Genomic DNA, 142334 nt, shown 5'->3' on the forward strand with positions numbered 1-142334 from the left:
CTCTAGAAGAATATAAATCTGAGTAGAGATTATGAATGAGACTTGGGGCCAAATTTTCACTCCTGAATTGTGGAGTCAATTTCTTGACTCTACAAACCCGACTTGGGAGAAACTGCCCTGCACTGCCAGATTCTCATTTTGGGGTGGGTGGGGTTGGAGTGGAGGCCAGTGGCAGGTTCTAGGTGCTAACTGCAATTGGGCCCACCGACCCCGAAAACATTCTGGAGGCAGCCACGGGCCGCCGGATGCTGAGGCATGCTAGTTAAAAGGCTCGCATCAGTGCCCTGGGATTTTGTCCCAGTTGTAGAATAAGCTCTCCAGTCCTCACCCCTCAGAGCCCCTCACTCCCCATGTCCCATCCATGCTAATTCATGCTCTCCCATCCAACCCATAGCCCCTCATACCCTCCATGCCCCCATGACCCTTTATCACCCCTATGCCAACTTGTGCCAATCCTGAGCCCTTCCACTCATCCTCTTGGTGCTTTATAGCTCCTGTGCCAACTTAGTGCTCACTCATGTCAACCCATTCTCTCCCACCCACCATCCTTTGCCTTTACACCCTTCGTGCCAACTTACCCAGTATCCACCAAGGGCAGACCTCAGGAGCCTTGCTGAGATGAAACAAAATAAAGTTCTAAATATTTACTACCAACTTATCTATATGAAAAAATACACTTTCATTGATAAAAGCCAATTCAGTACATTTAAAGACCTTCATGTACTTAATCCTTTATAAAACAACATTTATGTTCTTAGCCCCACAGTAAAGACAACTGATCTTTTTGTAATGACTTTATAACAAAATTTTAAGAGCAGGGGATTTAAATGACTTGACAGTTCCACAGGCCTTCTCCACTTTTAAAGCACATTCACGAACTCCTATCAATCCCAAAGTGGTACTTGACATCTCCCAAAGAACTCTGGCAGGTTTAGACCTTTTCCTCAAATGTCTAAAGTCTATGAATCATGATCTAGCCTCATCGCACTAATTGAGGAAGAACAGGGGAGTACTTCTGTTGTCCTGACCAACATTGATCCCTCAATTAATGTTATGAAAACATATTACCAGGTTAATTATCTCATTGCAATTTGTGGTGCCTTGTTATTGGTGCATTGGATACTTCATTTCTCTGCAGCACTGACTACAATTCAAAATTACTTCCGTGACTGAAGTGCTTTGTGATGTCCTGAGGTTGTGGAAGGCTCTGCATAAGTGCAAGTTCTTCATTATGGAATTATAGTGCTGTGTCGATTGAATAATTTCAGATGGTCCGACTGCTGATTAACCATGGATGTGCCTTGAACTACCTGAGTAAAACTGGAGAAACACCACTACACATCATGGTGAAACGTGGGCGATTTGAGTGTGCTATGGTTTTGTTAGTACATGGAGCAGATACAAATGCAAAAGGAGAAAGTGGAAATACACCTCTTCATCTTGCTATGAAGGTCGGTACTTTTTAGCGTTTTATAAAAAAAAATCCGGCAGACCCCTAAATCTTGGCTCACACTAACCTATGCCTCAGCTTGTGATATGTTCCTGTTGAAACAGAGTGTTAGGTAGACGGGACGCTTGTACGTCTGGTTTCTCAGTAACTTGGGTAGGATGGTATTAAGCGTGATCGTGAGTTTCAATGCAACCGGTACCTGGATAGCTTAAGAAAAATAACATTGGGAAGGTAAGACCAGCTTCCACAACTTTGCCGTGCTTAATCCTCATTTCCTGCCTACTGGTCTCAGGACGGTATTAATTGCTGGGGCGGGAAGACAAACTGTCCTGTTGTTTCAGCTGGAGAGGAAGGAGACTGTGGTAATAGGCGTTCTGCAAAGAATAGGAAAAGAACTGTTAACATTTATCTCCCCATTTCTCATAAAGTTACTTACTCATGCTGGGATCTGCTGGACAGACACTGGCATCCCTCCAGTGCTTGATAGACATGTGCCAGGTTAAACGGTGAGTGACGGCAGGCTGTTTAACTACAGCAGGCATTGGATGTTGTTTTTGCCCAGTGTGTCTCCACCCTTCCCATTTGAACTTTCAAGTTGGACTCATTGGATGTTTTTATTCCCTCCTTCCTAGTCTAGGAGCATTCAGCTGAGCTATAGCCATTCATAACACTAAAACTTCCAGTTCTATGCTAATGTTGTGAGCACCCTAGACTATGCAGCTAAACATCACACTGAGCAGCGCATGCACCCACAGAGCTCAATTACAAGAGTAGGAGCAATGTGTCACATGTTTTTTTTTTAAATGGCCTTGTCAAGAAGCACTGAATTTCAAAGCTGAAGCAGCTTTCCTTTCAAATAATCCAAATTTGTCACTATGTAAAGTTAAACTCTTGAAACATATTTTTTTTACTAAAATCAGTAAGATTGCTTTCTGATGTTGCAGCTCGATAACCTGGATCTTATCAAGGCTCTGATCGTGTTTGGTGCAGATGTGAAATCACCCAATGATTTCGGCGAAACTCCTGGTTTAGTTGCTGCTCGGCACAGTAAAGGTGGGAAAATTGATAACCTTGTCAAGACTTAGCTGAAGAATGCTAAGGAAGGAATGGTGTGATTACTGACTGTAAATCTTTAGCCAATAATTTAGGGCTTTAAAGATTTTGATGTAGCCCTCCCTGAACTGCAAGACCTGCTAAAAAATAACTATGATGTTGAAACAGAATTACTTCACAGTGAGTCCCTATCGTGTTTTTATCCTTTGGTTTCTTTGCAAAGATCCCCATTGTTCACTTCTTAAATAGACAATTTTTTTCTAACCTTCCATTGTGATCAGTGCTTTCCCAGCTTGCCACTTTGATGGTTTTGGGAACTGAAATGAAATCTTTAAGGGCCCTTCACCTCACCATCCCTATTTCCCCCTCCAGACTGAACTGCCAGTGGGTGCTTGGAGAATGGTATAAGGTGTGAAAATTACTCTTAACCCAGAGGCCAGTTACTGCATGGTCAGATTTCAAGATATTTTGAGTGTATGCAACCCCTCTTTTCTCCATTTACTGCAACAGGAAGGCTAGATGTGCTTTGCCCCTAGACTTCACTAATGCTTCTCTGGTAGGAGACAGACAAAAGTGGCCAAAACCCTAGTCACTCACTTCTTATTTATTTTTGGGATGTGTGTGCAATGCTGGAGCATTTATTGCCTATACCTTGTTACCCAGAGAAGATGGTGGTTGGATTCCTCTCCTTGAATTATCGTAGTCCTCCTGCTGATGGTGCACCCTTATGATGTTAGTTGGAGAATTTCAAGATACTGACATTCACAGTGGTGAAGGAACAGCAGTATATGGCCAGGTTTTCCCCTCCCTTTGGGGAGCTGTGTGGCTTCTGCTTGATGCTGCCCCAATAGCAGGGCATCTGAGATCAAGCATGAAGAAGTGGCCTCTTGGGTTTGCACTGTAGTCTTCTGTAACATTGCGTGTTTGTGCTGTAAATAAATCAAATGGTGTGAACGTGTTTCTGTGCTGTTTTAGAGCCTTGTTAGGGCAGAGGTTATGATCTAAAGTTTTTTTAACTCTGTGTTGCGTCTAGAAGACTGTAAAGTGCTCTGTCCAATGATGAAGTGCTGTCCCTCAAATTTGTGTTGCGCTTCATTGGAACATTGTAGCAGGCCAAGGAGAGAAAGGTCAGAGTGGAGCAAGGTAGAGAATTAAAGTGACACTCAAACCTACTTATAGGTAAAGTACTAAACAGAAGTGGAATCGTAGAGCAAGAAACTAGTAGTTTAAGACTTGCCCCATAATCTGTTTTGAAACTGTGCTCTGAAACTTTGGAAGTTTGTTCCAACAGTTTTGAATGTCTTTGGGATCAACATAGCAAAAGCCCACTTCACCCTTTTTCATCATCTCAAAGTGGAAAGAGTTAGCACAGAGAACTGAATTTCTCTGGGAAAATACTATCTGTAATTTCCAAAGACAACTCAACCACCAAGAATAAACACCTTAATGGGTTGTGGAAAACTGAAATAAAAACAGAAAATGCTGGAACCACTCATCAGATCAGGCATGTGGAGAGAGAAAAACAGCTAACTTTTCATGCTGATAATCTTTCAGAACTGGAAGTTGCTCGAGATTAACAACTTTTATATGTGTGCAGAGCTAGGGAAAGGGGAGCAGGAAGAGAACAAAGCGAAGATCTGTGATGGGATGGGGGGGCAGAAGTGATTAAATGACATAGGAATGATGGCACAAGGCAAAAAGGGGTGATAAATAGACATGTTGGTGGATTGGGTAGACAAGTGGTACTTGAAGTTCAATACAGAGAAGTGTGAGGTGATTCATTTTGGCAGGAAGAATATGGAGCGATAGCATAAAATAAAGGGAGAAACTCTAAACGAGGTGCATGAACAGAGGGTGTTATGGTACAACCGATGGTAAATGCTGAGTTGTTCAAATCCCAGAGGGAAACTTGAAACAACTGCCACAACTATTTTCAATTTGTATGTTTCGAGATGTGGGCTTTGAATTCAGTAATAATAAGACCACCGAGTCTTAGGTTTTTACAAAACTAGATTAAACGTTTATTAATAAGAGAAATGGTTTTAAGCACGTACGTATATCTACAAATTACTGCTATAATAACTTCTAAATCCCCTACTTGATCTGACTCCCAGTTACACTTTTGTTAAGATAGGACACACAGATTTTAAAAGAGCCAGGCAAAGAAACATGATACCCTGAACAATCTAATTCAAAGTGAGTTTCCTTAACTTCAGTTTGTTGTACACAGCAGCTTGAGGCGTAGATGCTGAAGGCCTTTCACACTTGTTATATCCTAGAATGCCTACCCTTGCACACAGCCGTCTCTCCTTTATACATACTTTCCCCTTTGAATGCAAATTCCCATTGTTTCACTATGTCTTTGGACTATACCTTTCTAGTAATAAAAATCTCTCGTAATAATTTTACTAGTAATCTTCGGGAAAAATAAACACTGTTTCTGAACTTCACCTGGCGGGTGACACATTTCACCCCAGCCTTTGAAAACAAGCTAGTCTGGTTTATTTAAACATGCAAATATTCCCTTGACACCTATGTTTATCTACTTAGCATTTCAAACCTAGCTTATCTTTTAACACATCAATGTCTTCAGACCAGCTGCCTTTAATTCAATTAAGTCTCTCTCACACAGATACATGTAGACACAGACACCACTATTTTACAATAAATTCCAATAACATTATTATATTTTCCTGACCAGGGACCTCCATGTATATGTATATGAGTCATTGAAGATGGCAGGACATGTTGAGAGAGCAGTTAATAAATCATATAATATCTTAGGCCTTATTAATAGGGGCATTGACTATAAGTGTAAGGAGGTCATGTTGAATTTGTATGAGACACTCGTTAGGCCTCATCTGGATACTGAGTCCAGTTCTGGGCGCCATACTTGAGGAAGGATGTGAAGGCATTGGAGAGAGTATAGAGGAGATTCACAAGAATGATTTCAGGGATAAAGAACTGTAGCTATGAGGATAGATTGGAGAGGTTAGGACTGTTTCCCTTGGAGAAAAGAAGGCTGAGAGGAGACTTGATAGAAGTATTCAAGATCCTGAAGGGCATAGGTAGGGTAAATAGTGAGAAACTGTTCCCTCTCAAGAGAGCATCAAGAACTAGAGCAGATTGAACAGATTCGCAATAGTTGGCAAAAGAAGTAATAGTGATGTCAGGAAAAATTTTTTCACCCAGAGGGTGGTTGAAGTCTGGAACAAACTTCCTGAGACAGTGGTGGAGGCAGGTTTGATCGAGGTATTGAATTGAATTGTATCTGAAAAGAGATAATGTGCAAGGCTATGGGTACAAGGCAAGGAAGTGGGACTAGCTGGATGCTCTTTCAGAGAGCCAGTGCAGACTCAATAGGTGGAATGGCCTCCTGCACTTTAAAGATTCTGTGATGATAAAAATGAAAAATGGGTCCAGAGGGTTGTGGCAAGGGGGAGAGAAACATGGAAAATCTAGCACACAGAAGTTTCTCTTAACCTGGAATTTGGAGGAGGAATGTAGGTTAGACCCCTAGAGATGAGAGTCATCTTGCCAGTTGTGTACTACTAGAGGGTCCTCACCCCAAACACCAGTCTTCACTCCAAATAGAACAAATGTTCTATATCAGGCAGTCAACACCTTAATTATTTCTACTATCAAATAAATAAGAAGTGAATAGCAGACTTATAGCTTATTGTAGAGTCCGGGCCAGAAAAAGATGTGATTCTGTGTTCTTTGAGGATTTGGCACTTGCAGGGAGTGAGGCTAAGACCTAACTCTCCCACTTGAGTGCAGCTCACTCCTGGATTTGCAGGATTATAGAGTTCCCTAAATATTCCTAATGCCTTGTGAATCTGCAAGTTCAGAGGCTGGAAATTCTACAGGCGGTAACTCACCCCCTGATTACCCCTCCTCCCACACCACCACTCAAAGCCTGTCCACCATCTCCAAGACACAGTCAGCAGTGTCACAGAATACTCTGCACTTGCCTGGATGAGTGCAGCTCCAACAACAAGCTTGACACCATCCAGGAGAAAGCAGCCCACTTGATCAACACCCCATCCACTATTTTAACGATCTCTCCACCACCAGTGCACAGTGGCAGCAGTGTGTATTATCTGAAGATGAACTTCAGCGACTCGCCAAGGCTCCTTTGACAGCACCTTCTAAACCCACGACCTCTACCATCTAGTAGGACAAGGGCAATAGTGACATGGAAACACTACCACCTCCAAGTTCCCCTCCGAGTGACACATCATCTTGACTTTGAATTATATTGCCACTCCTTCACTGTCGCTGGACCAAAGCCTTTCCTACACCACATAGATTGCAGCCGCTCAAGAAGGCTGCTCACCACCACCTCCTCAAGGGAAATTAGGGATGGACAGGAAATGTTGGCCTTGCCAGCAGCACTTATATCCTATGCATGAGTAAATAAAAAAAAATGCATGCATTAATGTTTCTGAAACATTCAGGGCTGATGTGGTTTGATTCCAATTGTAGGCAGTGACACCAACGCCACCATTGTTGAGAGGATGTAATTTCGGTGTGTCAAGGTTATATCATGGTACAAGTTGATAGAGGAACTTATAATGGGGGAAAAGAGGTTAACACCAGTTTGACAAAATGTGGCAATAATAAGGTTTTTCTAGACAAAATGTGGAAAGATGTGAGAGTTTTAATCTATTATGTATATTTGGAAAATCAGTGTTACCTGAGGATTTGTAAACATGCCATTTTTGATGCTGGAGAACCCCAGGCTTCATACCTTTGGTAAAGCAGTACTGGTGAACTAGGCCGAAGCCTCGATTCTTAGACTCCAAATTAAATGTATTTTGTATGGTATTGAATGGATTCCTTAAAGGAAATAAATAGGCTGGTGAATGGTGTTTGAAAGAAGGGAGAGTACTTACCCCCTCATCGTTAACTGTGTTAAAATATTTACTGCTGTCATGATCCTGTTCTTGGTGTACATGTGCATTTTATCTCAGAACAATGGGATGTAGCTTGTTCCTGATGTGTTTTCCCCCTCTCATCCCACACACCCCCAACTCCTCCCCAATATGGTGAACTTTTATTTTAAGAAATTCAGTAATCGGGGTCTGGTTTCTGAGTGGAAGCCAGGCACTTTTCCCATTGAGGTGGAGTCTCCTCAAGCCAATCTTGTGCAATTTCAAATGGCTTTGATAAGGACACCATCAGCAAATTCCTTGGAGCAGGCAACCCACCCTACTTGGCCACTGATGACTTGGGAGCGGCAGCGTAACTAACCAGATAGTTTAGGAATTGTTGCCTGTGAATGAATAGCTTGTTGAGTTGTGCAGAAAAGATATCTGGTTTGGGAACAGCTAGAGAGAGGATGTTTCAGAAAGAAAATCATTCTCTGATTGGCCAGAATTGCTCCAGATATGCAATGCAGAATAGTTTAAGTGAATTTGCATGATTGGATTCTCATGCCAGAGTGAAAAATAGCTAAAATATTACAGAAATTAACTGGGCGTTAAATACAGCAGCTGTACTTGCCTCAGCCGCATGAAATTCTTCCTCTGTTCTCTTGCCCCTCCCCACCTTGATAGAAGGAGAAGAGGAGGGACAAGTTTCTTAAAGTAGAAGTCTCACCCTTGAGAAAGAGACATAAATGGTCATCTCAAATATAGCATTTTGGTTTGAAACTTTGCAATTTTTGAAGGTGTTTAAAAGGTGCATTAAATATAAATAACAGTTAAGCCTGCATGTGGTAAATGTGTTTTTATTTGGTTCAGAATTAAAATCATGCTTTGACTGTTTTATGTCCCAGTACTAACTGTTTGATGCCTTCAAAGGCAATAACCGGAAGGTGATGCTGAGCCTACTCTATAGTATAGGGGCTGAAAGCTGTTATCCGCCTGCTCCTGACTCCCCCATACCGTCACCCAGCCACACTGCAAGACCACTCCCAGTGAAAACCAACCGTGGATTAGGTAACCTCAGCCATTGGCTCCCTTTTGTTACATCCTCGCTTCTGTAACCTGGATTCCTGTCCTGCTTTGTGGAGGGGTTGGAGTGGGTGAAGGGATCTTCTTCTAAAATAAGTGTTTATCAAAAGTATTACAGGCCAAGCTACTCTGCAAGATTTGCCTTTCTTCTGACTTCATTTTTCTTTATTCCTATTGCTGCTTTTTATTTATTTTTGAATCACTCTGAAGTTTAAATTTGTAAAATTGATTACATATGAATGGTAAACCTCACATTAACATCTGCAGAGCAGTGATTATGAAATGAGTTGTGGGGAGATGAGGTTGTCACCTTTGTTGTGTTTGTTCTTAAATTCTTATACAAAATGAACAGAGCCCCTAATTTTTGTTCACTGGCCTGGGAACTCAAAGACAACAGTAATATCATAGATGTTGCAGAGTCATCATTTTGAAAACATCTATTTCTCAAAATGCTGAATGTGAGTAGAATCCGTATGTATTTTCCTGACTACCGAGCTACTGTAGGCCTTTTCTGTTTTGCCTTTTCTCTTGAAGAACGAAAGAAAAAGTAGGAGTGGGTCATACGGTCCCTTGAACTTGCCCCTCCATTTAATAGGGTCGTGGCTGATCCTCGACTTCAATGCCACTTTCCTGCCTGATCCCTGTATCTCTTTGATTCCCTTAAGAGTTCAAAAATCTATCAATTTCCTCGAATATACTTAACAACAGCCGACCCACAGCCCAATTGACCTTTCTTCTAATGTGCGCTAAGCATCGAATGCTAGGCAGCTACTTGATCTAGCATGCTTGATTCTCTAAGCACCCTTTTCTCAATAGCAAATCGGGAGCATGAACTAAGGCTTAGTTGGATAATTATTCAGCCGTCCTTTCCCCAATCTAGGAGTGAAAAAATCAACAGTGCCATACTTACTAACCCTTCCTCGTGAAATCAGTTAATTCAATGCAGACTGGCAATTGAAGCTGGGACCTTGTTGAACTCCATGGCAGTATCTCAGAGCAACTCCTGTGAGTTTTTTTTTTTGCAGTGAGTGTAGATAGTAGGTGGTCATGCCCCTGCTCCATCTTTGACTTTAAAATCGTGTTTTGGGCACCATTGGATAGCCAGTGAGTGAACCTTATTTTAAAATTCCATTCTCGGGTTAAGGACATGTAGCAAGGCTACCTTTTATTTCCCACTCCTAATTGAGAAGGTGGTGGTGGGCCACCTTCTGGAATTGGTAGTAGTGGCTTATTACAACTGAATGGCTTGCTAGACTATATTGATGGGACTGGAGTCACACAAAGATAGGAACCAGGGCCCCTTCCCAAAAGGACCAGTTAGGCTTTTACGACAATCCAACAGCTCATGGTCACCAAACTCCGCTTTTTCCTTCTGTTTTAAACTAACTTCAAATTTTGATACTGCAATGGTGGGATTTCAACTCGTGTTCTATAGATTATTAATCCAAGCCTCTTGAGCACTAATCCACTAACAATTTGCTACACTACTGTATCCCTAATCAAATAACAATGCCTGTTGTAAAACTTGATAGCGATGTGGGAGTTTGCCCTGTGAATGGAAAGGTGGAGTAGCTTACAATAATGAAAGAAGTGCCTTCTGTTTTCAGGATTTGAGGATATCATAGGGATTGCCGCTGTAGTCGGGTCCTTATCGAAAGGAGCGGATGCTGTAGACAGTGATGGATATATGCACCAGAGGTGAGAAAGTAAATTGAATAGACACAACCAAAGTTTCTCGAATGTACTCACACTCCACTTATGGAGGGGCTGAAATATGCAAAGGGAGCGTTCAATCTCATTGTGTCCATTTTCAGATATGATCGTTTGCTGTGCCTGGATGGTGGTGGAATTCGAGGCCTCGTTCTAATTCAGCTGCTCATTGCCATCGAGCAGACTGCTGGCCAACCCATCCGGGAGCTCTTCGATTGGATATCGGGAACCAGCACTGGTGGAATTCTGGCCCTTGCCATCGTACATGGTAAGTACTCTGCAAAGTGGGCAAGTTTGAACCAGAATTTGGACCCATGGGATGGAAGGGTGGGGGCGGAGAGCATGAGGGGCATTTGGGGTGGACCAACATTTACCAGTGTGTGTTTCTTGAAAGGTACAGATGTCCATGTGAATGTCAGTTGGCTCTATGCTTATTTTGACTTGGGCATAGATGTGAATTTCAGGGCGACACTGATTTTTTTAAAAAAGTAACAGTAAATGTAAATATATCTTTTCAAAAAAATCTAGTACTCAGCTCTATTTCAGCAGTTATTCTGGTAGTTGCTATCCCCTTTAATTAATTTAAAGTTTGATATTTTTTTTTTCACCCACTATCTGGGTTTATTAGGTCATACACCAACAGCAGCCAAAACAGTAATTGGCAGTCTTACTGATAGGGCCTACCAATGCCATACTATAACTAGTTGCTGGGAGGCACCAACCATAACACATCTCCTTGCATGGTATTTTGGGGTTGATATTCATCTTGTTTGAACTCCTTTTTGGACCCAGACTCTACATTGTTGAGGAAGCTCACAACCCAACTAGTTCAATTACTGACATCTGTATTAGTTTATCAGTCTGCGGCTGTACTTTTCCATCCACAGGAAGAATGAATTCTGTATCAAAGTGGGTATTTTTTTGGGGGAAAAAAGCTTTGCATGGTTTTCAGAAGCTGCGTTATTCAATGTGTTTAAATTGCCTCCATTTGAATCTTTGTTCCCTCTTTCCTTCTAAAGCTAATCTAGAGAGTAAATCACTGCTGCTGCCTTCACAGAGGTGTACCGTGTAATCCTCACGAGATTAATTCAATTTTTCAAAAATCTATTTTATTTAATAAAATTAGGTTTTGCAGTCGAAGTGCAAACAAATCCTGGCTTCCTGCTGGGTGGGGAAAATGCGTGACCTGCTCTGGCCATGGACAACCAACTGGCCTTGGCTTGATTCCAGGTCTGCCCTCCGAGAAAAGTAATTTCAACACAGGACAGGGGGTCTCTGCTTTGACCTGTGATCTTGGCATTGAACAGGAAGTGTCCCAGCTTTGATCTCTATTCCTTGTTAAGTTAGTTAACTTCAACCGAGGCAATGCTGGTTGGACTACATTTAGCTCACTGTCCTTGGGCATGGCATAACTGGGCAGGATTCCCTCTCCTGATCACTGTCCAGTGTTCCTTCCTAGAAATATCATGTGGACAGAACCAGGCTGTGATCTTCGCCATCATAAACACTCGCTGTCTAGACATGTGCGTGAAGAGTAGCCAGTGGAGAGAGAAGCACTGCAGCCCCAGTCTGCACCTCTGCTATCAGGAGAAGAGCATAAGCAATTACGCTCAATTATTGTTTAAATCAGTTATTGCTTAATGCTAATATTTTCCAGTGTCCTAATATACAAAACTGGAAGGTAACTCGAAACTAATTTTACAAGGAATGAATGAGATAGTACTTTCACCTCAGGTTACATTTGCGAGTGATTTTGAGCTGCAAGCAATAATGTAATTTGCCTGAAGGGGAGACATCATGCAATTAACAGTTTGGGTCCATCAAGTTTCCTTTATTTTTTGGGTGGAAGGAATCTTTTACTTTTGTTTTGCCAATTTTTCCCCCACTGTTTCTGTGCTGAGGGTGTTGACTCTTTGCAGAAAGATGGTTGCATGGACATGAATTTTGCCCCAGTACCTTACTGTAGTTTCATGATCGCTGATCATTCTCCAGTACCTTGCTAAAGTTCTTTATACATTGATTACTCTCCACTGCTATGAACAAAAGATTCTGGAAACATTCAGCCAGTCAGTCAGTGTCTACTCAGAGAACGAGAGAGCTAATGTTTCGTGGTTCAGTACATATCTGGGCTAACTTTGATGTGGGCTATCCTAATTTTCAATATGCTTGCATTGCTTGAGGCTCCCGCTATTGGATATTGCTTTCCTCTTACTCATAGGCAAATCCATGCAATATCTGCGTTGCCTTTATTTCCGGATGAAAGATGAAGTTTTTAAAGGATCCAGACCATTTTCCTCAGTTCCGCTTGAAGAGTTTCTAAAGAAGGAATTTGGGGAAAGTACCAAAATGACTGATGTCACCAAACCAAAGTGAGTTAATAATTTTTGATTTTAGAATGGCAATGAAAGCTAGTTATCTCTTGTGTTTTCCCATCAGTTTATTTCGCTCCAGTTACTTTACTACATACAAAATACTATCTATTTTACAAATCTAACCTCGACTTGCAACCAATCCCCAATGCTATATTATATTAAATTCACATTTCAATTTTTAGAATAAAAGTGAACTATCATGCTTTTCAGGTAGTTTATCTATTGCTTTGTTTAATATCACTGTTGCCAGTGGTGGGTAGGTAAAGGCAACTCAGATGTGAAATGCACACACTTGTTTAAAGCTTGCATAAAGATGGGGTGTTAAGTGATGGCTCAGTGAGTAGCACTCTCTTGCAATTTAGTCAGAAAGTTACAGGTTCAAGTGTCACTCCAGAGTACCAAATCTAGGCTGGCACTCCAGCGCAGTACTGACAGTGCTGTTGTGTCGGAGATGAGAAGTTAAACCAAGGCTCCATTTTCCTAGTCTGGTGGACATAAACGAACCCGAGCACTATTTCAACAGAGTTCTCCGTTGTGCCCTGGCCAATAGTTATCCCTCACCAGCATCATATAAACAGAATATCTGGTCATCATCACATTGTTGTTTGTGGGATGTTGATGTGTTCTAATTAGTTGCCACGTCCCCTATATTACAAGAGTGACTGCACTTCAAAAGTACTTCATTGTCTGTAAAGCACTTTGGGAAGTTATGAGACTGTGAAAGGTGTTAAATAAATGCAAGTCTTTATTCTTTTCTATATTAACCGCTTTATTGGGGAATTGTTTACACTAAAAGCACTTTACCTCAATGCAAAACTAGACTATCCATTAAAGTATTGTTATTTGGAATTTCAATTTTGGCAAGTAAAAGCTGGAAGTTTTTTTTTGCCCTCTACCTTTCCGCATATCCTCATCCGCCCTGCCCCACCTCTGCCCATAGAGTCATGGTGACTGGAACTCTTGCCGATCGGCATCCTGGAGAACTTCATCTGTTCCGCAACTACAACCCACCAGAGCCGCGGTATGATCCACCCTACATGCGAACAGCAGAGTTTCAGGCTCTCACTCAACCTAAAGGTAAACGGAAAGTGTGTCAGTGCCCATCCCACAAGAGGCGCATTGAAAAACTTGTATTGTCTTGACGTCCGGGGATCAGAGCTTCCAGTTTAAAAAAAAAAAAATTCATTCATAGAATATGGGTGTGGGTGACGAGGCCAGCATTTGTTGTCCATCCCTAATTTCCCTTGAGAAAGTGGTGAATATAAGTGAGTGGTTTGCTAGGCCATTTAGAGAACAGTTGAGAATCAACCAAATTGCTGTGCGTCTGAAGTCGCACATAGGCCAGATTGGGTAAGGACAGCAGATTTCCTTCCCTCGAGGGCATTAGTGAACCAGATGTGTTTTTATGGCAGTTCGGTAATTTCATGGTCACCCTTACTGATACTAGCTTTTGATTCCAGTTTTTATTTATTTCATTGAATTTAAGTTCCCCAGCTGCTGTGGTGAACTCATATTCTCTGGATGATTAATCCAAGCCTCTGAGCTACTGGTTCAATAGCATAACCACTATGCTACCATACCCCCCAGATAATCTTGAATGACTTTTTAACTGATGTTGTGTATTCCGTTCTAAGTTGTAGATTTGCACAACATAATGCATCAAAACTTGAAAAACGTAATGAGAGCACAAAAATCTTTAATTACTTTTTAACTATTTTATCTACATCCTGCCTGTACAATGTATTCACAAAACACAAGGTGGTTTAAAAGATGTGATTGACCTGGCTTTGCTCCTGACAATGCTGCAATTGTCATTTTGGAGCAGAATAGCATGTTAATCCTGTCGTGTACTTAATATCAAAGCTTCTAATTTGAAAAATGACGAAGTTGCTTAAAAAATTGACTAGACTTTGCAAAATTATAGGCTTATAAAAGCGTTAGTTTTCATATTTACCACATCTTTTTATAACTTCCTAATGAAATTTTTTGTGTGTGTATATCATGCGCATCAAGTCTTCAACGTGTTAATTGGTCAGGAAATTTTTTTTCTCTATCTTTGGCCTGGTATTTTCAATATCTATTTTTCCCCTTTTTCTGTGCTTTTCTAAAGATTTGCCAGCTACAGCATGCAAAATCTTTCTCCGCTATTTCAGTTTTCTCCCTAATCACACTCCATTAAAACCTATTCTGTTAAATATAACTTCTCCATGAGAGCTCCTCACTCTCTCTTACCATCTGCGTGATATTAAAAAAGTTGTATGGTTGCAACGTTGCAGCAGTATTGCACCATAGGTAGAGCTATAAGCATAATGTTATGCAATGGAGTCACCTAAAGTAAAATAATGCAAAGCACTTGAGAACCATGCAAGAGAGAAAAAGAAAATTCAAAGAAATGATTCCCCTTCCCCCTCCTCATTCATCCCTCCTGCCCCTCTTTTGTTCCCTCGACTCATCTTTGTCTCTCCTCTTTCCTTCCTCTCATCCCTTCCACTTCTCTCTAACTCCTCCCTTTTCCTTCTATTTGCCTCTTTCCCCTCCCGCCACTCCACTTTAGTTATCCCCCCCATCACCTATCCCTGTTTGGCTTGAAAAAAATGCCCTTGGCCCTGAACCCCCAAGCGCAAATTTGCAGAGCATCAACTGGTAAATTCCAAAAAATAAAATGTACCTCATAACACCGCAGCTTGAGTTTATATATCATATCTCTAGAAAAACATCCCATGGCACTTTAGAGGGGTGAGGAGAAATAATTCACATAAATTTAACAAAACTTTCACAAGCTGACCATAACTATTTTTCTCTTGTTCCATAAACAGTTTAACACAACCTGCCAGCCCTCTCAGAATGCCAAATTCTCACTAGAGTTTCCCCCTCCCCAACAGTTATAATTGCATTAGTGCTACAAAATGCTTTAAAAAAAAAACCACAATGTGTACATATGGTTTTTTTTTAAATGCACAATCCCACACAGATGTAAAACTGTCTAAGAATGTGGGCTGCCATGGAGCTGGAATTTCCTTCGGCATTTGCTGAGGAATGCACAATATGTTGGAGATTGGTCGGTATCTCTATATCCAGTGTAGCTGCTTTCTCCTGCACATTTGGGTTTGTGCGTCACTAGTCATTTTCGAGCCTTGCCGGTATGAAACTGGATAATGGAGTCTGAGCTTTCTCAGCACAGCTGAGCTCTGTCATTCTGTCCAATTTCTTCCAAAACTTTTTGCCTAAATCATCAGCTGCATCAGGACTTGCTCAGGTGGCTGTAAAAAATCCCATGGCACTATTTCAAAGAACAGGGGAGTTATCCCCTGTGTCCTGGCCAATATTTATCCTCAAGCAACATTGGAAAAACGGATTATCTGGTTATTATCACATTGATGTTTGTGGAGCTTGCTGTGTGCAAATTGGCTGCCATGTTTCCTACATCACAAGAGTGACTTTTAAAAATATTTAATGGGTTGTAAAGCACTTTGATTGTGAAAAATGCTATATAAATGCAAGACTTTCGTTCTTATTTACCATTGGGTCATACTTGGATGGGTCTTGTGTGCAGCTGGAGGAGTGATTGTTATAACCAAGCAGTTGTTAAAGCTGAGTTATTTAAAACAAAATCCCAGAGGGGAAACTTTAAACAACAATCACAACCTATAATTTTAAGTGTTATGTTTGAGCTGCAAATCTAGAGTCAGGAATCATGCCACCAGTTCTCGAGAGGCTTTATATTAGGCTAAGTGAAACATTTTATTTATTTATGCAAATTGAATATATACACATGGCTACAAATTCCTATGATCATAACTTTTAACAAATTCACAAACTAATTTCCATTAAGGCAACAGCAACCCATAGACTTAACCAGACACCAGGCAAAGCATTTTCACCTTACAAATTCAAAATGAGGTTCTTTTCACGTTGGTTCCTGTGGAGGCAGTTGGAGGCTGACAGCTGCTTTTGATCTCACATTGCCTCTGCTCTACACATACAAAATTGCTAAAGTTATACCTAGCACTGCCCATTGAATGTAAATTCTCATTGTATCACCAGCTTCTTCGAACTCCACCCTTTAACAATAAAACCCCTTTCATTGCACCAATTTTATTAGCAATATAAACATATTGCTTGGTATCTGCTAGCTAGGTGGTAGTTTTCACCCCACTTCTTGAATGCCTTATTCAAAAAATGCATTCTATCTCTCTGTTTACATCTCAAAACTAGTACACATCAAAGCACCCAGCCTAACTGGCTTTAATCCAAATAAACACCCACAGACTAAACCTCTACTTTAAAAGAAAAATATTTTCTAATTATATACGTTAATGGCTTCATGACAGTGATTGACATGAAAGAGGACAGTGAACTTCTTGGAGACCCATTCCGTGAAGGATCAGCTTTGGAAGTTCCAATTGAACTGGAAACAACCCCTTTTAAAAATGGTACCACACTGGTGTTACCACGTGGAAAACCACCATTACACGTCCATCTTTGGTCAGTGAGTAACTGCGTGCACCTGGCAGGCAAAAGTTGGTGGCAAATTGGAAAAGGTAACATATAAACAGCCAGTTAGGGAAAGCATATCATGTGTACGTTCTAAATTGTGGCCTTCCTTGAAACAGACCAGCTAGTGTGGCGAGCTGCTCGATGCAGCGGTGCAGCCCCTACCTACTTCCGACCTATGGGCCGCTTTCTGGACGGGGGGCTACTTGCGAATAATCCAACGCTGGACGCCATAACTGAAATTCATGAATACAATCAGAATCTGAAGAGAAAGGTTGGCATTGCTTTTATTTCATAAATCTGCTAATTGTATGACAAATGCAGGAAGCCAGTTTAGTTTCTAATTGCTGCTTTTGCTGTTGCAAAGACTAGAACAAAAATTGTTCATGAAAGATCCAATTGCTACCAAGTTAGAAACATGGGTATTTTAGATGGAAAGGTAATCCCATCGAAAAGGAATTCCAGCCACATTTTACCCACTTTTTTTTTATCCTTTACGTTATATTTCTGCACTGGACAAAGGACTCCTTGCCTAGAGATTTGCACCCTTAACAATGATTGTGAACAATTATTCTATGTCTATTTAATCCTACATATATATGTATAATATATATAGAAACTGTGGAAATGTGTCCTTGTGCTGTTAAAATCTTGGAAATGTGATGCTGATTTTGAAACATTGAGCGTGAAGGGTCCACCTGTTCATTGCAACACCATATAGCTTGAGATAGAGGACAACTGGTCCCCGGGCGAGGTCCCCCAATTTGTTAACTTCCCGAACGGAACCCCAATTTCGTATGCTTCCGGTTGAAGAGGAATGAGCTGGCTCCCCTTCTTCATTCAGCCCCCTTGGTCGCAATTTAAAAGGGACCCCTTCCTCCGTGGATACTTTTTCCCAGCCCAAATTTTTTAGAAGAAGCCAGGCTTTCTTGAGTCAAAAAAAAGAGTAAGTTTATTAGTTAACAAAACCCAAGAAAAATATGAAAAATGCAATACATGCACACACAGATCAGAAACGAGAAGTTAAGGGTCCAAATAAAAGTTTTTTAAAACATACGAATCAGTCTTTGGCTTCTCCGTGAGGCATAGATGGCAATACATTGCGGCCATTAAGTTGGGTGATTCTGGTAGAAATTACTTTGGTAGTTTTGCAATTAGTTTAGAAACATTTGTTAAGGGGCAATTGCAGGGGTAACTAGTTGGTCATCTTGTGCTGTCACTCTCACAACACACCAGCACACACTGCATTGCTCTGCAGCTAGCTATTTAATCCATTTTTTTCCCTGTGTGTTCCAGGAGAGGAAATAGCCTTGCATTCATATCAGAACTTTTACCCATTCTGAGATATAAATCAACAAGAGGTGGATTTTTGGGTGACTACTGAGACACTTTTGTCTTCACAATCACAGGAGAGTAAAGTTCAATCTTTTGCATTTTTCTTATCTCCCTTTCAAGGGTCTCTGCTTGAAGAAGGCCATGACACCTTTTCAGGTGTGGCATTCTTTGTTCTCTCAGGACAGGTTTGTCAGTATAACCCACATAGGAACTTTCCAGAAAGTGGTCACTTTACATTATCAGCCATCCTTTGCTCAGTTTGCTTGCTTGTTTTTCCTTAAAAACACACAGGTCTTCCTTAAAAAGTTCAATGTACACATTAGTAATTAGTAGCCATTATCGGTTTTTCATGACAAGGAGAAAGTGCTGTGCATTTAAAAGATCGATTTAAACATGCTTGTTGCTCTTCCGATGGCTCTGAGGGTAAATGGATTACATAGTGTGAGATGGACAGGAAAGGCTGGTTTGGTCCATGACCTTTGTGTCTTACTGATCTTAATTGGAATGTTGCTAAGGCTGTTATGACTGAGCCAGGCTACAGAAGGAAGCGCACAAAAGGGAAAATCAGTGGGGTTCTTGATTGGCATCTTCCTGAAAGTGAGCATATGTTGAGGCCGGATGAGGTCGAGGTTGGACCAGATTTAACTCAACTGTGGTGACTTTGTAGTCAAACAGTTAATTAACCCTTGCTATGCATGATCCCATATGACAAGTAGCCCAGTTGACACAGGTATGGAGAATGGAGTTCATGCAATTAGTGGAAAACACCATTCTTTCTCCAGTAACGAGTTGTAAATAATGGTCTGAAAAAGACTTGTGAATACATCCTAATTTAATTGATAAATGTTACAAGGTGAATAACAAAAAACCGTTTGTGTAACTTTAGTTTGACAGTTTGTCCTTTTTATTTGCGCTATGTTCAATTTGTAGGGTAGAGGGAGTCAGGTGAAGAAGCTCGGCATTGTTGTTTCTCTTGGAACAGGGAAACCGCCACAGGTACCTGTGACTTCTGTTGATGTCTTCCGCCCCTCCAATCCCTGGGAACTGGCTAAAACAGTCTTTGGTGCCAGAGAATTGGGCAAGATGGTGGTTGACTGTGTAAGTAGAATATGTAAGGGGTATGCTTTTGTTCTTTCCCTTGTATGAATTTACTATTCCTTAGAGTGGGGCATTTAAGGAATCTTTAGGTCTGTTATTTTGTGACTCTTGTCACCTTTCCCATTAGTTCAAATCCAAATTAAATCTACCTTTTAACTCCTCTCCAGATAAGCTTCAAACTGGTGATTATTGTAAAGTAGCAAATGTACAATGCACTGAATGGCTGCCTCATGATCTTTACTGCTATGTTTCATGCTGCTTTGAACCTTTCCTCTCCTGTTTCTACTAATTATGTTATCAGGCTTTGTAACAGCATCTGTTACTCACTCATTCTTCCCCAGGACTTCTGTTACTCTTTCCAACTCCTGCAACCTTCAAACCCAAGCCTGGCATCACCTAATGACTTAGCTTGCATTATATTTGCTCCTGCTCGTTTCAGTCCTTGCACCATTTGCTTTGGTGTTTCAATGAAAAATGGGGCATCACTGGCTTTTATAACTAGTGCAGGTCTCACTAATGACAGGCACAAGACAAACTGACCAGACTCTTTTGAGTATCCAAGGACCATCTAGTGTTGAGTGTTGATGTATTTGTCTTTTGTTTGCAGGAGGTTTTAATATAATTATCATCACTAAAATAATGAGACTTTTGTAAAAAAAAAGTATACCTTGGATACTTGTTTTCAAAATTAAATAATATTAAAGCCCTCCTGAACCCACACTGCTACACCTAAATTGGTTACTCTTTGGAACTGGTGGCAAGTTGCCCTGTTAGTGCAGGGTGTGTGGCGGTGAGAAAACGGAACCACTTTGGACTATGTGTGGAGAGAACCTAAATACATGAGTAAGTGTCGTAACAGGACCTCCACCTTCTGTTTGTTAGTGCACTGATTCTGATGGTCGAGCAGTGGATCGAGCCAGAGCCTGGTGTGAAATGGTGGACATTCCATATTTCAGGTATTTTTTTAAAATTCTCTAACGGGATGTGGTTGCTGCTGGCTAGGCCAGCATTTATTGCCCATCTGTAATTGCCATTGAGAGTGCGGTGGTGAGCTGCCTTCTTGAACCATGCAGTCCACGTGGTGTAGATACATCCACAGTGCTGTTAGGGAAGGAATTTCAGGATTTTGCACAGGATTTAATTCATCAAGCAGAGGCTTCAGTATGGGAGTGGGTGGGAGGGTCTTGTCTGTCACCTCCAACCCTTGGCATAGATTAATTTATTCTGCAGATAATGATGCAAGTCCCAAGGCACATTCAAATCTTTCAGTTCAATTGGGAATCATTTATAACCCCTGAGATTAGACTATTGCTTTGTATTAACTGTTGCACATCTTTTTTGTTGTTACTTTTAGTAGATAATGCAAACATTACTCATGAGTAATCTGGTTGTGATGTTTAGCTGCAAAATTGGGGCAGTATTTTACTTGGCCTGGTCTTTTAAGACTACTGCTCAGATTCTCCTTGCAGGAAGTGGTCTAAAGAGGCAAGTTCAGGTAAACATAGATGCTCATAAATTCTTGAGATCACTTATAGGTTGCTTGGAGCCTGTTTGTAAATATTTTGCTCCAAACTAGCACTGGTTTTCTAGCGGGCTGGCTTTCTTCTGAGATTGCTTTGCATATTGTTAAAATGTGATATTTGGAGCATTATGGCCTTGAGACGAATATATTATCCATTGCACCGTTACATTTTGGATCTTGATAACGACAGTCTGGACAATACAGCTGTGCCCGGTATCATTGTACAAGGATGCTCGCTCAGACTGAATGATCAAACCGAGTCATTGGTACCACTTACAGCCCTTGCAATATTGCCAATGAAGTGCAGACAAATCTTTTGTGTGTTGGTTTGGCATGTTTTAATTTTGTGGGCCTGGGGGTTTGGGAAGAGCTGATTTTATTGCCCTTGTTTCATGAGTAGATTAATCATCAGTCAGAAACCCAGAGCCATTATTATCTGCAGATTGAGAACTATGCAATTTAACAGCAACATCAATTTTATAATTTTTATGTTACCTAGAAGTCTCCACGTTAGGCAGTTAAACAGCCCCGGAAGGCACAAAGCTTGGACATGGGCTCTAAAGATTTTACCTTTTTTTTTTGAGCATGGTAGATCTCCACTCTACTGAATTAATCCAGACTGTGGGTGGAATTTTGACAAGTCCTGGAGCTGTGTAGTAGGACATCATTATCATTAAATGTTTGCCTACCGAAACTCTCGATTTAATGCATGTCTCCAAGGCTTCATGACTCACGCTGTGGGAGAGCACGTCCTGTATTTGTCACCCTGCTGGACTGGACTGTTCCACAGGACTGACCTATTCTCCGTGTTGTGCCCTCATCCATCAGTGAGGTTTATAGGGTAGGCTGTTACCACCGCGCTAGCTGACACCTCTGTTGCAGAGTAAACCAGCTGGGGAGACTTGCTGACTCTGACTGTGTAAGGAAGCTGAGTGAATGAGTTTTTTGAATGAACCTGATCTGATGCTGTCATTTCTTATCCAGGCTTAATTCACAGCTGAAGACAGATGTGATGTTGGATGAGATTGACGACGCTATTTTAGTCAACATGCTTTGGGACACTCAGATTTACATCCACCAGGAGAGGGGGAGAATCCAACAACTCACCCAGCTTCTGTTAAGTGCTTGACTTTGGTGAGGAAAAAGAAAGAGGAAAGATAAAGTAAAGGCTGCAAGCACCTACCATACTAATGCTGCAGGAGCTGACTGAATATTTGATGCACTATACATTTAATTTTTTTAATGCTGATTATTAAAACCAAGCAATGCTGCTTTGTGCTACAATGCACCAATTATACCCCAACACAGACATGCAGTGGCTGGCCTCAAGAGCCTTTGTGCCTTGTAAAAAGAAATTCAGGAAGAAAAATATAGAAGAAATATTGATCTAGAGTGTACACGTCCATAAATGTCATAAACCTACCATTTCTCTTTACAGATACTGACACACCTGCACTTTGTATTTGAGAAGGATGACTACTGTATCAATGGTGGCTAATTCCTGATTTGTGGGAACTAGAAGCAGGCTTGATGGGCTGAATAGCCTTCACAAGCTCTTGTGCTTTTATCAAATCAGCTGGAAACATTTCTATTACCTCCTCTTCAAAAAATACTGAGAGTTTATTGTAGGTTAACAATTGGGTATCAACTCTGCAAATAGCAGCAGTACTCAGTGCTGGGATGATGGGTCAATGTGATTCCTATAAATTTGAAAGTATATCAAACATAACAAAAATTGTAACCATGTGGAATGGAATACTTTGTGTGTGTGTGTGTGTGTGTGTGTGTGTGTGTGTGTGTGTGTGTGTGTGTCTAGGTATAACCCTTCTTACAGTTACTTTTAATGCTGATTTATCAGAGTTACCCAGACTCTTGAGCTGACAAAGCGAAACTAATATTAACAGCCAAGGTACCCAAAATAGATGGTGGTTATATGTTACTGTTTTCTTTTACTTGTTCTTCTTCTATGCTGATACACATTTTTCCAAGTTGATGATGAAAGGTTGCTAGTGTGTGTCAGAAACTGAAAACATTTCTGGCCTTATCAGACCAAATGGACAATGTAAGCTATTACCAATAAGTTGTGGACCAATCATCATCATTTGTTAATTAACCAATTGGGGAAAATGTGTGTGAACTACAGTGCGCACAACACTTTGTTATGTAGCACAGTATTATGGGAATTCTTAAACCTCGATGTCACCTCTAAGAACAATGTACTTGTGTGTAGTGGTGAGAGCGGAAGCAAATATTGTTTTTTGGTTCTTTGTTATAGGAAAGAGTAAATACAGAGAAATGACACTTCAGTGAGGTATAGTTTCTCTTCTTCCCCCACTCCACTACCCCAATTTAGTTAACCTAGAACATGGGTTTAAGACAGCCTCGAGATATTCTAAGCTAATTGTTTAGCTTGAGTTAAAGAAATGAATTGGTTGGATGAAACATTTAAACTGAGGCCCTGTCCACCCTCCCGCTGGGTGTTAAAAAAAAATCTCATGACATTATCTGTGGGACCTTGCTGCATACCAGTTGGCTGCTGTGTTCCTACATTACAACGGAGGCTAAACTCCAAAAAATTAAAAAGTGCTTAATTGGCCGCAGTGCATTTGGAGTCGTCCTGAGGTTGTGAAAAGTGCTATGTTAATGCAATCCCATATCTTGATAGAATAGATGACACACTTCCTCAGAAATGGGCAAACCTGATGGACCGAATTTGTTTTCATAGTTTTTGTTTTTGTCCCAAAGTCACTAATTAAGACTGAACTTGACTGCCTTACTTAACAATATGTTTTAATTTATTTAAATTATGCACTCGGTTTTGGTGATTGTGTTTTATGAAAAGTGTGACTTGCTGGTCCATGTCAATGCTGTTCTTCTGATTAGCCTATTTGAAACTTAAACAGATAAATAATTTCGTATACAAAGCATCACATCTGCGGAAAATATGTGAAAGGTTAAAACTGGAATACAGTGTGCCTCTGTTTGGTCACCCATAATTATAAAATTATGATCTTGACTTTCACTAATAGTGTACGATATGATCACAATAAAAAGATAACTATAAGTTTTCAGACCATAATTGTTTAAACAAAGCATACTCACTTCCCCAAATGGCTGGATTGGACTCCTGGAAGGAAAATTTCAGTCATCATAGATGGCTGCTGGTAATTGGCAAGAATACATCAGCTCTCATTTATTTAGTATATCTCGGAATGAGATGTCTGAGCTGAAACGAGATGGAAAAGATGTACTGTGATATGGAGAGGGAGACCAAGGAGAACTTTTTTAGACAGGGAGGAGATAGCAAGACAAAGTGACAAGAGAATTCCACATATTAAAGGCTGCTGGACCAGCCTTCAAAAGCAGTGTGGAGTGCAAGTAGCAAACGGGTAGATGAGGAGTAGATGTCTTGTTTGGAGAAGTATAGTTAGCGGAGATTGCTGGGAGAGCATGAAAGTGAAAGGTTTGAAGATGAGATGAGAAAGCTGCAGAAGATTTTCAGCAAATTCATATTTAGAAAGAAGGTTTATTTCTAGAACATTGTCAGTCCCCCATTTTTAGAAGTACCATTGAACATTGTGACCATGTACTCTCATGTTACTGCCTTTAGGTGTCAGAATGAGGCCATTTTGGGGATTGCCTCTGAATCAACGTATGCTATTACAATTAAACTATTACCATGCACCTCATAAAGCACCATAACCCTCTCTTTCACGTCACCATTGCCCTTTATTGCCAAAACGTTAGCTGGGCCAAATGGTCTTTTCCTGTTTGTCAGTTGGTGGTACCATTACCTCAACCAGAAGATAATGACTGCAAGCTCTACTCCTGAGCATTAGCACATGAACTACACAATTACGTACGAACCTCTCAGTTAAGACTTCAAACTTGCCTGTTCAAATGGAAGGTAAAAATCCTGTAAGACTTTCTAAGTAGTTAGGAGAAATTTTTTTTATTCATTCATGGGATGTGGGCGTCTTAGGCTCGGTCAACATTTATTGCCCATCCCTAATTAGCCTTGAGAAGGTGGTGATGAGCCATCCACTTAAACCGCTACAGCCCATGGGGTGTAGGGTTCTGTCAGGGAGGGAGTTCCAGAATTTTGACCCAGTAACAGTGAAGGAGCAGCGATATAATTCCGAGTCAGGATCGTGTGACTTGGAAGGGAGCTTACAGGCGGTAATGTTCCAATGCACCAGCTGCCTTTGCTCTTCTAGGTGGTAGAGGTCACCAGTTTGGAAGGTGCTGTCAAAGGAGCCTTGCTGAGTTGCTGCAGTATATCTTGTAGATGATGCACACTGCAGATACTGTGTGTCAGTGATGGAGGGAGTGAATGTTCAAGGTGATAGATGGGGTGCCAATCACCCGGACTGCTTTGTCTGGATGTGTCGAGCTTCTTGTTGGTGCTGAGCTCATCCAGGCAAGTGGAGATATTCTCACACTCCAGACCGTTTTCAGCCTCTGACTTGCTCTTGCAGCCCACGTTATTCATATGACTTGTCCAGTTCAGTTTCTGGTTAATGGTGACCCCTAGGATGTTGATGATTCCACAGTTGAACGTCAAGGCGAGATGGTTACATTCTCCTTTGCGGAGATGGTCATTACCTGGCACTTGTGTGGTGCTTAGCCCAAGCCTGAATGTTATCCAGGCCTTGATGCATGCGAGCACAGACTGCTTCAGTACCTGAGGAGTTGCGATTGGTGCTGAACATTGTGTTTCTGGTGTCCTTGCCAACATTCCTTTCTTAACCAATGCCACAGTCATTCCTCACATTTGCTGTCTATTGGACAATGCTTTATGCAAACAGGCTGCTGGGCTTGCCTACGTGAGTGACTTCACTTCAAAAACAAAAGGCATTCATTGGGCTTTGGAATGCTTTGAGACGTTTTGAGAGTGATGCAAATGCTATTTAAACATGTTTCTTTTTATTGCTCCTTTTTCCCAAAAGATTACTATGATACAGAATTTGTTTAAATTAATTTTAAAAGTCTATAAAAATAAATCATTCTGTTAACCCCTGATTTAATATTTTGGAGATGTCACTTGCCCAAAGTCATGTTCAGTGACGCTCTTATAAATATAAAAGTTTCTACATTTTTCTTCATTGTGAGTCTATATAGGGTAAATCACGGTATTAAGTGCAGTGACTTTTCTTTAAAGAGGGGAGTAAGTCATCACATCATAATGAGGATTTTACCACATGTGACGTCGTCTCACTATTGCCTATTCCATAAAGTGGGTCAGAAATTCCATGCCCTGTAATTACATGAGGCACAGGATAGGTGGCAATGTCTGCTGGATTAAATGGGCTTTGACTGGTGGTTCATCATTAACCTGCTTTGAAACAGCATTGTATTAAATATATACAGCAAGTCTTAATATACTCAATCTCATCTGAAGGAAAATACGTAAGCAGGAGCAGCTGATCTGTTGGATAGGAATATGAAGCATTGAAAGAGATAGAGAGTCCTGGGGAAGAGATGTATTGCTGTTGTAGCACATTAGTAAATGGTGTAAACTCAATGACTAAATTGCTATGTCTTCATTCATATTAACTTCCTTGCTAGCTAGAGTATATACTTTTTCCCTAATCTTAACAAGTGCATAGTGAGTTTAATTGCAACAGATCATGATTACAGCCGAAAGGAAATGCAGACAATTGACACATTTGGCTGGGCTGTTAAGTGTGACAAGTGGCAAGTAACATTTGCACAACACAAGTGCCAGTAAATGCCATCTCCAACAAAAGAGAATCTAACCATCTCCCCTCGACATTCAATGGCATTACCATCACTGAATCCCTCACCATCAACATCCTGGGGTTACCATTGACCAGAAACTGAACTGGACTAGCCACATAAATACTGTGGCTACAAGAGCAGGTCAAAAGCTGAGAACTCTGCAATGGGTAGCTCACCTCCTGACTCCCCAAAGCCTCTCCAATATCTACAAGGCACCAGTCAGCAGTGTGATGGAACACTCTCCACTTGCCTGGATGAGTGTAGCTCCAACAGCACTCGAAGCAGAACACCATCTAAGACAAAGCAGCCCCCTTAATTGGCACCCCATTTGCCACTTTAAACATCCACTCTCTTCAATGTTAAACAGTGGTAGCGGCGTGTCCACGATACATTACAGCAACCCACCAAGGCTCCTTCAACAGCACTTTCCAACCCCATGACTTCTATCACCAAAAGGAACAAGGGCAGCAGATAATGGAGACACCACCACCTGCAATTTCCCTTCTAAGTGGCACACCATCCTGACTTAGAATTAAGTTGTAGTCCCTTCACCGTCACTAGATCAAAACCCTGGGACTCCATCTCTAAGAGCACTGTGGGTGTACCTATGTCACATGGACTGCACTGGTTCATTGCAGAGGCTTCTCAAGAACAATTAGAGATGGGTAATAAATACCAGCCTTCCCTGCGGTCCCATGAATGAATAAAAATAATGTACAAACTGGTGTGTCTTCCCTCCAGCCAGTCCTTTGACAATACATTTTCAGTTTTGCTTCTGTTTCCTCCCTTGGTACAGGTGATGGTTGAGGTTAGTCTTATTGTGCTGAGTTAGAGTAATAACTCCCAAACCCTGACATGGTGCTACTGGCCTGGATTTAGTCTACCTGAAACTTGCCGGTCCTCGAATGCAAAGAGTTGTCCCGACTGAGTATTGCAGACTTGCACATTCCAAGGTCCATCCGAAAATGCGGTTTTAAATCATAAACTTCAGATGGTTCCGCCTGGGTTATGCCAAGAGTTACCCAGAAAAAGTTGGAAGAATTAAAATCTCTTCTAACTTCTTGGTATCTATTGTAATGGTCCAGACCAATTCCCCCCCCACAGGACTCACCACCCACCCGCGCACCCACCCCCTCCAAAAACAGCCATGACCATCCCTCACCCCCAGGGGACTGCACCCACTCCTCCATTCTCCCATCCAGTGACCCTCCATGGGACTTGCCCTCCCCCCCACCCACACAGGACACCTCCCCTGGCACTCCCCCCCCCCCCCCACCCCCTCCCACCTGCGGGCCCAAATCCTACTCCCTGAACTGACACCCCCCCCCCCCAACGCCCGAATGTCCGGCCTGTTGCATTGATAAAGGGGAACCAGTAGACGTAAGATATTTGGATTTCAAAAAGGCATTTAATAAGTACCACTACATAATAAGATAAGAAACCTTGGTGTTGGGTAGTATATCAGCATGGACAGAGGACTGGCTAACTAATAGATGACAGAGAGTTGGGATATGGGGGGCATTTTCAGGATTGCGACCTGTAACTAGTGGAGTGCCACAGGGATCACTGCTGGGCCACAATTATTTACAATATGTATTAATGACTCGGATGAGGGAAATCAATGTGCTATCGCTATGTTTGCGGATGACAAAAATAGGTGGGAAGGCAAGTGGTGAGGATGAGACAGTCTAAAGAGGGATATAGACAGGTTAAGTGAGTGGGCAAAAATGTGACAGATGGAATATAATGTGGGAAAGTGTGAGGTTATGCACTTTAGCAGGAGGAATAGAGGAGCTGAATATTATTTAAATAGAGAAGGATTGAAGAAAGCTGCAGTGCAGCTTGGGGGTCCTCATGCTTGAATCCCAAAAAGCTAACATACAAGTTCAACAGGTAACAGGGAAGGCAAATGGAATGTTAGCCTTTATTTCAAAGGGAATGGAGTATTAAAATAGGGAAGCCTTGCTAAAACCATAGAAGGCACTAGTTAGACTACACCTCGAATACTGTGGAACAGTTTTGGCCCCCTTATCTAAGGAAAGATATACTGGCATTGGAGACTGTGCAGAGAAGGTTCACTAGGTTGACCTCGGGTATGGAGGGGTTTTCTTATGAGAAGAGGTTCAGTAGGTAGGGCCTGTAACTCATTGGAGTTTAGAAGAATGAGAGGCGACCTTATTTAAACATATAAGATTCTTAGGGGGCTTGACAGGGTAGATGCTGAGAGGTTGTTTCCCCTTGTGGGAGAGTCTAGGACCAGAGGGCATAATCTCAGAGTAAGGGGTCGCCCATTTAAAACAGAGATGAGGAGGAATTTCTTCTCTCAGAAGGCAGTCATCCTGTGGAATTCTTTACCACAGAGGGCTGTAGAGGGTCGTTAAGTATATTTAAGGCTGAGATAGACAGATTTTTAATCAATAAGGGAACCATGGGTTATGGGGAAAAGGCAGGAAAGTGGAGTTGAGGATTATTAGATCAGCCATGATCTCATTGAATGTCGGAGCAGACTCAATGGGCCAAATGGCCTACTATGCTCCTACGCCTTATGGCCTCCCTCCCCATGTCCGAAACCCCCCCACACCACTCCCAATGTCCAACCCTCTCCTCTCATCCCCGCCCAACCTCAGAACACTCCCACACTCCCCCCTCCCCCCCCCCCCCCCCCCCACCCCCAACCTAATCCTTTTCATTGACCTTCTCCCTGGCCTGTCAATTTCAATGGGACCATTAAACTTACCTGCTTTACAGCAGCTGGCGCTGTTTAAAAAAAAAAAGGGGGTGCATCCTCCTTCAATTCAATGGTGCTGGACTTCGGCGAGAGCTGCGCTGCCTGGATCTTGCCTGGCCTGAGTTGGAAGGTCAGGCAAAACAGGCACAGAAGAAATTTGGTGAAGGTAAATGGGTTCGGAGTAGCAATCCGAAACTGATTGCCACTCTGAGGAAGTTATGGCCCAATATATCTCAAAAACTAATGGACAGATTTCAACAAAACCTGGTACACAGATAGGGTATGTCCCAAGAAAGAATTGATTAGTTTTTGGCGAACATGTGGATCTGGATCTGGAGCCTTGAATTTTTTAAAGGATCCACCTGTTAACATTGGGAGATAGGGAAAATTGCCTTTCTTTTAAAATAATGTTGTGGTTTTTTTGATTTAGAATGTTGTTGATTGTTTTAGATAGTTATGGATTGCCTCAGTTGCTGTGGTGTCATTTTCGCAGCTGCCGAGCAGAGTTTTCAGAGCAGGTTGCTGGATGTGGATTGGCCTGAAGCCTCCTCAGTGAGATGGAAGCTCTGACTGGAAAGATTTATTTTTTCAGCTTTATAGTTGCAGAACATCAACCAGGCAGGGAAAAGCCTGTGTAATTGTAATAACTTCGAGTTAACACAGCGTGGTGGAGGTGTGTACTACACTATATTGAATTCCCTTTCGTTGCAATTGCAGAGTCTCCTATGCTGCATGGAAAGTATTTGAACTAGTTGCACTTTCAGTAATGTCTAGTTTGAACTGTTAGGAATGTAATTTTACATATTTTTATGAATAAAGTGTATTTTTGGGAAGAACATGCGGCCAGCAGGGAAGCAATGGTACTTGCCGCTGACCTTGAAGAAATTTCCTCTCAACAATTTAGCGAAATCTGTGGCATGGTTTTTTGCCTTTCCCGATGGAAGTTTAATTTTGTCACCAAGTCAAGGGGATGCCTTGGCAAACAGCAGCAGTAATGTCAGCGAGCAGACAGGCAACTAATCACATTTAATGTTTCACACACTGCAAACCAAAACACTTAAAATCCTTCACTTTCAACTTAAGTTTTCTGATTGTGACATAAATGTATGACTATATTAAGATAGCAGCTAAACTGAACATAGACTTTTTTTGAAAACGATTTTTTGAATGCTTTTAAAAATCTGTGGCGTGTTCTCTATCACTGTCGAGAAATCTGACATTCCGCAAACGTTAACTTTGCTCGTCTGGACTAGTGAAGTTGTTTAGCAGTGATTATGAAGTTACTGAATTGTTGTAAACCCATTTACTCCCCAGTCAGCATTTTTCAAGGGTTTTACAGCAAGAGCTATAATGTTAGAGGGGAAGTTTTTATCAAGTCATGATTGCAATGGAAATTGCAATCTGAGAGTACCTCTACACAGCAACGAAGGAGGAGTAACTTCTGAGTCTCCATGTTATGCTAAGCATGTCCAAACTCCTGAAGTTGCTGAGAGTTTGAATGGAGCAATGACCGTGAACACTGACATTTGAACTATTGATTGCACAGCAATTGCTGGGCCATTGTTTCTTTGATGTAATGCACTTAAAAGCCAATTGATAAGGAAGCAAAGTCTTTCTTCTCTCTAAAGTACAGCCTTAATTATATCCCCGGTCAAACTCCATTGCGGGTATTGCAAGTATGAATGATAAAGTAATAGCAAGACCATTTTGTCCAGAAGTTTTATTCATTTCCATGAATGTTGCACAATGGGAGGATAATGAGAGAGGTTGAAGAAGTGAGAGACTTTGGAGCACATATCCACAGGTCCCTGAAGGTGGCAGGACAGGTGGATAAGGTGGTTTAAAAAAAAAGACATATGGAATGCTTGCCTTTATTGGACAAGGTACTGAATACAAAAGCAGAGAGGTAATGATGGAACTGTGTAAAACGCTGGTTAGGCCACAGCTGGAATTTTTTGTACAGTCCTGGTCACCACATTACAGGAAGGACATGATTGCTCTGGAGAGAGTACGGAGGAGATTTACAGAAATGCTGCTAGGGTTTGAAATTTGCAGCAGTGAGGAAAGATCGGATACGTCGGGTTTGTTTCCCTTAGAATAGAGGAGTCTGAGGGATGACCTAATTGAGGTGCACAAAATTGAGGGGCTGAGATAGGGTAGACAGGAAAGACCTGTTTCCTCTAGCTGGGGGGTCAATTACCAGGGGGGCATAGATTTAAGGTGATTGGTAGAAGGATTAGAGGGGACGAGAGGAAAAGCTTTTTCACTCGGAGGGTGGTGGGTGTCTGGAATTCAATGCCTGAATTGGTGGTTGAGGCTGAAAAGCTCAACTCATTTAAAAAGTACCTGGATCTGCATCTGAAGTGCTGTAACCTGCAAGACTATGGACCAGGTGCTGGAAAGTGGGATTAAAATGAGTGGCTAGTTTCTCTTATTTTGGCCGGCGCAAACACAATGGGCTGAATGGCCTCTTTCTGCACCTTAACTTTTCTGTGGTTCTTTGGTCTACCAATGCATACCTGAATTGGGGCGTGGGGAGGGGGAAGGGTGTGCTGGTGGTTTCGGCTGGAGCAGGTAACTGGTGGATGACTATTTAGTGTCACCAGTAGAAAACATCTTTCCTTTTTGATTCCCAATTGGGCTCCAGGAGTTTTGCATGTCCGATTTTTGTTTATGAATGCCTGTCATTGGCCAGTGACATTCAAAGGAAGCCTTTACACTAATTTTGTTACTACATATTATAGTTTATTCCTGCTCTTCAACAGCAGCTACATTTTTAAAAAAAATCATTCATGGGATGTGGGCATCACTGGCCAGGTCAGCATTTATTGCCCATTCCTAATTGCTCTTGTTCAGGGGGCATTTTAAGAGTCAACCACGTTGCTGTGGGTCTGGAGTCACATGTAGGCCAGACCAGGTAAGGACAGCAGATTTCCTTCCCTAAAGGGGCATTAGTGAGCCAGATGGGTTTTTACAACAGTCAGCAATGGTTTCATGGTCATCATTAGACTTTTAATTCCAGATTTTTACTGAATTCAAATTTCACCATCTGCTGTGGTGGGACTTGAACCTGGGTCCCCGGAGCATTCCCCTGGGTCTCTGGAATATTAGTCCAATGACAATACCACTATGCTACCACCCCTTTGAAAAGTACCTCATTGGCTATGCAACATTTTAGGATGTCCTGATAGTGTGAAAGGTGTTATATAAATGCAATTATTTTGTCTTTAAAAAGCCACAGTAAGATACCACATCTAACACCCTTGTGCCTTCTGGGATAAGATAAGATGATGTCTATGTCCCTGTAGCACTAAGAGGAACATGTTGGTGGTTTTGCCTGTCCTGCTGTCAAAATCACAGCTATCAACCATCCTTGTGACAAAACTGTAAACCAAAAAGCCCAAATTTACTGAATAACCCCCAAATGAAGAAATTACCAACAAGATTCCACTTATTGCAGCTTTTACTTTAACACGAATCAATTCATTACCTTTATGTATTTTATTGATCCTATCTTGCCTGGCTTTCCAACTCAGACCGGGCAAGATACAAGCAGTGCAACACCTAGTGTCAAAGTGCAGCGGAGTCAAAGAGAAGGAGGCTACATCCCACTTTTTTTTTTTAACAGCAGTAGCTGCCATAAACCAGGTAAGTTAAAGATCCATTGAAGTTTAAAGGCCCTTGACAAACCAGGGGGAAGTTAAGTGCCCAGAAGTTAGAAGTGGTTTTAATCCCTTCTAACTTTTTCTGGGTAACTATTGATGTAACCCAATCGGGACCTTCTGAAGTTTGCGATTTAAGTCACATTTTCAGATGGCTCCCAGTGCAGGGCAATTGCCTAGAGAAAATTTGCACTTCTGGGCAAGTATTGTGCAAACCTTACCTTAAACCTTCTGAAGGGGTTTCCCCAATGATTCTTTGGGGCACCCCCCCCCCTCTCACCCACCCACCAATATGATGCTGGAGAGCTTGGAAGTTACAACCCAATATTTACTGCTCGACCAACAGCACTAAAGCAGGCTATCTGATGATGGGATCTTGCTGTGTACAAGTTGGCTGCTGTGTTTCCTATGTTACAACCGTGACTACATTTAACAAATATTTAATTGATTGTAAAAGGTTTTGGGAATGCGTGTGGCTGTGATAGCCGCTATATAAATGCAAGTTTGTTCTTTTACTTGCTTCGCAGGCTTAATTTTTTGCTTCCTACATTGTTGGGGATTACTAGCAGTTTTAAACAATAAATAAATAATGGCCTGTCTTTCTAAAGTAAGTTGCAGGATAGTTATTAGGTGTAAGTCTCTAGAAGTATAGGAATAATTTAGTGCTGGAATTAGGATCTAGGGAAATTGCTGAAAAAAGACACATGTTGTCGAAGATTTTTGAATTGCCCTCATCAGGTCAATTTGCAAGAATATCAAATGTAAAGGGAACAACAGTTTATGCTTCAGTTAGTCGGTCATCAGTTAACTGGTGCATTCTCCATGGCAACACCCATACCAACCAGAGTCCACTTGCCAACCAATCAGCAACCTCACAAAGTATTAATTGTTGTTCCCTTTACATTTGGTATTGTTGCAAATTGTCCTGATGAGTGTAAGACAAAAAACTTCAACAGTGCGCATCTTTTTTTCAGTAAAACTCAAGCTCTGTACCAACAAAGACTATCTAGGAAAATGTTGGAAGATGTGAATTGAGCTGCACCAGCTCTGGTTCTTTCAGGTTACTTGAGGGTAAACATATCAGTTAAGCAACTTTTAGCTTAGAGGGATGACCATTATTAGTTCAGTACTGCCAAGAGGAGATCAGCCTTGTCAAAGGCTCTCTCTTACCCAGGCACCCAGAAATTTTCAGCTCAAATCTTATCCTAATTCATTCTATAAAACTGCACATAATTCCATAAGCAATGATTATGGGACCTGCATCTATTTGTGTGCATGTCAGTGGGCTAAGACCTCAGTTTATATTTTTTATAAATATATATAAATGTACATCCTGGCTAATCTATAAAATTATTTAAAATAAAACCTTGACAAAGGCTTCAATAATGCTTGAAGCCAGGTCTGGCTACGACTCACACAAAAGGAATTTCTGGCCTTCAGAAACAGTAGCAACCTCGTTTTCTCTAAAGAGCTGCCAATTCACCTTGTGACGGCTGAGATCAAGTCCCAAGGAGTTGTACAAAGACCATTTACATTTCTGAGGCCCGGCTCTGGCCAATGGAGATGATCCATCAGCGAGGACAAAGGATCTTGAAAACTCTATTGAACTCATTAATGGATGAAACATTAACCATCTCAAGAATCCAGACCAGGAATAAATATCCTTTGTCCAAACTAAGGGGAAGAGGTGAGAGTTATGTCACATGACTCCCCCCCTCCCTCCCTCCCTCCCCAAGCTGCTAGAACCTGTAATATTGCCTTGTGGAGCTGAAGGAGGCAGTCTGCCATCTTCCATCAACCAAACAACAACAGAACCAGAGCTCTGTCCAGGTTTAAATTGCCTGGCCTCAGCTACACTGTTTCTACGAGAACATCTGTACCAGCATCTACAAGACTAATTCCTCTCCAAGGGCCCATCTCATCATGGAAGCCATTACCACCTTCTCAAGGGCAGCTAAGGATGGACAATAAATGCTGGCCCAGCCAATGAAACCCACATCCCATGAATGAATGTTTTAAAAAGTGAGTTATCCAGCATCAGTCTTCAGTCTGTGGATGCTGAAAGAATACAACTTTGGACTTTGATTCTGGACTCTGGACTCATGTGAAACGATTCTTATTTTGTCTGTGGTCTTTGCCCTGTAGCTCTTTCTTTCCCTTATCCCTCTTTTATTCTGTGAATGTACCAGGGTTTACATAGTGTCCCTCTGTGCACTTTGAACATGTGCAAAATAAACCAACCCTCTGATTTTACCCTAACTTGAGTTTGCTGTGGGGTTATTAGTAGAGGATTGGATCACTCCAAAACTGAGGGGTTAAGGAAAATGCATCACCACTTATAAAGCAGGAAATTAAAAATCAAAGACACCTTTCTGTTAATGGAGGGGGGATGAGAGAAGAAATCAGGGCTGTCTAAATTAAACCCCTCCAGTCCATAACTCATGAACTCATAGATGTTTACAGTACAGAAGGAGGCCATTCGGCCCATTGTGTCCACGCTGGGCAACAAATATCTGACTACACTAATCCCATTTTCCAGCGCTTGGCCCTTAGCCCTGGAGGCTATGGCAACACAAGTGAATATCTAAATACTTCTTAAATGTTACAAGAGTTTCTGACTCAACCACCCTTTCAGGCAGTGAGTTCCAGACTCCCACCACCCTCTAGGTGAAAAAAACTCTCTTCAACTCCCCTCTTAGCCTTTTACCTCTTACCTTAAATCTATGTCCCCTGGTTATTGACCCCTCTACTAATGGAAAAAGTGCCTTCCTGTCCACCCTATCCATGTCCCTCATAATCTCATACACCTCTATCAGGTTCCCTCTCAACCTTCGCTGCTCCAAGGAAAACAACCCCAACCTATCCAATCTTTCCTCATAGCTCAGACCCTCCAGCCCAGGCAGCATCCTGGTAAATCTCCTCTGCACCCTCTCCAGTGCAATCACATCCTTCCTATAATGTGGTGACCAGAACTGATGCAGTACTCCAGTTGTGGCTTAACCAGTGTTTTATAAAGTTCCAGCATAACCACCCCTGCTCTTGCATTCTATTTCTTGGCTAATAAAGGCAAGTATCCCATATGCCTTCTTAACCACCTTATCTACCTGTCCTATCACCTTCAGAGATCTGTGGATATGCACACCAAGGTCTCTCTGAACTTTAGTGCTTTCTGGGGTCCTGCCATTCATAGTGTATTCCCTTGACTTGTTAGCCCTCCCCAAGTGCATTACTTTACAATTTTATGCATTGATTTCCATTTGGCACTGCTCTGCCCACCTGACCTGTCCATTGAAATCCTTCTGCAGCTTACGGCTATCCCCCTCACTATTTATCACCCTAGTAATTTTCAAGTCATCCACGAACATCTTCTTCATACCTCCTGCATTAAAATCCAAATCAATTATGTACACCACAACCAGGGCCCAGCACCGAGCCCTGCGGAACCCCACTGGAAACAACTTCCAGTCACAGAAACATCCCTCTACCATCACCCTCTGCTTCCTGCCTCTCAGCCAATTTTGGATCCAATGTGCCACTTTGCCTTGGATCCCATGGGCTCTTACTTTCTTGACCAGTCTGCCATGAGGGACCTTATCAAAAGCCTTGCTAAAGTCCATGTAGACCACATCAAATGCATCACCCTCATCAACACTCCTGGTTACCGCCTCAAAAAATTCAATCAAATTTGTCAAACACGACCTTCCCTTAACAAATCCACACTGACTATCCCTGATTAATCCGTGTCTCTCCGAGTGCAGATATATTCTGTTCCTCAGAATTCTTTCTAGTAACTTCTCCACCACCAAGGTTAGACTGACTGGCCTGTAATTTCCTGGTCTATCCCTTCCTCCTTTTTTTAATAATGGGACAGCGTTAGCAATCCTCCAATGCAATACTTCATTTGAAGAAGCAGAGATTTAAGTAAACACTTTTAAAGAAAGCATGGAAGCTTTGCTAGGTAAAAATTGGCAAAGAGTAAACTAGTTTGGTTACTGTGTGCTGCTATTCTAAAGAATCTTATGGTACAGAGGGAAGTCCTGGAAAAGCTCAGCAGGTCTGGCAGCATCGGTGGAGAAGAAAAGAGTTGACGTTTCGAGTCCTCATGACCCTTCGACCGAACTAGGTTCGGTCGAAGGGTCATGAGGACTCGAAACGTCAACTCTTTTCTTCTCCGCCGATGCTGCCAGACCTGCTGAGTTCTTCCAGGTAATTCTGTTTTTGTTTTGGATTTCCAGCATCCGCAGTTTTTTTGTTTTTAACAGAAGGAAGTCCATTCGGCCCATCAAGCCTGTGCCAGCTGTTTGAATGAACCATCCAATTATTCCCACCCTCCTCTTCCTTCATCAAGTCACTACGGTACAGGAGGAGGTGATTTGGCTCTTGGAGGCCATGCTGGCCATTCAGCCCCCACTCCCCTGCCCCATCCTTCTAGCCATAAACGGCCGCTTATCCAATACCCCATTGAAAATTGGTATAGAATTTACTTTCACTACCTTTTGTGGCGGTACATTCCAGATCGTGACACAAGGGACTGGGCCCTGGGTGGTATGTGTATTCCAGGTGGTGTAGATAGTCTGTCTGCATTTAGAGTTTGTAACAGAATAAGGAGGTTATCAGACATCACAGCTCAGTTTGCAATGAGGATCTGACTGGTCGTGGGGGGAGGTGGGGTGGTGGGGGTGGGGGGGGGTGGTGGTGGAGGTTCGGTGACAACAGCTGTCAACACATTCTAACCATCTCATTACATCTTCCCTTTCTCTGGGGTGCATTTGCAGTTTTGCTGGTCCAGGGAGAGTCACAGGAGGACAGACAGAGACAGAGACAGAGAGAATCTGAGGAGCAATAAAGGAGTATAAGAAACAGCCACACAGTCTGCTCCCAGTTCTGTTTGAATTCGATCCTTTATCCTGGCTTCGTTGGAAAGAGTCGAAGTTCCTGCCGGATGCAGAGAAATAACAAAAGAGCAAGGAACTTCTTCGTTACCAGTTAATAAATAATTAACAAAATGATCCGCCTTTCATCTGGGCTGTAGCTGCAGTTTCAGCTCTCCGCCCAAGAGAATAGCAGGGAGAGAGAGAGAGAAAAGATCATTTTTCAAATCTTTCCCTCCATTTCCTAATTTTACAATTTACATTTCTTCACCCTGATCTGGACCATGGCTCTCCCAGCGGATCAAGTCTATCGGTCGACACTGAACAGCTACCAGGTGAGCCCAGTGTGTCGGTGTGTGGTTGTGCAATCGTGGGAAGAGAATTGCTGCAGGAATCCTGAAGGTTGGTTGTTGTCCCTGTGTTGTTCCCTGGAAAGAATGGTCTCCACTCAATAAGCTGCAGTTATTATTTGCCACAGTGAAGATTCCACCCCCGCCAAATTTCCACAGCCTTTATCACGAATAACATTTAGAACTAATTTCTTGCTGCTTACCTTCTCGACCACATTGTAGACCCCGCTCAATCCTCTTTAAAACCCCCTCTCCGCAGATGCTGTCAGACCTGCTGAGTTTTTCCAGCTATTTTTATTATTGCTATTTTTATTTTTGTTTTTGTTTCAGATTTCCAGCGTCCGCAGTATTTTGCTTTTATCCTCCTTAAAACTTAACTCTTTTGATTACCTGTCCTGGTAACTCCTTATGTGTAAGGGGGTCAGATTTTTAAAAAAAAAATACTTGCAACTGACCTACTGGCATGAGTCTCATCATGCACCTCCTCCACTCTGCCTTATCTAATCCCTATCAGCACAGGAAACCTTCTGAGTGTGAGTGGGACTTGGGAATCCAGGCAGTATCTGTTCTTACAAAGACAGTCACTGATGTTCACTGAACTTTGTGTTGACTTTATTGCTGCTTCTGCTTTTCAACCCTGATCGAAATCTGACCCAGTAAAACACTTGAAGCTATTTTGCCTGTGTTTGCTGCCTGCCCTTTTCTCCCCCAAGTTAGATTAAATGTAATAAAACTCTCCCTCTTGTCCTGTGAGGGGAAAAAAGCTGGAGTGGAAAATATCAAGTTCATACAGCCACTGGACCTCTCAAAGCACTTTACAGCCAATGAGGTACTTTTTGAAGAGTAGTCACTGTTGTAACGTAGGGAATGGGGCAGCCAATTTGCACACAGCAAGCTCCCACAAACAGCAATGTGATAATGATCAGATAATCTGTTTTTGTGTTGTTGGTTGACGCATAAATCTTAGCCAGGACACCAGGAATAAATCCCCTCCTCTTCTTTGAAATAGCGCCCACCGGACCTTGCCTGGTAATCGGTGCCATGGAGCACCTTGGGACCTTGAACCACATTAAAGGCGCTATTTAAATGCAAGTTATCGTTGTTGCGTAATCTGAAGAAAGGCAAAAACTTGTGGGGTGGAATTTGCTGGAAGAGCGGTGGGTGCTTTAATGGCTCCCTGCAGCTTGTGAAGAGAGAGAGAGAGAGATAGAGAGAGACGGTGCGTATCACGAATTGGTGCAAAGTTGCTGGATGGATTGGACTTGCCGCAGAAAGGCTGATACTTAACAAGGGAAGGAGCCCTTTAATGATAAGAATGATGCTCCTTCAATGCCCTTCATCTGCTCCGACCCGGGAAGGGAAGCAGATGAAATTGTGGAATCTCGGTTCAGCAGGTGGTTGGTCGTTCTCAGTGGTTTTGAAAATTAAAATCTTGTTGCTTGCTCTTTTATTCATGCTCATGTTGGCCAGTTTTTCTTTGGCTCTCCTTATTTCTCTTTCCGTATCCAATTTGGAGGTGGATGGTGGTGTAGTGGCCATGTCACTGGGCTAGTAATCACAGAGGCCCGGGCTCATGTTCTGGGGGATGTAGGTTCAAATCCCACCATGGCAGCTGGTGGAGTTTAAATTTGATTATTAGAACTGGAATATAAAACTAGCCTCAGTGACCATGACAACTGTCATCAATTGTTGTAAAAACCCACCTGGCTCACCAATTGCCCTTTAGGGAAGGAAATCTGCCATCCTTACATGTGACTCCAGACACACAACAATGTGGTTGACTCTGAAATGCCACTCATTTCGAGGGCAATTAGGGACGGGCAACAAACGCTGACTTTGCCAGTGACACCTACATCCCATGGAAGAACAAATAGAAAGTGATATATGTTTAGATCACTGTGCAAGTGTAAGATTAGTGTATGAACTATTGCTCAATATAGGGTGACTGGCAGTGACACGTCTAAGTGGTGGGTACAGTGCTACCAACTAATGATTAGAACATTTTAGAATTTACAGTGCAGAAAAGGCCAATCGGCCCAACTGACCTACTGGCATGAGCCTCATCATGCACCTCCTCCACTCTGCCTTATCTAATCCCTATCAGCACAGGAAACCTTTTGAGTGTGAGTGGGACTTGGGAATCCAGGCAGTATCTGTTCCTACAAAGACAGTCACTGATGTTCACTGAACTTCGTGTTGACTTTATTGCTGCTTCTGCTTTTCAACCCTGATCGAAACCTGACCCAGTAAAACACTTGAAGCTATTTTGCCTGTGTTTGCTGCCTGCCCTTTTCTCCCCCAAGTTAGATTAAATGTAATAAAACTCTCCCTCTTGTCCTGTGAGGGGAAAAAAGCTGGAGTGGAAAATATCAAGTTCCATTAATCAGTTAATTGTTGATCCTAAAGCTATCAGTTTAACAGTTCATTATTTATTTACAGTAAACCTGCCCAATCTACATGTCCTATTCTCAGTTCATTACAGCAGTTGGGACTACTCTGCTGGAAAAGCAATGGGCCTCCATTCCATCTACCCACTGCTGCCGTTGTCACTAAACATCCATAAGGTGACTTGTCAATACTGCAGGCTTCCTCTCATGGACAGTCCCAACTCTGGTCCCTGCTCTGTGCTGTCTGATTGCCGTGGAGGGCCAATGTGGTGGGTAGCGCGCAGTAAAGTTGCAACAGTCTGCCTCGGCAATCATAGGCTAGAGAGTAGGGTTTTTGTTTTGCAAAAATATACTTTATTTGTAAAATATCTGAAAGAACGTTACCAAACATTTCAAAATGGCCATCACAAAAAGTGCACTCATATTCAATTTTCCACACATATCATGCTCCACTCTGAGGCTTTCCGATACAATCAAAGTTACATTTCAGACATTTCAGAATGCTCACAACAGCCAGTCAGACTGTGCAATGGTATTTAAGAGAAAAACAGAGAATACTCGAAAAACTCAGCAGGCCTGATAGCATTTGTGGAGAGAAGGACAGAGTTAACGTTTCGAGTCCGTACGACCCTTCTACAGGGCTGTATTTAGGTTGTCTCCATAGAACATAGGCTAGTTAGAATGAAATAAGCCCAGGCCATGACTTGATTTCCACCTTGTGGTTCCTTCTGGGAAGATGGGGACATAGGAACAGGAATATTCCATTCAGCCCCTCTAGCTTGTTCTGCTATCTTTTTATTCATGCACGCGATATGGGCATTGCTGGCATAGCCAACATTTTTTTTCCCATAAGTATACTTTATTCATAAAATATCTAAAAGACCATTACAAAACATGTCAAAATGGCCATCACGGAAGTTGCAATGATATTCAAATTATCCACATAGATCACATTGCTTCAATACAATTGTGATGCATATAACATTTACTGGCAAAGCCAACATTTATTGCCCATCCCTAATTGCCCTTGAGAAGGTGGTGGTGAGTTACCTTCTTGAACCGCTGCAGTCATATAGTGAAGGTACACTCACAGTGCTGCTATGTAGTGAGTTCCAGGAATTTGACCCAGCTGCGATGAAGGAACAGCAATAATACATAGGATTACATAGGAAACTACAGCCCAGGAACAGGTCATTCAGTCCAACCAGTCCATGCTGGTGTTTATGCTCCATTCAAGCCTCTTCCTATCTTTCCTCATCTAAATCTATCTGTTCCCATCTCCCTCATATGCTTGTCTAGCTTCCCCTTAAATGCATCTATACTATCTGTTTCAACCATCCCCTGTGGTAGCAAGTTCCACATTCTTACCACTCTTTGGGTAAAGAAGTTTTTTTTTCTGAATTCCCTATTGGATTTCTTGGTGACTATCTTAAACTGATGGCCTCTAGTTATGCTCTTCCCTGCAAGAGGAAGCATTCTTTCTGTATCCACTCTATACCAACATACAAACGTACGAAATAGAAGCACAAGTAGGCCACTCGGCCTCTTGAGCCTGCTCCACCATTCAATAAGATCAAGGCTGATCTGTTTGTGTTTCAAATTCCACATTCCCACCTATCCCCGATACCCTTTGATTCCCTTGCCCAATAGGAATCTATCTACCACTGCCTTAAAAGTATTCAGTGACCCCGCCTCCACCACCTTCTGAGGCAGAGAGTTCCAAAGTCACACAACGCTCTGAGAGAAAAAATTTCTCCTCATCTCTGTCCTAAAAGGGCAACCCCTAATTTTAAAACAGTGCCCCCAATTCTGGACTCACCCACAGGAGGAATAATCCTTTCCACATCCAGACTACGTCGAGACCATTCAGGATCTTGTATACTTCAATCAAATCACCCCTCACTCTTCTACACTCCAGTGGAAACAAGTCCAGTCTGTCCAAAATTTCCTCATAAGACAATCTGCTAATTCCAGGTATCAATCTAGTAAACCTCCTCTGAACGACCTCCAACACATTTACATCCTTCCTTAAATAAGGAGACCAAAACCACGCACAATATTCGAGACGTGGTCTCAGCAATGTCCTGTATAATTGAAGCATAACATCTTTACTTTTATGTTCAATTCTTTGTTTAATAAAGGACAGCATTCCATTAGCCTTCTTAATTACTTGCTGTGTCTGCAAACTAATCTTTTGTGCCTTATGCACGAGAACATCTAGATCCCTATGCACCTCGGAATTCTACAGTTGTTCTCCATTTAAGTAATACTCTGCTTTTTTATTCTTCCTGTCAAAGTGAACAACTTCACATTTTCCCACATTATTCTCCATCTGCCAGAATTTTGCCCACTCTATATCCGTCTGCAACTTCCTTATGTCCTCTTCACAACATACTTTCCTACCTATCTGCAAATTTAGCTACTATGCTTTCACTCCCCTCATCTAAGTCATTGATGTAAATTGTAAAAAGTTGAGGCCCCAGCACAGACCCCTGTGGAACTCCACTTGTCACCTCCTGCCAATCAGAAAAAGACCCATTTATGCATACTCTCCGCTTTCTGTCTGCCAGCCAATCTTCTATCCATGCTAATATGTTATCCCTGACACCATGAGCTTTTATTTTCCACAATAACCTTTGATGTGGCACTTTATCCAATTCCTCCTGGAAATCCAAGTACAGTACATCTACAGAATCCCCTTTATCTACAGCACATGTTACTTCTTCAAGGAACACCAATAAATTGGGGTTAAACATGATTTCCCTTTCACAAAACCATCCTGACTCTTCCCAATTACCTTGAGTTTTTCCAAGTGCCCAACTATAAGCTCCTTAATGATTGATTCTAACACCTTCCCCATGACAGACATCAAGCTAACTGGCCTATAGCTTTCTGTTTTCTGCCTCCCTCCCTTCTTGAATGGAGGGATTATATTTGCTACTTTCCAGTCTGATGGAATCTTTCCAGAATCTAGGGAATTTTGGAAAATTAACACCAACGCATCGACTGCCTCATTAGCCACCTCTTTTAAGACCCCAGGATCAAGTCCATCAGGACCCGGAGACTTATCAGCCCAAAGCTCAGTACCACTTCCCCAGTGATTGTAATTTCACCAAGTTCCTCCCTCCCCTCCGCCTCCTGATTTACAGGTCTTACTGGAATATTTTCTGTATCCTCTATAGTGAAGATAGAAGCAAAATATTTGTTCATTTCACCCGCCATGTCCTTATTATCTACTATTAACTCCCCATTCTCACTCTGTAGAGGACCAACACTCACTTTACTTACCCTTTCCCTTTTTAAATACTTGTAGAAACTCTTGCTCTCCATTTTTACATTGCTAGCTAGCTTCCTCTCATACTGTAATTTCTTTCTTCTGATTAACCTTCTAGTCGTTCTCTACCATTCTTTATATTCTGACCAATCATCTGACCCGTCACTCATCTTTGCACAGTTATATGCTTTTCCCTTAAGTTCGATGCTTTCCCTAACCTCTTTACTTAACCATGGATGATGGGTTCTCCCCTAAGAATTTTTCTTTATAGTAGGAAATATACTTATTCTGCGTATTCTAGGCTATCCCCTTAAATGTCTGCCATTGCTTCTGTTGACCTATTGTCTAGCCTAGTATCCCAATTCACTTCAGCTAGCTCAGTTTTCATGCCCACATAGTTGCCCTTATTTAAATTTAAATTACTAGTCTTAGACCCATTCTTCTCCCTTTCAAACTGAATGTAAATTTCAGTCATATTGTGGTCACTGCTATCTAAGGGTGCCTTCACTCTGAGGTCATTAATTAATCCTTTCACATTACACAATATCAAGTCTAATATAACCCACTCTCTGGTTGGTTCCAGAATGTGCTGTTCTAAGAAACGATCTCGAAAGCATTCTATGAACTCCTCACCCAGGCTACTGCTGCCAATCTTATTTTTCCAGTTTATATGTAAATTAAAATCACCCATGACTATTGCCGTCCCATTTTCACAAACACCCAATATTTCTTCTTGTATACTTTGTTCTACATTGTGGCTGCTGTTAGGGAGCCTGTAGACCATTCCCACCATTGACTTGAGAAACAGAGTTGACGTTTCGAGTCCGTATGACTCTTCTTGTTAAGGTCGGACAGGCGGCCCTGTCAAGATCTTTAATTGGTTTATTAATGGCCTTAACAGGCCGTTGACAGTTCAGCGGGCACGCAGCCGACTCCGTGTGCACCCGCCGAATGGAAGATCGGAATGATACAGGGTGACATCGGGACGCACACCCGACGTCACCGCCCGTCATTTTATGTGTCAGTGAGCGGAGCCTGCCCCTGCACGCTAAACAGAAAGTTCTCCCCTATGAGTTAACAACACTCGCTATTGATAATCCACAAATCAGCCAGCAAATTCAAGAGATTGGGAGATATGGCTAGTTGGGGATCTCTGGAACTTGCTGGTCAATTTACGCCATTTGCCTCAACCAACCAACATCTGGCTCTCTGTTTTCCTGCTACCTTTAAGAATTTGCTGGATTTGCACACGAATTGCCCATTGAACTTGCTGTGGAAAGTTAAGGCTCACAATTAATAGGGCAAGTACCTTTTTTAAGAATATGATAATTGCTAATGCAATGCTAATCAAACTCTGGTGTAGAAAGGGAATAGTTTCAACTGGTATGTCTCATTCCTGCCTGTAGTAAATTGTTGCTAAAGATATTTACAAGGTCAAGTTTTTGATCTTTAACTTTTTTTCTTACTTCTCATTTCTGTCTCTTTTTACTCTCGCTCTTGATTCAATTTTCTCTCTCTTTATTTCTCTTTCTGTGCCCGATTTAATTTGCTCTATTTCTTCTCTGTCATTTGTCTGTATTTTGTCAATCCATGAATCTCATTGGTTAAGGAGATAGACTTTTATTCATAAAATCCCCAAAGCCCCATTGCCCTCATCGTGCCACTTTCAGCTCACAATCTCCATTAAGATAGGGCACAAAAACCTCGAGGTGAAGTACTCAGGAAAAAAAATCTATGAATCGTGCAGATCACGAGAAGCCCCAATTAAACAAAATTTGTTCCAATGTGTTTTGATCAGATGGTGTCCCTGAATCACTGCAGAGTTGCGAGGGGTTTGTCAAACCCCTGTAATATCTCAGGGATTTAGACTGAATGACCAGGATTTTATAGGCCCCGCATGAGATGGAGCGGCCGGAATAATTGTGGGGAATTGGGTTGGATCAGCTCCATAATGTGGTCCCGCTGTCAGGGCATTTTACCCAGAGCGGGACTGAATTTTTAAGAATGTATTCACAGGATGTGGGCGTCGCTGGCTGGGCCAGCACATATTGCCCATCCCTAATTGCCCCTTGAGAAGGCGATGGTGAGCTGCCTTCTTGAACTGCTGCAGTCCATGTGGTGTAGGTACACCCACAGTGCTGTTAGGGAGGGAGTTCCACGATTTTGACCCAGTGACAGTGAAGGAACGGCGATATACTTCCAAGTCAGGATGGTGAGTGGCTTGGAGGGGAACTTCCAGGTGGTGGTGTTTCCATGTGTCTGCTGCCCTGTCCTTCTAGATGGTAGTGGCCATGGGTTTGGAAGGTGCTGTCTAAGGAGCGTTGGTAAGTTCCTGCAGTGAATGTGGTGAGGCTGCCTGCCCCAAGGAGGTGGGCAGCGGTTTATATCTGTAAAGGCCCAATTAGGAGCCACTCGTCCTTGCTGCTGGCCTTCTGCCGAATGTGGGACTGCAGGGGGAGGCTGCCAACTAAATGGAGACAGCCTTCCAGTGGCAGCACTGGGGCAAAGCTTTCACACACCAAAGAAGGGGCTGCGGGCAGGGACTGCAATACCCACTGGCCCTTCCCACCTGGAGAGATTTTCCCTTCAACACTTGGCACTGTGATCTTTACAATTTTTACTTTTGCCGATGGTAAATGTTGAGCTGTTCAAATCCCAAAGGGAAACTTGAAACAACTGCCACAACTTTGGAGTTTTGGCGTTTGTATAAATTTTAAGATGTGTGTCTTGAATTCAGTAGTAATAACACCACCAAGCCTGATAGGTTTTACAAAACTAGATTAAACATTTATTAATAAGATAAATGATTTTAAGCACATGCATATGTCTACAAATTACTACAAGAATAACTTCAACATCCCCGACTTGATCTGACTCCCAGTTACACTTTTGTTAAGGCAACAGTAATTCACATAGATTTTAAAATACCCAGGCAAGGTGACACACAATACCCTGAGCAAGTCAAATTCAAAGTGAGTTTTCTTAACTTCAGTTCTTTGAAAACAGCAGCTTGAGGCATAGATGCTGAAGGCTTTTCGCACTTGTATAATCTTAAAATGCCTACCCTTACACACAGCCTTCACTCCTTTATACATATTTTCCCCTTTGAATGCAAATTCCCATTGTTTCACTATGTCTTTGGATTTTATCTACCTGATAATAAAAACCTCTTATAGCACTAAGTTTTACCAGTAATCTTTGGGAAAAATAAACACATGGCAGAATTTTGCCGTCGGTGAGCAGGGGGCGGGGCCCGTTTGCTGATGCATAAAATGACACAGGATGGCATCAAGCAGAACCCCTGACATCATCCCGCCCCATTTAAATTTTCAGGAAGGTGGGGGCGCAGCAAAATCAGCTGTGGGCCCGCTGACCTATCAATGGCCAATTAAGGCCATTTTAATGACAGGATCTTTTAAACAATTAAAGGACTTGCCCGTCCAACCTTAAGGCTGGCGAGCAGACCAGGAACCCCAGCAGCAAATGGAGAAAACATGAAACCTCATCCACTGGCGGGATGAGGTTTCATGCAGGGTTTTAAAAAGTTTAATAAAGTTATAATGTAAATTATGAACATGTCCCATCTCATGTGACATTGTCATCTGAGGGGGACATGTTAGGGAATTTTTTTTTTTCTATTTTTAATATTTTTAAAAGTGGAAGTGATCTCCCTGAGGCTGCACTTAGCCTCAGGGAGATGTGCTCTCTTTCCTGCACATGCATGAAAGAGCGCACTCTTGCTTTTGGGGAATCCCCCCCCCACCCCCCCAACTGCCCTCACGGGAACGCATAGCGCTTCCCACTGGACATCGCGCTGGGCGGGCCTTAATTGGCCCACCCACATAAAATGGCGGCGGGGCCCGCTTCTCCGGTGGGGATCGGCTCCTCGCCTGCTGGAGATTGGGTCAGGCCCGCTCGCTCGACAGGCAGAAAATTCTGCCCAGTGTTTCTAAACTGCACTTGGCTAGGTGGCACATTTCACCCCCTCCTTTGAAAACAATCAAGTCTGGTTTCTTTAAAAATGCAAATATACTTTTACCTTACAATCTCAAACTTCACCCATGTTTACTATGTTTATAACAAAGTCTTCAGACCAGCTGTCTTTAATCTAGTTGTCTCACGCACACACTCACACCCCACTATTACTCTATTTAACAATAAATTCCAACATTATGAGAGTTATTATGACTTCCTGACACTTTACTTACCTGCTCTGGCTCCCAAGGTCACCTACATACCTCAGCAGCAACTACTTCTCTGGGTGTCACTGTTGAGGTTTCAAAGTTGCCAGCCCTCCCAGGAGCCCACCTGCTGCCCTTAATTGAATAGCAGGCCCACAGGCGGCCAATTAAAAGGCTTCTAATAGTAAAATTGCTGAGCAGGTCTGCTGCTGGTAAGTGTGGATACCCCTGATAAATTAAGTGCAAGGTCTCAGCTTGTTAGCGCTCTTGCCTCTGAGTTCAAGTGTTGCACCAGGGTTAAAGTGCAAAAACTGTGACTAGCAATCCAATGCACTGCTGAAGAATCAGCAATCTTTTGGGTGAGACATTAAACCGAGGCCCCTCAGCTCGGTGAAATAGATGTAAACAAATCCCATGGCACTAATTTGAGGAAGAGCAGGTGAGTTCTCTCCCGGGTACCCCGGCCAATATTTAACCCTGGACCAACATTATAAAGCAGACATAAACCGGACATTATCATGTTGCTGTTTGTGGGAGCTTGCTGTGCACCGATTGGCTGCTGCCTTTTCTACCTTACAACAGCGACTACACTTTAAAAGTTCCTAGTTGGCTGTGAGGTACTTTGAGACATCTGGTGCTTGCGAGAAGTGCTGTAAAAGTGCAAGCCTTTCTTTTTCTTTTTGCTAGCTGCTAAAACATCAGGTTCCCTCAAAAATAAACCTTCCATCATTCTTAAAAAATGGCACAAATTTTCCAAACCTGGCATTCGCTTTCATTTCACCATTTTTTTCCCCGCTGTTGACTGGGATGGTGTTTTATTTTAACATCGTGTCACCGCTGCCTACAAAACTGCCACCACACTCGCAAAACAAAGTAATTGTGCAAATCTCTCTGCGTGACAAACTGTTGCGATTATAAATATAAAGTATTCGTGCATGCAAATCCTGACTTTTGAACCATGAGGTCATTCATCTGAGGCTGGGAACAGCACAGCAGTTTTTAATTTCTCCTATGAATAATCCTGGTTTCTTTCCATGAATTTAATAAAATGCTCAGTAATTTAACCTAAGCAAGACGCACTTGCCCTTGTAATTCAATGCTTATGATGTTTGGCTGTCTAATCGTTTTGTGTTCGATTGTAGAATATTATGGAACAGTTCAATCCCGGACTCCAGAATCTCGTGTTCCTCGGCACCAACTTTGTCAGAGCTTTTAGAAGTATGTATTTAACTGGATGGTTCCTGTCTCATTTAGTTCTCATCTTAACGTTGTTTTAAGGTTTGTTGAAACTCGAGATTGAATCATAACGGAACAAATTTATGAAAGCTTAAAAGTCCTTCAAGTACGCCAACCCCAACTGACATATTGGCTAACCTTGCTAATCTGGGTCCAGCTGCCCATTCAGGTCTTTCTATACAGATGGTCAACTTCTGCTGATTTTGAACGTTCACACTGCTGTTTGTGGGGACTTGGTGTGCACGGCTTGGCTGTGTTGCAAGGGAGGAACCTAATGGACCACGAAGGCCAGAGAGTCAATACAGCCATTCGGCCCACCGAGTCCGTGCAGGCTCTCTGTAGAGCAATCCACTCAGCCCCATTCCCATGCTCTACCCTGGTAGCCTGACAAGTTTGTTTCCCTCAAGTGCCTATCCAATTCCCTTTTGAACTCATTCTTCATCTCCGTTTCCATCACCAAGCGAGCTCCAGGTTATCATCACTCGCTGCGTAAGAAATTTCTTCCTCATACCTGCCTTTATATCTCTTGTTCAAAACGTCAGATCTGTGTCACTTAGTCCTTGTACTTTCGGCTAATGGGAACAGCTTTTCTTCATCTACCTTATCTAAACCAACGTACACCTCCATTAAATCTTGCCTCAGTCTCCTTTGAGGCAAAGGGAATAGCCTCACCTTCTCCAATCTAGGCCGCAGATCCAGACTCGAGTCTATATTGAATGGCATCTCAGCCGGAAAGTGGACAGGACACAACAATTGATTTTGGTGACCATGGGTTCGAGAGGGGAGAACCGCGCAGGGTTCTGCTGATTGCTTTCCAGAATCCTCAACTTTGAGCTCATGTATAAATAAGAGGTAAAACCTGGGCTGGGCTGAAATTTCCCCATTATGGACTAGCTTGACACCATTCAATATCGAGCTGATACAGAAATAATGGCCACTTATATTGAGGAGTTGGAGAGAGCACCCATCGCCCGCAGCAATCCCTTCAGATGGGAGGGGCGGGGGGGGGGGTGCGATATTGTTGGGTGAAGAGATTCAGGAGATTGGTTTGATTTTGTACATGCTAGTGCTGATGCTCCAGACTATTTAAGTCTCACTCATTGAATTTAACCTATTTTAATGTATCTCATCAGAGGCTGTGCGGGAGAGGGTCAGAGTCATAGAGATCTACAGTGTAGAAAAAGGCCCTTCGGCCCATCGAGCTTGTGCCGGTCAAACAAGTACCTAACTATTCTTATTCCATTTTCCAGCACTAGGCCCATACATAGCCTTGTATGCCATGGCATCGCAAGTGCACATCCAAATACTTCTTAAAAGTTGTGAGGGTTTCTGCCTCTACAACCCTTTCAGGCAGTGAGTTCCAGATTCCCACCACCCTCTGGGTGAAAAAATTCTTCCTCACATCCCCTCTAAACCTCCTGCCCCTTACCTTAAATCTATGCCCCTTGGTTATTGATCCCTCCAACAAGGGGAAAAGTTCCTTCATGTCTACCCTATCTATACCCCTCATAATTTTATACACCTCAGTCATGTCCCCCCTCAATCTCCTCTGCTCCAGCGAAAATAACCCCAGTCTATCCAATCTCTCCTCATAACTAAAACTCTCCAGCCCAGGTAACATCCTGGTAAATCTCCTCTGCACTCTCTCTAGTGCAATCACACCCTTCCTATAATGCAGATTCCAGAACTGCACGCAATACTCTAGCTGTGGCCTAACCAGCATTTTATACAGTTCCAGCATAACCTCTCTGCTCTTATTAAGGTTAATAAAGGCAAGTATCCCATACGCCTTCTTAACCACCTTATCTACCTGCCCCGCCACCTTAAGGGACCGGTGGACATGCACACCAAGGTCCCTCTGATCCTTGGTACTTCCCAGGGTTCTACCATTCATCGTGTATTCCCGTGCCTTGTTTGTCCTGCCCAAGTGCATCACCTCACACTTATCCGGATTAAATTCCATTTGCCTCTGATCAGCCCATCTGACCAGCCTGTCTATATCCTCCTGTAATCTAAGGCTATCCTCCTCACTATTTACCACCCCACTAATTTCTGTGTCATCCATGAACTTACTGATCACCCCTCCAATTCAAGTCTAAATCGTTTATATATACCACAAACAGCAAGGGACCCAACATCGATCCCTGTGGAACCCCACTGGACACAGGCATCCAGTCACAAAAACACCCCTTGACCATCACCCTATGCACCCTAATCAGCCAATTCTGGATCCAATTTGCCAAACTGCCTTGGATCCCAAGGGCTCTTACCTTCGTTATCAGTCTCCCGTGCAGGACCTTATCAAAAGCCTTGCTGAAGTCCAAGTAGACTACGTCAAATGCACTGCCCTCATCTACACACCTGGTCACCTCTTTGAAAAATTCAATCACATTGGTCAGACATGACCTCCCCTTAACAAAACCATGCTGACTGTCCTTGATTAATCCCTGCCTCTCCAAGTGTAGATTAATTCTGTCCCTCAGAATTGCTTCCAATAGTTTCCCCACCACTGAGGTTAGACTGACTGGCCTGTAGTTCCCTGGTTTATCACTTCCTCCCTTCTTGAATAACGGTACCACATTGGCTGTCCTCCAGTCCTCTGGCACCTCTCCTGTGGCCAGTGAGGTATTGAAAATTATTGCCAGTGCCCCTGCTATCTCCTCCCTTGCCTCACTCAACAGCCTGAGATACATTTCATCCGGGCCTGGAGATTTATCTACTTTTAAGCTGCCAATCCACTTAGAACCTCCTCCCTTTCTATGCTAATTTCTTCAATTATATCACAGTCCTTCTGCCTGATTTCCATACCCACGTCGTCCCTCTCACTTGTGAACACCGACACAAAGTATTCATTTAGAACCCTACCTACATCTTCCGGCTCCACACACAAATTACCACTATGGTCCTTAATGGGCCCTACTCTTTCCCTAGTTATCCTCTTACTCTTAATGTACTTGTAAAATAACTTTGGATTTTCCTTCATTTTACCTGCCAATGTTTCTTCATGCCCCCTTTTTGCTCTCCTAATTTCCTTTTTAAGATCCCTCCTACACATTCTATACTCCCCTAAGGCTTCAGCTGTTTTGAGACCTCGGTATCAGCCATAAGCTTCCTTTATCTCTTTATCCAGTCCTGTATATCCCTCGACATCCAGGGTTTCCTGGATTTGTTGATCCCATCCTTTATCTTTACTGGAATATGTTGGCCCTGCACTCTTCCTATTTCCTTCTTGAATGAGTCCCACTGCTGTGATGCAGATTTACCTAAAAGTAGCTGCTCCCAGTCCACTTTGGCCAAATCATATCTGTTCTTATTAAAATTGGCCTTCCCCCAATTTAGAACACTGATTTCTGGCCCATCCTTGCCCTTTTCCATAACAGCCTTAAATCTAATGGAGTTATGATAACTATCTGCAAAATGCTCCCCCACTGATACCTCTACCACTTGCCCGGCTTCATTCCCTAAAATTAAGTCCCGGACCGCCCCTTCCCTTGTAGGACCTTCTACATACTTGCTTAAAAAGCTCTCCTGGATGCATTTTAAGAATTCCGCTCCCTCTAAGCCTATCACACTATGACCATCCCAGTTAATGTTGGGGAAATTGAAATCCCCCACTTTTACTACCCAATTATTTTTATACTTCTCTGAAACTTGCCTACATATCTGCTCTTCTATTTCTCTCTGACTGTTTGGAGGCCTATAGCACGCTCCCAGCAATGTGATTGTTCCTTTTTTGTTTTTCAGTTCTACCCATATGGCTTCATTTGAGGAGCCTTCTAAGATGTCATCCCTCCTTACTGCTGTAATTGGTTCCTTGATATAGCAATATCCCCTCCTCTTTTACCTCCTTCCATGTCTTGACTGAAGACCCTATATCCTGGAATACTGAGCTGTCAATCCTCCCCTCTCTCAACCATGCCTCTGTGACAGCAATGACATCATATTTCCATGTGTTAATTTGTGCCCTCAACTCATCTGCCTTATTTGTCAGCCTCCTTCCATTAAAATAAATACTATCCAACCTTGCCAAACTCCCTTGTGCCTTAACTGGCCTGTAATTTCTATGCCTTCCTGACTCACTTGCTCTCTCTTCTAATTTTGGCTGTGCATCTCCCCCTGCTGAATCTCCTCTCAGGATCCCACCCCCCTGCCAAGTTAGTTTAAACCCTCCCCAACAGCACTAGCAAACCTCCCCACAAGGATGTTGGTCCCATTCCGGTTCAGGTGCAACCCGTTTGCCTTGTACAGGTCCCACCGCCCCCAGAAATGGTCCCAAAGTCCCAGAAATCTAAAGCCCTCCCTCCTGCACCATCTCTCCAGCCACTCATTCATCTGGACTAAACTCCTATTCCTATACTCACTAGCACGTGGTACCGGAAGTAATCCAGAGATTACTACCTTTGAGGTCCTGTTTTTTAATCTGCTTCCTAGCTCCCTAAATTCTGCTTGCAGGAACTCATCCCTCTTTCTACCTATGTCATTAGTACTAATATGTACCACGTTGTCTGTCTGTTTGCCCTCCCTCTTTAGAATGCCCTGCAGCCGTTCAGTGACATCCTTGACCCTGGCACCAGGGAGGCAACATACCATCCTGGAGTCACGTCTACAGCCTCAGAAACGCCTGTCTGTTCCCCTTACTCTCGAGTTTCCTACCACTATTGCTCTTCCCCTCTTTTTCCTCCCCCCGCCATGCAGCTGAGCCACTCACAGCACCATGAGCGTGGCTGCACTGCCCAGAGAAACCATCACTCTCACCGTTTTCCAACACTGAAAAATGGTTCTGGAGGGAGATGCACCCTGGGGATTTCCTGACTATTTGCCTGATGTCTTTCTTCTGAATGATGGTCACCCATTTCCTCTCTGTTTGCACTTCCTTAATCTGTGGGGTGACCACGTCTAAAAATGTGCTATCCATGAAACCTTCAGCCTCGCGGATGCACCTCAGTGCCTCCAGCTGCCGCTCAGGCTCCGAAACCCAGAGCTCAAGTAGCTGCAGCTGGTGGCACTTCCTGCACACGTGGTTGGTCAGAGCACAAGGAGCGTCTAGGACGTCCCACATGTTGCAGGTGGTACATAACACGGAACTGAGCTGCCTTGCCATGCCTCTGGTTGAAAACAAACCCCTCACTTTAAGTTAAATACAGTAAAAAAATGTTAAATCATTTATGTACTTTAAATAAAAACCTAGAACTTTTATCTTTCCTTAGCTTAATTTATTTTAAACTGGAGAAAAACTGGATAAAAACTGGGGAAAAACACTTACCCACTACTCACCAATCAGCTCTCACCTTTATGCTGTGCATCTCCCCCTGCTGAATCTCCTCTCAGGATCCCACCCCCCTGCCAAGTTAGTTTAAACCCTCCCCAACAGCACTAGCAAACCTCCCCACAAGGATGTTGGTCCCATTCCGGTTCAGGTGCAACCCGTTTGCCTTGTACAGGTCCCACCGCCCCCAGAAATGGTCCCAATGTCCCAGAAATCTAAAGCCCTCCCTCCTGCACCATCTCTCCAGCCACTCATTTTGAACCTTCTCCGCACTCCCGCTGGTTCTGAACTCTCCGCCGCTCTCCTGCGCTGTCTTGTGATGTCACTCTTGTTATTTTCAACAAGAACTGACTGCAGGACGCCCTTCCCAGACTGCTTCACCACGATGCTGACTGCAGGACGCCCTTCCCAGACTGCTTCACCACGATGCTGACTGCAGGACGCCCTTCCCAGACTGCTTCACCACGATGCTGACTGCAGGACGCCCTTCCCAGACTGCTTCACCGCGATGCTGACTGCAGGATACTCTTCCCAGCAAAAGGTGGCACCTCCTACAGTGCAGCACTTCCTCAGCACTGCACTGGGAGTGTCAGCCTTGATATTTGTGCTGAGACCCTGGAGTGGGACTTGAACCCATAACCTTGCAATTCAGAGGCTAGTGTGTTACCAAATAAGCCACAGTTGACACACCTCAAGAGAGTGTGAGTGAGCGCGTGTGGGAGGGACAGCGACTGGGAAACCTCTGGCACGTGGCTAAAATGGCCATTCTTCAAACTTGAGCCTGGGAACTGAGGATCAGCTTGAAGTAACGGGGCTTGAAGGCTGATAGCTAACTCCAAACGCACTTGGGCCTCATTCCTAAAGGGCACCAAGACCTCCCAAACTCAAACGCAGATTATTATCAGAATACCAGTCAAGAACCTGTATCCAATTCAGCAATGTCGGGCCTGCAGGCAATGAAAACTACTCCTGGACACTGAACAAAGTACATGGCTTATGAACACATGGGTGTTTTTTTTGTTTTATTAAAGTTGTCTTGCCAGTTCTGATGTGTATCACTATTGTACTGTACAACCTTCACTGCTGCTTTTCTGCTGTTCTGGAGCCAATTACCATATTTGTCTGACTTTTTTTTTGCTGTGTTCAATTGAGTGCTATGTGGAGCTGGAGGACTGATTTTTTAAAAAGATCTCCCTGTTCCCCTGCTCGCTTGTATTGCTGTCAGTGTGGATGGAAATCAAATGCTTTCTTGTAACGCTCCAAAACGAAGTTTGTTCTTGCGCATGGGAAGACCGGTTGAATGCTTTGTTCTTGGGATATGGGCAGTGTTGGGCTGCCTTTCTCTCCCATCGCTACTTGCCCTGGACGCCTTCCTTTCACAGCAAATGTGTCTGAACTGGATGACCTCCTGGGTGACTCAAGAGATCATTGGGTGTCCACCATGCACTGAGGAACTGGAGTCACATGAAGACTGTACCAGGTGGAACTGGCAGATCCCCTCCCCTAAAGAAACCCAGTTTGAGCTTTTTAAAATAATGCAGCAGCTTTCATAGAATCATATAGCAATGGAGGAGGCCATTAGGCCCTTTCTGCTAGTGCTGGCTCTTTGAAAGAGCTATCCAGTTAGTCCCACTTCCCTACTCTTACCCCATATCCCTGCAAATTTTTACTTTATGAGTACTGATCCAGTTCCTTTTTGAAAGTTACCATTGAATTTGCTTCCACCACATTTCAGGCTGTGTATTCCAGATTATAACCACTCTTGGAATCAAGAAAACCTTTTCTTCTTCTTCCCTTTGGCTCTTTTGACAGTTATCTTAAAGCTGTCTCCTCTGGTTACTGACCCTCCTGCTGTTGGAAACTGTTTCTCCTTATTTACTCTATCAAAATCCATCATAACTCTGAAAATTTCAATTTTAAAAAAAATTGTGTCACGGGATGTGGGCGTCACTAGTTAAGCCAGCACTTGTTGCTCATCCCTAATTGCCCTTGAGAAGATAGTGTTGAGTTGCCCCCCTTTCAACTGCTCTACTCTAAGGAGAACCACCCCGGTCTCTCCAGATAATCGTAGCACCTTGCCACTGGCACCAAGGTTACCAACCCTCCAGGATTGGCCTGGAGTCTCCAGGAATTGAAGGTCAGTCTCCCAGGACACTGCTGTGTGCAACCCTCAGTAAAAATCATTGGGGTATTAAAAAGGATTGTCTTTTAAAAAACTTTCTTTGAATATTTCTCTTTACCGGATATAAAAATATTGAATGTCATAAGTACATAACCACGGAAGAAATGGAAGCAGGAGCAGGTCCTTTGGCCCCTCCAGCCTGCGCCACCATTCAATAGGATCATGGCTGATCTTTGACTCCACTTTCCTGGCCGATCCTATATCCCTTGATTTCCGTAGCTCAGTGCCCACTGTAGTGTTCAATGGTTCAATTGTTCTATGTTTGAACATGCAAGTCTGGTAATTAATCTATGCTCCACTGTACTTGATTGCTTAAGCCTGGCTGTTGAATCAGAGATAAATAAACAGACACAGAAGCTGAGCTGGGAGGATGGAGTAGACATTTTAAAGCATTGCGTAAAACTCTCTAAAATAAAGTTCCTGCACACTTAGAAACTAATGTCATCTCTGTGTTGTTCTAAGGAAAATCAAATATCTTAAATACATAGCATCCACCACATGACCTCCTGCTTTCAGCCCCCCACCACAGCACTCACGCTATTGGTCGCTCCACACGTCTATCCTTGTGGCTCCGCCTTCCATGCATACCCACTTTGTATTAGCTGATAGGCTGGCTCTTGATGGCCAGTCTTGTCCCCTATCCCAACACTTTTTAGAATGAATAAAATGCACCATTGTTTTCTGTACTGCCCTCTATCATTTCTTCCCTGGCAGTGTTCAGGAAATTGGCAATTTAAGTCCTGGAGACTCTTGGACAATCCCGAGGAGTTGGAAACCCAACACTAAAGCTTCCTTGGCCCTTGTCTCGAAAGGGCTTTGTGGGGGAAGGGCAGTGCTATGGATCCAGGGCTATTCTGTCTGCGAGTCAAGTGGTTTTATTGCGGTGTGTATGCGGCTCCCTTGTTAAAGTGATGAGTCATGGTAACATGTTGATTTATTGCCCTTATCATCCTGTGCTTGAATAAGACGGACCCACCATGTTGTTTATTTAGAAGCCCTCTGCTCCTGAGTCCTCAGCTGGCCAAGTCTACACACTGTGATAAACTGATGGTTTTTATGAGGGTGCTTAGCGTCTAGTTTTAAAAAATTTTCTTCTGTGGGCTACACCAACAACAACTTGCATTTATATAGCACCTTTAATGGTCTGAAAATACCCTTCTCAGGAACGGTGGCCTCTTCACTGGAGCTTACCAAATGATAGCTTCAACAAGGAGGGAAATAGTCCTCGTCATGCACCCCGCCAATCCTGTACTGGGATTTCACAACCGCAAGCGGCACTTTGCATTTATATAGAGCCGTCAAGGTAGTGAAGATGTCCCCCGGCGCCTCACGGCAGCATTATTAGACAAAGTCTGACAAAGAGATATATGGACTGATGGGTAAAGAGTTGGTCAAAGATGTAGCTTCTATGGAAGAACTTCTTCTCTCAGAGGGTCGTTGGTCTGTGGAATTCTCTTCCCCAGGGAGCAGTGGAGGCTGCGTCATTGGATGTATTTAAGGCGGAGTTAGTGGGTTTTTGGTGAACAAGTGAGTTAAGGGAGGCAGCCGGGAAAGTGGAAAACTACAGTCAGATCAGCCATGACCTTATCGAATGGTGGAGCAAGCTTGCTGGACTGAATGGCCCATTCCTGCTCCTCGTTCTTATGATCTTAAAGGAGGAGGAAGAGAGGTGTCGAAGTTTTTAGGGAGAGAATTTTGGACCTTAAGGACCAGCCAGAGGCACGGCCACCAATGGCAGAGCAGGAGTTGGGGATACGTAAGAGGAAAGAATGAGAGGAGGACTAACATCTCTGCGAACTGCAGGGCTGAAGGAGGTTAGAGACGTAGAGAAGAGAACAGTCATGGAGTGATTTCAATACAAGGATGGGAATTTTAAAACTGTGGCAATCGCTGGCAATGTTGGTTAGCCAGTGGGGCTTTGACGTGAATTAGGATACAGGCACTAAAGGTTCGGATCGGCTCTACTTATCAGGCTGTGTGTGTTGCTATGACCCAGTGCAATGGTCTGCTCTCAGACAGCAACTGATGCAGCTCAAAATTACCCTCAAGCGGCAAGAGAGAACGATCCAGGGTAAAGGAATTCCTGAGCTGGGTAGAAAAACCTTTTGCTGCACTTGATTCCTCCACATAATGAAATGCAAAAAGGTTAACATTTATACAGTGCCTTTCATAGTCGTAGGACATTCCAAGGTGCTTTTTATCCCGTGTGATGTGGTACAATTAGGAACATGGTGCACGCAAATTGTCTGCACATTTCCTACATGGTAATAGAGATGGTTTTTAAGTTCAACATGCCGATGGAGCTCACCTTGAAATAATGGGTTCCCAAAAATCAAGTGTGCTAGCCAGGTGAAGTGGGTCAGGGCCTTCTTGATGGCTACGTAGCATGAGCTCCATAAATTGGATACCAAGGAGGAGGTGATGGTGTCGCCGTATAGTCGCTGGGCTAGTAATCCAGAATGCTCCAGGGACCTGGGTTTGAATCCCACAACGTCAGGTGGGGCATCGTGAATTGTGGGAGGTTGCTCGCTATTTTCTGACTGTGGCTGGGAACCCATGAGCGATAGCCCCACATTCCCCCCCCCAAAACATCTACGGTCAGTAACTTTTATTGAACCCCCTTTTTAAATCTTCTTTTTAATTGTCTTCTCACCATCTTTCCAGTGTTGGCCACAGCAGCTAACGCCTATTTCGTTGCGGTTGGGAAATTCGGCGAACAGGCCTTGGAGACGTCCACGTCACAAACCTTGGGTAAGAGTCTATGTCCCTGAGAATCAGGGGCTTCCAGGGTCCCTGGTCTCTTTGAGTTAAGATGGTCACCGAACCTGTTTATACAGCGAAACACTTCTAGTCATGAAGTACATATGGCTTTTCTTTTTGTCAAGTGTTCTTTAAGGCGAGGGGCACTAGGTGCAGCCAAATGGAATGCCTTCATTGACAATGACTCTTGGACCAGGTAAAGCTCAGGTTAGATGCAGAGTAAACCTTGATAACAGAATCCTGGGACTCCCTCCCTAACAGCACGGTGGGTGTACCTACACCACACGGGCAGCAGCGGCTCAAGGCCGCAGCTCACCACCGCCTTGTCAAGGGCAGTTAGGGACGGGCAGTAAGTGCTGGCCTGGCCAGTGATGCCCGTGACCGAACGCAAAAAGAAAACCCTGAATGGCACCCAAATGAGATCTGGGGGTTTCTGCACTCGCCCTCCTGTGGTCTGACTAAATTGCCTCTTGGCACCTTCCTTCTTTGAAGCCCCTTGGGAAATTGGGTTGATGCTGTATAAAGTCACTTCGGGCAGGGCTTGACTTATGACGAGCGGTCTGAGGGGGCCTCGGGTTGGGTTTTACCACCCACGTTTACGTAATCCATGGCGCCATGACATCAGGCCAGCAGTCCGAGGTAAGCCGGCCAGTCTCTCATAACACGGAAGGCGAGCAGGCCTTCAGAAATCAGATACCTGCCTGTTTATTTGAAGATTAAACAAAAAAAATTAACAAGCCATGGAGCTTGTTAAAATTTGCCGACCGACCTCAATTTTTCATCGGTCACTCCGTTTTTGGCTAGTCGCCCGGGAGGAACATTGGGAGTGAGGTTACGCCAGGTGTGAGGTGGTGGCGCCTGCAAGTGGTGCCACAGCCACACGTGCGGCAACAGAGTCTGCTCCTGAAGGTGGCACTCTTTGGCTGTGAGTAGACGAGAGTGCAAAGGAAAGGGGCCTTTAACTTGTTGGCCAGAACCGACTCCTAGTTCATGGCCCTAAAGCCTCTCCCACTGGACTAGATGCCTGGTTGGGCACAGAGACCCCTTCATAACACTGATTGACTAATATTCCCATTGGCTGGCCAATGTCAGGCTGGCTGACCCTTGATCCACGGTGCCGAAATGGTGGGGCTGCGGGGGGGGAGTGGACCACACACTCCCCCCCTGTTCTGCCCCTCTTACCCCGCCAGAAACGGTAAAGTCCAGCCTTTCATTCTCAATAATCTAGTGTTACTTAAGCGGTCCCCCGCTTCTCCCATTACCCCCCTGAGCGGTATGACTCCTGGTGAAGGGGGAAGTGACGCACACAGATAACAAACAGCTGAGACAAAGGGACAAGTGCATGAAGGAGAGGGGAGAGGGGCGGTGGAACTTGCTGAATCCATAATGTGGAGTTCAGCTGATCCTAATCGTTTTTAAGGACTGACATGAAGTTTGTTCGCAGCGATCGAAGTTTAAGGACAGGATTTTACGTCCCTTGGGTGGGCGCGCGTACCCAACCCAGTCAGGCATAAAACCACACGCGATGGCGTCAGGCGTGTGTCCCACCATCATCGCGCCCTCTCACAATCTATTGGTTGACAAGCGCGCACGAAAGTTGGCAGTGTGCCCGCCGACAATTAAGAGACTTATTAAGACCCTTAAGCAAGTAATTCATTTATACTTTTTGCTGCCAGTCTAACCTTATGGTTGGCAGGCGGGCGAAAAGGCCAAGAGGCCTTTGCATTTTTAAGGAAATTTCATCCAATGGTAAGTTTCCAAAGGTAAATAAAAATCCATTAAATATTTTTCATCATCATTTTAAACATGTCCCTCTTCGTGTGACTGAATCATGTGTGGGGACATGTTTATATCATCTTTAAAATCTGTATTTTCATTTCTTCAAATCTTCAACTCCCCGAGACAGCTCTGAGCCCCTCAGGGAGCTGTCAGCGTGCGCTCCCCTGCACATGCACAGACTCCTGCGCTCAGTCTCCTCCCGCCCTCACCCCGGCAGCGCTGAGCTCCTCAGCACGCGTTCCACGCTGGCTGGCCGCTAATTGGCCTGCCAGCCTGAAATCACGGCCGGGGGCCGATCGTGGGCGGTGGGTCTTTTCCTGGCCACTACTCGGGCCTGCTCACCGCGCCCGCCTAACAAACAGAAAATCCTGGCCTAAGTGATATTTAACTCCGAAGGGCTGGCTATCTTGATTCCAAGCCTGCAACCGGGATTAACGTGGTGTAGCTGCGCTTTTGTTAAAGAAAGTGAACGAAAGAAAACCTGCAAGATGGTGCGATATGGGCTGGGTTGCTTGGCAACCGAGAGATTGGCAGACATGGGATTACTATCACGTCAATCGTGTGAGGGCTGGAGAACAGAGAACTCTCTATGTAAGATGAGCAACAATTTGATGAGACTGCCAAGGGACAACTGGCCAATCGCTGAGCCTTTGAGAAGGCGAGCTCAGCCTATTCAGAGCCGACCATGCGGGTAGCGAGCACCGAGCGGGGTATAAGAAAGATGATGGCCAGCTAGCTCAGGATGAAGTGGTCTGATCAGCTACTTGGATACCAGAAGGAGGGAACTGATCGCTCCCTCAGTTCCAACTCTTGGACAAGCCCAGGCAACCTTGCACACGTGGACATGTGAGTATAAGTCTTATTGAGTGTAAGAAGACTTTTTTTTGTGTGCCGAATAAACATGTTGTGCGCAAACAATAATTTGGGAGTCTTGAGTTGCTGATACCCAGAGTAAACCTCCGAACCAGAAAAGTGGATATTAACTTACAAAATACATCGTTTTAGTAGGTTACAGTTATGTACCCTGGCCAGACCCGGAGATTTGATTAGGAAGCAATAATGTTTTATTTAAACATTATATTACGGTTGAGATTCAAGACACCTGCTTTTGGAATAAAGCCGCAAGTTTCCACAATTTTGAACAATCAAAAATAAACTTTACTGTGCAAGTTCAGAAAAGATAAAACAGTTTACAATATCTATCTTTACTCTAATGTTCAGGATAAGTATGAGATATATGTGAATTAACAGATGAACTATGGTCGAACACATCACACACCAGAGTAAATGACAGAAGCTACCAAGGCAGAGTCCATGGATTTCTCAAGAACCCACCGAGACATCAGTAAACGCCAAGTCAAACAATCTCACTGAAACTCTGCCTCATGAGGAATTCCCAGCTTCTCCTTCAAAGAACTCTCCTTGGAATTTTATCCAAAATTCTCTCCCCCAGATGTCTTCAACGCAGCCCACCTCACAGGGTTTCAGTCTCACCTGCCGAGATTCCTTCTCCCTGATTCCCGAGTACATTCAACACTAGCTTGTAAGCACACTTTCAGATCTATGGCCATGCCAAGCAGAACACCACTGCTTTAGAAGAGCACCTTTGCCCCAACAGACCTCTTTATTTAAAGCTTGCTCCCTGCAGCTCTTTCTTCAACTTAACCTGGCTGGGACTTGTTTCTGGCCCTTTTGTTGTTGTGACACTTGTTGGCTGACAGCCTGCTTCCAATTGACTGCCTCAAGAAGAGTTGTTCACTGAATCTTGAACTGATCAGGTGACCTATCAAAACACTCCCAGAGGTTCCCACTTTTGTTACTAGGCAGGAACCAGTGTAACATTGGAACATCCTGTACCTTAAATGTTACAATCTCCACAGACTGCTAATTTAGTACACAGGGACATTATAAATTGAATTCATAACACTATAGGGTTAAAATCCAGGCACCCAATGTGACAAGATACTGTGTTGATCCAGGAGTGTCCAATCTGCAAACCGTAAATCCTTTAAGTCCATGAAACTTAATCCAATTAGTACTTTTTTTTTACTTTAGGGAGTACTTGGAATTTACTGCACAGAAACAGATCATTCAACCCAAATGGCCTATGTCAGTGTTAATGTTCCTCCCACCCTACTTCATTTAACCGTATCAACATTCCTTTCTCCCTCAAATAGATGGGGGGAGGCAGTGGCACCGTTGGATTGCCACTGGACCCAGGGTAATGCTCAGAGGAATCTAGATTCAAATTCTGCTATGGCAGATGGTGAAATTTAATTCAATAAAAATCTAGAATTAAAAGTCTGATGATGAAACCACTGCTGAATTTTGTAAAAACCCATCTGGTTCACTAATGTCCTTTAGGGAAGGAAATCTGCTGTCCTTACCTGGTCTGGCCTACACGTGACTCCAGACCCCACAGTAATGCCCTCTCAATGTGGACAATAAATGGTGGCCTAACCAGTGATGCCCACAACTCATGAATGAATAAAACAAATCTAGCTTCCCCTTAAACATGTCTACACTATTCACCTCAACTACCTCCTTGTGGTAGCAAGTTCCACATTCTAACCACTCTTTGAGTGAAAAAGTTCCTCATTGGGTTTATGTTCATGGCCCCTAGTTTTAGACTCCCCATCAAGTGGATACATCGTCTCAACATCTACCCTGTCAAAACCCATCATAATTTTAAAGACCTTGACTAGGTTACTGCACCCCGCTCCACCCCAACCCCCCCACCCCACCTCCCCCACCACCAACCCCCCCACCCCACCTCCCCCACCACCAACCCCCCCACCCCTGCCCCCCACCAGCTCCCCCACCTCCCCCCACCCCCCGAATCCAGCCTTCATTTTTCTAGAGAAAAGAGCCCCAGCCTGTTAATTCTTTCCTAATCGTTATAATCTCTTATTTCTTGTATCATCTTGACCTATTTGGTAAGTAAACCCGACATCAGTTAGTATCAGAAACCTATAAAATGTGAAAATTAACGGGAGCATGGGTTTGACCTTTACTGGTAAGCATAGCCTATTCTGTTTTTTCATGGGATGTGGGTGTCGCAGGCTGGGCCAGCATTTATTGCCCATCCCCTAATTGCCCTTGAGGAGGTGGTGGTGAGCTGCCTTTTTGATCCACTGCAGTCTATTTGGTGTAGGTACACCCACCGTACTGTTAGGGAGGGAGCTTCAGGATTTTGACCCAGCGACAGTGCAGGAGCGGCCGATATATTTCCAAGTCAGGATGGCGAGTGGCTTGGGTTTGAAGGAGGTTTGTGGCAAGTTGCTGCAGCGCATCTTGTACCTGAAAGTCTACAATACAAACCTGTCAGGCCTACGTTTGAACAACGAAGAATTTGGACACCTTTGTGCTAACTCACTGGGCCATTCAACCACCGACCACCACCCCCCCCCACCCCGCCCCCTCCCCACCTCTGCAAACAAATAAACATTTAGGACCAGGGTTCCCATATGATAGCTTGGTGAGTTTAAAAACTGAAGACCTCCCTGACCTGTGGGGTCCCCACAGCTTCCCCAGAAGGAAAAACCAGTAAAACTTGGGAAATGACTGGTACTTGTCCGAACTGGTCTTGTATACCTTAAAATGGAACTCCAGTTTGGACCAGTGCCAGTACCAGGCCTTCTGGATTGAATTTGATATCAATTTGAGAAGCCTGCGGCCTAAGCTTTCTAGTCCTGCCTGCTGGCCACAGCTGGAGTACTGTGTGCAGTTCTGGTCACCACATTATAGGAAGGATGTAATTGCGCTGGAGGGGGTGCAGAGGAGATTCACCAGGATGTTGCCTGGGATGAAACATTTAAGTTATGAAGAGAGGTTGGATAGACTTGGGTTGTTTTCATTGGAGCAGAGAAGACTGAGGGGCGACCTGATCGAGGTGTACAAGATTATGAGGGGCATGGACAGGGTGGATAGGGAGCAGCTGTTCCCCTTAGTTGAAGGGTCAGTCACAAGGGGACATAAGTTCAAGGTGAGAGGCAAGAGGTTTAGGGGGGATGTGAGGAAAAACTTTTTTACCCAGAGGGTGGTGACGGTCTGGAATGCGCTGCCTGGGAGGGTGGTGGAGGCGGGTTGCCTCACATCCTTTAAAAAGTACCTGGATGAGCACTTGGCACATCATAACATTCAAGACTATGGGCCAAGTGCTGGTAAATGGGATTAGGTAGGTAGGTCAGGTGTTTCTTACGTGTCGGTGCAGACTCAATGGGCCGAAGGGCCTCTTCTGCACTGTGTGATTCTGAGATTCTGCAGGAATTGTGGCAGGCAGCTTGGAAATTTTGACAAGACCAGCAAAGGGCCTCTTGGCTTTGGGCGGGGATTTCCGAGCCCATGGCGGACAGGACTGGAACATCACCCCCCCCCCCAGGTTTTAAATCATGTCTCCCCTTGCACTCTTCTACCTGATGTGACTGTTGCAGGCCGAGAGGGACTTGCTTCTTGACTGATGTCACGCAATGTGTGGCCTTATGGTTCCCTTTGGAACAGTCAACTTTAGGTGGCTAAGTTTACCAATTTCAGTCAAGATTCAGCCGAAAAGGGGAACTGAAATCACCCAAACAGCCTAAAAGCAATTGTTCTAGCAGGGCCAACCAGGCTATAGATGGCCGAATATAAAACCCACCCCTCCGTGGGTAGTAACCCCCTGCAGCACCAAAATGGGAACTAACTTTGCAGCCTGTAACTGTCTCTTTAAAATAAAAAAAAGCGTCAAATACTTTGACCTGGATCTTAACTTCCACCGAACAGTAATCACTTGTTGTTAAGCAACAATATAATTTATTATCTGGCTGGAGGGAGCCTGGATTGGATGGAAGAGAATCACCAACTATTGCAAAATGCATTTAGCGCAATAGTTCCTTATCTCCCACAGGGTCCCATAAAGTGGCTGTTTCTCTGCTCCTCACTTTCTGTGTCTTTATGCTGCAAGTGTAATAAGCTGCGGACTTCAATATTCTTGTTGTGCGAGGGGAACAGGCTTTACCAGTTTAGGATGCGGGCCCCCATTATCCTACTGTTGGGACACCTCTGACAAATCAGCTGAACTCTCAGCGGGAGCTCATCTTCAAGTGGGCATGAATGCACGTATCCAACTCCTCACTCCTCCTCCCCACCCCTGCACAACTGTGAAAGCACTTGGTACCAGCACAGCAAGTTTAGTACAGCTGCCTGGTCTGGTATGGTACGAAGCACAACCCTCCAGGGTGAGGGTTAGGGTTAGGGAGTTATAGAGCTGAATGATCTCGGCCCCGTGGAGGTGGGTTAGGAGGCAGGGCCGGGAGCAAGGTTACAAAACAGTGCGTCAAGTGCCCACGCCGGAAGTGGGGTCAACTTGGCAAGAGGCCTACCTGCCCGGCAGTGTCAGGTAGCCATTTAGGCCCATGAACTGGCTCATTGGAGGACCCATTGATGGGTTCCCCTACTGAGCCCAGAGCCTGGCAGGGGAATTGGAGGCTCCCTGCCAGTGGGAGGCCAGGGGCCTTGGAGGCTCCACTAAGTTACGCCAGCTCCACCCGCCGGGATGCGGTGGACAAAGCTGTAGCCCTAAGCCATCCTGTGAAGGAGTTCGCCCTCCACTGACAGCGCTGACCAGGCAAGGTCAAAATCTGTTTCCATCCCCAGTTGCCCTTGAGAAGGTGGTGGTGAGCTGCCTTCTTGAACCGCTGCAGTCCAGGTAAGGTCGGGATTGAGTCTTTCTGTGATTCACCCTGCAAATGGATAGCCAGCTTCTGGTCTCACACATTAAGAATAATTATGTGGGGTGATGCATAATAAATGATTTGACATCACATTCTAGGGAGGAGCAGGGGAGATTTGACCTTTTTTTCCCGCAAAAATATGCTTTATTCATAAAATATCTGAAAGAACATTACAAACGTTTCAAACTGGCCATCGCAACAAGTACAATAATATTTAAGTTTTCCACACGGATCATCCCACACCCTGAGGTGCTTCAGTGCAATCCAGGAAACATTACAGACATTTCAAAATAGTCGTAACAGACAGTCGGACAGGGCAATGGTATTTAGGTTGTCTACATAGGTCATGTGGCACTCCGAGGTGCTTCAATGTAATTGTGATACATGTAGATTCACTGGATACATTCAATGTTGAGTCATACGGCCCAAGGAGATCTGAACAATTCCCAGCTCCTCGGTGCCCTATGGATGAAAGGTTGTAGAACGCAACCTTTCCCCATCGCGCCTTTGTGGTGGTCGTCCCAAACTTTAGTGCGTCCCTCAGCACCTAGCCCTGGACCTTGGAATGTGCCACGTTCGACTGAAAGAAACAGGCAATAGGTAAAACTAAATTAAACAAGCTCCACTTGTCCTTATGCAATGGGCTCTGAACCAACACGCGTTAAAAGGGTTGTAAGAAAAGTTAAACAGAAAGAAACGTTGGTACCTCTGGTAGCTAACACACCCATATTAGTTCATTTTGAAGAAAGGGTTAAGCTCCAAGGCTGAGGTAATTCACGCCATTTAATGAACAATTCTCTCCCATTTAATTACCGAGGCCAGAACTTTTCCCTCGTTGGGCTGACTCGGCAGGAGCTGGCTGGGGTGGTTGGGAAGCCACCCGCGATCGGCTCCGCTCCGCGATTTCACGCGGGTGGGCCGATTAAGGCCCGCCTTGCGTGGATCGCGAGCGGCAGCGCCCAGCGCTACATGTGCGGGCGGGGGGACGGGGAGGGGGGGGGCGGGGGTAGGAGGGGGGAGAATGGGCCTGGGGCGCAGTTTGCACACACGCGCTAAAGAGTGCTTCAGTCTCCCTGAGGCACGGAGCTACCTCAAGCAGATTGAAGCGCTTTTTAAAAAATAGTTAGTGAAGGCAGTAAGAATTTAATAGAACATGTCCCCTCACGTGATTCTGCCACATGAGCCGGGACATGTTTTGAATTCAAAAATAATGTTTATTTGCTTGAGGAAACCCCATCCTGCTCATGGATGAGGTTTCCTAAAAAATGTAAAAGCCGCTTGGCCTTTTCGCCTCCTCGTCAACGGGTAAGGTTGGACGGGGAGCGTTGTTTTGATTTTAATTAGCTTGTTAATGGCCTTTCAATTATCGGTGGGTTTGCAGCCGACCCCGGCGCACGCCCGCCAAACGAAATATCGGGCGAGCGCCCGATGATGTCAGAACTCACGCCCGCCATCATCACGTGGCATTTCATGCTCGGGCATGTCAGGTGTGCGCCCGCATGCCGAACGTAAAACTCTGCCCCAATTGTATACAAACAGAGTAACGTTTCCAATTCGTGTAACCAGAACACCCTGAGTTCTGGTTAATCATGACCGGCCGCATGACTAAGATTTATGAGTAAACGACGTAGGTCACCCTTGTGTGGTGGATGGATTGTGGAGGGGACGCGGAAAGCGTCCTCCGAGATGCGCCCTCGCCTCACAACGCCACATGGAGACAGCCTTTATCGTCTCCATTTGCAGATGGCGCTTGGAGAAGAGGAGGGGAGGCGAGCATGAGGAGGCAGCTGAGAGAGTTAGATGAAATCAGACGAACGGAAGATGCAAGGACAGCTGAAGCCGAGGAGGAGCTGAATCTCAGGGGAGATCTGCACATGACGGACCATTCTGGCGGAGTCAAATGGCGTGAATAGACCTGCAGAGTACAAATTGGAGGGTCACATAACTCAAACCGCGCAGTAGACTGGTCAAACTGCATCTCAAGCCCAGCTTGGTCACTGAGAGAAGCATTCGGACCAGAGAAACAGTGGGGACAAAACGCTGAGTGAAGCTGACCCCCATTGCCAGAGATTGAGTGTGAATACAGGCCAGAGAAACGAGGGTTCTTCAGCTTGGTAGGGATGGAGCCTTGCTTATATAAGAGGATAAATGATATAAGTAGGGTATGTTTGAAGATCATGGGGGTAGGTTAAGGGACTAAACAAGGTGATGTAATCCAAACCAACGTAAGGCCTGGTGTTGGGAACTTGCATTTATATATAGCACCTTTAACATAGTAAAACATCCCAAAGTGCTTCATAGGAACATTACAAAACGGATGTTAACACTGAACTACATCAAAAATTTGGGCAAAGGAGGCAGGTCTTAAGGAACGTAGTGATTTGAAACATAGAGAAAAATTTTCGCTCCCAAGTCAGGTGCACAGATCAGGAAATTTCCCGATTCTGCAAACCCAACTTGGAAGAGAGTGCTTCGAATGGTCGGAATTTTGTTCTGGGTGGGGTGGTGCTGACTGGAGTAGGGTCCATCACCCCCTGGAAACAGGGTGGAGGCAGCCACAAGGGCAGCCGGGTGCCAAGGCTGGCAGGTTAAGACACCTGTCTTGGTGCTCTGGGGCTTTGTCAAGTTGTAATAAAAAGAATAAGATGAAAAACAGTCCTCTAGCCCTCCCTCTGTCACCCCCTCACCCCACCCCCCACAGTCTCCCCATACCCCATCCATGCCAACTCATGTCCCCATCCACCTCCATGGCCCCTCATATCCTCCATGCCAGTCTATGCCCCTCTATCTCCCCCATCATCTCTATACCAACTTAGTGCCAACTCATGCCATCCCATACCACCATCCGCCATCCTTTGCCCTTACACCCTCCATGCCAACTCACCCAATAAGCACAATGGACAGAAGTCAGGAGCCTTACTGTGATTAAATAAAATAATATTCTAAGTATCTATTACAGACTTCACTATATTAAAAAAAACTCTCATTGATAAAAGACCATTCAATATAGTTAATTCCCTTCAAGTACTTAATTCCTTATAAAATCAAGCATTTGTATTCATAACCCCATAGCAAAGATAGCCAATCTCTTTATGACAACTTGGAACTGTCAACCAAACTGTGGTAATGATAGATTGTGGAAACTGTCAAGCAGAAATAATACTATTCAGACAACAAACATCGACTGGAATTGCATGTACCAGTTTCTTTTAACTGCAGGCTGTTTTTTTTTCCTCAAAATTTAAAGAGCAGGGGATTTAAACGACTTAATAGGTTGACGGTTCGATAGACCTTATCTGCTTTTTATGCACATTCGTGTCCACTCTTAACAAACCCAAATGATTACCTGACCTCTCCCAAAAGGGCACCTTGCCACTCCCAGCGGTGTACCTGACCTCATCAAGAGGGTGCCTGATTTCTCCAAATAACTCTGGTGGGTTTAGACATTGAATCAAATTTGTAAAGTCAACGATTTGTATTTCAGAAACCTGGGTGACCAAAATTTCTCCTGTTTGAGGGCACCTCCATTAATGTGCCGCTGCCTTCATGAACCGTGAAAACCTCTCACCCTTGTCTCCCCGCCACTGCACCCCCCCCACCCCACCCCACCACCACCACCCCCCCCGCCCCCCCCAGTGAAAATGTGTGAGTGCCGGAATTGGGGGCGGGACTCCCAGACTGTGGGCTTCAGCCCTATTTTGGTTAAGGCACCGAGCCTTTCTGGCTTTGCGAAAATTCGGGCCATGGTGACCAAAATTTGGAAGGGTCTTCCTGGTAGGATGTTGGAGGGGAAATATCTTGGATTCATCGATGCCATGATGGAAGGACTACAATGCGTAATTTGCCAAGACGAAGGGCTGAAAGACCTCCTTCATTTGTATTTATCCTCTGATGTTTTAGCATAGATTAGATTTCAAACCACCTTCCTAGAGGTGAATGGGTAGTGGTTTGAACCTCTCCAGTGTTATCTCTTTAAATTGATTTTCCTATTTGTTCTCCTGTTCTTGTTAAGGTCAGATCTTGCTGCAGATGACAGATACGCAGAGGCAACTGAGCAATGACCTGGAAGTAATTGTAAGTACTTCCTCTTTTAAGTGGGACAAAATTCCAGAGTACACAGATGGACTTCATCCTCGGTTGATTTGTAGGCTTCGAGGTAGGAAAATTCTCTAGACCTAGTCACAGAATCATTGAATCGTAGAATAGTATGGCACAGCTATAGGGCCTTTCACCTTCTCAGAATGTCCCAAAGCATTTGACAGCCAATGAAGTGCTTTTTGAAGTGTAGCCACTGCTGTGAGTAGGAAATGCAGCAGCCAATTTGCACACAGCAAGCTCCCATAAACAACAAAATGATAATGTCCAGATAATCTGTTTTTTGTGATGTTGATTGAGGGATCGATATTGGCCAGAGCTCTGGGGAGAACTCCCCTGATCTTCTTTGAAATAGGGCCATGGGATCTTTTACATCTAATGGTTTACTGTCTCACCCGAAAGATGGCACCTCTAACTGTGCAGCACTCCTCAATAATTAACTGGGAGTGTTGGCCTTGACTTTCCTGCTCAGGTTTCTGGAGTGGGACTTCAAACCTCAATGTTCTGACTCAGCGACAGTGTTTTCTTTTGCCTGTCCTAGCCCATCCAATAATCTGCTTTACTCTCCTCCGCCGAATTGCCAGCAGTCTGATGCTTGTGGGGTCAATGCCTTCAGAAGATGAGGGGAAATAGCTGGTGGAGAAAATTGGAAGGAGGTCAGCAAAGTGATCTCTTATTCAGAGGTTAGAACAACTCATGTGGCAGAAGCCAGTCAGGGACCCCAAGGAGCCAGGGAAAGGATCTACTCAAAGGGATTAGCTGATCCTTGATTATTCTATCAACTACTTTGACATTAACTATCGCAAACTTGCCTTTACACGATTGTGATTGTTTGGACTTGACATCAGATTAAGTCAGTGACATTTTGCTTCATTGTCCACAAAAATATTTGCATCCCAAACACTGAGCTTTAAAAAAAATATTTATTTATTTTTATTTACTTATTGATTTTTTAAATAGTTTTTTCCCCAACCCCATCTGTCATTTGTTTCTATATTGTGCTATTAAAACATTCTTTAGTCTTTAACACTACCATTAACATTCCCTTTGTCTTGTGTCCATGATATCTTTGTTACTCTCTCCTTAGCTCCCACCTAGCCCTGACCTTCTATCTTGCTCCACCTGCACCAACACCCCCCCCCCTTAAAATCCATCTAATTTCTACTTCTCTTTAGCTCTGAAGAAGAGTCATACGGACTTGAAGCATCGCTCTGTTTCTCCCTCCTCAGATGCTGACAGACCTGCTGAGTTTTTCCAGTATTTTCTGCTTTTGTTACCGAGTTTTGCTGGTTGTTCAACCATAGAAAGGAACACAGACCAGACCGATCCTGCTTTCATCGATCATCGACATTAAAGCAGGGCAGTTGGATATACAGCGAGGGTGATTTCTCTCATCCCTGGATCAGGAGCGTTGTAGCACCTCTATCCCAGCCGTAGTCCCAGCACAAGCAAAACCTATTGCAACTGGGATTAAGATACAATGAGTGTTTCCATAGTGATTAAACATTGAAAGGTTTAAATACGACCAGCTGATGTCTCAAAGCGCTTTCCAGCCAATGAAGTGTTTTTGAAGTGTGGCTACTTTTGCAATGTAAGGAATAAAATCATGGCTGATCTATATCAACTCTACTTTCCTACCCTATCCCCATATCTCTTGATGCCCCTACTGTCCAAACATCCATTTCAGCCTCGAATATCCTCAATGACTGAGTACCTACAGCCCTCTAGGGTAGACAATTCCAAAGATTCAAACCCTCTGTATGACAAAATTTCTCCTCAACTCAGTCCAACATGGTCGATCATTTATCCTAAAGTTACAACCCCAATGCCTAGACTCTCCAGCCAGCTATCAGCAGCTATCCCGTCCACACCTCTAACAATGTTAACACCTCTCATTCTTCTGACCTCCAGAGAAAAGAGGTCCATCCTACTCAATCTCTCCTCATAGAACATCCCTCTCATCCCAGGAATCAATCCAGCGAACCCTTGTTACCTCCATCTAAGGCAAATATATCCTTCTTAGTTAAGAAAAGCAAAACGATGCACAGTGGTCCAGCTCAAATATAATTGCAGCAAGACTTCCTTACGTTTACATTTCAAAGCCATTGTAACAAAGGCTAACATGTGGTTCATGTACAAGGGCACCCAGCTCCCTTTGAACACCAATCTTTCACCTTATAAAAAATATTCTGCCTTTTGATTCTTCCTATCAGAGTGGATAAATCCACATTTCCTTGCATTATCCTCTATTCTGCCACCTTTCCCGCAATCTCTTTGCAGTCTCCTCACAGTTTACCCCTGTCTTTTCTCCATCTTCTCCAATCTTATTGCCAAGCTTTGTACCTTGACCCTTCACTTATAGTCAAAAACAGCACAAAAGAGTATTTATCTGATGTAAAATAAAACTTGCATTCAATTCTGTGAATTTTACTAATTGAATGCCATGTTTTGAAGCAACAGTGATTCTTCTTAAAGGGAGAAACTGCTCCAACACTGCCAGATGTTTGTCAGCCTGACTATGAGGCTTCACAACTCGTCTGGTTTTATAATATTTGATGTTTATTCTTCTAGTTTCGGAGATTCAATGATGATTTGCTACGGGAAATGGACCGTAATATGCAGTTGGACGTAGAGTACTTAACTGTGAGTAAACTGTGATGGGTTTCTTCAATTAATTGCATTTAACATATAAACATTTGAATTAGGAGCAGGAGTAGGCCATTGGGCCCCTCAAGCCTGCTCCACCATTTGATAAGACCATGGCTGATCTGATTGTGGCCTCTCCTCTCCTGCCTACACCCCTATACCCTTTGACTCCCTTGTCAGCCAAGGATCTATTAAACTCTGCCTTAAAAATATTCAATGACCAGCCTCCGCCGGTCTCTGGAGAAGAGAGTTCCAAAGACTCACAACCCTCTGAGAGAGAAAATCCTCCTCATCTTCATCTTAAATGGGAGACCCTTTATTTTTAAACCATGTGCCCTAGTTCTAGTCTCTCCCACATGGGGGAAGATCCTTGCAGTATCTGCCTTGTCAAGTCCCCTCAGGATCTTAAATGTTTCAATAAGATCACCTCTCAATTGTCTAAATTCCAATGGATGCAGGCCCAACCTGTCCAACCTTTCCTCATAAGACAAACTCTTCATCCAAGGAATCAGTTGAGTGAACATGCACTTACTCTAATGCATTTATATCCTTTCTTAAATGAGGAGACTAAAACTGCACACAGTACTCCAGGTGTGGTCTCACCAATGCCTTGCGGAGCTGTAGCAAAACATCCCCACTTTATATTACAATCTCCTTGCAATAAACGACAAGATTTACGATTCCATTGTAGTGTCATGTAGATTGTACCACGCAGTATAGGACTGCGAGATGTTAGCTGATTTCACTCTGAACATCAAATAGCTGATGTAGATAGAGGGAAAGAAAAGGAATGTGGGGTTTTGGGAGTTTTGGCAATTCTGCCTGGAAAGGAAATTTTGCCTTCGGCTGTCATATGGTTTTGATATTAAGATTAAGGTTTCTCAGTTTTAATTCTCAATGGCTGGGCTTTGAATAAACTCTCCTGAAAGGCAATGAGCATACAAACATACATACAGACATAAGAATTAGGAGCAGGAGGAGGCCACTCGGCCCCTCAAGCCTGTTCTGCTATTCAATAAGATCATGGCTGATCTGATTGTAACCTCAACCCCACATTCCCCAGATAACCTTTCACCCCCTTGTTAATCAAGAATCCGTCTAGCTCTGCCTTAAAAATATTCAAAGACTCTGCTTCCACCGCCTTTTGAGGAAGAGAATTCCAAAGACTCGTGATCCTCTGTCAGAAAAAAATTCTCCTCGTCTCTGTCTTAAATGAGCTCTGAAGAAGGGTCATGTGGACTTGAAACGTTAACTCTGTTTCTCTCTCCACAGGTGCTGTTGAACCTGCTGAGTTGTTCCAGCATTTTCTGTTTTTGTCTCAGATTTCCAGCATCTGCAGTATTTTGCCTTTATCTAGGAATTTTGTTGCCATGGCCGCCCCATCCCCCCACCCCCAACCCCCAAAATACAGCGTACCGACAGCAAACTCCAGATCGTAAGGGCTGCAGGATCTATTTCTGGGAGCGGCCCTGAACTCGAGAAGATCTGCCGGATCCTCGAGATTTCTTCCCCCCACCCGCCCACTTCCCCACCCCCACCCCACCGAAACAATCCAGTTCTGGAAACAAAAATTGCAAATGGCTGTCTTGCTTCGTAGGAGAGCAAACGGCGATTTGAAATGGAACATAGGAAGCGGACTGAAGCCCTCGGAGGTGCAAATGCAGAGCTGCAGCGATTGGAGAGGATGAGGAGCACACAGACCAGGGACATGCGGGTAGGTTGGTGGACGGGGTGGGGGATGGTGGGGGCCCTCATTGGCAACTACCACATATACTTGTGTCAAAGGCAAACTTTTGAGGCCAATTTCTTTTGGCCAAAAGTCAGACTCTTGCACGCGTAATGTTTTCGAGGGATTGATATCCGTGTTTGGTTTTGTCCCATAAGAGGCCATCGCAGTGGAATAAAGCAAAAAGCAACCACACAAAATAATTCATTTTAATTCTCTTTTATTTATTTTATAACATTACAAACTGTATACATTTCAACCAGCACAATATAAATGTAATATTGCAATGCATTGGGGGGGATGGTGGTGTCATGGTAATGTCACTGGGCTAGTAATCCAGAGGCCCAAGCTAATGCTCTGGAGACGTGGGTTCATATCCCACCAGGACATGTGGTTGAATTTAAATTCAATTAATAAAATCTGGAATTGAAAGCTAGTCTTAGCAATGATGCCTATGAAGGGTGCATATTGAGCATCATAAAAAAATTGTTGCATAGTCATGGGGTTAACTCTTAACTGCCCTCCGAAATGTGTCAGGAAGATATAATGATGTTATTGGAATTTATTGTAAAATAGTGGTATCTGTGTCAATGTGCGTGTGTGTGGCTGTGAGAGACTTCACTGGATTAAAGACAGCTTGTCTGAAGCCTTTGATGTATTACAGTGTAAAAGGACATTTGCATTTTCAAATATACTAGACTAGCTTGAATTCAAAGAGAGAGAGTGAAATATTACACTTAGCCAGGGGAAGTTAAGAAACAGTGTGTTTATTTTTTCCCAAAGATTACTGGTAAACTTGGTACTATGAGAGATTTTTATTATTAGAAAGGTAAAGTGCAAAGACATAGTGAAACAATGTGAATTTGCATTCAAAGGGGAAAATATGTATAAAGGAGAGAAAGCTGTGTGTAAAGGCAGGCATTTTAAGATCTAACAAGTGTGAAAAGCTGCAGCATCTATGCCTCAAGCTGCTGTCTACAATGAACTGAAGTTAAGAAAACTCACTTTGAATTGGATTGTTCAAAGTATCATGTTTCTTTGCCTGGATTTTAAAATCTATGTGTCTTACTGTTGCCTTAACGAAAATGTAACTGGGAGTTAGATTAATTAGGGGATTTAGAAGTTGTTGTAGTAGTAATTTGTAGACATATGTATGTGATTAAAATCACTTTTCTTATGAATAAATGTTTAATCTAGTTTTATAAAAAACCTATAAGACTCGGTGGTCTTATTACTATTGAATTCAAAGCATGCATCTTGAAACATACAAATTGCAAAATTAGTTGTGGTAGTTGTTTCAAGTTTCTCTCTAGGGACTTGAACAACTCAGCATTTACCATCGGCCGTGCCATAACATAGTTGGGGGCTCATCTGGGATATATTTGAAATTCTTTGATTGGATTAGAGGTGGTGAATCTTAAGGTTAAGAGCATGAGAAGCATTTTGAATTCAGAAGTTGGGCTGAGATTTTCTTGAAGTGGTGAGACTGCAATATGGCTTTGGAAGTTGCGAGACTTATCTGGGAGTTGAAGTTATAGCTTTGGCTGGTTTATAAAAGGTAATTTAAGTTAATGGAATTGGCGGATAAGTTACAATTGGGGTTACCTGCAGGAGCTAAGAAAGCAGACATAATTGAAGGTACAGCACAGCATTTAAAGGTGGAAGTGATACCTGACACTAGTGAGTCACAGCTGGTGAGTGAGACTTCAGTAAGGAATGAAGAGGCTTGAATTTGAATAAGCAAAGGAACTGAGAAAACTTGAATAGGAGGAAAACAAAAAGGAAAAAGAATTGGAAACGAAAACACTGGGACTAGAGGCAGCAGCAAAAGAAAGGGATAAAAAGCAATTATGTCAAAGAGAAATGGAAATGCGAAAACTTGATCTCCAGAGGGAAAAGTTAGCAATGGAAGAGAGAATGAAGGAAAGAGACAGAGAATATCGGCTTAAAAAGCCGGACTTTAAAAGGGAGACGTCAGATGCTGAGGAAAGTTCTGATGATGAAAACATCGCTAACCTAAAACCCAATGGGGAGATGTTTAAATTTGTACATACTCTTCCAAAGTTTGAGGAAAGAGATGTCGAAGCATTCTTTGTTTCATTTGAGAAGACAGCTAAACAAATTAAATGGCCACAGGAAAACTGGACATTGTTGTTACAATCCAGGTTGGTGGGTAGAGCACATGATGTTTACGATTCACTGTCAGAAGAAATGTTGGTGAACTATGATGTGATAAAAAAGCTATTTTGAGCACAAGAGATTTATGAGTTGATTCCTGAGGCATACAGGCAGAAATTTAGGAAAAGAGAAAACTGCTTGGGCAAACTTATATTGTGTTTGAAAGAGTAAAACAAAGTGATTTTGACTGGCGGATATGGGCATTAAAGATAGAAACAACATTTGCAGTTCTTAGAGAGGTAATTCTTTTAGAAGAATTTAAAGATTCAACTCTTTTGGTAGTGAGAACTCATGTGGAGGAACAGAACGTTTAAACAGTAAGACAAGCAGCAGGGATGATTAGCTGATGATTATGAGTTAGTTCATAGAGCTAAGTCATTCTTCGTCACCCTTTTAAATCAGAAAAGGTTAGAAAGTGGGATGGTGAAAGGAAGGTGGGTAGTCAGGAAAGAGAAGGAATAGGTGGAAATTCGCAGGAAGTTTTTTTTCTCTGAATGAAAAGGAATGTGCTGAAGTCACATTTGAAAATTGAGGTGTTTTCATTGTAATAAAGTTGGACGTACAGAATCTGTGTGCTGGAGATTGCAGGGAAATCTGTTGGAATTATAGGGGTGCAGAAAAATACTTGAAGTAAAAGTACTGCAGGTTCTGAGGTTCAGGCACAGGAAAAACCAATGGCTGGTGTACAGATAAAATAGGAAGAATCAGTGATAGGTAAAGAATTGGGAGTGTGTTCACAATTTACCCAAGAGAATTCAGATGAGCATGTTGTGGAAATGTTTAAAGGTTTTCTATGTGAAGGGAAAGCCTTTCCATGTGTACAGGGTGGAGTAGGTAAAGATGTTAACATTTTAAGAGACACAGGGGCTAGTTAAGCCTTAATGTTGTGGAATAGTGACATTTGTTGTTCAGAGGGAGTATTGCAGGAACAGATGATAATAAGTGGGGTTCATGGAGATGCTAAACTTATTCCATTGTGGAAGGTAAATTTAAAAAGTAAATGGAAAACAGGTGAGGTGATTGTTGGACTAGTGGAAAAATTACCCATTGCAGGGGTTCAGTTTATTCTGGGTAAGCATATAGCTGGACCACAGATGCGGGTAGCCTAGATTGCATAGGGATGTAGTCAAACTCTGTAGAACATGTCACACATGTGAGGTGAAAGGGAAGCCACAAGCACTGATTAAGCCAGCACCTTTAATTCTAATTCCAGCATTTGAAGAACCTTTCACTAGGGTCATGATTGATTACGTAGGACCCCTCCCTAAGACTAAAAGTGGAAATCAGTACTTACTGACAATAATGGATGTGTCTACCAGGTTTCCTGAAGAAATGCCATTGAGAACTATTGCAACAAAGAAAATTGTGGAAGAGTTAACTAAATTTCTTACAGGATATGGTTTACCTAAAGAAATACAATCAGAGCAGAGTTCAAATTTCATGTCATAGCTGTTTGAGGAAGTAATGAACAATTTGGGAATAAAACAGTTGAAGTCAACAGCTTATCATCCTGAATCACTAGGGGCTTTGGGAAGATGGCATCAAACCCTAAATATGATGATGAGAGCATATAGTCAAGATTATCTACAGGATTGAGATAGGGGAATTCTGTTCTTGTTGTTCGCTGTTAGGGACTGGCCTAATGCTTTCAGTCCTTTGGAACTAGTTTATGGTCATGAGGTAAGGGAACCACTGAAATTGATTCACGAGAAATTGATGGGTAAAAATTCAGAAACCACTCTCCTGACTTTTAAATGAGTCATATGAAAAGTTACTTTTTTTAGTCATGTGATTGACTTTTACTTTAGTATTTATGGTACTTAAAAATCACAGATGAAAGGAATAGGAGGCAGATAATGAGAAAAGATTTCCCTTAGAGGGTTGTCAGATTCTGGAACACTGCTGGAAAAGGTGGTGGAAGCTGATTCCATAAATAATTTTAAAAGGGACATAAATAGGAACCTAAAGGGTTACGGATAAAAAGTAGGGGCGTTGAATTAAAAACACCTGCTCTTTTGAAGAGTCAGCACAGGCATGATGGACTGACTGGCCTCTTGTGCTGCACGTTTCTAAGATTCTGTGAAACTGCAGGAGCAGAAGCAAACTAACCTGCTTTAGTCTGCAGTAAACTGGTTTTGTTTAGTCTAACTGGTGTCCCATCATAGAGTGTGATGGAAATGTACCCTTTAAGCAGGGTCGCTGTTCCCCTGCTGTTTGAAATCACGCATGTGAATCTTTTACACCCATCTGAGAGGGCAGGCAGGGCCTCAGATTAAGATCCTATCTGAAAGACGGAACCCCAACAGTGCAGCACTCCCTCAATCCCGCACTGCAATGACAGCCGAGGTTTTGTGCTCAAGTCTTTGGAGTAGGTCTTGAACTCACAACCTTCTGACTGAGAGGAAAAAGTGCTGTCCACTGAATCACAACTGATACCTTTTAATTGAATTATACAACGTAATTTTGTTGAGTGTAGTTATACTGCTTTTGCAAGCATAAGTATTGCTGAAAAAGAGACATGTTGTTGAAGCTTTTCTGTCTTGCATTCATTAAGACAGATTTGCAAGAGTACCAAATCTAAAGGGAACAACAATTTACATTGCATGAAAAGAGGGTACTGATTGGTTGGCAATAGGACTCTGATTGGTAAAGGTGTTGCCATTGAAAATGTACCAGAGAACAGTTAACTGCCAAGCTTTTGTTTAATTCAAACCAGGCAGGCCGACTCTGATTGGTCAAGTCATTGCCATGGGGAATGAACCAGGGAATGGCTGTCCCCCAAGCTTTTGGGCAGAATTTTTCAGTTGGCGTGCGGAGTCCCAACATGCCGACGCTTAAAATAATGCATAATGACACCAATATGTAAATGACCTATTAAGGCCATTAAGCAATTAATTGAAGCGGGATCAGGTTTTCTAAAGCTTATATTCAATAAATAAAATTTTTCTCATTAATATAAAAACATGTCCCATCTCACGTGACACAGTTACATGAGGGGACATGTTTAAATACATTTATAAAGCTTTTATTTAATCATTTTAATAGCGAATCAATCTCGCTGAGACAGCTCTGTGCGTCAGGGAGATTGAAGCGCTCTTTCTCGTGCATGGCGAAAGAGAGCTGGCTCCGACTCTCCTTCCTCCCCCCACCCCTCCCCCCACCCCCTACCCCGCACAGGTACCGCTGAGCTCTACCAGCTGTGTATTGTGCTGGGTGGGCCTATATCGCTCCGCATGCATAAAATGGTGGTGCAGAGTCGATCGTGGATGGCGATCGGTTCCGCAATCGTCCCCTCTTGCTCCCACCGAGCCCGCCCACCATATGAAAAATTCAGAAAGACACAATACGTGGACATGCTTTGCTAACTGTTCCCTGGCACATTCTCCATGGCAACATCTCTACCAGAACCCTCTTGCCAACCAATCAGCACCCTCTTCTCATGCAGCATAAATTGATGTTCTCTTTAGATTTGGTATTCTTGCAAATCTGTCCTGACGAGCGCAAGGTGAAAAGCTTCAACAGCATGCCTCTTTTTTTCAGTAATACTCAAGTCCTGTCCTACCAAGTGACAATGAGTATAAATATTTTGAAGAACCACGGAGATGCTGTCCTGGAGAGAAGGGACCAAGGGATATGAGGGATAACTGGACAATGTTGTGTACCCCCAGAAGATCAAGGTTGCCGATAGGAGCCCCTTTTTCCAAATTGAGGTCTCTGTAAGCGCAGGCTTCTTTCCATTCCTGCCCCCCGCTCTCGGTATTAGGGATTGTGGGATAGGTGGGTTTGTGAAGAGTCATACAGGTTTATTGGGCCTGCTGCTAAGAATTATTTATTCTGTGGCATTCAAATCAGCCAAAGCTACAACGTCTGCTTGCTCCAATGCCTTTTGTGTGGCAATGAGGTTGGAGCCTCTCTGCGTGTTTCTTCTGTTTGCTTTTCCTCCTCTCTCAGATCTGCTAGGGTTCATTGTACACAACTCGGTAAGTGGGTGCGCTGTGCTAATCTGGTGAACAGATCAGTTTATTTCGAGACAGTTTATTAATTTATTGGCGTTCTTTTGTAAAACAAGTTGGTCAAGGTCTGCCTATTGACATGCCCCATTTTGTCAGTGAAATTGTCTCAATGGCCAAAGGCCAATATTTTCTTCATGGTGACTTTCCTCTAACATTTGGATGTTTGGTCATCTACTTGGTCACAGTGCTCAAGAGTCTCCCAACCAAACTCCTGACAAACCTCAGCTAAAGGGCACACCCCATTGTAACTAAGCCCAGAGATTCCAGGCACAAGTTAGCCCAGAGGCCAGGGAAGCAACCTCATCCACCACACGACTATGTGCAGAAACAATATAACGCAAAAAAACTAGCGCGTTTCTGGCAAACTTACCCATGTGATTGCATTTTTTTTTAATGGGATGTGGGTGTTGCTGGCAAGGTAGGCAGTTGTTGCCCATCCCTAATTGCCCTTGAACTAAGAGGGCAGTTAAGAATCATCCACGCTGCTGTAGGTCTGGAGTCACATGTAGGCCAGACCAGGTAAGGATAGCAGATCTCTTTCCCCTAAAGGATATTAGTGAACCAGATGGGATTTATGATAATCAACAATGGTTTCATGGTCAACTTAACTGAGACTAGCTTTTGATTCCAGATTTGTTTTCCTTTATTAATTAAATTCAAGTTCCACAAGCTGCTGTGGTGGGATTTGAACCCATGTCTCCACTAGCCTGGTGGGGGCGGGGGGCTGTCTTCTGAGTTACTAGTCCAGTGACATTACCACTATGCCACTGTCTCCCCCAATAGAATAATGGTATTGGAGGTTTTAGAGTGTGATATGGAATTATAGAATATGTGTCAAAATTAGTAGGCCTTTAACCTGACTCGGATCCTTGGGTGGTGGCCCATTTCTGAGTATGTCTGCGATAGGACAGGTACTGTAAGCAAACTGATTGTAATTCGGTCTCTCATATGCATGTGTGTTTATGATCTGTTTCAGGAGAAGATCTACAATCTGGAGGCCAACATGGAATCATTCCTCAAGAGCAGTTACAGACAGGCCCTGGCTGAAGAGAGGCGGCGTTATCGGTTCTTAGCTGAGAAACACTTTCATCTTTCAAATCAGTTCCTCAGCTTCTACAGCAAGGTTGGCATCACACACAAATCATCAGGTCCTTATGGGTCCTTATAAAGACCTACCTGGGACCCTAACCCATCTCCTCCAAAATATCCAGGACTGGGAACAGTGTCCTGCGACTGACACACCAGCTGGCACCAATATTTTCACCATTGCGCTCCCCTCCAACCCCAACTCTGTTCCCATCATTCATCCCAAAATTCATCCCTTAGCATCAGTAATGGTGACCATGACACTTCCATATTGTTATAAAAACTCACCTGGTTCACTAATGTCCTTCAGGGGAGGAAATCTGCCATTCTTACCCAGACTGGCCTGCATGTGGCTCCAGACCTCACAGTAATATGGTTGGCTCTTAACTGCCCCTTGAAATGGCCTGGCAAGCCATTTAATTGTATTCAAAAGGGTGGCTCACCACCACCCTGTCAAGGGCAATTAGGGACGGGCAATAAACGCTGGCCTTGTAAATGATGCTTGCACCCTGTGAGTGAATAAAATGATCTGGTTTCAGTGCTGTTGTGTTCAATTGTTTCAGATATACAAATAGTCTTTTGGTAGTACAGAACTTGGGAATTGCTGAGAAAAGGGACATGTCTAAGCTTTTCATCTTGCACTCATCAGGACACTTGCAGGAATACCAATATAGGGGGAAAACAACTTAAACTGTATGTGAAGAGAGTGCTGATTAGTTGACGAGTGTTATTGCCATCACTGGTGCATTCTCCAGGGCAATGCCACTTGCCAATCAATCAGCACTCTCTTAACGTACAGTATAAATTGTTGTTTTCCCCTTATATTGGTATTCTTGCGAGTGTTCTGATGAGTGCAAGATGAAAAGCTTAAACATGTCTCTTTTTTCAGCAAGTCTCAGGTTCAATTGTTCTGTGTTTGATTATGTGAGTCTGGTAACTGATCTATGCTCACTGTGCTTGATTGGTTAAGCCTGGGTGTTGACCCAGAGCAAAGTAAACAGACACCACAGACGCTACGAGAAGCTGGATTGTAGGGCATCAGTGCAGACATTTTGTGACTTTGGAGATATTTTAAAACTCCTGTAAATAAAGGTGTTACGCACTAAGAAACCAGTGTCATCTCTGCATAGCCTTGAGATATAGCGCACTGGGTTGTGCACTAAGCTATTGGCCCCACTGATGTATTTTTCACCTGTCACCAAAATAGGCTGTTGAAACAAAAAACACACTGTGTGGAGATTCACTGAGATGCATACTCTTCCCTTCCCAAAATGCAGTGCTACATGATTGTCAATGCCACAAGACATCAGGAATCACTCTACCATTAACCCCCTGGATGCTCTGCGTCACCTGCTGTTCCTTTTCTCCCTTCTCTGTTTCAGGCCCGAGAGGTTCTCCATAACAAAGTTCCAGGATGGAGGGAACACACCAAATCTGTGCCTTCTAGCGACATCTCCGGCAGAGTGAGTCCACGGCCCGCTTCCATGGGAATGGCCCTCCATATGGTAATCAGCAAATTGGAGGGACCCCTCCCTCCCTAATCGTTACTCAGGGTGAAGCACCAACTGTCCTGTTTGGTGACCAAGTTAGCGGAACACAGAGCCCACGTGAATGGGGCGAGGATCTAGTGGAGGGCTGTGATGATTGGGGTCTGATGCATTATCTGATCTGATAATTTGATCCAAAAAATAATGGGCTTCTGAACTAGGAAGTTGGAATATCTGTGACTGCCATCAGAGAACAGTAACAGCTCTGGCCTAGGGCATGACTCTGCTGCTGCTTGTAGCTACTCCTCCCAGGGGATCTGCTGTCTTGGTATGTCACACTCGCCTGTCTTGCTCCATCCTCACACAGCCACAGTAGTGTGACCCGATTGCTGACAATCGATGCTTTGTTTCATTTCTCGGGTCATGAGGTGTGAATGTCGCTGGCTGGGCCAGCATTTATTACCCATCCCTAATTGCTTTTGAGAAGGTGGTGGTGAGCCACCTTCTTGAACCACTGCAGTCCATATGGTGTAGGTACACGCACAGTGCTGTAGGGGAGGGAGTTTCAGGATTTTGGCCCAGCGACAGTGAAGAAACTGTATGGTTCGGGGATTTGGGGCCACAGATACCTAAATAGGCAGTCGATGAGCCATAAGCGATTTTAAAATGGTTTATTAAATTTAGATATGATACATTAACTAATTGGACAGAAAATGTATATGATGGCAACAGCTGAGAGCAGGTTGCTGGCCCTGGATGGTAGACAAATGGTTGCCATGGAGTGTGTTGATCTACTCTTCTTCCTCCTCCTTGTCCATTCCGAGGAAGACTGCTGTCGACGGGGCACTGCAACCTCACCACAACGCCTCACCAGGACCTGGCCCATGTGCCTGAGCACTTGTTAACATGCCCTTTCTCTGGGGGTTGGTAGTTTACCCAGTGTCAGTCACCTATCCAAACCCTTCTGACCAATGATTACAGGACGCCTACGCAAACTGTCAGGGTGGTTACCACCCCGGCTGTGTGTCACCCTGCTTGAAGTCAGCTTTTTAGTTTATTTCATATGGAGAGTCATATCCTGGCCCTTTCTAATTAACTACATAGATAAGAGGGTGCTTCAGACACCATCCTAATAGCTTAGGAATGTCAACATGGCAGCCTGAACTAAGACTGTTTAAAGATCAAAGTGTTTAGAAATCCTCTATCCAGTGAGAGAATCAATGCTGCTTAGCTAATCCCATAAAATTCAAAAAGTAACCACTTATTAAAGAGCCCAATTTCTGATAGAACATACGAACAAGAAGCAGGAGTAGGCCATTCAGCCCCTCGAGCCTGCTCTGCCATTTATTAAGATCATGGCTGATCTGATAGTAACCTGAAATCTGCATCCCACCTACTGCCGATAACCTATCACCCCCTTGCTTACCAAGAATCTACCCACCTCTGCCTTAAAAATATTCAAAGTCTCTGCTTCCACCGCCTTTTCAGGAAGAGTTCCAAAGACTCACAACCCTCTGAGGGAAAAAAAATTTCACCTCATCTCTGCTTTAAATGAACGACCCCTTATTTCTAAACAGTGGCCCCTAGTTCTAGATTCTTCCACAAGAGGAAACATCCTCTCCACATCCACCCTGTCAAGTCCCCTCAGGATCTTATATGTTTCAATCAAGTCGCCTCTCACTCTCCTAACTCCAGCGGATACAAGCCTAGTCTGTCCAACCTTTCCTCATAAGACAACCCACCCATTCCAGGTACTAGTCTGGTAAACCTTATCTGAACTGCTTCCAACACATTTACATCCTTCTTTAAATAAGGAGACCAGTACTGTATACAGTACTCCAGATGTGGTCTCACTAGTGCCCTGTATAATTGAACCATAAGCTCCCTACTTTTGTATTCAATTCCCCTTATAATAAATGATGACATTCTATTAGCTTTCCTAATTACTTGTACTTGCATACCAATCTTTTGTGATTCATGCACTAGGACACCTAGATCCCTCTGCACCTCAGAGCTGTATAGTTCCAAATCAGGGTGGTGAGTGGTTTGGGGGGGAATTTACAGGTGATGGTGTTCCCATGCATCTGATGCTTTTGTCCCTCTGGGTGGTAGAGGCTGCAGATTTGGAAGGTGTTGTTGAAGGAAGCTTTGTGAGTTGCTGTAGTGCATCATGTAGATGGAACGCACTGTCGCCACTGTCCATCGGTGATGGAGGGAGTGAATGTTTAAGGTGGTGCCGATCAAGCGGGGCTGCTTTATGCTGGGTGATGTCGAGCTCCTTGAGTGTTGTTGGAGCTGCACTCATCCAAACAAACAGAGAGTATTCCAGCACACTCCTGACTTGTGCCTTGTAGATGATGGACAGGCTTTGAGGAGTCAGGAGTTACTGCAGAATTCCCAGCCTCTGACCTGCTTTTGTACCACAGCATTTATATGGCTTCAGTCAAAGCTCACAGATATAGGAAGGAAATCAACAACTCTAACATCCACCTGGATGGCAAGGGCATGGACTAGACAAACCAAATATCCTACCAGAATCTTGAATTCTTCATATGTCCTTTTATCAAGTATTTTGTTTCCTATGTGAAGAATGGTTCATTTAGTTGCTTTGTTTCATTTTTTTAGCATTCTACTGGTGTTTTGTACTCCATCATCAGCAGCCTGCTTTTCACACCAGATTGTCGTCCAGTGGACTGCCCGGAAACCTCTAAGAAAGCAAGGAAGTTGAGGAGTGATCTGATAGAGGTGTACAAGGCTATGCCAGGTTTAGGTGGAGTAGATAAAGTAAAGCTGTTTCCCTCTAACTGATAGTACAAGGAAAGGGGTCAGATCAGCCACGATCTTATGGCATGGCGAAGCAGGCTCGGCAGGGGTGGGAGTCAGGCAGCGTACTCCCATTCCTAATTCATTTGTTTGTACGTCCCAGGTTTAAGGTTTTGGGAAAAAGGTGCAGGAGGGAAGTGAAGAACTTTGTTGCGCAGAGAGCGGTGATGACCTGGAACTCACCGCCTCCGAGGTTTTAAAAAAAAACTCATTTACAGGATGTGGGCGTCGCTGTCTAGGCCAACATTTATTGCCCATCCTTAGTTGCCATTTAAGAGCTGTAGGTCTGGAGTCACATGTGGGCCAGACCAGGTAAGGACAGCAGATTTCCTTCCCGAAAGGACATTAGTGAACCAGATGGGTTTTTACGACCGTTGACAATGTTTCCATAACAAAAACAGAATTACCTGGAAAAACTCAGCAGGTCCGGCAGCATTGGCAGAGAAGAAAAGAGTTGACGTTTCGAGTCCTCATGACACTTCAACCGAACTGAGTGAATATTAGGAGAGGGGTGAAATATAAGCTGATTTAAGGTGGGGGGGGGGTGGGGTTGGGTGGGGGGAGAGAAGTGGAGGGGGGGTGTGGTTGTAGAGACAAGCAAGCAGTGATAGGAGCAGATAATCAAAAGATGTCACAGATAAAGGAACAAAGAGGTGTTGAAGGTGGTGATATTATCTAAACGAATGTGCTAATTAAGAATGGATGGTAGGGCACTCAAGGTACAGCTCTAGTGGGGGTGGGGTGGAAAGACAAGCAGGGCATACAAGATTTAAAAATAATGGAAATAGGTGGGAAAAGAAAAATCTATATAAATTATTAGAAAAAACAAAAGGAAGGGGGAAGAAACAGAAAGGGGGTGGGGATGGAGGAGGGAGGTCAAGATCTAAAATTGTTGAATTCAATATTCAGTCCGGAAGGCTGTAAAGTGCCTAGTCGGAAGATGAGGTGCTGTTCCTCCAGTTTGCGTTGGGCTTCACTGGAACAATGCAGCAGGCCAAGGACAGACATGTGGACAAGAGAGCAGGGTGGAGTGTTAAATTGGCAAGCGACAGGGAGGTTTGGGTCTTTCTTGCGGACAGACCGCAGGTGTTCTGCAAAGCGGTCACCCAGTCTGCGTTTGGTCTCTCCAATGTAGAGGAGACCGCCTACATCCTCTGAGAACTAATTGAATGATGAAAGTCCACAGACCTGCTTGAAAACTAAACTGACAATCTACCGCCCGTACATTGGACAGCTCGCCAAACAAATCCAACGGCAGAACTAAAGGAAAAGCAATTATTTTCATTTCCTTTCTCTTTTGCGTCCACCTTCCTATTTATGCAAATATAAATATGCCTGTCTCTCGCTTCTGTTTTGTTGTTCATTATTATTGGCATTTGAGTGACAGCAATGAGACTCTCAAGATACTGGGTGGAACCTTGTTGCAGGGGGTGGGGGTCTTTATGGCAGGACTGGAAGTGAGGGAGGCTTCAGCTAATTGGCCATGAGCGATCACGTGACGGCTAGCCAATTAGCTATGCATAGTTGAGGGGCTTGGCCAATTGTGTGGCAGGGAGGGGGCAGGAGGGTCGTTGAAGGTCCGGCCTCCATATTTAAAGGGCACTCTGACAGGCTGCAAGCCTGCCTGAGAGGAGGATTTTGAACTTGAACTGCTGCCACATCCCTCCTCACCTGCTGCACTTGGATCCCTGGAGCTGTAAGCCATCACCCTACACCCTCTCTCAGTCACCTTTGACCTTCCCTCCATCACCCTACCCCGCCCTTAAGAGATCCTCGATCCTTGATCAACTCTCTGTCAACCAAGCGCTATCCCATCACCCTCAACCTGCCAACCGCCACCATTGGCTCTCCCTCTATCGCCCTTGACTTGCCCTCAATCACCTTTGGCCTCCCCTTTATCCTGCTTGAACTGCCCACGGAAGAGATCGACCTTCCATCTGTCGTCCAGCTCCGTCCTCCACAATCCTACTTAGATCTCCCCAACCTGACATTCCTCCTCCCCCGGAAAGCCATGCCCCGACTTCCCTGGACAGCTTCTCCCTGAGCTCAATGCAACAGCTCGGCCTCCTCCCTACTGCCTTTGACCTTGCTAGCCCGATGTCATCGTGCACTATTTTACGCTTGGGCATGTGCTGGCGCGCCAAGTGAAAAATCCTGCTCTACGTTCTCCAAGGAGGGCACATCACATTGCTGTTTGTCATCCCCCCCGAGACAAGGACAATGGTGGCGATTAGAGATTGGCCATGGATGAAGGGAGTTGGGGAGATGGGGATTGGTGGAAGAGGAGATGGAAAATCATAAATGCTACCTTTCTCCCATTTAACACACACTCCAAGGTGCATGCACTAATATATTGTACAGTCAAGCTACCAAGTGCTACCAGGGCATGGAAGATGAGGCTGATGTACCAACCCTGTCCTCTCGTGACAACACTGTTAACTGGACTCTCCTGAATCAGTAAATCAGATAACTTGCAGAAAATAAATTATTTGAAAGCTGAGGATTTAGCTTGTTGACAGATCTTGTGCCTTTTTCTTTTTAAAAACATTCCCACCAGCAGAATGACGACAACATTTCGAGATGCAGTAATGTTGCCAGCCCTCAACCATTGAGACGTGAGTTAAATGGAGCTGAGCTGATCCCAAATCCACACTCCAACCACAGGCAACCAGAACCCTCAATAAGTAAGATGTTAGGATGTTTCCTATGTGTTTCTCACTTTCTTTCCCTCTATCTATCTACCTCTTTCATGTTTTAGTAATAATCCAACATCTGCAAGTACTTCGTTTTATCACCCTTTTCATTGTAATTTTGTTTTACCAGTTTGCATTATAAATTCCAATGTAACCATGTTAATCTGTTACTGCACAATCTAACTACCAAGTACTACTATTATGTTTCCTTTACAAATCAGTCAAAATGCTTTGGTGCAAATTGTTTCTTCTGCAAATTTTTAATCCGCTAATTTTTTTCCTCAGTAACTGACATTTCTAATGTTTAAAATAAGTACGTACAAACAAGGAACAGGAGTAGGCCATTCAGCCCCTCGAGCCTACTCTGCCATTTAGTAAGGTCATGGCTGATCTGATAGTAACCTGAAATCTGCATCCCACCTACCGCCGATAACCTACCACCCCCTTTGCTTACAAGAATATACAAAATGTACGAAGAAAACAAAAGAGTACTTGTTTCATAGTCAGCTTGCATTTATTCACTGAACTGCCCTTTGGGTTCTTTTTATTCTTTCATGGGATGTGGGCATCGCTGGCTGGGCCAGCATTTATTGCCCATTCCTAATTGCCCTTGAGAAGGTGGGGGTGAGCCACCTTCTTGAGCCGCTGCAGTCCCTGTGGTGTAGGAAAACCCACAGCGCTGTTAGGGAGGGAGTTCCAGGATTTTAACCCAGCGTCTTTTAATGCTGCCATTAAAAATGTTATTTGAAGGGCTCAGACTGAGTTTGTGGACTCCTTTTGCTTAGATTTGTGACCTTAATTTGGATTGTATAATCTGAGCACTCATTTTCCCTCCTGATGCACTAGTGCGATTAAATCAGCTGTATTGGTGAAATGTTTTTCCTCAGTTCCTGGCAGTTTCTGCTCAGGTAGGTTTCAAAATTATTTGAAGAGAATGTAAAAGATAAATTACAAAATTCTCAACCAGGTAAACTTTATATTTCATGTTTAGCAACTGTGCGCAGAATTTTATGTTCGCCAGGGTGCGGTTTGGTATATGGGCAGGGTGTTTAAATTGGACTGAATGCCATGGGCACCATTGCCAGTACCACCCCGCTCACAGCTGCTGCAATTTTACACACAATGGGGTTGGCGGGGGGGGAGAATATCAGGTGGCCCACCCACCTATGGGCCAGTTGAGCTCCTTAAGTGGCCAATTAATGATGACTTAAGGGCATCTTCCGCCCAGTCACAAGAGCCTGGCACCAAGTGGGGAGACCCGCAGCTTTTACTGCTCGGGCTGCGTGAAATCGAGAGGCAGGTACCACCTTTACGGGTCTCCTGGAGCCCCCATTTCCACTCCCTCCTGAGCCTGTTCACGCTGGCCCCTCCAACCACCACCCCCACTCCCCTTGCCAGGGCATGCTAACCTGGCCCCAATGGACCCCCAGCCCCCACCTCACCACCCCCACCCACCACCACTTACCTCCTGCAGAAACACGCTCTGGGAGCCTTCTTGGTCAAACAAAACAAACTTTACTCACACAAGAGCTTCCGTGGCTGCTTGTGTCCAGCCAGACCTTCATTTTCTTAGGAAACCCTCCCCTAGAATTTATTCCCCCGCGCTAGCCACAATTTGGTCGGACAAATCTCGTGCCCCCCCCCACCCCCCCACTACTCAGTTGAACTGATCTTAAAGTGACAGTCATCACACCTACCATCCGGCTCCAGCAGCGATCCCCATTGGGGACTGGGTGCAGTCCCAGCAGTGGCCACCGCTCCCCAGTGGCGCTGCTGGGACTGGAGGGCTGCTGGCCCTTTGATTAGTTGGCAGCTCTTTGAGGCAGAAGTCTTCCCTCAATCCAATGAGTAAAACTCACACTGGAGGAGGGAGGGAGAGGGGGAGGGAGAGGGGGAGGGCAAGCAGGAACTCCAGCACAGCATAAAATTCATCACTGTTTGTCGAGGAGGAAAATGACAGTGTGGGGATTACACCCCTGTTTTAACCTATATGCTTTAGAAACATTAGAAAGTGTGTTAAGCTGAGGGAGAGTGTCTTTCCCCAAACTTATGTACACTTTACATCAATTTTGGAGCAAATTTATTCTCTTGTCTGCGTTTTATAGACAGTTACAATTCCCCAATTGCTTAAAGTGGTGAGATAGAGGGATTCAGTTAGAAAGAGACACAGGCAAAATATTGCTAGTTGACTTGCTTTTTAAATCAAGTAAGTTGGATTAAATAAAAATAAGCAAGTACAAACTTTTTAAGCAATTGTTCTTACAATTAGTGAGATGCACATTTTCTGCCTCTTGCAAAACATAGAAACATAGAAAATAGGGGCAGGACTAGGCCATTCAGCCCTTTGAGCATGGTCCACCATTCAATATGATCATGGCTGATCCTCTATCTCAACACCGTACTCCCGCTCTCTCCCCATACCCCTTGACGCCTTTAGAGTCTAGAAATCTAGCCATTTCCTTTGGAAACATATTCAGTGACTTGGCCTCCACAGCCCTCCGTGGTAGGTTCTCCAATCTCTGAGTGAAGAAGTTTCTCCTCATCTCAGTCCTAAGTGGCCTACCCCACATCCTGGGACTGTGACCCCTTGCTCTAGATCCGCCCCCCCAGCCAGAAGAAACATCAGCCCTGCAAATGGTTCTCTGTCTTATAGTTGTTAAGCAATCTTAGAATGCCAAGTGGCTCAGCTCTCTTTCTCAAATAACACATAGCTTCCACACTGCCTGGTGCTTTGTCTGTCAGTCAAACAGACCCAGGGCCCTGTACAGGGCGTTGGTGAGACCGCACCTGGAGTACTGTGTACAGTTTTGGTCTCCTGACTTAAGGAAGAAGTCCAGGGAAGGTTGAACGATCTGATTCCTGTGATGAAGGGGTTGTCTTATGAAGATAGGTTAAGGAAGTTGAGCCTATACTCATTGGAATTTAGAAGAATGAGAGGTGATCTTATTGAAACATATGATTCTGAGGGGCTAAATACTGAGTAGATGTTTCCTCTCATGGGGGGACTAAGGGGTCACAGTTCAACGATAAGGGCCCTCCCATTTAAGATGGAGGTGAGGAGAAATTTCCTCTCTCAAAGGGTCGTTTGCCTTTGGAATTCTCTTCCACAGAGAGCAGTGGAGGCTGGATCATTGAGTAGATCCAAGGCTGAGTTGGACAGATTTTTGATTGACAAGGGGGACAGGCAGGTAAGTGGAGTTAAGGCCACAGTCAGATGAGCCATGATCATATTGAATGGTGGGGCAGGCTTGAGGGGCCGAATGGCCTACTGCTCCTATTTCTTTTAATCTTATGATTTTACATGCAAACTGACAAGTACATAAGCCCACTAATGATTTTAAGACTGAGAGTTTTAAAGGGACACACACATATATTCTATGTTATGTGGTATGATGTTCCTTTCCTTTCGATGCCCCTTTCCTACCGCTTCTTAACCCTATCAGTTGTATTAAACAATGTGCACTTGCATTTCATTTCAAAGTGTCATTCATACTTTTGAAACAAATGTGAAAGAAAGACATTCAGCCAACCTTCTAGAATCATTCTGGAGTCTCCAGGAGTTTAAGGATTAATATCAGGGACACATTAAGGACACAGGCAAAAACAATATGAGAACAAACTTTTTCACCCAGCAAGTGGTTAAGATCTAGAGCGCGCTGCTTGAGACTGGGTTGGAGGTAGGTTCAGTCGAGGTATTCAAAAGGGAATTAGACTGCTGTCTGAAAAGGAAGAATGTGCAGGGTTATGGGGAGAAGGCAGGGGTGCATTGCTCATTCAGAGAGCTGGTACAGACATGATGGGCTGAATGGCCTCCTCCTACACTGTAACAATTCTGTGATCCTGTGATTTCTGTTGAATTCTTCAAACGGGGTGCGAGTGCCTCGCATTCTACATTCCAAACAGTTACTACACTTCAAACGTACCTCATTGGCTGTAAAGTGCTTTGGGACATTCTGAGTTCGTGGAAGGTGCTATATAAATGCAAGCCATTTTTTTTTCTTTCCTGTGCATTTATTTACATAACGGTGGTCATGTGGCTCTCCAACAAGTTACTTTTAGTTGAAGCCCTTTGAGATATTTCTGAGGTGTGATGTGACACTAAATAGGTGCAGGTTTTCCATTTCCTTTTCTTTGAAGGGCCACAGCCCATGTGGAAAAGAGTTTGGTAAACCCTAGTGTTCATTTTGCACCTGTGATTATTGGGACCGCCAAATCCCATTTACCCATCACCCGTCCATTCGCCAACCTAATTTTCTCATTCTTGTTTTCAAATCTCTCCACAGCCTCAGCCCTCCTTACCTCTGTAATCTCCTCCTGCTCCACAACCCTCCAAAACCTCCGCACTCATCGTATTCTTGTGAGGGTCCCCGATTTTAATCTCTCCCCCACTGGCAGCTGGGCCTTCAGCTGATAAGGCCCTAAGTTCTGGAATTCCCTCCCTAAACCTCTGCTCTACCTTGTACCTTTTCCCTCCTTTAAGGTGCTTTCCAAAACCTACCCCTTCGATTAAGCTTTAGGTGATATCTCCCCTAAACATCTCCTAATGTGGCTGAGTGTTAAAATTTGCTTTAAGACAGGACTGTGAAGCGCCTTAGGATGCTTAATTATCTTAAAGGTGCTATTTAAATGCAAGTTGTTGTTGTTGTTACTGTAATATTATGGTATGTCTCAGTGCCATACGTGTGAGCAGAAAATTAAAAAATGAGAAAGGAAGGGAGGGACTGGATTTCTATGGCTAAGGAGGCCCAATGATCAATGGCTACATATTCACGCAGACATAGTTACTGATGATATTTGCTGTACCTTTGCTCAGGATCAAGCTTTGAGGGTCGTCTGTCCAGGTCTGGTTCGCTTGGAGAGAAGATCAACGCAATGAACAGTCCCCGTGTCCAGGCCATAGTCTCGTACACTGCTGGAGGCAATCAAACCATGTTAAGTTTCGAGAAAGGGGAAATCATCGCAATATTGGTGCCAGAGGCAAAGAATGGCTGGCTTTATGGAAAGTTGGAAGGAACGCCCAAGTATGTAATTCTAACAGCCGTTTAATAGGACAGAACTTGAACGTCGCTGATTAAATGAGAGACATGTTGTTGGAGCCTTTTGCCTTGCACTCATCGGGACAAATGCAAGAATGCCAAATTTCAAATGATCGCACCACTTTACGCTATCGTTGTGATCATTTGAAATTTTTGCTTTTACGATTGCAAAGGGACTGATTACTGTTCAACATTACAAACTTATATAGTCACTCCTCATAATCCAAGCCCTCCACTCACTCAATCTTTCTCATTTTTCTTCTCTGTCTCCTTTTAGTAACGGGAATATCCTTTTTCCTCCAGTCAGTGGGCAGAGTGCGCTGCCCAAAACCTCGGGGCCTTCTGAGGGACGCTTTTAAGTGAACAACTGCTCTTTACAGAGCAAATTTTACCCTAGTGTACCCATAAAATAATCTTGATTTTACTGCTCTTATCATGAAAACCTTCAAACAAATGTTTCTTGTACTGTGGCAATCTGAACTACACGCAGCATTTTAAGGGCCGCTGCACCAATGGATATGTTAAGTGCCAGCACGATCTCATTCAGCTCAATATTGATCTTTTAACATATTGTGGAAGGATTTTGGCTAAAAACAGCAACTTACAAAACATGACCTTTACGTACTTTCACATCTTGACTTTATACATGCATAGTTTCAGTATTGCTATTGCTGATCTGACTCTCTCAGACCAGCCAGTCCCATCAAGCTAGGACAAAGGGCCTTTCCTCATCCTGTGAGACCTGTAATTTCCCTTAGTTTGATACTTCCCTTTTAATTGCCTGCATCCCTTTAAATTTGGCCCAAACACCATTTTTCCCACCCATGTGACCCTTGCATGTATCTAGTTCGCATTTGAATATAATGAGCTAATGTCCATAGGAAATTGAGCTCAAACAACATAACTTCATAACGTTCATTCGGAGAGCCGGTGCAGACATGATGGGCTGAACGGCCTCCTTCTGCACTGTAACAATTCTGTGATGTGAGCATATATTAACATTTCAAACCATTCTGCACCCACACAGTAAAATCTGTGCTGGTAAATTTAATGGTCAATGATGTGCATCGAGTTAAGTCGGAGGAGAACATGTTCCTGGTTTCTAGCTCATTAATCCATGAGTGTTTCATGGTGTCCATTAAATCTGTGCTTGCAGACAGGGCTGGTTTCCATGCTCGTTCGTGAGACCTTTGAGAGAAGGGATATGGACACAGGAGCCTTCAGCCAGGTAATTGGATCAGCGGGCATTTGGGAGATGAGTATTAGTTTGAGTGATGCATTAGTCGTATGGTTACAGCTGCATTGTTTCTGATAGGTGCTCATGGATTGGCATCAAATCTGACTATTGTACTTGGCATTTGTCTCATCTCAGGCCAAATTATAAATCGATTGTTTCACTCTTTGTGGGCAGGGGATAAAAGAACTGAGCGATTTCAACCCCTTTGGCTGCTTCCTGTTGCCTTGTTACCAAAATTGAATGCATCTGTAGCTTATTGCTGAAAAGAGAGACATGTTGCCAGAGCTCTTCATCTTGCACTCATCAGGACAAACACAAGAATGCCAAATTTCAAACGATCATGATGATCTATACTACAGGAGAAAAGGGTGCAGATTGGTTGGCAAGTCAGCTCCAATTGGCTGAGGTGTTGCCATGGAGAAGGCAGCGGGGAACTATAGAATCCCCAGGCTCTGAGGTAATTCAAAAAGACACAAGGCTTGAAAATATTCCTTTTGTTTGCAGAGAACGGGTCCCTGTATATGAACGTATGTTGCTTCTAGCAAGCGTAAATGAGCCATGTTACGAGTTTGGCTGATTAGTTTAAGTTGGCTGCTAGTGTAGCTATTAGCACTTTCAGGATTATTCAACAAGTGCTGCCCAATTGTGGAATCATGGATGGAATTTTATGGCCTTGTCACAGTGGGGTTGGGGCCATAAAATGCAGCAAGTCATTTATAAATCCATTGACTTCAGTGGGATCATAAAATCTTGCCGGTGTAAAATTCCACCCCACATCTAACAATAGACATTTTATTTTGGGTTTTGCGAGCACCAGCTGGTTGAGTGGGTGGGCCTTTTTTTGCATTAATGGGAGCTTGGGCAGCCTATAGTTCCCTGTAGCTTTCTCCATGGCAAAGCCTCGGCCAATCAGAGTCAACTTGCCAACCAATCAGCACCCTTTTCTCCTGTGGCATAAATTGTCATGATTGTTTGAAATTTGGCATTCTTGCGCTTGTCCTGATGAGTGCAAGACAAAAAGATTCAGCAGTATGTCTCTCTTTTCAGCGATATTCAAGTTCTGTACTACCAAGCGATGGTTTGCATCCTGCAGACCACATTGCTAGAAGCTTGAGTCAGGGATAAGTCTCCCAGTGAAGCACAGACACCCAGTTCCAAGTCATGATCTCAACTGAGGCTTAGACTTGCCTGTATCGTCCTCACATTTTTCAGGTTTTAATGGAATGGGGTGGGGGGGTCACTAAATGGATTACAATGTGGCAGTAGGGGTGAAGAAGGGGGAAAGCATTTGGGGGGGTTTGGAGGAGGGGATGCGTTGAAACTGGTGACTGCCTTTGTCATGATGTACGAAAAGTCAAGGAGCAGGATAGACCACTTGGTACACAGAAGCGGGTCTCTCTTGCATTCAGACACCTATGGTGGGATTTTTCAATGGGCTTGCGAGGATGGGCCCAACACGCCAACACGTAAAACGATGCTCGATGACGTTGGGAGTGTGTCCCGACATCATCACCCAGTCCCATGGTATTTCGTTTGGCGGACGCGCGTGGGAGTTGGCTGCGTGCCCGCCAATATGTAAATGGCCTGTTAAGGAATTAATTAACGTAATTGTTAATGCTGTCCGTCCAACCTTAAGGTTGAGGGGGGCAGGTGAAAAGGCCAAGTGGCCTTTGTGTTTTTTAGGAAACCTCATCCTCGATCGGGGTGATGTTCCCTAAAGCGCTTACTAGATAAATAAATAATTTCCCCGCAAAATCAAAACATGTCCCTTCTGGGGGACATGTTTCATTAAAGTTTTCATGCTCTTATTTATATTTTTCAATCTCCCTGAGGTGGCTCCGAGTCACGGGGAGATTGAAGCCCTCTTTCTCACTCGTGCACGATAGAGGGCCGGCCCCGACTCTCCCTCCTCCCCCCCCTCCACCCCCACCGCCCGCACAGGCAGCGCTAAGCGCTACGGCTCACATCTTATGCTGGGTGGGCCTTAATTGGCCTGCCCGCGTAAAATGGAAGCGCGGGGGTCTCCGTGGGCAGTGATCGGCTCCGCGACTGCCCTTGCCAAGTCCCACCGAGCCCGCCCACTGCCTGAAAAATTCAGGCCCTAGAAATGTGTTTTAAACACCACTGTAGTCTCTACTACCCAACCCGATTAATGATCTTAGACGTTCAGTTGCTGTCTGAAGAAACTTGTTCTTGTTTCCTTCATTTCCACTGGTTGAGGAGAAAACCGCATTACACTTCAGACCCCCATCCTCCTCCCTAGCACAGGACTTGCGTTTATATAGCGCCTTTCATAACCCCAGGATGCTCCAAAGCGCTTTACAGTCAATTAAATACTTTTGGAGTGTAGTCACTGTTGTCGGAAATGAGGCAGCCAAGCTGCGCGCAGCAAGCTCCTGCTAACGGTAACGTGATAGAGACCAGACCATCTGTTTTGGTGATGGGGGTTGAGGGATTAAAAATTGGCTAGGATGTTGGAAAGAAATCCCCTGCTCTTCTTCAGATGAAAGTTTCATTTGAAAAATGGCACCCCTGACGGCGCCGTTAGTCCCACTCCCCTGCTCTTTACTCCTTCAAGGGTTTATCCAATTCCCTTTTGAAGTTTACTGTTGAATCTATATCCAGTAAGGCAGTGCATTCCAAATCCTAGCCATTTATTGCATAAAAGACGTTTCTCCTCGTATCACCTTTGGTTCTTTCGTCAATCACCTTAAATCTGTGCCCTCCGGTTATTGACTGTCAGCCAATGGAAACGCAGCTTCCGATTTCTTATCAGTTGACGTCAATGGATGGCCAATCAATGTTGTTCATTTTACACTGATGCACATTGCTCAGCTTACACCCTGAAGCGTGTCACTAACAGAGTTGTCTCTAACGTGTAAGGCTTTGACAGAGAGAGATGAGCTGCCTGTTCCCTTTCTTTTTTGCAGGGCATTTCCTTTGCGGAACAGCCGCAGTGCCGAGGATCTGTTGGATGTTAAGGATTACTCGTTGCCGCCTGCGGATTACAACAGCAGCACAATCCCTGTGCCGCCTGCACCACCACTGCCTTCCAGCTCCTCCACGAGGAGGCAGAACCCGGCCTCTCCAATCTCGAGCAGCAGGAGGAACAGTACAGCCAGTCTGGCCGTGTCGGAGAATGGTCGGAGCAGAGTGAGTTCTGCAATCTCATTATATCTGTTAAAAGGAGGAGTTCTTTCAGAGAGTTCAATGCGTTCTCTTTGTTATATTCCAGAAAGCCAAGTGATGAAGGATAGAACTGGAGCCAATCTTTACATATTTTTATAAGCATTTACTTACACAGTTATAGATTACATGCAAGCACCTCTTAACCCAGCAACCACAGTTTCAGTCCTTGTCTATTTATATTCTGGGTCTCTGTATTACTAGTCCAGTGTCATTATCATTACACCACCAAAGCCAATCACCAGTTAACGCCCACCACCTACATACAATTAAACACAACACATATACAAATGACACTTAATAGCTGCATAAAGTTATATGCATTGAGACAGATCTCCCCTCTAGTGCTGTTCTCATTCCTGAATCATGGATTCACTCAGCTATTCAGTTAGTCCCACACAGCCTGTTCCTTCTCCATGGCCCTGCAAGTGTCTTTTGAAATTTTTCAATTGAACTGTCTTTCACCATTCTTTCAGATCATACCTCCCCCGCGCAAAAAGCAAAAAAATTCTCTTCAGCTCCCCTCTGGTCCTTATGGCAATTGCCTTCATCTGTCTCCTTTGGTTATCCACCCTCCTGCCAATAGGAATTATTTCTCCTTATTTACTCTGCTAATATTCTTTGTACTTTTGAACACCTCAATGAAAACTCCCCTGACTGTCTTTGCTCTGAGGAGAACAACCTCAGCGTCTTAAGTCTCTCCATATAACTGAAGTCCGTCACTCCCTCATGCTAGTGATAATCCCCCAGAGATCCCCATGCTGTACTTCCACTCTGCCAGGGTGTATATTGACATTCTCCCAGGAACCTGCAGTAGTTTGACACACCCGGTGACCTCTTAGTAAATTGAGACTCGCCCATGGACTCACTTGATATTTAACACACCGTCCGGCACCCCCAGGGTACCAACCCCTCCCCCCCACAGATCCCGTAACCAAACGTCTGGAAGACAATGCTAGTTACCCACTGCAAAATAGGGTTGTTGGTACAGATAACCATTCTTCATTATACAGTGATTGACATTGGTGTTGATTCCCCACTCCTAGTGCCTGCAGCATGTGGTGACTGTTTATAGGACTACCACATTGTATGCCCCAATTCTCTGACCCACACTCCATCATGGCTCCATAGCTCTCTCCATCAGAAGCATGAGGTTAGCCCTATAATAAGCTGATAAACCAATATGTATAGAACATCACAGATATTCAATCACAAACTGAGAGGTGTATGACCTTGCGATTAGATTGCAGTCCACCTCAAGGCCTAGGGGCCCAGTATGAAGCCTTATTAATCACTTAAGACCAAAGCTGGATTCTGTGAGACCCTTCTTGAAAAGCCAAGAGCAATTTTCTGATATTTTTGTCACCCAATTTCCTTGTAGATGTATTTGAGTCTGTTGGTCATGTTATAGTCCGATTGGAGTACAGGGGGTATGCTTCCTCAGGCCAGGGTTTCTGCCAGATGTTTTTCCTTCTTCCCTCTCTTTACTTTTCTGCATGAAAGAACAATCCATTCTCACCCAGTAGCCAAGACCCAGGATCATAAAACTTGACTAATAGAGGCAACGAAGGCTGCATATCAAGTGAGGCTATTGAGAACTTGCCAATTCATGTCTACGAGTCCGTCACTCTACTGCTAGAGTTGCAGGAATTTTCTCTTGGGCCTGCATCTCGCCCGGAGCCCTGTGATCGGATGTTTGTGACGTGCGTTCTTTTCCATCCACCTGCAGACAAAATTTGCATCGATTCTCCTGGACACGACCTCACAGCCAGATTTCTGGTGGCTTCAGGCCAGCAGCTCATTCTGCTGAGCACGGGGAGTCTCTGTAAGAAAGCATGACCTTTTGACCCCACTGCTTTGCAATGTTTAACCCTCTCCCACTCCACCCAGTTCAAATGGCCATCGCACAGTTGCAGATGTCCCACACCCATCGCGGACGTGATTCCCCCCTTTTCGGAGACAGTCTTCAAATTGTTTTAACGTTACATCAACAATAACTCGAATTTATACAGCATCTCTCATGCAATAGCAGTGTCCCAGGGCACTTCACAGGAGTGTTATCAGACATAATTTGTGCTGAGTCACATGACTATTACAGGACAGCTGATGGAAAGCTTGGTCAAAGAGATAGGTTCCAATGAGTATCTGAAGGAGGACAAAGAAGCAGAGAGGTTAGAGCAGTGAATACTAGAATTCCGGCTGGACCCACCAATGGTGGGACAAAGAAAATTGGGGATTGACAAGAGGCCAGGAGGAGAACAGAGAGGAATACAATCAGGGGCTGAAATTCTTAGAATGAATGATATCCATGAGCTAGCAAAGTGATTGTTTGCGCTATCAGGTTTATGCACTTTTGTGTTTTGCAAATTATTCTCTTCTTCCTACTGAGGTTTCTTGACCAATATGTGAGCTCTACATGCTCTCTTCCCCGAGTATCAAGTCCTCTGCTCTGTGGTACATGGCAGTCGAGCACTTAGGTCCACTCGAGTTTGGGGTCCGGCCATTTCCTCCCCTCAGCCCCACTCCCTATGTGACAGTTTGGCTGAGAGGCATAAATTCAGAGGGTGATTAATGGTCTGTATTCGTCTACTGCGCAAAAACTTGCTGTTATTGTTAGCTTGTGTTAAGCTTCCAAGCGCTCATTTTATCCTCCTGGGCTGGTGTGTGGATGTTCACACTAATCACTGCAGAACCTGCCAATGGGGTGAAGTTTGGGAAGCCATGGTTAATGGGCATAGAAAGGGGCTCCAGGTGGTGTGTTCCTCTGTGGTCAAGTGGATAGCCCTTGTTGATGCAATTGCCAATGTTTGAAGACCCATCACTTATTTTGAAACTGTTTGGAATAGCAAAATTATCTAAATGGTGAGCAGATGCAATTATGAGGTGAGAGAGGGTTAATATAAATGGTGCTATTTGATGACTTGACCTTTCCTCCAACACTATGCATGTCTGTCTGACGAGATCTGTAAAATTCAGCTTCCCCTCTCTCTTTTCCTCGAGTGCTATACTACTCAAAGGTAAGACAGGCTTACAAATTTCGCCTCAAGGACTTGAACCTTAACACACGCACTATTGAATGAGCAATTGGTAAGCCTGTGGTCACCTGCTGATTTGAACTTTATTGAGAATAACCCAGTGTTTCTCCTTATCCCCTGTGCTGAGCATTATACATAGTTCTGTGGCGTTGCAGCTACCTTTCAACGGACAGAGCCTATTGGCCAGGGCAATATTGTAAACTCTCACATCCTCTTAAAGGTAGAGAGAGAGATTTCAGCAGGTGATGCTATTGTATTGCCATGTTCAGCTGTGAGAAGCAAGACAAGAGTCCGTATTCCTTACACGTAACTAATGCTGTTTTGGCCCACATTCCCAAAGAAGGCTGCACAGTTGCTGGGGAACACTCATGCCAGGCATTCCTATTTCCTTCACTGGCAGAGACGGGAACCGGATAGACAATTTTCTGTGTGTTGCCGACTGGCATTGTTCTTAATGGCGGGAGTGGGCGTAGGGGGGGGTGCGGGGTGGTGGTGTTGGGGAGGAGGGAGTGTGGTGATGTTTGCTGTGTGGTGCATGTGCCCTCTTCTCTCAGTGCAAATTAATGCAGCTGCTGTCTTCTGATCTTTGATGGGACTTTAAGTAAAAGCACCTCCTCACAATAGTCTGATTCATTCACTTTACACTTGATATCGCAATAGTGTTTCACAATTGTGAATACTGGGGCTGCTGCTGTGCAGCAGTTTTATTGAAGGCACATGATATGTATGCTGTCTCATTACCACAAAATGTCACAAACCACTTCATTCACTATTAAGTACTTTTCAAGCCTAAACACTGTTGTAAAGCGGGAAACATGGCAGCCCAGTTGTACACACCGTCCAGATTAATGGCTCTTTTTAATCACATTGGTTGAGAGATAAATCCTGTGCTCTTCCTTGAATTACTACCATCAAATGTTTATGCCCACCTGAGAGGCAGACACCTCATTTGAATCCCTCACTTTGAAAGACGGCACCTGTGATGCTGCAGCCCTCCCTCAGTGCTGCACTGGAGTGTCAGTTTAGACTTTTTTTTGTTCTTGCATGGGATGTGAGTGTCACTGGCTGGGCCCAGCATTTATTGCCCATCCCTAGTTGCCCTTGAGAAGGTGGTGGTGAGCTGCCTTCTTGAACCGCTGCAGTCCATGTGGTGCAGGTACACCCGCAGTGCTGTTAGGGAGGGAGTTCCAGGGGGAAAATTTTCTCCCTGTCGGGGGATGGGGGGGAGGTTGTGTGGGGGCGTGCGCGCCCCTGATTGGCTGGGCACTGCCATTTTACATGGGCAGGCCAATTAAGGCCCGCCCAGCGTGACATGTGCCCGGAAGCGCTGGGTGTTCCCTGTGCAGCTGTGGGGGGGGCGGGAGTAGGCTGAGTCGGGGAGTGCACTTGCGCGCGAGAGAGCGCAGAAATCTCCCTGAGGCACAGGGGAGTCTCAGGGAGATTAGTTTCACATATAAAACATTGAATAAATGGAGAAAAAAATTTAAGAACATGTCCTCTCACGTGAAACTGTCACATGAGCTGGGACGTGTCCATTAATGTTAATAACATTTTTTCTAACACTTTAAAAACATTCATGAAACCTCATCCTGCCCCTGGGAAATGAGAAGGCCGCCTGGACTCTTCACCTGCAATTCCCCCCCCCACCCCCCGCCAACCTTAAGGCTGGACAGGCAGCTCAGGTCAATGATTTAATTGATTGTTAAATGGCCTCAACTCGGCTGCACACCCCCCGAACTGAAAATCTGAATGACGCGCGGTGATGTCAGGACGCACGCCCAACGTCACCCCGCCATTTTATGCCTCAGCGAGCAGGCCCCACCCCCGCTCGCTGAGCCGAAGATTCTGCCCCAGGATTTTGACCCAGCGCTCAAGTTTCTGGGGTCGGACTTAAAATAACAACCATTCAATAATATTACCCTCGCTGAATCCCCCACTATCAACATCCTGGGGTTACCATTGACCTGAAACTGAACTGGACCAGCCATATAAATACTGTGGCTACAAGAGCAGGTCAGAGGCTGGGACTCCTGCAGTGAGTAACTCACCTATTGACTCCCCAAAGCCTGTCCACCATCTACAAGTCAGGAGTGTAATAGAATATTCCCCACTTGCTTGGATGAGTGCAGCTCCGATAACACTCAAGAAGCTCGACATCCTGGACAAAGCAGCCCCGCTTGATTGGCACCCCATCCACCACCTTAAACATTCACTCCCTCCACCACCGATGCACAGTAGCAGCAGTGTGTACCATTAACAAGGTGCACTACAGCAACTCACAATGGCTCCTTAGACAGCACCTTCCAAACCTGTGGCCTCTACTGCCTAGGAAAACAAGAGCGGCAGGTGCATGGGAACACCACCGCCTGGAAGTTCCCCTCCAAGCCACTCACCATCCTGGCTTGGAACTATATCGCCATTCCTTCACTGTCACTGGGTCAAGATCCTGGAACTCCCTCCCTACCAGCACTGTGGGTGTACCTACACCTCACGGACTGCAGAGGTTCAAGAAGGCAGCTCATCACCACCTTCCCAAGGGCAATTAGAATAAATGTTGGCCTACCCAGCGACGCCCATATCCTGTGGTAGAGTAACAAAAAAATCATAGGTGGAAGTGTAATCCACTAAACCACAATCTAAGTCTTGCTGTTGGAGCCAGCTCATATCTTACACTGTTCTCTAGTTTGGTGTGATGACTATGGACAGAACAGCCTTTTACTTGCTGTGGGATCTTTTATGAGGAAGGAACTGAGATAGTTCCAAGTCAGGATGGTGAGTGGCTTAGAGAGGAACTTCCAGGTGGTGGTGTTCCCATGCATCTGCTGCCCTTGACCTTCTAGCTGGTAATGGTCATGGGTTTGGAAGGTGCTGTCGAAGGAGCCTTGGTGAGTTCTTACAGTACATCTTGTAAATGGTACACACTGCTGCTACTGTGCGACTGTGGTGGAAGGAGTGAATGTTGAAGGTGGTGGATGGGGTGTCAATCAAGCTGGCTGCTTTGCCCTGGATGGTGTTGATTTTCATGAGTGCTGTTGGAGCTGCACTCATCCAGGTAAGTGGGGAGTATTCCATCACACTCCTGACTTGTACCTTGTAAATGGTGGTTGGGGAGTCAGGAGGTGAGTTACCTACCACAGAATTCCCAGCTTCTGACTTGTCCTTGTAGCCACAGTATTTATATGGTTGGTCCAGTTAAGCTTCTAGTCAACAGTAACTCCAAAGGCTTGACACAGAATATTGGCCTACAGGTTTGGTGAATAAAGTGTTCCGCTGGCGGTGTTATTTAAAGGTGGTTAAGGCTGGTTTGGAGAGATGGGCTGGTAATCTGGCAGTGGGGAGGGATGTTGAAATGGACTGAGGCAGTGTCTGCCAAACTTTTTCCCGGTGTGACCCCATTTTAATGCCTTGGACTTTGTGTGGCCCCAGGGTGAAAATTTGGTGGGCATGGGGATTGAGGAAGAGGCTTCAGACAGACGGCTTGCACAATCATTATTGTGCACAGCACTTGCAGCAGTGAAATACTTGCAACAGCCTCAACTAAAATTTGTTACCCCGTAAAATCTACAGTGCAAATTGGACTCATGCATCATTAACTCTTTATAATTCTCCTTATCACTCTGTAATTCTTGGTTACATAACATCTTGAAGCTTAATTTCTGCAGAACATTGATGTGCACGCCTGCAAGTTACATGCAGAGCCAGATTTTATGATAGCCACCACAATAGGCTTTTAGTTATATACAACAGAAAATATCGGTGTGATATACAGTCTCCCCTACAAAAACATTATGGTTCATAAATATTTTAATAAGTATGAATATCTGATTTTTTAACACAATGCTTGCATGTCTCTCGGTCACTGTGGGTTTCAGCTAAATGTGTCGTGACATTTTGTCCTAATGAACAACAATAGCCTCAAATGTCTTCTTGTCTTTTCAGATCTTAAGCAGCACAGATACCCAGCCAGAGTTGTTTCCACGGTAAGAGCTATTTACAGTCAAGTGGCTCTCCAGAGTGTGGGCAGGATTTGAATAACGCTTGACAAAATCACTTGTATTCGGACATGAGAACTAACATTAGGCATGGTCAGTTTGTTAACTGCTTCATTTACTCTGTAACAGTGTTGCTTAACCATCAAAACCATGAAAATCTCATTTAGTGGTGTGTAAATTGGTGCGATGTTGACGCAGTCTCAGTGCATCTGTGTTCCTTCACTTCTCCATGTTGGTCTCTATTGGTCTCTGCCTGCTTCTCACATTCACACCCTCGTCTTCTCTCTGTCCGCCTCCTTCAGGTACAGATCAACCTCTTGTGCATGTCCCATGTCTTCTGTCAATCATGCAACAGCTCTCAATAAGCAGGGGTTGCCAGGACCCTGACACTCCCCGGCCCCACACCCCACCCCCACCCCCCAATCTGTCCTGGAGTCTCCAGGAATTAAATCCCTAAAATAGAACTTTGAGCACTTGCGTTTTTGTAAAATGTTGGTCATGAGGAGCAAGACTGTGTGATTGACAGTCAAGTATTATCCAATTCATTAATGACAAGTCTACTCGCTTTCTGATTGGCATGGGAGGACGGTGTGTCACAAGCATATACATGTTAGGTGACCAATGGCGTGAGTGTTGGGGTGGGGCAATTGGAGGCAGAAGGTCATGTGATGAAATCCCCAAGAATATGTCCAACTCAGGTTGACAAACCCATATCTAGACCAATGCTGTAAACACCAAAGAAAATTTCCTCTTGTAGGGGAATCTATACTTCGGGGCCACAGTTTAGGGGGGCTCCCATTTAAGATGAAGTTGAGGAGGAATTCTTTCTTTTAGGGGGTCTTTAGTATTTGGAGTTCTCTTCCCCAGCGAACAGTGAAAGCTGGGTCATTGAATACATTCAAGGCTGAGTTGGACAGGTTTTTCATTGACAAGGGAGTTAAGTGTTATGAGGTGGGGGTGGGGGGGCAGGGATGTGGAGTTAAGGCCACAATCATGACCTTATTGAATGGCAGAGCAGACTCGAGGCTGAATGGGTGACTCCTGCTCCTATTTCTTATGTCCTTGCGAAACTTAGAAGGACACAATGAGAATGGGGATGGTTGCTAATTCTTTTGCCTTTTCTTTAATGTCTTGCAGGGGAACCAATCCTTTTGCCACTGTGAAGCTCCGGCCTACTGTTACCAATGACCGATCAAAACCATTTGTGAGATAAAATGGATGGCAGGGACACCTCAAAAAGCAAACCCAATTGCACTGTAAACTGCCGGGGAGAGCACAATCAGTGCTGTTGATTTGTTTTCAAACCTTTTGTGCGCCGCTCTTGCATTTAGACGCCAGAGGGAAATAAAATTCTAGGAAGACCATTAATTAGGAAATGGTTTTAATGCTTCAACTTCACGATGCCTGCCATTGGGAATTTTTATGATTAACAAGGTAATTACAGATGCCACATGACAGATGAATGATCTCCCTGCCTGCCATGGATCCTCTTCAGTGATTCTTGATTCAGTGAACACAAGCGAACTGTGTTAAGTACCAAGGACTGGCTTCCTGAGGTGAGGGGCAGGGATGGGGGATTGTGATGGGAATTAACTTATTATTCGTTCACGGGATGTGGGCTGAGCCAGTGGTTATTGCCCATTCCTAATTGCCCACATTGTGGGGCTACACATAGGCCAAGCCAGGTAAGGATGGCAAATTTCCTAAAGGACATTAGTGAACCAGATGGGTTTTCATGGTCACCGTCAGACTCTTTATTGACCTCAAAATCCACCATCTGGGATTCGAACCCAGGTCCCTGGGTCACCAGTCGAATGGCAATACCACAACGCCACGGCTTCCCCTAAGGGAAGATGAAAGAATTCTTGAGAAGCGGGAGCCTCCATTACTGTCTGGCACCATGCCCATCATCCCAGCAGGCCTTTTCGGTAGAGAAATCTACTTGAGTTCTTTTGTCTAGACGTCACCTACCAGAATGTCAAAGGAACTTAGTTGGTGATAAGGAAGGGAGAGCTCTGAGATTCGGAACAATAGGAAAGAACATTTGCCACAGATTTCAGCTGAAAGTATCAGTGCCGCAAAAAACCAGGATGGAACTATTTTTCCTATCAGTTCATCACCTCATTGCTTTGTGGGATCTTGCTGTCTTAGTGATGTTGGTTGGGAGGGCCTAGGTCGTTGATTTTCTTCAAAATATAGTCCCATGGGATCTTTTACCTCCACCTGAGAGGGCGGATGGGGTATTGGTTTAATATTGTGAACTGGCAGGCTGTACCTCTGACAGCACAGCCTTCCCTCTGTACTGTGCTGTGCTGGGAGCATCAGTCTAGATTTTTGTGCTCCAGTCTCTGGAGCAGGACTTGAACCCACATCCTCTTGACTCAGTGGCGTGAGTAGGGAGCTGCTGGCATCTGTGGAACTGTGCCCTGGAATAGGTCCATACTTCTGGAGGAGGAGACCACAGGAAAAAGAGTCAGGTACTGTTATGGCCAATGCAATGGTAAAGCAGAATTATTTAAAACCCCAGAGAGAAACTTTAAACAACTGTCATAACCTATAATTTTAAGTGTTATGTTTGAGATGCTACTCTAAATTCAGGAATCAGACCACCAGTTCTTGAGGTTTTACATTAAACTAAATGAAACATTTATAAATTAATTTATTAATTTAATGCAGGTTAAAATATATATACACATGGCTACAAATTAATACTATCATTACTTTTAACAAATTCCCAAACTAATCTCCATTAAAGCAATAGCAACTCATAGACTTAACCAGACACCAGACAAAGCATTTTCACCTTATGAATTCAAAATTAGATTCTTTTCACTTTGGTTCCTGTGGAGACAGTTGGAGGCTTGCAGCTGCCTTTTGATCTCACATTGCCTCTGCTCTGTACACCCAAAAAGTGCTGAAGTTATCCCTAGCACCGCTCATTGAATGTAAATTCTCATTGTATCACCAGCCTCTTCTAACAATAAAAGCCCTTTCACAGTACCAATTTTATTAGCAATAAAAACATATTGTTTGGTAGCTGCTAGGTAGATGTCAGTTTTCACCCCACTTCTTGAATGCTCTATTCAAAAAATGCACTCTATCTCTCCCATAACAAAACTAGTACACATCAAAGCACCCAGACTAACTGGCTTGAATCCAATTAAGACACACCCACAGACTAAACCTCTATTTTAAAAAAAACTATTTTCCAATAACATATATATTAATAGCTTCATGACAGGTACCTAAAACAGAGAAGCAACATGATAGTGAGAAGCGGGCTATTAATAATATAGTGTGGCCTTCAAATAAAACCTCCAGTAAAATTAGAAGCGAAAGAAAAGAAGATGGTTTGAATCATTTAGTTATTTCTGTCCTTTGCAAAACGCTAAGTTGTTAATTATTTTTGTAGAATGTGTCATTTGGAAGGACAGCACTGACTCTGGACTTCACTGCAAAACTTCTTTGCCCCTTACCAACATGTTGGTGATTTCTTCTAATCTGCGGTTTTGTGGATGGACGCAGTGGTTTTCACACTTTTCAACGCGGTGGTCCCTCCTGCAGAGATCGGCGCAGTCCCAGGGAACCCCTATGAAATAATGGCACGCTCATTCAGAGCCGCTGCAGAGATTGGCAGGGTCCTGGGAAGCCCCTGGAATTATTGGCATGCTCCCAAGGTGGGGTGTTCCCTGCAAATGGTTGGCACACATTCCTGTGAAACGCTGCTTAGGAAACCCTTGCCAACTGTGACACACCTGCTGGGGACCCCCGCGGTTGGCAACACACTGCCAGCACCCCTTGCAAATGTTGGCATCGTCCCTGAACCTGTAAATATTTATCCCCTCCTGTACACCCCCATCTAACCCAGCAAATATTGACATGTTCGCACAGAAGCTCCATCTAAAGGGGAACCTTACTGTCGCTTGTAGAACAGCAATAAACTGCCTGTGAGTCAACGATTAGCAGCACTTGGCATCATGAGGTTCTGGGTTCAAGTCTCACTCCACCATTTGAACACAAAAATCAAGGCTGACATTCCAGTGCAGTACTGAGGGAGTGCTGCACTGTTGAAGATGCTGTCTCTCAGATGGGATGTTAAACCAAGGCCCCTTGGGGAGATGTAAAAGATCTCATGGCATTATTATCAAAGAAGAGCTGGGGAGTTATTCCCAGGACTCCTGGTCAATATTTATCCCTCAATCAACATCATAAAAACAGATTACCTGGTCATTATCACATTGCTGTTTGTGGGAGCTTGCTGTGTGCAAATTGGCTGCTGTGTTTCTTACATTACAATAGTGACTACATTTCAAAGAGTTCCTCATTCTCTGTAAAGCATTTTGAGAAGTCCGGTGGCTGTGATTATATGTAAATCTTTCTTTTTTAAAAGCCAACAGAGTAAATCTAGAATGCAGAATTCTTGAGATGTTGTGTTTGAACTGTATAGAATGTCTGGTCACAGATGATCAAGAATCCAACAATATGGCATACCATTCTCACAGATATATGGGACAACAAAATCATCTTCATGGGTTCCAGATTTTGGTTCAACTTTTTCCCCTCTCCAGATCTCATTTGTCATTGTTTCCACTTTTCTGGTTGAAAGACCAGCATTATATAGGATTCACATTGCCGAAACAGGCCTGTCAGTCCAGTTTATTTTTGTTCTTTCATGGGGATGTAGGTGCCGCTAGCAAGGCTATAATTTATTGCCCATCCCTAATTGCCCTTCAACTGGCCATTTCAGAGGACAGTTATGAAAGAGTCAACCACATTGCTGTAGGTCTGGAGTCACATGTAGGCCAGACCAGGTAGGGACAGCAGATTTCCTTCCCTAAAGGGCATTAGTGAATAAGATGGGTTTTTAATGACCATGAGGATAAATTCATGGTCACCATCACTAAGACTAGCTTTCAACTTCAGATTTTTTAATTAATTAATTAATTGAACTTAAATTCCACTAGCTGCCATGGTGAGATTTGAAACCATGCCCCCAGACCATTAGCCTGGGGCCTCCAGATTACCAGCCCAGTATCATTACTACTACACCTTCTCCCCCGATTAGATTACGTTCTACATGAGTCTCCTCTCTTCATCTAACCCTGTCAGCATATCCTTCTACTGCTTTGTCCATCATGTGCTTATCTGCATTCCACAAGTATGACCCAGAATATGTACTCCTTCATGCAGACTAGCAGTAGTACTCTGATGGGGCTTTTGGGTTCTCATGAGATGCATTTCAAGCCAGATAATAAACAGCTTCTCTCTGTCCGACCTCTGTTTTCCCTAGGTGAAAGCCTCCATCATGTATAGCCTCGCTCCAAAAGACCCTGGCTCACTTGACTGGTAAAGGGGAGGTTGTGCTTCAAGGCAACGTCCTCTTCTGGTGAGACTTTGAGGCTGCAGGTTGCAAGATGTTACATAGACATGGGATCAGATCCTTCTCCAGTTTCACAGCTCCTGTGGATTCATTTGGATTTGTTCAAATCCAGCTCGGGCCGAGTTACTGATGGCTCCGGTTTCGTGCTGGGAAATGGCCTTATTCTTTCATCTCTGGGGCCTGGGTTCATAAGCAGTTCAGACAAATTAAGTGGAGGGTCCTTGGTGAAATGATCAGTCCAGTTCCAGATGGACATGAGTTCCAATATAAAATCATTCCTGTTTTAGGCAGGAGATATTGGGTACTAGATATTCAGATGATAGGACACAGGGTATAATGTCAAGGTAGCATGTTCTGTTCTTTACCATGATTGGGCGAGTAGACATGAAGTGGACAGAGGTCTGTTTTATCAATACTCTCTCACATAACAGTCCTCCAGGCAAGATCAACCTGGGCACTGGGATGTTGGGGGACTGGGGAGCTGGACTTCAAAGAACTAAATATGCTCTTTGACCTTGAGTCATAGATCATGGATTCATAATGACACACAAGGAGGCCATTTGGCCCGTTGAACCCAGGCTGACTTTCTGCAGAGCAATCCAGCCTGTCTCATTTCCCCGGTCTATCCTTAAAGTCCTTGAGTGTATTTTCCTCAAATGCCCATTCAGTTTCCTTTTGAAATCAGTAATTGTCTCTGCTTCCGTCACCCTGCTAGGCGGTGAGTTCCAGGCCATTAACAGTCGCTGTGTAAAAGGTTCTTCCTCACATTCCCCCTGCATCTCTTGCCCAAAACCTTATGGGGATAATTTTACCCCCCAACCCTGGGGGGGTGGGGGTTGTGCAGCAACGGGCGTGAACCTGATCGGCGCCCCCCCCACCCCCCCCCATCGGGTCTGCACCGCCATTTTATGTGGGCGGGCCTAGTGTGACGCTCGCCCGGAAGTGCTCAGCGCTCCCTGTGTGGGCTGGGGGTTTTCCCTAAGTCGGGGTCTGCGCTCTTTTGCACATGCGAGTGAAAGAGGGCAGAAATCTCCCTGAGGCACGGAGGTGCCTCGGGGAGATTAGTTTAAGGCTTAAAAATGTAAATAAAAAAAATTATTTTAAGACATGTCCCCTCATGTGACAGTGTCGCATGAGCTGGGACATGTCAAGGAACATTAATGAAAACATTTATTTAATTTATAAACTCTTCACGAAACCTCATCCCGCCCATGGATGAGGTTCCATGAAAAATGTGAAGGCCGCTTGGGCTCTTCTCCTGCCCCCCGCCAACCTTAAGGTTTAGTTTTCAGTTTATTACTTTAATTGATATTTAAATGGCCTCCATAGGCCTTTAACAGTTCAGCGGCTGCGTGCCCGCCAAACTGAAAATCTAAATGATGCGCAGTGACATCATCCTGCGTCATTTTATGCCCCGCCCCCACTTGTCAAGCCAAAAATTCTGGGCTATATCTGCCTCCCTTAGCCCTTGTGCAATCAGCTAATGGGAATAGTTTTCCTTTGTCTACCTTATCTTTGCCTATCGTAACCTTGCACACCTCTTCCCTCAACCTCCTTCCTTCCTAGTTGACCCCATTTTTCTATGGTTTTGGTTTTGGTTTCAGAGTTGGCGATTTTGGAAGCTAATAGCCCATGCTGCCCACCAGGGCACAAAATGCCCCTGAGAACTGGTGGTGTGTGACTGGCATCCTTCCATCTGCAGGAGGTGATGGGAAAGCAGCCTCAGAACTTTGTGAGGTCAGGTGAGATCATCTGCCTCGCTTCTTTCGATGGCTGACCAAGCCAATCCTGGAAAGGCAAAGGGCGGGATTTTCCGGCCCTGTCCACCCCCGGGATCGCCTGGTCCCGCCGGGACTTTTGGCCGGGCCACGGAATTTTTCACGGCGGCTACTGAGGCCAGAGAGTCCCAGCCAAAGTCTGCCACAAGCGCCACACATGTGGCAGTCCCTTGCCGGTCGTACGGGGTGATCTCTGCTAATGCCTTGTTTGCAATGCTGGTGTCTGCCCATATGTTGTGGTGGCAGACTGCTGCCCACAGCTGGTGTCGCCATTTTCACCGATCGCCAGCTGGAGTGACTGAAGTTGAGGGCTCTCATGTCTCGTTCGGTAGCATCCTTGTATCCTTTAAGAGTCCTGTTGGTCTCTTGGCACAGGCTACCTCCTCAAATGGTGTATCCTCGGGGCTGCGACCATCTTCCATCCAGTGCATGTCTCCAAGTGCTGGAGATCATGGACCACTCTTCACTTTACTATGGATGCCACACATTTCTTCATCTCCAGGGATTGGGGTTTTTCCTGTTGACACAAACCATGAGTTGACATTTGCCGCAAGGTGACCAAGCTTGCAGAGAATGGGTGCTGCACCTTAGCAGTGTGACGGAGTGTTAACCTGCTCAGGGGCAGCAGTCTTTCTTTAATTTCCACCCCAAGCGCCAAAATCCAAACTGGGCAAAACCTGTGTATTGACTAATGTTAAAAGCATGGATGCATGGACATTAATAAGGTTAGAGTCCAGACCATTTGTTATTGGTGTGTGACAGCCAGCTCTTAACAACTCTAATCATTGGAGAATTAATTACATGGTGTAATAATATACAACCAGGAATACAAAATAATGCAAAGGATCCTCATTAAAAATGTAATTTCTATTTTATTTTTAATTGCAATTAATCTGTACATTCAACTACCTTAAAGTAAAAGTTAGATAATTCCATTCTGGAGAGCCTGTAGAAACTGTAATGTGGTTCCTGTAGAGTGCATTTTACAATAAAGTATTGACCTGATGTGTGTGTATCTTGATGTGTCCAGGAATGCAGAGGCTACTTGCCAATTTTTACACGATCAAATGTCTTGCCGCTATGTTTGGTGTAACGCAGCAAAGATTGAACTGCATGCAAGGGTGTAACACGTTTTAAGTTATCTACATTATGGCATAACCAAAAAAGAAAAGGCATCGATTATGTGGTGAAGTGGGGATTGAACCCACTTCCTAAATTAGGAGCAAGAATGCTATCGGCTGGTGCATTTCCTGCAGGAGGATGGGTACCAGTGTGAGCTTTCAGCTCAGTCACCCAGGTTCCCTGACAACATTGCGATGCCGAGCTGTTTTTGATCGTGAGAATGCAGTGATGACCTCACAATCAGCGTGGAACATCAACAAAATATTTAAACCAAACTGTTGGTTGGAAACACTGTCAAATTATGTTCAAAAGCCCTGAAATCTCCCCAAGGTAGGGATGTAATCACTGTCCGGTTGTTCTTTAACCATTCAATGTGGTGTCGCTTGGGAGGGTAATCATTCTAATGGTTACGGAGTGCCACTATGGTGTTGACAGTGTCTTATTAGTGCTTCCTCTGGTGGCCTTTTCTTTGGATTTAACCCCCTCTCCTCCTCCTCCTGCTTCTGCTCTGTAGTCACTCGCTGTTGTAAAAGGAAAAACTGTACCCGTGCCCCAAAGCAGCACACCACAGATGCCAGAAACCTGAAATCAAAAGCGAAAATGCTGGAAGTACTCAGCCAGTCAGGCAGCATCCGTGGAGAGAGGAGCAGAATCAGTGGCCGGGATTTTCCGGCCCTGTCGCTGGGGGGGTGGGGTGGGGGTTGGGGGGGTGGGGGAGGAGGGGGGAGCGCCGGTGCCCCGGCCAGAAGCCCATTGACTTGCGGTGAGACCGGAAGATTCCGTCAGTGGGCGGGTGTGGAAAGTCCCGCCCAATGTTTCTGACCTTTGGCCTTTCATTAGAACGGTGGACATGCTAACGAGCAGACGAAACAATCTCAGTCTTTATTTCTGTATTATCACAGCGTGTTTGGGAACCAGCGTTCATTTTAGGAGCCTCCGACAGGTAATTCACCCTCCCCTGCCTTCACTGCAATGTTAATGAGCTGTTCCACTGAACAAAACAGTGTTTAGTTGAGTCTCATCGCCCCACACACAACAAACCGAGCTCCTCGTTTCAGAATTTAATGATCCCCTGCAGGGTGGTGTGGGGACTGGAAAATTCAGTGGGTGCATTTTCCACCACCTAACAGCCTGCCCTAACCTGACTGTGATTTTAAGGGTGGCAGGCAAGGCCTTGGACAGCCAGTTGAGTCCTTTAAGTGGCCAGAATTCACCAAGGTTCCTTATACAGCACCTTCCAAACTCATGACCACTACATCGAGAAGGACAAGGACAGCAGACACAGGGGAACACCACTAGCTGGAAATTCCCCTCCAAGTCACTCACCATCATGACTTGGAAATATATCGCCGTTCCTTCACTGTCGCTGGGTCAAAATCCTGGATCTCCCTCCCTAACAGCACCGTAGGTTGTACCTACACTAAAAGGACTGCAACGATTCAAGAAGGCAGCTCACCCCCACCTTCTCAGGGAAAATTAGGGATGGGCAATAAATGCTGACCCAGCCTGCAAAGCCCACATCCCATGAATGAATTGAAAAAAGATATGAGAGTGGTGTGTGAGCCACTGGTGCACTGTGCGGACATTGAGCATTGCTACAGTGGTAATATGTTGCTTTACCATCTACAAGATGCACTGCGGCAACTCACCAAGGATCCTTCCAAACCCATGACCAGCGATGCCCACATCCTGTGAATGAATAAAAAAAAGACACGCTCCCGTCTCCTCCCCCTTTTAATTCTTTTCTTTGCCGAATATTACATCCACTTTCCCTCAGAAAGAATGTTTTGGCCTTGGAAGGAGTGCTACAGGGATTCACCAGAACGTTACTCTGGCTCCAAGTCTTAAGATTACGTAACCTAGGCCTATAGTGCCTGGAATATTGAAGGCTAAAGGGTGATTTGATTGAGCTTTTTTAGGATTTTGAAAACAGCCGACAGTCGACAGAAACATTTTCCATTGGTGAGGAAATCTAGGATAAGGGGCCATAACCTGAAAATCAGAGTCAGGTGAGAAGGTAAGAGACAGGTGAAGGGTGAGATTCCTACGGAAGATGCTAAGCTATATATAAAAGCAAAACAGCTGCAAATCTGGAATAAGAACGAAAAATGCCGGAAAGTTCTGGCAGCGTCGGTGGAGAGAAACAGAAGCCGAGATTTTCCCGCCCCGGGAAATTTGGCAGCCCAGCCAAAGCCCACTGACTTTTGGTGGCACAGGATGATCCCAGCGGCGGGGGAGCCGAAAATCCCGCCCCTGAGTTAAGGTTTCAGGTCGATGACCTTTCATCAGAACTGAAGAGAGACGGAATTGTCAGAGTTTTTAAGGCAGTGACTGTGGGGGAAGGGGGAGGAAGAGCAAAGGTGAAGGCCTGTGATAGGGTGGAGGCCGGGGGAGATTTGGATTTCAAATCTTTGGCAGAGCCAAAGAGAGTGGTAATGGGTATAGTAAAGAAACAAAGGCTGTGTCCAAATGATGCGTGAATTACTACATACGTGAAGCAACGTGAAGGGATAAAGAAAAGAACAAGACAAGACCCAACCCAACAACACAAAAAGTGAAGAAATAAATGCATAGAACAAGATGGAGGCAGAGGTTATGATCTAAAATTGTTGAGCTCCATGTTGAGCCCAGAAGGCTGTGGGGCGCTGAGTTGGAAGATAAGGCTCTGTTCCTCGAGCTGGTGCTGGGCTTCACTGGGACGCTGCAGCTGGACGTGGACAGAAAGGTCAGCGTGGGAGTGAGGTGGAGAATGAAGATGACAAGCAACCGGAAGCTCGGGGCTGTGGACTGAACGGAGATGTTCCACAAAGCAATCACCCAGTCAGCATTTGGTCTTGCCAGTGTAAAGCAGACCACATCGTGAGCAGCAGTTACAGTATACTAAATTGAAAGCAGTACAGGTAAATCGCTGCTTCACCTGGAAGGAGTTTGGGGCATTGGAAGTTGAGAAGGGAGGAGTTGAAAGGACAGGCTTTGTGTCTCTTACGCTTGCACAGAAAGATGCCATGGGAAAGGGAGGGGGCGTTAGCGGTGACTGAGAAGTGAACTAGGGTGTCACCAAGAGAACTGCCCCTACTGAATACTGAAAGGGGAAGATGTGTTTGGTGGTGGCATCACACTAGAGTTGGCAGAAATGTCAGAGGGTGATCCGTTGAACATGGAGGCTGGTGGGGTAGATGGTGAGGTCAAGTAGAATCCTATCATGGTTCTGGGAGGGAGGAGAAGGGGCGAGAGCAGGAGTTTGGAAAATAGGTTGGACACATTGGAGGGCCCTGTCAACATGCTGGGTGGGAATCGTCAGTTGAGGAAAAAGGAAAACATGACCGAAGCATTGGTGTGGAAGGTTGCATCATCGGAACAGATGTGATGGAGACGGAGAAACTGGGAGAATGGAATGAAGTCCTCACAGGAAGCAGGGAGTGAGGAACTGTAGTCAAGGTAGTTGTGGGAGTGCGTTGGTTTGCAATGAACTTTAGTAGTTAGCCTTTCTCTAGAAATGGAGATAGAGAAGTTAAGGAAGGAAAGGAAAGAGTCAGAGATGGACTAGGTGAAGATGAGGGACGGGTGGAAATTGGAAACAAAGTCAATGGAATTTTCCATTTCATGGCGAGACAGGAGGTGGCATCGATACAGTGAGCAATGTACCGGAAAAAAGAGATGAGAAAGGAGGCCTGAGTAGTGCTGGAATAATGAATGTTCACATATCCCACAAAAAGAGAGGCACAGTAAGGGCCCATGCAGGTACCCATAGCAACACCCTTTATTTGGAGGAAGTGAGTGAAGTTGAAAGAGAAGTTATTCAGAGTGAGAACAAGTTCAGCCAAGTGGAGGAGGGTGGTGGTGGATGAAAATTGGTTGGGCCTCCCTCTGAGGAAGAAGCAGACAGCCCGGCGACCGTGGGGATGGAGGTGTAAAGGGATTAGACATCCACAGCAGTACGTGGTATCTCATTTAATAATTTTAACTCTGAGCCTGCTGGATTTTTTTTTTTGCTAGCCAAGCATATTAAGGAATATGGATCCAAAGGGAGGGTATAGGTAAGGCTTGATCTCATGGAATAGTGGAACAGGCCCAGGGGCCTGAATATCCAACTCCTGTTCCTGTGTTCCTCAAGTCTCTAATGGATTCTGCTTCCAAGTCTGTTTCCGGGAGGGATTTCTATGAGCTAATGACCCTCCATGTAGAAAGCTTCCTTCTAATGTCTCCCAAGGCCAAGGGTCTCTTAGCCACTGTAGCCAAGGGACACTTAGCCACTGTGGCCAAGGGTCACTTAGTCACTGTGGCCAAGGGTCACTTAGCCACTGTGGCCAAGGGTCACTTAGCCACTGTGGTCAAGGGTCTCTTAGACACTGTGGCCAAGGATCACTTAGCCACTGTGGCCAAGGGTCTATTAGCCACTGTGGTCAAGGGGCTCAGCCACTATGGTCAAGGGTCACTTAGCCACTGTGATCAAGGGTCTCTTAGCCACTGTGGCCAAGGGCCTCTTAGCCACTGTGATCAAGGGCCTCTTAGCCACTGTGGTCAAGGGTCACTTAGCCACTGTGATCAAGGGTCTCTTAGCCACTGTGGCCAAGGGCCTCAGCCACTGTGGCCAAGGGCCTCTTATCCACTGTGGTCAAGGGTCACTTAGCCACTGTGGTGATCCTAAAACAGGAAGATAAAATAAAAGTGCTGGAGTTGGGGAGGGAACGTGTGGGTTAGAGAGGAGAGGAGCCAGAGGGCTGGAAGGTGCAAGTGTTTGAGCTGTCAATAGAATTACGATTACATTATTGAGAATTAACACATTCAGATATGGGACTGCTGCAGATTCAAAATAAATTTGATTTGACAACTGCTGTGTAAATGAAGCCTTTGCATGTCCTTGGGTGCTATATTTACCCCTGAATCTGCAGTATTTCTGTTTTAAAGCCTTAAGTTTGAGAGAAAAAGAGCCAAACAAAGCACAACTTCCCTGCTTCTGAAAAGCAGCAGATCCAGATGTTGTATGACAGCGACCACACCAAGTCATTAACTGGGCAGGATCAGCTTAAACACTCGACAGCGCACAAAGCACAAATGTTTCTGAGCCCTTGGACACTTTCTGCGATAGGTCGCGTGACAAATAGAGATGGGTCGGTACCAGAAAGTAACCAGCAAATCTTATTAATGCAGCAGGATTTCTCGATATCGCTTTCAGGCTTTCCAATGGACCTAATCCAAGAATTTCTGATACCTCCCTGGGTGATTCCTCTCGTCAGCTCTGAGTCCTGGCTATTTCTGTGCGACATCACATCGAACCCCTGGTTATGGAGAGTACTGATGATGTTATTACTTGTTGTGTAAGTATTGGCCGGGAGCTCTCAGCACTTCCTCACTTTCTCTGCCGTGTAAAATGGTAGATTTTTGGTTTTTGCATCTGTTCACTTTAATCTTTCCCTTTCAAAGTTTCCTGCGCACATCCTCCTTTATCCCCTCCACTTCTCTCCCTTCCCCGTCTGAAAATAGTAACCCACACCTGGGCGTACACTCCCAACAGATGCTGGGGTTTTCACCTGGCGTGAATTCCAAGTGTCAACAGTGCGCACCAACTATGAGGGCATCAGGGCTAAGTTTGACCCTGTGGTCTACGGTACACACCTGTATGGTACCAGTCAAAATGACCGGCAGCCATGAGTATAATAGATAGGTTGGCTGCGTGGGCAAAGACCTGGCAAATGGAGTATAACGCGGGAAAATGTGAGATGGTCCGATTTGGCAGGACGAATTAAAAAAAGGAGCATACTATCTAAATGCTGAGAGATTATCGAGCTCTGAGATGCAGAGGGATCCAGGTGTCCTAGTACATGAAACGCAAAAGGTTAGTATGCATGTACAGCAAGTAATTAGCAAAGCTAATAGAATGTTATCGTTTATTGCAAGGGGAATTGAATATAAGAGTAGGGAGGTTATGCTTCAGTTATACAGGGCACCGCGTACAGTATTAGTCTCCTTACTTAAGGAAAGACGTAAGTGCATTTGAAGCAGTTCAGGGAAGGTTTACTAGATTAATATCTGGAATGGGTGGGTTGTTTTATGTGGAAAGGCTGGGAAGGCTGGGCTTGTACCCTTTGGAGTTTAGAAAAGTAAGACTGAAACATATAAAATCCTGAGGGGACTTGACAGGGTGGGTGTGGAAAGGATGTTTCTTCTTGTGGGAGAATCTAGATCTAGGGGTCACTGTTTAAAAGTAAGGGGTTTCCCAATCAAGACAGAGATGAGGAAAAATCTTTTCTCTCAGAGGGTTGTGAGACTTTGGAATTCTCTGCCTTAAAGGGTGGTTGAGACAGAGTTTTTGAATATCTTTAAAGCAGAGGTAGATAGATTTTTGATAAGCGAGGGGGTGAAAGGTTATCGGGGGTAGGCGGGAATGTGGAGTTGGGGTTAAAATTAGGTCAGCCATGATCTTATTGAAAAGCGGAGCAGGCTCGAGGGGCCGAATGGCCTACTCCTGCTCCTAATGCATATGTTTGTATGTATGAAGAAAGAAATTGCACTTATCCATCGCAATGAATGACTAGGTAATCTGTATTTTGGTGGTTTATATTCATATTCCCTACATGGCCTTGTCCCTCCCAAACTCTAAAACCTCCACAACCCATACAGCCCTCCAAGAATTCTGCTCTCCTTCAATTCTGGCCTCCTGTGCTTCTGTTATTCCCTTCCTGAGCAGTGAGGATACAAAGAGATGTAGACAGCGTAAGTGAATGGGCAACAAGGTGACTGCTGGGTATAATGTGGGGAAGTGTGAGATTATTTACTTTGATGGTAAGAACAGGGAAAAATGAATATTTTTCAAAAGGTACAAAACTTTAGATGCTGATGTTCAGGGAGACTTACCTGTACAACACAGAAAGTGAGTACGCATTTACAGCAAGCAATTAGGAAGGGAAATGGCATGTGGGCCTTTATTGCAATCTGCTTGGGGGTACAACAATAAGGAAGTCTTGCTACAATTGTACAGGGCTTTGGTGAGACTGCAGCTGGAATACTGTATGTAGTTTTGGTCTTCATATTTGAAGAAGGCAATACTTACACTGGAAGTGGCAGAGTGAAGGTTCACTAGATTTGTTCCTGGGATGAGAGAGTTGCCCTGCAATGAGAAGCTGACGAAATTGGGCTTAAACTCTGTGGAAATTAGGTGAATAAGCGGTGATCTCATTGAAACGTACAAAATTCGGAAGCATCTTGACAGGGTAGACACTGGGAGGATGTTTCCCCTGACTGGGGAATCAAGAAAATGGGGGCACAGTCTCAGGACAAGGGGCTGATCATTTAGGACTGGGATGAGGAGAAATTTCTTCACTCAAAGGGTTGTGAATCTTTGGAATTCTCTACCCCAGGGGGTTGTGGATGCTCCATCGTTGAATACGTTTAAGGCTGGGATAGACGGATTTTTGGTCCCTCGGGGAATCAATGGGAGTGGACAGGAAAAAGGAGTTGAGGCAGAAGATCAGCCATGATCATATTGAATGGTGGAGAAGGTTTGAGGGACTTTATCGAACCATAGAAAAGTTACAGCACAGTAAGAGGCCATTCAGCCCATCATGTCTGTGCTGACTGAGAAAGAAAAAATAAAAAAATTGTTGCCCATTTTAATGCCACTTTATTTTATTTTATTCTACTCCTGCTCCTATTTCTTATGCTCTAATGTTTTTATGTTCATCCTACTATTGGCCACCATGCCTTCAGTTATTTCAGCCTTAAGCAATGGAATTCCCTCCCTAAGCCTCTCTACCTTTCTCTCCTCTTTTAATATACTCCTTAGAGCCTACCTCCTTGAACATAGGAAGAGGTGTAGGCCATTTGTTCCATTGAACCTGCTCCACCACTCAATAAGATCATGGCTGACCAAATACTTCAGTGCCATTTTCACGCACTTACCTTCACATCCTTTGATGTCATTAGTCTCCAGAAATCGATTGATTTTTGTCTTGAACATAATCAATGACTAAGCTTCCACAGGCCTCTGGGGTAGAGCATTCCAAAGATTCACCATCCACTGAATGAAGATATTCCTCCTCACCTCAGTCTCAAATGGCTTATCCCTTATCCTGAGATGATGTCGCTGGCCAGGGAAACATCTTATCTTTCTACATCTAGCCTGCCACGCCCTGTAAGAATTTTGTAAGCTTCAATGAGATCACCCCTCATTCTTCAAAACTCCAGGGAATACAGGCCCAGTCTCCTCAATCTCTCCTCATAAGACAATTCTGCCACCCCAGGTTACTGGTCAAACTTCTGACCACCATTCTGAACATCTTGCTTGGCTTGGTGTCAAATCTTGTCTGCCTGTGAAGTGCCTCGTGACATATTTCTGATGCTACATAAATGCAAGTTGTTGTTGGTGTTGGTTGAGGATGGAATGTTGACCAGGACGACTTTCAGGAGCAGGAAACCTGATTGATATTCGTTTGTTCCCTTTCCCAGCCAGGGGTTGCTGACCCTACTCCCACATCGGCTGAGATCAGAGAATATAGACCTTCTTGTTCTGACGTACTTTAAAAAATCAGGGAAAGAGGCTGTCAGCCTTGAGTTGGCTGCCTTACTTAAGGAGGGACATACTTTCATTGGAGGCAGTTCAGAAAAGATTCAATAGACTGATCCCTGGGATGAAGAGTTTGTCTTATGAGGAAAGATTGATCAGGTTGGGCCTATACTAATTGGAATTTAGAAGAATGAGAGGTGATCTTATTGAAACATAGAAGATTCTGAGGGGGCATTGACATGGTGGATGCTGAGAGGCTGTTTCCCCTCGTGGCGGAATCTAGAACTAGGGGGCACAGTTTCAAAATAAGGGGTCTCCCATTTAAGATGGAGATGAGGAGGAATTTCTTCTCTCAGGGGGCCATTAGTGTTTGGAATTCTCTTCTCCAGACAGCAGTGGAGGTTGGGTCATTGAATATATTCATGGTGGAGCTAAACAGGTTTTTGATTGGCAAGGGTTATGGGGGACAGACAGGAAAGTGGGGTTAAGGCCACATCGGATCAATCATGATTTATTGGATGGTTGAGCAGGCTCAGGTGACTGAATGGCCTACTCCTGTTCCTATTTCTTATGTTCTTAAATACCATGCCTCTGGCAACGTTTTGAGAGATTGGAGGTGTTATGTTTTACTATGGGGTCGCATTGCTTGCAAACCAGTTGCACCCTTATCTGTCGGCAGGTGTGTCAATTACAATATACTGCGAACGCAGAGCCCAACATGAAATGAAACACACGCTATTTATTTACACAAACAGGGCATTAACATGGTGCTTCTCTAACCAGACCCAACTCTAGACTAACATTAACATGGTAGCCCGCGCTACACAGCTTATAGTCACCTGGTCAATCTACTTACATTCTCTTAAAGGTGCGTTACACCTCAGGTTACCACAGGGGAGATGGCACCTGTTCAGACAGTCTAGCTCACTTAGCAACAGAGAAGCACAAAATCCCTGACCACTTTCCCACAAAAAAGCGAACAAGGCTGGGTAAAGTGACATTGGTGAATATGTATTCACCACTTCCCCACACATTTCATAACCCACTTCCCTCACTCAGATCCTGTTCCTCTTAATCTTCTCGTCAGGCAGCTTCTGTCTTGTGCTACTGTGAAATACTTTAAGATATTCCTCAAGGTTAAATGTATCTACATCCGTGCAAATTACTGTTCCCATGGCGACTCCAACCAGCCGAAAACAAAGTGTATAGATTTATTTTAAAGGGTTTATTCCGCTGTTTCTCTTACAGAAAATCAGAAGGGAAAAAGAAAGGGAAGTGAGATAGAGATGACAGTAAGAAAGAATAGTATCTTATTCCTGTATCCAGTGTACCGGCCTTCTGTATGATATTAAGACCCATAGAGAGAAGGGAAAAGAAAGATTAAAGGTTGGGAGGGAAACCTGCACTAGGTGCAAATTTTATAAACCGCCTTTGAACATTATCATGGGATGTCAAAAAGTGCCGCCCAACAAGGATGGTGGAGACCAGTTCAATGAACCTCATAGCGTTTGAAAAATAAGATTGACTTTTCTTTCAAGCAACTCCCTCTCCAGCTTCCCTCTACTAGCATCAGCCTGACTTATTTGGGGCCAATGACAAGGTGCTCTTTGTTGTATAGGGAGCTACCCCATTAAGGCAAGAACAGCCAGAAGGGATGTTTAACAAGTTGGTTCACTATCTGGGAGTTTGTGAGGGACCTCCCTTCCTCTTCTTCTTTCAGTCTCTCCCATTTTACTTGGGGTCGCCACAATGCTGATTGATCACCCATCTCAGTCTCCTCCTGTCAGTAACCTCTCCCTTATGTAACCCCATTATGTCTAACCACATCTTTCCATCTGATCTTAGGTCTGCCTCTTCTCCTTCTTCCTGGCAGTCCCATCTCCATCACTTGCCCTCACCATATTTCCTCGCTCTCTCCCCACCAGATGACCAGACTATTTCAAACTCTTCTTGGTTACTTTCTTTGACGCTCCCACAATTTTCAACCCTGATGTGTTGGTCCCTGATTTTGTCCTTTCTCATCACTCCACCCATCAAATCTGCATCCACGAGTCATTACTATCCAGTCGTTTTTCCTCTGTTCTTGACGTTGCCCAAATTTCTACATTATATAACAAAGCCGTTCTCACAACTGTTTGGAAAACTCTTCCTTTCAGCTCCAGCGACATGTTCCCAGTACAAAACACTCAATTGCACTTCTTCCAAGCATGTAGGACCCTTTGCCTAGGAAAAGCATTCCACCCTGTTCCTTCCACAGATCTTGTCCATGTTATGGAGTCTCTCCAACTCTCTCATCGGCCATTGAGGTTCCTATTCATATTCACTTCCTATAATATCTGGATCATTTTTGCATTTGGAAAGCACTGCCTAATAGTAGCTTTCCAAAGGGCATTGGATAAATACTTGAAGGAGAAAAGAATTGTAGAGATTGGAGAAAGAGCTGGGGTGGGGGGTGTGGGGGGGACTAACTGGAGTGCTCAACAAAGGGGCTGGTGCAAGTTCAATGGACAAAATGGCCTCCGTAGTACGATTTTACCTGTTCTTTCCTCTGTTTCTCTTTTGGATGTCACCATCCTGAATTGTGAGATATTGAAGTGACCATGGCTCATTACTCCTACTTGTCCTGTCTCAGGTATGCTACATGGCTGTACAGTACGTTTAAGGAGCTGTGTATTCCTGGACCACCTCCGATGCTATTCCTGGGGTCGATTCCATACATCTACCGAAAGGTGAGGATTTAGACAGAATGGAAGAAGCCCTGAACAGCAGCACATATGGAGCCACCACGAAATTGTCTCCAGTGTGTGACAATGCTTTCAGTCTACACTGTATTAACCCTCGGTCATCAGTTATTCAAGAGAAGCCTCAGCCAATGAACACTTGGGAACTTTTGCAGAAAATTGAAGTATGCTGAAGTCAGACGTTAAAATAAAGTGCTTTTTAAGAACAATCCTGTATATGCCAATGCAGAGAGGAATGCTGCACAGAAACACCAACACAATCGTAAGGCTAAAATGAATTTAAAAAAAATTCTTTCTCCCCAGCTCACCCCATTTAATTCGCCTCTCCCTACAACTTCCCCTCCCACAAACGTTCCCCACCTCAATTCCCCCAAACTCCCCACAATCCTCCACTGGTCCCAATGACTTCCCCTCCCAGCTCCCACTATTCCACTCCCCTACTAACTCTTCCTCCAACTCTCTCTTTACCCACGGACGCCCTTCCACTTCTTTCCAGACATACACCCCATCCCCAAAATTCCCTAACTCCCTCTCCTCCCAACTTCTCTCTTCACCTCCCAACTCCACCACCCCCCTTCCCCCATTCCCCCTTAATCCCCTCACTTCCCACCAGCAACCACCCCCCCAAAACTCCCTCACCTCCGATGCCTCTCACACAGCTTTGCCAGCTGTATCTCCTGGCAGTGTTGCCCTAGGGTAGGAGGTGCCAGCTGATAGTGTCCCATTGTTTATTGTTAACTCAGCAAGGCTGAGTTCCTTCCTTCTGCTTCTTCCAAAGAAGCACACTTGCTGCAATTATATACAGCACTGCTGACTTGCTACAGTTGTATAGAGCCTTGGTGAGACTGCACCTGGAGTATTGTGCACAGCTTTGGTCTCCCTATCCAAGGAAGAATACACCTGCCACAGAGGGAGTGCAAGGGAGGTTCGCCAGACTAATTCCTGGGATGTTGGGATTGTCTCATGAGGAGAGATTGAGGAAAGTGGGCCTGTATTCTCTGGAGTTTCGAAGGGAGGTGATCTCATTGAGACTTACAAAATTCTTACAGGGCGTGACAGGGTAGATTTAGATGGGATGTTTCCCCCTGGCTGGTGAGTCTAGAACCAGGGAACACAGTCTCAGGGTAAGGGGTAGGCTATTTAAGACTGAGATGAGGGGTAATTTGACAGAGTGGATATGGGCTTGACTGGGTCGGTGCAGAGAGGATGTTTCCTCTTGTGGGAGAATCTAGAATTAAGGGCCCACTGTTTAAAAATAAGAGGTCGCCCATTTAAGACCAGAGATGACGAGAAACTTTTTCTCTCAGAGGGTAGTGTGTCTTTGGAACTCTCTTCCTCAAAAGGCAGTGGAAGTAGAGTCTTTGTATAATTTAAAGACAGAGCTGGATAAATTCTTGATTAATAAAGGGGTTATCGAGGGTAGGCAGGAATGTGGGGTTGAGGTTACAATCAGATCAGCCATGATCTTATTGAATGGTGGAGCAGGCTCGAGGGGCCGAGTGGCCTCCTCCTGTTCCTAATTCGTATGTTCGTATGAATTTCTTCACTCAGAGGGTGGTGAATCTTTGGAATTCTCTACCCCAGAGGGCTTTGGACGCTCAATCACTTAGCATGTTCAAAACAGAAATCGATCGATTTCTGGAGATTAATGACATCGTGGGATATGGAGATAGCGCAGGAAAGTGGATTTGAGGTAGATGGCCAGCCATGATCTAATTGAATGGTGGAGCCAGCAAGATAGGCTGAATGGCCTACTCCTGCTCATATGTTCCTATGAAATCCCACTGTACTTGAGGCAAGGCTGGCTCTATGATTGCTCTTGGCTCCCGATGCCGACAGAGGCCGCTTCCCCTGGGCCAAAGTTACAACATCAGGGCTGTAGGCCTCAGGGTCCAACAGCAGGTGTAGCCAACTGTTTCCTGGATTGGCCTGGAGTCTCCAGGAATGGAAGATCAATCTCCAGGGCACTGCTGCGAGCAAACCCTGGAGAAAAATCATCGGGACTTGAACAAAGTGCTTTTCCTGTAATTTTCTGCAAACATTTCTCTTCAGCAGATATAAAAATATTGAAAATTGGAACATGGATGTTTAGCTGACAGGGGGAAGGTGGTGGCGTGGTGGTAATGTCATGGGACTCATAATCCAGAGGCCCAGGCTGATGCTCTGGTGACATGGGTTCCATCACGGCAGCTGGTGGGGTTTGAATTCAATTAACAAAGCTGGAATATAAAGCTAGCCTCGGTAATGGTAACCATGGCAACCATCACTGATTGTTGCAAGAACCCATCTGGTTCACCAATGCCCTTTAGGGAAGGAAACCTGCCACCCTTACCTGGTCTGGCCTACATGTGCATCGAGATCCATAATAATGTGGTTGATTCTTAACTGCTCTGAAATGGCCTGGCAAACTATTCAGTTCAAGGGCAATTAGGGATGGGCAACTAAATGCTGGCCTTGCCAGTGACACCCACATCCCTTGGAAGAAAAAAAGAGTCAAGCATCATCCATTTGGGTAAGGAGTAATTTTGCTTTCCATTTGGCGCAGAAGACAGCGTGTCACAAGGATGGATGTGTTGGCCGACTAATGGCTGGAGCATAGGGGAAAGTCACCTTCAGGAACATATTTAATCACAGTTGGCAACCCTAGATCTATAAGCTAATTTTTCTTCTCTTATCTGTAGGATCTTCACATTGTAGACATGGAATGTTACAACGTGTTTGGCAACATCTGGGGGTAAGGCAACTTGTATTTAGTCAAAATAAAAAGAAAGCCGGAAATACTGGTGTTCAGTCCGCATCTGTAAATAGAAATACAGGTTATTGCCATTTGGACAAACTGCATTCAAACTGAAGACTGAAAGCTAGATAGGCAAGGTTGGAAAAAGATGGAAACAGCTGGTTAGCCCAGTTGGCTGGAGTGTGGTGCTAATAATGCCAAACTTGCATGGGTTTTTTTTGCTCTTTAAGAGTTGGATGGACTTGATGAACCAAATGGCCTCCCTAAGACTCTATGAGAATCAGCAGCTATGCCAATCACAGAGTGGGAGTTAGTGTCTTGAACGGTTCAACTGCTTAAGTGGAATTTGTAAGACGATGGAAGAGGTCATCGGTGAGATGATGGGCATTAAAAGGAAAATTGAATGTGAACATACTATAGATTAAACCGCTTCTGGTTGATTCCGTTTCTACACATAACTGGCTCTTTTCAGGATATGGCAGTAAAGGTTCTCAATATCCCAACAACCAGTGCTACTCAATGGCAGTCATTTGATAGCATTGCTATGTGTTAAGATGGGGGTACAAAAATTGTTCTCGATTGACTATAAACCATTGAATTTAATTCCTGTAGTGGAGAAATATAAAGCTGGAGCCACAAAAGACAAATATATTCATTCCCCACCCTAGCCCACCCCAACACACCTACTGCTTCTCTAGGTCATGAGGCCATGTTTGAACATTGGAGATGCAAGGAGCAATGCATATTGTTGAGTTTTGCTTCTTTACCTTTGGGAACCTGGGGTCACTTCTACTGGCCTATGCCTCAGGAGATTAAATTGTTGGGTGGTGTCCGCAATGGAGTAGATTTAACATGGCATGCAGAAGGGGGCGATGGGCTGAGTGGCCTTTGCTTTATCTGTGCTTTTGTGTCCCTATATGTTTGCTCAGTACATATGAATGTTAGACTGGAACTATACTACGTATATCTAGGGGATTGTGTGAAACACAGAGATAAAAACAACTCTACTCAGTCCTTGTAACCAACCTCGTGTCATCTGACATTCTGGTTGCTGGAATCCCTTGGGCTTTAGATAGTCAGGCACTCAACAAATTGAATGAGCTCAGGGACTTTGTGAAAATGTTTCTAGGGGTGGGGTTATTTACTTTGGTGTGGGGAGTTGGTTGGCAGGGCCCATTTGATTGGTAACCATTCACTCGTAGATATATGCCACTCTAACTCCACGTCAAGATTGGTTCAGTCCGTAGCACTTGCCTCAGTACTAAAGACTGTGGGTTTCAACCTCCTACTGGCACTTGGGAGGTTGACTCCCCTTGGGCAAAGCTTCAATGGCTTCTCAAAATATTGCTGCCATTTTAAGTGGGGTGGAGAATTATAATGGCTTAATTATGTAAATGCACCAAATGCTGATTTCCTCTATGGCACCACATGATGATGGCGTGTGGAATGGATTCTTTTGCCTATGGTGCCAATGACAATCAGCACAACCTTACAAGGTTGGCGATGCCCCTTCTCGATGTTCCATTGATATCTAACCTTGGAATTGTGCCAGCATTCTCTGTTTTCTCTTTCTTTCTCTCTGTCCTCCAGTTTCTTCAGACCATGCTTTTTATAAGTACGGAGTCATACAACACAGAAGGAGGCCATTCGGTCCATTGTATCTGTTCCGTCTCTTTGAAAGAGCTATAAGTCTAACTGCCTTGCTCTTTCTCCTTGGCTCTCCAATTATTCGCCTTGAAGTATATTTCCGAGTCCCTTTTGAATATTACCAATGAATCTGCTTCCACTATCGTTTCGGGCAGTGTGCTCCAGATCATAACAAGGCACTGCGTAAAAAAAACATTCTCCTCACCTTCCTTATGGTTTTTGTTTCAATTATCTTAAATTAGGATCCTCTGGTTACCAACCAGTGGAGACTGTTTCTCCTTATTTACTCTACCTCAAAGCCCTTTATAATTTTGAACACCCCTATTAAATCTCCCCTTAAACAACTTCTTCATCCTCTGTTATAGGAATGGTGTTGCCAGACCACCAGTTTGTGTAGATATCTTAAAAACAAAATACTGCGGATGCTGGAAATCTGGAACAAAACCAGAAGATGCTGGAAAAGCTCAGCAGGCCCAACAGCATAAGTGGAGAGAGAAACAGAGTTAACTCTGAAGGAGGGTCATACGGACTTGAAACGTTATCTCCATTTCTCTCTCTACAGAGTTTTTCCAGCATTTTCTGTTTGTGTAGATGCCTTGACTGCCAACCTTGCCTAATGGATACCTGACTCTTATGTTTTCACCTGTTTAGATCTCAGCCACATGGTCTTAACAAGCCAAGAGAAAAGGTGGTTTAGTTACTCCCAGGGCTCTGCTAGTGAGGGCATTGAAGAATCCCGGACATTGTGACACGACGACAGTACGCATTGGGACAACTACTCTTTAGCCTGTGGTATTGCTTCCTTCAATTGATCAATGTTCTTTCTCTTTTGCATCAAAATAAAAATTGTAGGTTGTACTTGGGCTGTCAAGCTTTCCTTGTGCTCACTGACAGTGAAATCATCCACAAGGTGTTTATTGAAGATAATTGTGAAATCTTCACCAGCGCTAAAGTAAGTTAAAACTGCCGACACTTTCCACCAGTTTTTAATGCAATTTGTTCAAGGGATATGGGTTACACTGGCAAAATCAGCATTTATTGCCAATCCCTAATTGCCCCTTGAGAAGGTGGTGGTGAGCCACCTTCTTGAACCGCTGCAGTCCATGTGGTGTGGGTGCACCCACTGTGCTGTTAGGGAGGGAGTTTGGATTTTGACCCAGTGACAGTGAAGGAAAGGTGATATATTCCCATCAGGGGACCTTGCAGGTGGCAGTGTTCTCTTGTGTCTGCTGCTTTTGACCTTAGGTCATGCGTTTGGAAGTATCCTTGGTGAGATGCTGCAGTGCATCTTGTAGATGATAAAGCAACATATTACCACTGTAGCAATGCACAAAGTCTATAGAGTGCACCAGTGGCGCATACACCTCAATCGTGCCTTTTTAAAATTCATTCATGGGATGTAGGTGCGCTGGCTAGGCCAGCATTTATTACCCATCCCTAATTGCCCTTGAGATGATGGTGGTGAGCTGCCTTCTTGAACCGCTGCAGTCCCTGCAGTGTAGGTACACCCACAGAGCTGTTAGGGAGGGAGTTTGACCCAGCAACAGTGAAGGAATGACGATATATTTCCAAGTCAGGATGGTGAGTTGCTTGGAGGGGAACTTCCAGGTGGTGGTGTTCCCATTTGTCTGCTACCTTGTCCTTCTAGATGGTTGTGGGTTTGGAAGGTACTGTCTAAGGAGCCTTGGTGAGTTCCTGCAGTGCATCTTGTAAATGTTGCACACTGCTGTCACTGTGCGTCAGTGGTGGAGGGAGTGAGTGTTTTCCCAATATTTTTTTCAGGGAGGATTTCTATCTCTGGCTCTCAGGCAGTATTATCAGTCCAGCCCTCTGGAACTCTATATGTGATGAAAGGGCAGTTTAGTGATTTCCAAGAGGTCAGACACAGGTTGGTAATTTTGAGCTGACCATGAACTGGTAACTTTAGAGGAATTGGCGGAACATGGAAGGTCGAGATCTAAATGTTCATGAGGGGTGTTTGCTAACATGCTGGTAATAAATTTCTGAAAACACTATACTCCCAGCCATGGTTTATGGCCCATTAATGTCAATGATGGAAAAATCCCTGGGCTCTGAGTGCGCGATTTGTGATATGGATGGAATAGTGAAACTGTTGTCCAAAAAAAAGAATGATGGGGAGGGTTTCCAATGTGCCAACTGTCAGGAGGTAAAAGTATTTGTAGATTAGTGAGTATACAAATAACCCCGAGTGGCCTGAATACCCCAGCCAACGTGCATGAAGTGACTGCGATCTTTTCTTTCTTTTGAGAAGGTGGAAAGCTAGCAGTTACATTTATATAGCACCTTTCACAACCTCTAGACGTCCCAAAGTGCTTGCTACCAACCAACAAAGTACTTTTGTAGTGGTGTCATTATTGTAACGAAAGGAATTGTAGTAGCCAATTTGCACAGAGCAAGCTCCCACAAACAGCAGTGTGATAATGACAAAATAATCTGCTTTAGCAGATGGGATAAATAGGGGCCAGGACACGGGGGACAACTCCCCAGCTCTTCTTCAAAATAGTGCCATGGGATCTTTCATGGGGGCAGATAGAGGGCTCAGTTTAACGTCTCATCTGACAGTGCAGCACTCCCAATTACACTTTAAAAATACTTCATTGGATGTAAAGCGCTTTGGGACATCCTGAAATTGAGAAAGGCGCTATATAAATGCAAGCGCGTTCACTATTTCTGGTGAAATAAACAAGAATAAAAAGTCAAAAGCAAAATACTGCGGATGCTGGAAATCTGAAACAAAAAGAAAAATAGCTGGAAAAACTCAGCCGGTCTGACAGCATCTGCAGAGAGGAACACAGTTAACGTTTCGAGTCCATATGACTCTTCAACAGAATAAAAAATCTCTTTCTCACTTGCTCCCTCCGTCTCTCATGTGTACACAGTTCTACTCACTGATGGTTGAGAGCCCTTTCTTCTTTATTTTCCCATACAATTTAAAAAAAAAGACTTTGCTCCTTTTCTTCCCTCAGACACACCGATCTCAGTGTCCATTTGGTGAGAGTTTCTTTCAGCCAGACAACGACGACTGGGGGAGAATGCACCAGCTCCTGACTCCGGCCTTCAGTTCCACCCGACTGAGACAGGTTTGTGTTGCACTGTTCCCCCGTGATATCACATGTTGCCCCTTTACGCCCATCAGCTTGTCAGCCAGTCAGGCGTCGCAGCGCACTGACCCCAAACTGAGGCCTTTCCGGTGACACGAGATCTCCGATTTGACCATTTGATGCATTCCAGGAGCTGGGGAGATTTATCTCCGATCTGGTCAGGACTGGAGGGTTTCTTGTTTCAGGCCCCTGTGTTTAGGGAGAAATGAGGCCTTCTCCCCGATTTTAATGACACCAGCACCGTGGACATCATCCCAGTAAATATCCTTGGGCTCCCCGGCAATCGGATGAGTAGCAAGGGGATGGCAAATGAGAATGTCGAAAGGGGAGATAATGAAGGACGCGCCATCTCTTCTCCCCATAAAACTGTTAGAGGGAGTCTGATAATTTCCCTCAACGCCTGTCGGTGATGTATCAAGGTTGTAATCCGGCAACTTGTTGGATCCAGACTGAGGGAATCTGCAAATTGGAGTTTGTAAACTAGATTTAATAACATCCCCATCCACGATATTAGTGTTCATCTAATTCGGGCCTCTTAAGCATTTTAATTGCTCCATCACTGGTGGCCGTGCATCAGCTACCTAGGCCCCAAGCTCCGGAATTCCCTCCCCACACCTTTCCGCCTCCATATCTCACTTCCCCCTTAAAGACACTCCTTAAAACCTACCTCTTTGAACAAGCTTTTAGTCACCTGTCCTAAGACCTCCTTATGTGTCTTGGTGTCACATTTTGTTTCCTAATGTTCCTGTGAAGTGCCCTAGGATGTTTTATTATGTTCAAGGTGCTACATAAATATATGCCGTTTCTGTACAACTCAGAGAGCTCCACCACAGCACTGTAGCGTTGGAATGAAGGCAAGTGCCCTTTATACGGCACTAGCTGCCTTGTGGTAAATTTAAATGTCTAGTGTGGACGTTAGTAAATGGGTGAGGGGATAAATGAGTGAATGGGTAAGGTGGGTAGGTGGGTGAGGCAGTAGGTGGGCAGATGGGCAGATGGGCGAGGAGGTCGGTAGGTGGCAGGTGGATGGGGTGATAGGTGGCTCAGGGAGTTGTCAGGTTGCATCAGGAGGGGTGATCAGGTTGGGGGCTGGTTAGGTCTGGTCGGGAGCAGTCAGGGGGTCAGCAGGGGTGGTTGGGTGGCAGTCAGGTGAGGTCAGGTTGGGGGAAATCAGGGTGGGTTGAGGGTCACGTGGTAGTCGACAATTCAATGTGAGTGATTTGGCGCCTGTTGTGAGTTAGAACTAGGTTTTTTTCTGTCTAACATTTCCTGGGTAACCATCCAGGGAAGTCCCAGGGAACTGCACAAAGTCTCCGTCAGAGTCGGTGACGTTCACAGAGGGCTCTGGGGAGCAGGGGAATTGTCCATCTGAAGTTCAAACTTCCTGGGCAATTCCCACAAAGATCCGCATGTCCGGACCTTCGCAGGATCCCAACGTGCAAGTTGGGTCATCCACCTGGTCTACAATGATTCGGAACCTGGTAGATCTGGGCCAACATGTGGGGGGGTTAATTCTCACAGCTGCTTTTAACTCTGAGCAGCCAACCTGAAACCATCCTATTTGTCCAATAGATTTTACTCGGATTTGCAAGTGCTTATGTTTACGTAGTAGGTCATCTGGAGTGTCAATCCTCCCAAGGGGCCTGTGTTTTATAAACTCAAACCTGCGTGAGACATGGCTCCTCGGCAGTTGATTGTCAGTGGTATCGTTCTATTGCTGCCACACAGCAGGTGGGATTCTTGGGAGCCCCATGCGAAAGAGTAAAGAGGCTATTTGACAGCTCTTTCAGAGCGCTTTGATTCTCCTGGTTGTGGCTGGTGTCTTTGGTTTGTGAACTTTCCTCATGTTATAGATGGCCCTTTACCTTCTATTTTTCAGATGTTTCCACTTGTGGCTACAAATGCTGATGACCTTGTGCGACACTTTGGAAAATTCTGTAGAGAGGACAACCCCGTCACTGTCAGAGAGTGAGTACAAGTCACCTTGCGCTGTTGGGTATTATTATGCATTTGGGATGGAAGTACCACTGCATCATTCGTATCCACATTGATAATAGAGACTAAGATTGGACGAGAGCGTAAAACGAGAAGCTGATCAGATTCTGTCAGCTTATTGCCAAATGGGTCAGGTTAAAATAGCTCCCAGAGTGTGAGAGGAAATTTCTAACTTGCTGCCACTCCCTGTCCCTAAGACTGGGCAGAAGCTCTCTGATTTGGAAGAGCTGTGGGTAACATGGGTGGCTCAGTTCGTAGCACTCCCACCTCTGAATCACCAGGTTCCGGTTTCAAATCCTACTTCAGGGCTCGAACTTGTGAATTAGAAGCCGGAGCAGGCCACTCGGCCCCTCGAGCCTGCTCCCCCAATTCAATAAGATCATGGCTGATCTGGTTGTAACCTCAACTCCACATTCCTGCCCACCCCCGATAACTTTTCACCCCCTTGCTTATCAAGAATCTATCTAGTTCGGCCTTAAAAATATTTTAAAAATCTCATCCTCAAAAGACAGTGGAAGCAGAGTTCCAAAGAACCTCAAAGAAAAAGAATGCTCCTCATCTCTGTCTTAAATGAGTGACCCCACTGTTGAGCACAAAAATTGAGGCTGGCACTCGGATGCAGTGCTGAGGGAGTGCCGTCCTGTCGGAGGTGTTGTTTTTTGGATATCAGATATGCAACTGAGGCCCCATATACTTGCTCAAGTGAATGCAAAAAATTCCATGGAACTATTTCAAAGAACAGGGGACCTATCTCCGGGGACCTATTTATCCCCCAATCAACATCACAAAAACAGATTATCTGGTCCTTGTTATACTGCTGTTTGTGGGAGCTTGCTGTGTGCAAATTGTCTACTGCGTTTTCCACACTACAACAGTGAATACACTTGAAAAAGTACCTAATTGGCTGTAAAGTGCTTTGAGACATCCGGTGGTCATGAAAGGCGTGATATAAATGTAAATTTTTTCTTTTATCATCTTTGGACAACAAGCATTATCAAAATCTTTTACTCACCCTGTGATGTTTGGGTTCTTTATTTTAAGCTTATTTGCCCTGTACGCTCGCAATGTCCTTACGATGTCGTTGTTCGATTTGGATATTCGCAAGGACAGTGGAGGCCATGCATTCATCTATTACTGGGATCTACTGCTTCAGGCCCACAGTAGATATTCCACAATCTCAGTGACATGTGGGTAATGTATGCAGCATGTACAGGACTACACAGGCTACTTAGCAACACACCAGTGCACTTAGTCGATGACAGCTAGCTGTCCTTCCTGTAAAGAGGAATAGACAGGGTATTGTTCATCACTGAACAAGAAAATCACTCAAATAAGACGTGAATTCCTGAATATCACCATTGACAAAGCACAAGTTAGGAGTGTGATGGAATGCTCCCCATTTGTCTGGATGAGTGCAGCTCCAATAAGAAGCTCAACACCATCCAGGACAAAGCAGCCCGCCTGATTGGCACCCCTTCCATAAACATTCACTCCCTCCACCACCGACGCACAGTGGCAGCAGTGTGTGTACCTTCTGCCAAGATGCACAGCAGCATCTCACTAAGGCTCCTTCAACAGCACCTTCCAAACCTGCGGCCTCTACCACCTAGGACAAGGGCAGCAAACACATGGGAACATCACCAACTGCAAGTTCCCCTCCAAGTCACTCACCATCCTGACTTGGAAATATATCACTGTTCCTTCACTGTCGCTGGGTCAAACTCCTGGAACTCCCTCCCTAACAGCGCGGTGGGTGTACCTACACCACATGGACTGCAGCGGTTCAAGAAGGCAGCTCACCACCACCTTCTGAAAGGCGGTTAGGGATGGGCAATGAATCTGGGCTATCCAGCAATGCCCACATCCCATCAATGAATAAAGGAAAATGACATTTCTGAACACACACAAAAAGCAGAGGAATTGCAAGGATAGATAGGTATATTCTAAAGGAACAGGCAAGTCTTGGAGCCCCATTAAGACTTCAGTAAGAGGATACAGGGTCGGCCATGGCACAGTTGGTAGCACATGTACTTCTGAGCATTTTCAGTCATTATTTCCTAAGTCATGTGGGCAAGAATATTCCAGAACCATCAGTGCAGTTCAAGCGAAAGCCTGATAGTATAGTTCTTTGGTTCCTCTGACTTTAACTTAATTTATGGCACTGGAAGCTAAGTAGACTTTGTTTGTTCACAGGTGTCATCTCCTTTCCAGGAGATTGACTGCCATCGGTCTCTACCTCTGTTTGTCCTGTGCTGCCCTTACACATACATTCTCTATAAGCCAGCTGCGTCCAGTCCATTATATCCGTCATCCATTTTCTCCTCTGCTTCCCCCTCCTTGCGTGTCCTGTCGATCTTCCCCTCCGATAATTGTCTCTGTCTACCGTCTGCTCTAATGATATGACCAAAGTATTATATCCTTCTCTCTTTGATGTTATGTACTAATTTCCTTTCTTCTCCAGGCATTTACAGCATCTTTTCATGAACCTTTCTGTCTGTGTAGGATATGTGGAATATCCACCTATATGTCCACATCTCGAATGCATTCGACTTATCAATAGTCAGTTTGTTTGTTGTCCATGTCTCCAAGGCATAGATAGATAACAGAATGTAGCACCTCAGCATTCTTTCATGTTAGCACACCCTTCATTCTGACAAAGCTGGCCTTACCTATTAGCATAAGTATAAAGTATGCAAAGTATATTTAAATCCATCTTAAAGCCTATTGATGCCTCTTTTGAATTCCCGCTGCACTTCCCAGTGATGTTCCCTGCCTTACTGCCTCTCCTTCGGAAGATTAAGTTCCACTTATTTTGGAAAGAGGCAGTCGGTTACTTCAGAGGGTTGGTCCATCACGCCCGAGCGAGGAGGAGAGACTGCAAGGAGCCACAAGTAAGATTGTTGTTTTTTCTGCAGTTTAAGGATTTTCCTTATTGCAATTATTTCCTCTGTCTCTCTCTCTCTCCCTCTCTCTCTCTCTCTCTCTCTGAGTCCTCCCCAAATCCTGTAAGATCCTCCTCCTGGCCTAAAAGTCCTTGTCTTTACTCTAGGTAACATCAGCACACAGAAACTTGGATGTGGTTCCATCAATGCACTTTAATTAAACCACTAAGCAATAGTACACACTCATGATAGTAATGGTTGCTTAGCTTCCCTGTCTGCTGGAGTCTGTCCCGGTGGTCAATCTGTTGGCGAATTCCTTGCGCGACTTCTGACGATTGACCAAGTCACTCTAACCCACTGCAGCAAAGCTGTGTTTGTGGACTCTTCCTTTATGCCTTTCTTTGCTATGGTGCGGTGGTATATAATGTAATACCTGTTTTTAGCCCATTTAATTGGGTTCCAATTGCATCAGTGTCTTTTTCCTTGTTCTTATGTCCTGGGCCCCTCACAAGGTCACGCTTGAAGGGATAGAATCAGCCTGACTGCTTTATGTCTTACACTGTTATCAATCCCCAGGCTGGCATAGACAGACATTTTCACTACTTCTAACAAGCACAAAAGTTTGAGGCCAGTTCTCCTGTACAATTTAATTCATTTTGCCGACCTTGCTAATCCTGACAAAGCTTTGACTTGACTAAACTGACCATCATGCTTTGCATTTTGAGCCCACAGTGCGGCTCAGATCTTCAGATATCTTCAGCCTGGGTTTTTCTTTCACCTCAATGTCCCATGATGTCGCCATGATACAGACTCCACACGCAGGGTTACACCACAACTAGTCTATGTTAAATGACACGAAAGAAATAATCACAGAATTGTTACAGCAGAGAAGGAGGCCATTCGGCCCATTGTGTCTGCACTGGCTCTCTGAGCATTTTAACTTAGTGCCAACTTTCTCCCTTTTACCCGTAACCCCGCACATTATTCCTATTTAAATAATCATCCAATGCCCTCTTGACTGCCTCAATTGAACCTGCCTCCACCACACTTCCAGGCAGTGCATTCCAAACCCTAACTACTCGCTGTGTGGAAAAGCATGTTCTCACTTCGCGTTTGCTTCTTTTGCAAAACACTTTTAAACTGTGCCCTCTGGTTCTTGATCCATTTCCGAGCGGGAACAGCTTCTCCCTCTCTACTCTGTCCAGACCCCTCACGATTTTGAAAACTTCCATCAAGTCTCCTCTTAGCTTTCTCCTCTCCAAGGAAAACAGTTCTAACTTCTCCAGTCTTTCCTCATAACTGAAATAAAGATCAGTTACATAGCTAAAAAGTGATTGTACATCAAAAAGGTAAACAATACATGGGCTTGCACTCCCTCCATCCCCAAGGAAACTCATTCAGTATCCCCCAACAAGGAAGGCAAGGCACAAAGGTAGCTTTGATACCGATGATGAGAATGATCTTAGCACTGAAGTTGCGTCTGTTTTATAATCTATACACCTCACAGCAATGCAGAGGTAATACTAGTTTCTAAGAGTACAACAGATTTTTTTAAAGTGTTTTAAATTATCTCTGCAATCACAAAATGTCTGTACTCATACTTACAGCTCAGCATCTAACAGCTTCTGTGGTGTCTGTTCACTTTGCTCTGAGTCCACACCTAGGCTTTATGAGTCAAGCACAGTGAGCATAGATCAGTTACCAGACTTTCATAATCAAACACAGAACAATCGAACACAGCAGAGTCATTGGGCCTGACTTCATCCATCAATTTTACTTCCTTCGCTCCCTTGGGAAACTATCCATCCTCTGTTTAATACCTCTCCTTTCAGCTCAGCTGAGCTGGGGAACTTATAGGGAATTCACAGGGAAGTATAGGAGAAAATCTACATCCTACCTAACTGATTTTTCTTCTGTTCTGGTATTTCGAACGATACATGAGGCAGAATAGATAGACACTGGCTTTTTCCAGTGATCAAGGTGTCCAGAATGAGGGAGTGTAGGTTTAAATTAAATGCAGGGCACGAAGGGATGTTTTTGCATGCGAGACTGCGTTGTGGAACGCACAGCTAAAGTTAGTGATTGAAGCAGAGCCCGTCCATTTTCCTGGGGATAAATGACTCAAGCTGAAAAGCTGACAGGGAAAGTGCAACTTTAAAATTCCCAACTTTGTTTTCAAATCCTTCCGTGATCTCACCCTTCCCCCCCCACCACCTCTGTAGCCCCCTCCAGCCCTAACCCCCTCAGAGGTCCCTGCACTCGCCCGATTCTGGCCTCTAGAGCGTCACTGATTTTCATCGTGCTGTGCCTTCAGCTGTCTCGGCCCTAAGCTCCAGAGTCCCTTCCCTAAACCTCCCTTCCCTGCCTTTCTGCTTTACCTTCTCTCCTTTACAACGCTCCTTAAAACCTGCCTCCTTTGACCAAGCCTTTGTCTGTCTCTCCTAGTACCCTCACGCGGCTCGGTGTCATCATTTTGTTTAATCGCACGCCCGAGAAACGCTTTGGGGTGCCCTACCTTGTTAAAAATGCTTTGTAAATGCAAGTTGTTGTTGTACAGCTGATGCAGGACATCGTGGGATTGTGAACCAGCCATTGAGCTGAGGCCTTCCAGTACACGAAGGCAGATAGGTGGAATCAGTCCCACCCACGTTCAGACTCTCATCACAATCTTGTTCCCTGTGCTTCATGGAAGTGGTTGCCCGGTAACTGAGGTAAATTGTTAGAAGGGCAGCTGGAGGTCACTTGTCAACTTGAAATAGTTACCGGGGCAGTTCCACATACACCGGATCTCCGGCCTGTCTGTTCTACCCCATGTAAGCAAAAAAAATCTGCATAGTCCTTTGTTTAAAACCTCTATCCCCTAGAAATGTGCCAGTTTCCTTCAGTACCTGCTGGACCAGGAGGATAGCAGGAAAGACAAGAGAAAGAAGCCACTACCAACCTCTGGTAAGTAACCCGCCTCCAGTTTATTTTACTCTTTCATGGGAAGTGAGTGGCGCTGCTGAGGTCAACATTTGTTGTCCATCCCTAATTACCTTCAACTGAAGGGCTCGCTTGACCATTTCAGGAGGGCAGTTGAGAGTCAACCACATTGCTGTGGGTCTGGAGTCACATGTAGGCCAGACCGGGTAAGGACAACAGATTTCCTTCCCTGAAGAGACATTAGTGAACCAGATGGGTTTTCTGACAATCGACAATGGTTTCATGGTCACCATTTACTGAGATTAGCTTTTAATTCCAGATTTACTACTTGAATTTAAATTCCACCAACTGCCACAGTGGGACACCAAAAGTCCCCAGGGCATTAGTCTGGGCCTCTGGATTAGTAGTTCAATGACACTACCACTTCGCTGCTGTCACCCCTATAACCGATTGGTTTGTGTCTGGCTGTTGCTAAATGCTACCATCCAGGGTAATCTGCCACTCAACGACCTCTCCTGTCAGAAAGGCCAGTGGCCCTCAATAAGGAATAAGTACAATTCTGATTGTAGTTACACAGATGCTTCTTTACTCTCTCCAGTTTCTCTGAAACCCCAAAAATAGTAGTGTTCAGCAGGATGGGGGCTGGTGGGGCAAGAGGTTGGGGTGGATTTTATTTAACTCGCTTCAGAATCAGACGGTCATGGGTTCAAATCCCACAGAACCCAGGCTGACACTCCCAGTGCAACACTGAGGGAGTGCTGCACTGTCGGTGGTGCAGTTAATGGATGAGATGTTAACCTGGTGTCCTGGCCAGTATTTATCCCTCAACCAGTATCCCAAAAAAAACTGATTGCCTGGTCATTATCACATTGCTGTTTGTGGGAGCTTGCTGTGTGTAAATTGGCTGCTGTATTTCCAAAATGGCATCAGCAAGTTATTGATTGTAAAGTACTTTGGGATATTCTGGGGTTGTGAAAGGTGCTATATAAATACAGTACAAGTTCCTTCCTTCTCTTCTTAAGCCTTCCATCCATCCATTTTGTTTTCCTTGGCAGTGTTGATTGAGGATGAAATTGTTACCCAGGCCTTACGCTTTCTCCTCAGTGCGTACCAAACAACAACTTACACGTTGGAATTTGCAGTGTATTT

The 142334-nt window shown here is 44.4% G+C and overlaps 2 protein-coding genes across 10 annotated transcripts in view; both read left to right on the top strand.

Moving 5' to 3' along the window:
* Nucleotides 1-24058, top strand: part of pla2g6 (phospholipase A2, group VI (cytosolic, calcium-independent)) — a 61938-nt gene extending 37880 nt beyond the window's left edge. For 6 of the 9 annotated variants that reach the window (XM_041177733.1, XM_041177739.1, XM_041177740.1 and 3 more), the window contains 11 exons: nucleotides 1269-1451; nucleotides 2395-2503; nucleotides 8311-8448; nucleotides 10071-10161; nucleotides 10278-10441; nucleotides 12392-12542; nucleotides 13486-13622; nucleotides 17159-17313; nucleotides 19305-19472; nucleotides 20355-20428; nucleotides 21979-24058. In XM_041177733.1, coding sequence (XP_041033667.1) covers nucleotides 1269-1451; nucleotides 2395-2503; nucleotides 8311-8448; nucleotides 10071-10161; nucleotides 10278-10441; nucleotides 12392-12542; nucleotides 13486-13622; nucleotides 17159-17313; nucleotides 19305-19472; nucleotides 20355-20428; nucleotides 21979-22123 — 1515 coding nt within the window. In that variant the 3' untranslated portion in view covers nucleotides 22124-24058. The other 3 variants (XM_041177734.1, XM_041177736.1, XM_041177741.1) reach the window with 3 other exon arrangements.
* A 14223-nt stretch (nucleotides 24059-38281) lies between these two features.
* Nucleotides 38282-107569, top strand: LOC121271486 (brain-specific angiogenesis inhibitor 1-associated protein 2-like protein 2). Its single transcript, XM_041177467.1, has 14 exons — nucleotides 38282-38332; nucleotides 49332-49407; nucleotides 59538-59624; nucleotides 71136-71197; nucleotides 73790-73861; nucleotides 75462-75578; nucleotides 82758-82904; nucleotides 84250-84372; nucleotides 86980-87138; nucleotides 89738-89792; nucleotides 94684-94891; nucleotides 99074-99296; nucleotides 106304-106344; nucleotides 107494-107569. The coding sequence occupies exons 1-14, from the start codon at nucleotides 38282-38284 to the stop codon at nucleotides 107567-107569; spliced, it is 1497 nt and encodes a 498-aa protein (XP_041033401.1).
* Nucleotides 107570-142334: the final 34765 nt, after the last annotated feature.

Source organism: Carcharodon carcharias, chromosome 31, assembly GCF_017639515.1.
Source record: "Carcharodon carcharias isolate sCarCar2 chromosome 31, sCarCar2.pri, whole genome shotgun sequence".
NCBI classification, from domain to species: domain Eukaryota; kingdom Metazoa; phylum Chordata; class Chondrichthyes; order Lamniformes; family Lamnidae; genus Carcharodon; species Carcharodon carcharias.

What these genes read in the sequence shown, in the direction of transcription:
- LOC121271486 (XM_041177467.1), top strand. Translation starts at nt 38,282, where the DNA reads ATGGCTCTCCCAGCGGATCAAGTCTATCGGTCGACACTGAACAGCTAC. An exon ending in CTTTGTCAGAGCTTTTAGAA is followed by an intron (nt 49,408 to 59,537) that starts GTATGTATTTAA and finishes CCATCTTTCCAG; the next exon opens with TGTTGGCCACAGCAGCTAAC. An exon ending in TGGACGTAGAGTACTTAACT is followed by an intron (nt 73,862 to 75,461) that starts GTGAGTAAACTG and finishes CTTGCTTCGTAG; the next exon opens with GAGAGCAAACGGCGATTTGA.